We start from the raw sequence: 144,179 nt of genomic DNA, 5'->3' as shown, positions 1-144,179 counted from the left end.
TGCTGTGTTAAACTCTGATGCTTTTTAGACATTTTTTTTTTGTTTGTTTGTTTCTTTCTTATTCTGTTCTTAAATTTTTGGTATTTGAAGTATTACTTTACTATTACTTTTGGTATTACTTTACTAGTATTATTTTTGGTATTATTTTTTTTTCCTTGCTTCTTTTAATCATTATACAGCAATAATGTATATAAACTTAGCTTTTGCATATTATATTTTTTTTCTACTTGAAAAATACATCATATTAACAAAATGCAAATTTTCATTGGATTTTTCTTTTTTATAATAAATTTTATGTAACATATTAAATACTGTAAAACTGTATTTTTCTGTTAATTATTGTATGTGTATACAATTTTTAATAAATAACAATAATAGTTACTCAATTTTATTAAGACTTTTCTGCATGTTTATTTATTTACTGGAAATTTTATGTTATAATGATTTTCTTTTTTTGTAATAATTCTGTTTTTAACATTGTAAGTGCTTTTTTTTTTTTTTTTTTTTTTTTTTTACTATTGTTATTTCACAACCAATCATTTCAGGAGTATCACTGTAGTACATTCAGTTTTAATACCTCTGGAATTTGGAATCTACTATGAAAGAAAATATAATGAAAAGTTTTATTTACTTGGATACATCTTGCATATCAGTAATTTTCAGTTTGTTCATTATGATTCATACTATTTTCTCTGTACTCTTTATTTACAATTACACTGACTAATTCTGCTTCTTTGCTAACTGATGAAAATGATGTAAGTATTATAGTAAATTAAAAGTACTACAATTAGTGCATTCCAGTTTAAATAGGTATTGGAATCTCAGATAAAAATGAGGGTTGCTCTTTGGGGATAAATGAAAGTATCAGATAATAGAAAAAGGAACGCGAGAATAATTCTATTGTAAAATATCAAGTATTACATATTAAAGTCAATATAAAAAGGCAACTGTATGATTACCTGTCTTAAAAGCTTCATACTATGATTTTGCAGTTCAAAATATTTGAAAACTCCTTTAATAATATTTAGTCATTTAACAGCACTGATCTTCTTTGGATGATTTTCAAACTCATCCCTGCAAGTGTCTAAAAGTTTATATCATTTGTCCTTCATTCTGTACTACTCATCAACATAAATCGATTTTTTGAGAAGCTTGTACTAAAACATCATTTTCATGAATTAGCTTAGTAAAGTGTTTGTAATTAGCTCAGTAAAGTGTTAGTAATTAGCTCAGTAAAGTGTTCAGGTTTTAAAAAAAATCTATGATATTCTAAATCACAATTGTCTAAATAGCTTGCAGTCGCAATAATTTTAGTGTACAACTGTCTGCATTATGCATTTTTGCTTGGTTTAAATCCTTGAAATTACCTAACAACAATAAAAAATTTACAGGGTACTTCTTTTTTTTTTTTTTTTTTCTCTCTTAATTTTTAAGTAACTCGAAATGGTGATAGTTTAAATGGAATGTCAGTTAACCCTTTCTAGGGTTAACTGACTTTGATAACTTTGGTGGGAAGTATGCTTCCCACCAAATTTATCAATCTTTGTATGAAATTATGTAGGTTGGCATAAGTTTTGACAAATATTTTAATAAGTCAGAAACTTAGATGCTTCAGTTCTTTATCTCAGACAAAATGATGTCTTGATTTGTTACTTAATTATTAATTAACCAAATTAATTAATTAATCAAATTAAATGTATCTAATAAGCTAAATGAATCCCTTTTCTTATTCTAATTTCAAGCCTAAAAATATTTTTAACATAATATGACTGGGAAAAAAATGGCCCTTTAAAGGGTTAAGATTCTAATATGCATTCAAAAATAAAAATGTAGTAATAATTATGAGATTATTATTCTGGAAGAATAATTATTCTGGATAATTAAAATAATGCCAATTAATAACAATAAAACATTTACATTCACAAGTTATACTAAGTAATAAATATTGAAAGAAATGAAGTCAAATCAAATAAAGATAATATGAAGCTAAAGCAATATCAGTTTATTACAAAAGATAAATTATTGAAACTTATGCTACAAAAGAAGGGAAGACAAACTTTTATTATTAGGGTATCATTCATTATATATTTAATCAAAAAGACTCCAAAAATATTTTATATCTTAAAATTTCTCATGGGGCCATTTCCTTATTCAAATATATACTAACTTTAAAATTGTCAATTAAAACATTGCTTTTTTTTTTTTCCCTTCAAATTTCAAAACTATACAGAATTTATCCTTCATCCAGATTTGTACTTGTCATCCAGATATGTCATGTAGTATCAAGCTTAGATGATCCATTATTATAAGTATATATCTTGGATGTACATTTTCATTACATGTGCTGTTAATATTTTATTTACACAGTTGCTAGAAACAATTGGGTTAAATAATAAAAACCCTTCTTTTCCTACATTAAATACTTATTGAATAGACTAGATCTGAATAATTTGAAGACCTAAATACTTATAAACATCTAAAATTACTTAATTCTAAATTCAGCTACTTCAAAAATGTTAGCATATTTTAAAATAATGTACAAATATTTTACAGATGTCCTCACATAAATCAAAGACTCTTTGAATATGAAAAAATATAAGTTTGTAGTACAATTCATTCAATTTAATACCTAAAAAATATAAATGGCAATATTAATGAAGTTTGACACAAAATGATTTTGGTTGGATTTAATTGTGCAATAGTTTAATAATAATTCTTCTGTAATAATAATTATTTAAAAACAAACAAATAAACACCTCATGTTATGATTTTGAATGTGTTATAGAGAGCATAAAAACCATGAAAAGTAATTCGATTCGTTCTTTCCAATTTTTTATGAATTAATATATGTAAACAGTAATACATTAAAGATAATTTCTACTTAATTTCATACAGAGGCATCATACATAATTTTGAAAAGAATAATACAAATATATGTGGGACTGATATAAACCAAGAACAATGTTTTAAAAATATATAATTGCTTTTTGTTTTATTTTTATATATACATATTGATTAGATATTTTAATTTATTACTATGAATACTTTAATGTTGTAAATACTACCTTAAAAATTTGGTAAGCAATCACTAATTATAATCTATTAGTAAATGTATTTATTTTTTAAAAAAATTAATGGAAGTTTTGCATGTACTTTCATTTTCTTTTTTAAAAAAAGTTGTAGCATAACATTTATAAAATAGTGCATTTGTTTTCTTATAGAAAGGAATAATTTATATAATATTCCAATTTATACATATATTTTGTGTATGTGAAAGAGCCATTCTCTGATAGATATCTACTGATATTCAGTCATGCAGAATAAATAAAAAAATAATTAAATAGACAAATCAGTTTACATTTTATGTAAACAAATCTCGATAAATAAAAGTATTCAGAATGCTTCATTTAAAATTTCTATTGATCGTCTTTAAACCATTATCAAATATTTTATGACTTCTATAAATATCTGAAAGGAAGTCAAGAATTTATTTCACCTTATCATCTGAAAATAAATTTGTTTTTAATGACATGTGAATTTTAATCGTTCAATTTTCCAAAATGCTGAATATAATTGAGTAAAGAATATACATTAATATTTTTTTGTGCAAAGTAATTCTTGCAATAAAAATATTTGAAATATTGTGAAAAGTATTTAAAGACCTCTGCTTATTAAAAATAAAAATGCATGAATAGAATAAGTTGTATAAAAAAGTTAGAGAATCTGTTATAAATGGATCATTCACTTCATCTTATCATCAATGTCAGATCATTGTTTTATCTCATCATTCTGAATACTTTTTGATCACAGTAGTGCAACTTCTATTTATATAAAAAGGAAGCTTAAATCAGTCATGCTTTTTTGAAATACACTTTATCAGGCTTATTTTAAATATGTATAAATGTGTTGAGTTTTTGAAATGTGTCATTTTAATGACATTCTGCTTGAAATCTTAAAATGTTTTAAAACTATGATTTGATGAAAGAATGATGCAGTGATTGTTGTAGGCAGATTATCTTCCATTAGTTCAGTATTATCCTGCATATATATTTCATCTTTAATGTTTTTCTATTGTTAAATACTTTTGGTGAATCTCTTCGGATATCTATAACAATTTTATCTACACAACAAGTAGTTCACTATTTACTTTCTCTGCCAGTTTAATCCTCTGATCTCTTGAAAAATGTATTTTCACGATACATGTGTATACTTGAATGAAAATGAATTTTAAAATGATTTGAATTAAAAAATACTTTTTAAAAATGAATGAGCAAGCAAATGATATATATGTGTCTATGGCTTTATTTGCAACTTTTAATGAATTAACAACTTTGTTCATTATTTAATTTTGTGAGAGTGGGAATATTGCAATTTTAAGTTACAAAGGCAAAAACACCCCAAAACGTTTTTTAATTTTTCTGAGTCTATTATTATTAAGAATTATTTTGTATACTGATTAAGGAGTGTAATGAAATTTCAACAATATATATATATATATATATTTGTGTTTGGTAGATTTAACCTTCATGATATCAGATTGATATTTTCCTTACTAAATGACAATGACTACTTACACAATTACGAATCAATATATTTGCAAATATGAGTGCTGCATTTTCATCCTGATGCAAATGAAATGCAACAACATTCAAATTTAAAAGCTGTGATGTATTTAATTTTATATAATTTATTATACATTTTAAATTATTGGTAAATTTTATAAAGTATGTTCTTTTCTCTTCAACTGTCATAAAAGTGTTGATAAAATCACTTAAAAATATAAATTATTTATAATCAAAAAGCACAAAATCCTCTAACATATTACTAAAGCATTCTCACTAGCCAGTGAAAACATTTTAATGAGAGAAAAAACAATTATATTCGTGGCTGTTATAAATGCACTAAAGGGAAAAGCAATAGAAATATAACAGGAATAAAAAGATTTTTAAAATTCAGGATTCAACACAGGCACTTCCTTTATACAGCCATTACATTTTTTTATCAGTTATGCACTTCACTTGACTAGCCATGAAAGACATGCTGCAAAACTATCAAAACAAAATCCTAAAAGAATAGTTGATTCACCTTGGTATTAGTATACTGAAATGAATCTATTATAAAAGATTTTAACATTTCATACATCAAAGATGGCAAACAACATATATACAAATAATTATTCTGATAAGGTTGACAAATCTACCCCAAATTTTCAATGCATGTTTAACTATCATAAGATTAACGATAGCATATAAAACCATATGCTCACAGAATAATTATTTGACTTTGTGCATCAATTTATAAATCTGCATAGTCTACAATGTCATGTTATAATAAAATAGTGCTATCATGTATTTCTATATTGCTGACTGCAGTATACGAAAGCTCATATGCATTTGTTCTTGAATGGAACCAAGACTGAATTTACAATTCCGAACTTCATGAGGAATCACAATGGATCACTGAAAGATGACAAAGCAAAAGCAAGTCATTCTTGTTCACTAAGATTCTAAAATTTTATACTCGGCAAAAATTTAAAATGTGCTCTAGTATTAAATACTTTTTACTCTCTCTTCTACCAAAAATATGAAAATTGAGATGTTTGGTATTCAGATACTAGAAATAAAGATTATTGTACACAAGCTCTGGTATTGAAACTTTAGCTACTACCGCCTTTTTAATTATTGCTTTGTTTTCATAACTGAAAACAGAAATCCAACTTAAAATTATTTTCTTTGGAAAATTTAGCAAATAAATACAAATTGTAAAAAAAAAAAAAAAATGACTACCAAATAAAATGTTTAAACTTATAAAATACATTTGTTTGTCAAAAGAATTATATTCATTACAACCTAGATCTATATAGTAAAAAACTTGAAATAATTTAAAGCTAAATCTACTCTATCACACATCAATTATTCTTTACTCAAATTCGGTTGTCTTAGTGTAGTGATATAATCACAATTTTTTTTTTACACATATAGAGGTAGATATAATAGCAATAACTGATCTGCTGACTGTAAGATTGGATCATTGTTAAAAAAAAAAGAGAAACATCAAATAATGTATTATCTAGATGGTTCATAATTATAAGGTGTGTGTTTCCACCAATCTATTGTGTATTTTCAATCCAGAACACTAATTTAGTTATTTAGGAAATTTACTAAAATTTTGATATTAATCTATTTTACAAAAAATGTTTAAAATCTTATAAAATTATAGATAGATAGAGGTGTTCAAAATAGGAATGCATATAATGAAAAATGTGTACAGAAATAATATGTTTAAGTACTAGCATTTAAGGAAGATGAGAACAGGTAAAATCCAAATATTTTAACAATTAAACTTTCTACAATAGGTGCTTGAAAGAATGATTAACTACAGCATTAAAATATTCAAAACAATGGCATATACAAGTACAAATATCAAGCATATTGCACATATTTCAAATAGCAAATGACTAGGCTTTTGGTGTGTTCCTAGATGAAATCTATGCACATTACATTTGGCAATTGCCAAGGAAAACCATAGATAGTCTACTTATTTTCAGGATTCCTGCTGAATTGAGATTTAGTAACATTGGAAAATATTTCTTGTTGAAAGATGCTGTATGCTTGGTCATTTAAGTTCTCTTAAATGATATAGGCAACATGTTTTTAAAAATAAATACACTGTAGTAAAATTTATTAATTTAAACATTTAATGTACATAACTGTGCTTATTTTTAATAAAAATTAATCTGTGCAAATATTTCTTATTGTAGCAACATTCTAACCAGGAAAAAGAATGAAAGATAGCTTAAATTATTTAAAGAAATAATGCTATTTAAGATAATCAAAACTGTACAATATGACATATTATCCTTGATAAAAAATTACTGAACATTTTCAGTAAGACCAAAATTTCTATATGATCTTAATACATTTTAGAATAATTAGTGGTGTAAAAAGAAATCTACAAAATTGGTTTTAAACTTTGGATTATTTTTAATAAAATTTCTTCTATATATTGAAAATAATTCTCTAAAGTTAAGATCAACTAAAATTTATTTTTAATACTCAAATTTTTACTTAACTATTGTTATTCATGGTTCACAAAACTATTTTTTTTTTAATACTTCAGCTAAGAAATATTTATAAAGAAAGAAATTACAATGATATATTTTAAAATTTTAATTGTATAAAGAAAATAAAACTGATACTTATAAATTGAATGAAGATCTCGCCTAGATGATTTTATCATTGAAATATAAAAAGTGTTACTTGTTCAGAAGTCATATAGGTGTAAATTAACCTACATGTTTGTTTCTGAGATTCTTTTGTTTGGCTCTCTGTAGAATTAGTTCAGATCATTTCAGTTATCATTAGATGAGATAGTTTTGAAGGACAATAATGTGTTGTCTGGATGGCATGGTTGATTTTTACTTATTGCAATCATGAAACATAAGTATTTTGCACACTTTTATTCTTAAATTGTATCAAAAATATAAGTATTTTAAAATTATTAAGGTATAATAAAACTGAATTAACCAAAAACTTTCACACTTCTAATACAACCAATACATTAATATTTTTTTTAATTTTTACGGAATTTTGAAAATGATCAGTATAGAATATTAACATATGCTAAGATGCATCAAAATATATTATTATAAACTAAGAAGTACAATTAAGTTTTACATAAATATTTTATTAAAAAGAATCTGACAATAACAAGGTAATAACTCTTAATTATTGAAAAGACAAAAAGAATATCCTTGCAGATTTATTAAATTGTGTTTACATTCTTATGATACAGAAGGAAAAAAATTATCAGAATGAAGTTTAAGGTATAAATAAAGTGATAATATTCATGATGTGTACTACATACAATTAAAAACACTTCTCTACAAGTTCTGGTACATAATATAATAGTTATTTTTCATAAATGTACCAATATTTAAATTTTCTTAATATATTTACATGTATATACAACAAACTTTTCTTCCTTGGAAGCATTAATATGAATATGCATATTTACGAATATTAAAGATAGCACAAACATAAAAAAAAAAGAACAGAACTTTACTAATATACTGGAAATATTTTTTAGCCACCTTTGGGAAGGTGAAAGCTTTTGTGATATTATTTTTAAACACTTTGAACTCTCTTTATACTCACCAAAACTATATTATTTTAATTGATGAGACATTGTTCCTCACTAAATTGGAAACTTTCAATACCCTAAATAAATACCTTTAACCTATTTTAAGGAACATTTTGATTTGAACTTGAATCAAAAACTGGAATACACTATGAAATGCTTACTGTTTAGACTTAATATTTTCATTAATTTTCTACTTGCAGCAGACAATAGCTAAATGCATCCTATCTTTCATAATTTTACTTTAGAACAAGGTATACTGTTCTGACTATTCTCATCTTCAAAAATACTGTAGGACAACACAATTTGTGCATTTAGATTTATTTTTATTGGGTAATATATGATTAGTATAATAAGGCTAAATATTAAATAACACAATTATCAAAGAATGTCAAATATCTAGTAAGCTGCTCAGCTTGGCAACTTTAACTCAAATTATTCATCTGTTTCAAATAAAATATATCAGTGTTAATTTAGTTTAATACTTTAAAGAAACACATATTTAAATAATCAATCACTTTTTAATTTTAAACCTCATCTCATTAAAATTATAATTTGATACTTTTTATTTTCAAAAACTATTCTGTACAAAAAGAAAAAATTCTTTTAAAAATAAAAACGGTTTGAGGTTGATTTTACAAAAGTTACTAAATTATTATTTGATTCATACTTGCATTGGTAATATTATGACTAAAATAAAACTTTTTAAAATACTCCTTACAAAAGTAACACAAGGATCAATTAGAAACTTAACACAAGAAAAAAGTATAAAAACAAAGTTTGAGGTAATATCATTCATTTTAACATCGTGGTAAAAAACACAATACAACTTCAATCAAAATTTATTTATCTGAAAGTAAAATATATATTTTCACCCGATTAATGATATGAAAATGTATCACATTTTCATGTTGATACTGCAATGTGTTGATAATTACTTTTCTTCCAAAATTTGGATGTGAAATTGTATCATATGATAATTTAATTTCTCATAAAGAAAACACAATCTAAAGGTGACTTAATGGGATTGTTTTTAATGATACTGAATTGTTAAATAAGTTAGTAAAAAATTTCCATATCAAATAATAAAAAAGAATATTTCCTTTTGCTTAGATACTTCAATTAGAGAATATCAGCAAACATTTTCTGCATTTACAATTAAAATAAATTCCTTAAATTTAAGCATAAGTAACTGCCATAAACAGCATCAATTCTAATTTAACTTGAAACTTCATTAAACATTTAATTCAGTTCATTTAAAATATTAATATTTTATTTCAAAGAAATATAATACTAACCTTTTTTAATTTCTATATATCTTATATCTTTTCTTATAATAATTTTAAGTGATTATATTACTTGGGAGAAAATATTTTATTAATTTCTACTAGTGTTACAACATATATATTTTAAAAATATCAATGTACAATTTGAAGGAAAGAACAAAATATCTAGATACATAAATGAAACTGGTCAGCGCAAGAGCTATTATAAATATATTGCTTTTATACAGAGAACATTTAAGTCCTGTCAATGGAAGTAATAATGATCTCAGAAACTTCACTGCTCGAAAATCTTATTATCAACTGATTACATCAACAATAAATTAACAAAGTAAAGAAATACTTTTTTCAGTTTTCCTTAATAAATAAACACATATAGTAAGTTTTTTTATATTCAGCCATAGTATATTAATAACACTTTCCATACATAAGCAAAATGTATTATTGCATAGCATTTTCTGGCAGTATATAAATTCTGTTCCAGGAAATGGTACCTATAAGTCTACAGGTATCCTGCACAAGTACAGAAAAGGAAGGCAGTTGTTTCTAAAAGTACACAATCCATTATCAGGGCACTTATAAAAAACACTATCAATAGTCACTAAAGTCATACCTATGACATGGTATCTAACATGTATGAAAACATCAAATAAGCCCTCGCATTTTCTTGTATTCTTCTAAATTAAGGGACCTTTTAGGAGCTGCTGGAGGAGCAGCAGACACACGGGTAACATGGGCAGACAGAGCTATATTAGGCATTTGAAGATCAATTTTAATATCAAAGTCATGAGCGTTAAAAAGATCTTCATCCTGAGGATTATTTGTAGTTGCAGAAGTGGCTGCTTTCCGCTTTTCTTCCTCCTTTCTTTTCATCTCTTCTTCTAATTGCTTCTTCTTTTCTATTTCTTTTTTCTTGGCTAATTCTAAAAGAAGGGTAGAATTTATTTGTGGCTCTCTGGACTTTGTGACTAAAGTAGGAGCACAACGTCGACGAGTAAATGGGTCATCAACAGTCTGCGGCCCATTCTGTGCCATTTCTTTAATAGCTTTCTCAGCTTCAATAATGTTCATTTTTCGATTACGGACATTGATATAAGTGATGTTGCTAATAGTACTAGTCCTCATGTTATCTAATTCCTTTGCCCGCTCCTCAATTCGTTCCAATTCTTCTTGATACCTTCGGACTTCATCCAGATCACCTTCCAACTCGGCCATTTCTTTTTTCTTTAACAGCTGAGTTTTTCTCATTGCATAGTTGTGAGGATTTTTCTTAAACCTTTCTTTCTCTTTAACAATATTTTCAACATCATCTTCCTTGTACTGATAGTTCATGGCAGTTTGAATATCTTTTAATTTTTTCTCAACATCATCAGTGGTTGGCAAGGCTATGTTTTCTAGTAACAAAGTTTCTCTCCACTTATGAAATTCTGAATCACTGAAATCTTTATTAGATACAAATTCTAAACGGAAAACTCGATCTTGTAATCCATGTTTCAAACGTAGCCCTTTATTTGTTCTTGTTGTACCCAACTGGTAAATTTTAGCAGTTTCAACAACATCAATAATTTCAGCCACTCTGTACACAGGATTACCATTATTAGCACCAATACCTATTCTCACAAAACAACCAATGACTGTCTTGGCAAAAAAAGGTGCATGAACCCACCTTTCTAATTTGTGCCTGGAAAGGCGAATTTTTGAAAGTTCCTCTTTAGAAGCTACATATTCTGATTTTTTATTACAAGGTTCATCCTCATCTTCACTTCTTGAATGATAAGATGCTTCACTTTGATTGTCTCTTTCATTTCCACTAGCATCATCATCATCATCATCTGAATAGATATCACTTGCTCTAAGCTTTTTCACAGGTTGCTGGCTATCTTTATCATCAGAATCAACTTCTTCTTCTTCTTTTGCATCTTCTGCTTCTTTTTCTTTTTGGAGTTCAGCAAGCTTCCTTTTTTTTTCTCTTCGCTCTTTCAAATCTTGTATAGCTTGAGCTTTCTTATCCAGTTTACCTTTGTTCTCTTCCACCATTCTCCTGCGTTCCTTGCTGCGAGAACTTGCATCTGTCTTTTGCTTCATTTCTTCCTTCTTGGCCTTCATCTTTTGTTCCTTTTTCTTTGCAAGCCTCAATTTCTTTTCTATTTCAAATCTTGTTTTCAGGACTTCTCTCTTCTCCACTCTGTTGTAGATTTCCTGCTCTCTCTCCTTTTCTGTCATCTGGGCCAATCTAGCTTTGTCTTCCTCATCTCCCATCAAATTCTCGTCATAACCATCATTAAATTCATCATCGCTGTCCGAAGCCTCTCCAGAACCACTTCCCGAGTCAGACACTTCGCCTTCTTCGGGTTCAGAACTCGGCGCATTATCAGCTTCGTCTTCGCTGCTGCTGCTACTGGAACTTCGGGATTCATCTTGAGTTTTCTTTGGGAGAGATTTCTTTTGCTTTTTCTTCTTCTTGCCACCTTTCCCATCAACGGTCCAGTCGTCATCACTTTCAGAAGTCTCAGAATCAGAATCGGATCGCTTTGACGATTCCTGCTTGTTATTTTCAGTATTTTCTTTATCTGGTTTGTCAGACAATTCACCTGTTTCAGAGGCAGAATCTGGACTATCACTATCATCACTGCTAGAATCATACACAACCCTATTCTTCCTTTTCACCATTTTGAATAACTAAAGTATAATACTAACAAAAATTAGAGAAAATAAGGCTTATCTGACAAATCAACGTGTTTCAGGTCACAAACTTAACTTTTACAAACAAGACATGGCGAGCAATTACACCAATCACATCACAATAATGAAATGCAAAGTGCCACCGTCTGAAAGTTAAATAGTGATGGAAAGTTTTCCCGCGTCAGTATTCGGAGGCTTGAGTATAGTATCAACATTTTTTTTTAAATATTTCCTTTCTAATTTAAAATTATTATTAAGAATCTAAAATTATTTTATTTCAGAATATTCAAGGATAAAATAAATTTTCATGCCAAAAATATTAATGTACAGAGAGATCAAATAAGTTAAATATTTTTTTCGAACGAAATAATTCTCATCGCTCAGTGCCAAAGTTTTCGATCAATCTATGTAGGTAGTATATGATCTTTCCCTATTGTTTGTGTCTGCACATGGAAGTATAAAATAATGGCACCAATAACCGGTATGTTCGTTGAAGTTTTTTCGCCACTTCAAGGTAAGTTTTCTTCGAATAAATGCATTAATATTTATTTTTTACACATAAGTAAAAAAATGGGCTGTTCAATTAAATATGGGTTGCGTTAACTAATAGAAATTATAAAGTGTGTTGGTTGTATTTATTTACCTAACATTTATTATTTTTTTTATTTCAGAAAACAGTAAATGTAACATTTATTGATTAAATTTTTAGTAATTTTTGTTATTTCTCATAAATTTATTTTATTAAATATTGTTTCTTTATACCATTATCATAAAATTTACTCATTTGATATTGTTGATTCGTAACTAAATTAAGCGAAGAAAAAAATATAATAAAAAAATATTATATTATATTTGTACTCCAAGCATTAGGAATAGAATTGCAGACATAAACAATTCTGTTAACCCATAATGTATTGTTTTTCGTTGCTGCCCTCTTTATTTTACTAATAGCCCTGGTGTTGCTTTAAAACAGGACGTTAATATAACTAAACTAATCTAAACTTTATTTTACATTTGCATAAAAATCATAAGTTAGTGAGCTTTGGCCACTAAAGTGCTCAACTTTTTTTCTTTGAAAATTTTAGTGTTTCAAGAATGTCATTAAATATATTTAATCTGACTAAAAGGATATAAGAAAATCTAAACTGCAATTCTTTCAGCATTACATTTATTGATTTCAGTGACATGCAGAGAAATTCCTACGTGTCATTTTTGATTGTTTAGAAATTAACTATTGATCTTAATTAGAATTGGCACTCTCTATATACACTAATGGAATCTTTTCTCTTATGAAGCAACCCAGACACGAATGAGCTGTAATAACAGTTATGTGAAACTAGCATTCATTCTGAAATTTAAAATAAAGTCTTTGGAATATATTCATTTTCATTAACTTAAAAGCTGAAAATTTATTTTATTCCATACAAAGTCAATTTATCTAAAATGTAAAATCATTAGAATTCAATCATTTATATATCTAGATATATGGCATTATCTCATAATTTAGACTGGATTAATCTGTGAATGACCAAATCAAGAATACAGCATTATGCTGATTCAAAAGTATTTTAATAAACAATTAAAACTTCATGTGCAAAATGTATATGGCCAGTACAAAAATTAATTTGTATGACTATCTCGTCATATGGCAACAGTTTTGTGCCATAAGTCATGCAATATGTGATAAAATTTGATGACAATAGTTTTTCATTTTTATAAGTATGATTATCACAATATTATAAAGCAATTCATTCAGTTTCAAAGTTACCAATATACAGAATATCTATTAAAAATTGATATAAAAAAACTGCATTTTTTTTTACTAGTTATTAATCTGTTTTCATTTTTAAAAATCTATTTTCGTATATATTACTGTATCATCCAGGCTAATGCGATACACATTGTTGCCATGCGAGAGGACAAATAGGATTTTTGATATTATATACATATTATGCTTTTAATTATAATGTTTCTTAGCATCTAAAAAAGATGTTTGTATCATTAGCAATTATATCAGAAAATCAATTTCAACTAAAATTTGAAATCTTCTGATAGGCATTGCTTTAGGAATAAAAACAAATTATCTATTAAAACATTTCAAATGTTATATAGGTATATTTAATTTTAGTTTGGCTAGATTGATAGAAAATAAATTTTTCTTTAAAATATTTTTTTAAAAATAATAATAAATATTTATTTATATTAGTTATTTTTGCAGCTATATGGCATTTGTGTATCTCTGATTTTTTAAATCTGTACTCAAAGGGTTGTGTTTCTTCAGCCTTATTTTTCAAAGTGTTCATAGTATTTCTTAATATTATATTTTTTTATATTAAAACTTGTTACAATAATTTCAAAGGTTTATATTTACCAAGATTATTTAGTCGAAAGAATTGCATTTAGAGTAAAATGTTTCAGAAAATGATAACATGATAAAAAAATTTAATATATTTAAAGATAAAGATGAATACTTGATTGTGATTACATACATGTTAACTTACTTTTAATGCATTATCAATAGTTTCATAATTAATCTTGGAAGATCATATCTAGTTATTTTAGCATGCAGACTCAAATTGTAAGAAAGAATAAATTCTTGAAGGATTATAAACAATTCAAATTTCTTTGTAATGTTCACTCTATGTTTTTTTCATTGTTCAAATAAATTTTTAGGAAAATAGTCATTTTATGTTACAATTTTTTATATCTCATGTTCAGAATTCACTAAAGTTAAAGTAGAGCCTGTTGGAAAATGGTTCGAACAACTTCAAGCAGTCAAGGCAAATGAATATAGTCTTCATGTAACTTCTGGAAATTTAGCAGAGAATGAAGATGAAGATGATGTATCATCTGAAGAAGATGAACATTTTGAAGATAACTCAGATTATTTAAGAAAATTAGATCCCAAAGATTGGAAGGTCAGATATTTTTTCTATACTGTATCCAGTTGCCATAAATGCATTGTTATAAAAATGACATATTAGTATATATCACTAATTGTATTGAAATTTTAATATGGCTATTGGTAATCCTTGTTTTGAGCTTAATGTGTTTGTCTACCCCCCCCCCCCTTTTTTTTTTTTTTTTTGTCATTTTACTCTTAAATCTGATTCAAGTAACAGTAGTTATACCAATTTCAAATCCATGTTACCATATAAAATCCGTCCATCAATATACAGTGCTCTTTGATAATTCATATATATATGTCTATATTTTTTATATTAAATATAAACATTCAATGACTTAAATATTCACTGAAAGAAAATTTTCTTTATTGGTTGGCAAAATTTGAATTATGTGAACTTATAATTGATTTTTGTAGAAAAAACCATTAGGTAGTTAGTGTATCCTGGTAATTTTTTAAATTATCAGGATACACTAATATTATACTAATACTTTTAAATACAAAATGGATTTTATTTATATAATGTCTGCAACTGTATTTTTTATTTTATCTCTACTAATTAGAAAGGACAATAAGTATTATTGTATGTATTGGTCTGTTAATTGTTTAAATTCATATTTATTGTGTGGATGTTTTGATGTCCTTTTAGTTAAGATTGTATTTCTGTTTGCAGAATCAAGATCATTATGCTGTATTAGGTTTGAAAAAGAAAAGATACTTAGCCAAAGAAAGTGAAATTAAAAAAGCATGTAAGAGATATATTTTTTTTAATTTATAATTTGGTACAGATATTGATAGTTTCATTAACATAAAATATTGGAAAATAAATTCAAGGTCAATTTCTGTTAAGGTTTCTGTAATGATTTTTAAAATACAATTTAAAAAAAAAAAAAAAAAACTATGTTTCCTTCATAATGCATACTATTTTGGCTTCTACATTTTGATTTAGTTGACTGCTATTTCCAATTTCTCATTGATCATGCAGTCTTTAAAAAAATATATTTAAAAATTTTATCTATCTAAATTTTGTTAATTAGGAACATTATTAAAGTGTAAGTTGTAATATGTTAAAATTTGCAGCTAAAACAATTCAAAACTAATTTTTAGAATATTAATTGCATATTTTTTCAAAATTAGTTCCCTTGTAATTAGCAAACTCTTTTTACTATAACTTTTATACTATCTTCATGAAAAAGATATGGATATCATTTAAAATTTCAGAGCTAGCAAAATCATTTCATGGAGTCTCCTTCCCTTTTAGATAGAAAGAAAGTTTTAGTCCATCATCCAGACAAACGGCGTGGTGCTGGAGAAAATGTCAAAGATTTAGACCATGATTATTTCTCATGCATCACTAAAGGTAATGCACTTAACCTTCTTTTACTTTTCTTATTGTTAAATATTAGTCATTTTCATAAGATAACATTTTTATTTATATTTAATGTATTTCTTTTCATATTTTAAATAAAGTTAATCATTCTGATAGCACAAAAATGTGAAATTGCTTTCTTTGGCTAGCTTATGAAATTCTTGGAAATTCTACTAAACGGCAGTCATATGATAGTGTAGATCCAGAATTTGATGACATTGTACCCCCTGTTAATAACTACTCTAAAGAGCACTTTTTTGAAGAGTTCGGACCCATCTTTGAATCAAATGCAAGGTAAATATCTTTTTACTTTTTGCTAAAAATTTTTGACTCTTTATTCATAAATGTATTATTGCATGTAAATTGACCTTGTTTTCTGTTTTGCAGATGGTCTAATAAAAAACCTGTGCCTCTTTTAGGAAATAAAAACTCTACTGTTGAAGAAGTAGATGCTTTCTATAGTTTTTGGTAATTTAGCCAAATATTTGATGTCCGTTCACATTTTATCTTTTTTGCTTCTTTGAAAATAACATTCCTTTCATTTTCAGGTATGATTTTGATTCATGGAGAGAATTTTCATACTTAGATGAAGAAGAAAAAGAGAAAGGGGAAAAGTAAATAAATATTTTCTTCTTTATTAATTTGATTGATAAAATTGCACATGGGTAGATTGAATGAAATTACATGAGTCAGATCCTAAACAGATAACTTCTATTTTATTAAATTTTGTCACACTTTATAATGATGCTTAATTCAATTTATCTTTGGTTAAAAAAGTGAGAACCTGCTTAAAAAGCTATCCTTAATTTTCAGTTATGTACAAACATGAACTGTTTTTTATTTTTTTCCCTCCCTTTTTTAATAATAAATTGTTTTGATATTCATTGTCATACAATAGTAAACAAAAAAAATTATATTGATTATAGATGTATCTTCTATTAATAACATTTTTTTAATGTACAGTCGAGAAGAAAGAAAATGGATTGAAAAACAAAATAAAATAGCACGACAAAAGCGAAAGAAAGATGAAATGGCTAGAATAAGGCTATTGGTTGGTAAGTGAATGCTATTCATTATTTTTAAGTGATAGTATTATACTTTCTTTTACTGATAAATCTTTTTCTTTTTTTCTTCTATTTTAATTTATTACTGATTATGCTCAACTCCTTTTCTGAAATTGCCAGTTCATATTTTTTTTAGCTTAGCTATTTAAATTATTTTATTTTTATTGTGTTCAGTTTTAAACAGTAATATCTATTAATTTTAAACAGGGCTATTTTCAGTTTTTACAGAATTTAAATGGTTATTATTATAACAAAAAGAATAAACATTGTTTTTTAATTTTGAATGATGCTCCAGTATAAGTTGCCCTATCCAGGCACATATATAAATTGCACTTACTGCTTGATTTCATATGTATTTTCATCAGATTTTGTTGTTTTTTCATTCATTATTTTATTTATTATTCATTATATTTATGTATTACCTAAATTCTTAATTATTTTAAAGACAATGCTTATGCATGCGATCCCAGGATCTTGAAGTTTAAGGAAGAAGAAAAACAGAGGAAGTTGGCTCAGAAGAAAGCTAGGGAAGAAGCCGCTCGTCAGAAAATAGAAGAAGATAAACGAGTAAATATTTTACAGAATATGATAGAATTAATCATTAATGCTCTCATATTTACTGTTAATATTTAAATTAGAAAGTTACAATTTCTTAGTAATTAATTTTTTGTAGAGAAGACAGGAAGCTTTGGAAGAAGAACAGAGACAGAAAGAAAAAGAAGAGGAGGAAGCCAAACTTAAGGTCAGTATGTGTACATACTTCACAATGGTTCCTCATTATTTGCTACTTATCCCTTGCACTCTAATGTTTAGGCTTGCTCAAAGTGTATGCAAGCCCTTCATTTTGATATTAGATTTCACAGTGTAGAAATATTTGGGAATTAAATGAGCCTTTGTGGGAAAGAGGATACAGCTGTGTATAAAAATTTATTTCAAAATATTTGCAAATCATCTTATTAGAATATATCTTGAAAACATATATTTTACTTCTGCTTATAAGTATGTTGTGTGCTGAGTAAGTGTTGTAAGTAAATATTATTTTATTTAAAATTAAATTGTTATTTATAATTGATGATAAATAGAAAATATGTTCTGCTGATTTGCATTTTAAATTTTCAGAGAGAGAAGGAGAAAAAAGAAAAAGAGGCCCTTAAGAAGCAGCAAAAGCGTGAAAAAAAATTGTTGCAACAGATCTGTGAACGAAATAATTACTTTGCTTCTGATGATGAGACAAAAATTGCACATTTAAAAGAAGTTGACAAATTATGCAATCTCTTATCATTGCAAAAGTAAGACAGTTCTCTTTTTAATTTTTATAAGAAAATTAAGAAAACTAAAGAATTTTCAGTTTTTTGCAGTATCATCTTGAATTAAAATTTAAATCTATTTCCTTAGACTTCAAGATTTGAATACAGCTCTTCAGAAAGAAGATGATAGTAATAAGAAGAATGTATTCTTGCTAGAAGTATGAGTGAATTTAATTTTTTTATGCCTTGCGTAAATTGCATTAACATTTTTTAATTATATATTTCACTGTGAATATTTATTTAAAATATTTGTTTCCCTATCTATTCATCTTTTATTAATTCATACTTCATTTTCATACTTATATACCTATTTTCATATTCTTACACCATTATATAATTTAAATGAAAGGCTCGTAAATTTCATCTTTGATTTAAAATTAAGTTATTCAAAATGATGTAAGTGTACTTTCATTTTTTATAAAAACATTCTTTTGTTTTTATTCATTTTAATAATATTACCTTCTTACATTCAGACATATGGTTATGTCCTTTTAACTGTAACTCTTTACTTTCATTTGTTATAAGATATGTTAATTACTATTTAGCTGTGAAGAAATTTGTGATACTTTATCCCTTACTTAAAACTATCGAGAAAATTCCTGTTAAAGCAGCAAAATGCATGAATTGGATTTAATAACTGAAGAATGCTTTCTTACTGCTTCAAAATTATTATCCCTTAAACTGAATAAATAATAATTGTGTGTGATAAATTTAAAATACAAATGTTAAATTTTTTTTTATATATATAGGTGGAATCTTTAAAAAAGCAAATGGAATTAGAGAAAGAACAACTTATTGCATCTGCACAACGATCTTCCTCAAGTAGTGAAGACAAAAAGGCTTCTCAGAAGCCTTGGTCCCCTGCTGATCTCCAGCTCTTAGTAAAAGGTGTCAATCTTTTTCCTGCCGGCACAAACAATAGGTTGGTATTTTGTATGCCACTTAATTTAAAGGAAAATATTATTCATCTATGTTTTATTTTAAAGTTTCAGAAATTTTAAACCTGTTCTTTCAATGAATACTTTTTTTAAAAAAATGAATATGTCGACAAAATATGGGAATCTGTTTTATGGAGTTTTTTATTATTTATAAATATTATCAAAAATTATATCAATTATATATCAAATTTGGCAGAAAATTTTATTGAAGGAAATTGTTTGTATAGGTGCATTACATCTCTGCATGCCATCAGCTGTTGCATTTCAAATTATAAGTACTCCATAAGCCACAAATGATTCCAGATATTACATCAAAATATTTTATGTAATGTTTTTTTAATATATAATGACAATATCTGAATTTATTAATTTACTAAAATAGCATTGCATAAATTTAAATAGCAGAATTTTTTTTAAAAAAAATAATTGCATTCTATTTCCTTTAAGTTTTTAATTGATATATTTCAGTGCAGTATAATTCAGGTTATAAAATATTGTGTAAAATTTGTAGAAAAAGATTATAAACTGTAGACATTTTTTAGAATTATTCCTAAATTGATAGATAATTTTTTCAATAAAATAAATCATTTTTATATGCAAATTTTTGTAAAACTGAAAATTAAATTAACCTGCAGGTTAGTTTAAGTATTATTGATACTACAATCTAGTTGTGGTGTCTGTATATAGCATTTCATTATCAATTGGTGGTGAGAGAAGTGTAGTTTCTACATTGGCAGTTTATATAAAATATGTATAATATGGAAATAACTTAAAACCAAAATATACTATATGGATTTTTTTTGTCTTAATTTTTTTTTTTTTTTTTTTTTTTTTTTTTTATAAAAATGATGTATGGTTTTAGGTGGGAAGTTATAGTGGCATTTATGGAACAGCATTCAACTTCAAATGTGAAAAGAACAGCTAAGGAAGTGCTTGCAAAAGCAAAAGAGTTGCAAAAACGAAGTAAGTATTGATGAAATGAAAATTCTGATTTTCATATTTAATATGGAGTTCTTTGCTATGAGAGAATGAGTGCATTTTAATAGACTCTTGAATGCTATCATACACTATAAATTAAAAACTCTAAATAGATCCTTATTTCTTTCTAAAATTATGAAAAAATTTTATTTAAAATATTTCTGAAAATTAACTGCTTTGTCCATTCATGCTTATTTTCTTTGCAGGTGGTGGATTAAGAGAGGAAATCAACAAGAATGCTTATGAGGCTCTTGAAAAGAACCAGAAGCAAATCCCAGTGGCTGTCAAAGATCAGTCTGCTCCTACAGAAAGATTTGATGGTAAGTAATACATTATGGTCGAGAAGAAGAAAGGTTTTCAGTGTAGAAGCTGGAAAAGGATTCTTTATCTAAAATGATCATAGCATAAACTATTATATTCCTTGAAATATAAAAAAATTCTGATTCTGTGACTATGAGCAAACAAGCATTTTTGAAATAAATAAATTATGAGATTATAGAAATAGTCACTTTAAATATATATATATAGTGACTGTTTATCTCAGTGAAAAAGCTAGTCGCTAAGAGTGGTTAGTATTGTAATAATTGATATAAAAATTTATAGTTTTATTGAACACAAATGAAGCCATTTACTTTTTTTTTCTAACTTTTTAAAATGTGTTGTCATTAGACAATTGAAACATCAATGGATATAAGTAACTCTTAGATTCTTATTCTGTCTTTTTGTGTGTTAGTTTTTTTAATTAGGATATGCCTATGAATGACTGACTTTCATTTATAGAAAGCAATACAATCACGAACAAATTTTATCTCAAAACTTTAATGGTTTTTAATTTTTTTTTCAATAAAAAAAACCAAATGTTTAAAAAATTACATTAGTTTATATGCAACTAAACTAGCAAGACATATGAAATTTGTTATGTTGCCTTCATGGCAAAACGATAGATATAATGAAATTTTGGATGCATCAATGTAAAAATCCTTGATCTGCATTTACATGTCTACTATACCACCAACATATATGGGCAAGATGAATGCAACTTGAAACCAGAACTCTTCTGGATAGTATAAAATTAGTTGATAACTTTCCAAGAAATAGAACACAATATATTTTATAATTTCTGTTTCAACTTCCTTTTTCATTCAGTTAGCTCTGTTCTTTTATTTGTTGTAATAAAGATGTATAATAACATTTTAAAATTATAATTTAGGTTTTATTTAATGTAGCTAGAAACAGTTATTACAGTATTCAGATATGAAATCCTATAATGTAAGCATTAACTTTGGTATATCTGTTTTAAATTTGTCATATCATATTTTAGTATAGTTCTTTCTACCAATTTTGATTAAAACAGTATTTTTTTTTTTCCAAATGTTAAATATTTAACTTATTTTGGGTACAGGAAAGAGGAATCATAAAGAAAATTTCATGATGGTGATCATAGCATCATATTAATTACCATAATTTTACTAGATAGATGGGGGAAAATTCTAATTCAAAAGATAGCAAACAAAAATAATTTGATTCAGTTCAAAAGCTAAAAATTGTTCAACAGAAATCTTAATGAATTAATGAACAGAATATTTTTAATTTAGATCTGTATATGATATAATGTATTTCAGCATTTAATAAGCATGATAAATTTATGGCATGTAAAATAATCTGATGTTAACCATCTTTTTGTTTAGTTCCTGAAGAAACTCCTAATGCATGGACAGCAGAGGAGCAACAGCTTTTAGAACAGGCACTCAAGACCTATCCCAATAATACCCCTGAAAGGTGGGAAAAGATAGCAGCCTGTATCCCTGGAAGAGATAAGAAAGATTGCATCAAGAGGTACAAGGTTAGTATGTAATTTTTTTTTATCACATATCTGTTAGTTCTCTGTAAAATGCTCTGTTTTTATGAAAAGAAAAACACTTCATTCATTCGTATTCAAATTAGAATTTTTACATAAAATAACTTGTAACGATCACGAGGGTTTAAAACTAGTTTAAATATTTTCTTAGTGTAAACTGTATAATTCTAAGAAAATGGTGCAGAAATTTATTTTATTGTTAAGTAATAATATACAATTTTTGTATATAAATAAATTTAATTCCAAACTATAAAAACTTATAATAATTGAATAATTAAAATGCATTAACAAATAATAAAAAGATCAGTTTTTCAGAGAAATGATGAATATTTGTGTGTGTGTGTGTATATATATATATAATATACCTTTCCCTCCTACACCTGTGGGCATGGGAGGTCATCAAATTTTAAAACAGAATATTAATAAAAATTTTGCTTTACTTTTATTGTAAACTTGTCCCGCTTATTCATCTAATTAATGTTATTGAAATTTCTACATTTTAATCTTAAAAAATGACTTTTGCATGATGGAAGAAATTTTTTTATTGCATTATTTGCCAGTTTGCAAATATATTCTCTTTCATTTTTTTACAGGATTTGGTAGAAATGGTTAAGGCAAAGAAAGCTGCACAAGCAACAGTTGCAACTAAAGCTAAAAAATAAGTTGAACTATAAATTATTTTTAGCAATGTCATATAATACTGGGCAGTTCACATTGTGATATTTTTAATATGTTCCCTGTAAAAAATTGTAAAATAAATATACTGTATTCATAATAGATTTGAATGTTTGTTTACATACCACTAAAAATAACTTTGTATATATAAGCAATATCAAAGGCTTACCATCCAAAAATGATATAATTGATAAAAATAATGAACATACATAAAATATCAGCATTTTATAGATAATACTTTATTGCATATCAAAATAGTGACCTTTAAGATTTACATGGTGCTAGAATAACAACATATAGACTCTTAAAAAGACAAAGAAATATTGTGACAATATATTTAATATAGCCTGAAACCTACAACCAAAGAAATACCATAATAGAAAAGCAAACAATAAAAATGACCATATATATTATTGTTTTGTAATCAAAGAAATTAACAGTGCAAGAGAATCTTTCACACAAAACCTCTTCATAAGGATGCATAGGATTTCAATTTTTTTTACTTATATTTTATTTTAAAATTTCTCATAAATTATATTTTTAAATATTTTAACTTGATAGTTAAATCAAGGGTAGTAATTATTGATAATTTGTGCAGAATTATATTTAATAATTATATTAGGGGAAGAGGAAGTAATTTTAAGACATTACATTCAATACTTTCCCCACCTCCTTGTTATATTTAGCTTTAAAAAGATAATAAGGAGGTGGGGAAAAGAATGCTAATGTTCAGTCTCTCTCTAGTGACAGGACTTCTATGCTCCCTCTGTGATGATTCTAAATCTGGAATCATAATGTTCTTAAAGGATGGAAATATATACAAAATACTGTATCAAAAACGGATGAAAATAGTATAAAATGATCAATAAAACTGCGAAAAGTCCAATAAATTAACAACAAACTTTCTTCGGCAAGTTATCTATGAAGAAATTTTAATTTTTGACCAGTTTCATATATATTTTGTTGAAAAATACCTATGAAATTAGAGATTAATCTCTTTAAAAAGTATTAATATTTATTAACTCAAGCTTTTCAAAATATTTATATATAATCTAGTTTCTAACATTTATGCTGTGCTCAATATCTTTAAAATATTTTCCACTGATTAAGGTATTTTTTAATTTTATTCATATATGCATTTTATATTTTAAGAGTAATTCAGTTTTACTTAGTAGCATTTATATATGATGGGAGAAGATTGAATCTACAAACTGTTGTATTTCATTCCTCCTTCCTCCATATTTTTAATTTGAAAATGTGTTTTGAACTATTAATGTACAAAGGTTCATATTATTGATAGCAAAATTAATCAAAATGTCTTTATATATCCCTATATTGCATGCAAAATTCGATTTAGTGATAACACATCTGATAAATATAGAAAAATAACATCTTTCCATCAAACAATATTATTAGCAACAACTTATCCCTCTCTTGGGTTGAATTCAAATATATGTGGTACAGAAGTCGTCTCCGAAAAGGATGCTTTCTCTATATAGAAAATGAAAGATACTTGTAAATAATTAAATACACTTTCAAGTTTCATCATCTGCAATAAAGGGTTTTGCAGTACAAAAGGAAAATTAATATTAAAATCATAGCAGACCTAATTTATGCAGATTCATGAATATAAATATTTTTAAACTTCATTCATTTATATATAATATAAAGCAAAGAGATATTTCTTATACAAAATTTCTGAAGTGTACTCAAATATCTGGTTTACATTTGACCTTTTCTAAATTTCAAGATTAAGGAAAAACCATAATACTTTTACAAAAACTCTTGATTACATTATTTTTCAATGATAAGTACATACAAAATAGAAGTTAGTAATAACTGACATAAATAAATTAAGCTTGTTTTATTCATTAAGGGTATAAAAAATAATGATGTATTCACATTTTGATTGATTTGTGCTTTGATAAAAATTTATATATAAATAATTGTTATCTATTTACTATAATAAGAGAAATAATACATAATCTTTGATGAAAAAGTTATCTTACAAACAAAAACTTAAAATTATGTACATGAAATCCAGTTTCAGTTAGAAATTAAATAAGATTGAGTATTCCAGTTGATGTAAGCAATTTACTTTTCAGGTATCTTAAAAAATTAAATCAAAAATGCTGAAAATGTTAAAATGTAATGATTCTATAACTTAGAAAGAATTAACTTAATCATTTAGTAGAACAAAAAAAAAAGATAAAATTAAGAGATTATTTTTTAGCTCAATATTATTAATATCTCAGTGTGAAATAATTTTTAAAGATGATGTCAAAAACTGTGAACAAAGGAAAAACATTGCCGCTGGTTGAGTTAGAAGAGACTGGTTTCAATTTGAATTCTGGTAATTATTTTTCTTGTTAAAAGCTTATTAAAAAAATGATGATTAAGTTCACATTCATACAAGTTGCCAATATCCAATGAAATACTCAATATATTTTCAAATCGGAAAGTATGAAGATCAACTTCATAATCTTTCTTCACAACTAAAAATCCATATATAAAGGAATTTTCACATATTGACACTAGCTGGCTTTCTTATAATTAGCAGAAAGAAAACACATGTCAATTTATCAGAACAAGATATTAGCAAAAATATACATTTTCTTACTACCATAAAACACAACACAGAGGTCATTTAGGTGGAATGAAAAATTGCCAGTGACCAAAGATAGAGTAATGGCACAGTATTCAAATATCATTGATTATTTTTTGTAAGCAACAGCACTATTTTGTGGCCGACTATACAAATACACAGATCCCATAACAAGTGCAGCTCCAACTACAAATTGGCCCGTTAGATGAAAATTCAAAAAGTACATGGAAGTGATACAAGACAAGATAATGGCTAAAGAAGTGGCAAAGCCCTTCAAAATATTATCAGCATATTTGACAACGAGTGCCACAACAATGCCTCCTCCAGCTTGAAGTAAAATGACAACCCACACAATTGAATTATAGGCATAGAAGAAACCTTTCGTTGATACTTCATCCCTATCCATGAAGTAGATGGTCCCAAAACCAAGAGGAATTGATGCAATACATAACTGAATATTCCTCATCCACACAGAGATTTCATCCGTACTCTTGAGAATCTTTTCAAAATAAACTCCAGCAAATCCAGACAGACAGCAAGCAACAACAATAGCCACCATTCCCAAGAATGGCTTTTGTTCATGGTTGGTTTCACCAGAAGTAGGGGCATTCAGCTGAGCCAGCTGAACAATGGCCACACCAGCAAAAAGTGTAACAAGAGAAATCCACTGCTGTACACTTAACTTCTTTTTTAACATGAGAACAGAAAGAAGTGCTGTGGTTAGGATTTTAAGTTGATATGTCACCTATGATAAAACAGAATAGCATTTAAGAAATTTATATAAATTAAGAAGTAAGATGAAATTACAGAATACAATAAACTGATTTAAAACATTCAAAAAATTATCTTTAATGGAGTAAAAAAAAAAAAAATCCATAGTTTAGCAGTTTCAATAATGAGTAATAATTTTACGATTTTTAATATTATAATCTGCAAATATTGCTCAAAAGTATGAAAATGTTGCTACCCTGAAAAATTTAAATATTAAAATTTAAAACACAATAACAATCCAACAGAAACAGAAAATTTCAATTTTTGAAAAATATATTGTTTATTAAAATTTCATTTAAAGAAATCAAACAGCAGTACAAATTTACAATTAAATATATATTTTTCAATAAGATAATTAGAGGCATTTTACTTTCAAATTTATTATGCACTCATTATAGTAATATTCACTTTAAATTGAAAGCTAAAAAAGAATAATTTTATGGAAATAGAAAATGGAAAATAACCTGGCAAGTAGCAGCATCTAAATGTGTTGCACCTACATATAAAAGATTGTTCTGTAACAAATACACAAATGATGGAATGGCAACCTAAAAGTATATAAAAAACAAAATTCTTTTTTAAAAAATCAAAATGAATAAATATATAAATTATTAAAACAGTAATAAAATCAAATTTTTATTTTTAAATAATATACAAGCAGCAACTAATTAATAATTTCCAATTTTTTGTAATGAAAATTTCAGTTTATTTTCCTTGGCTTGCAATTATACATTTTATATTGCTTTTGGCAAAATTTTTTACTTCATCTTTTCTGCCCTTAAAAATAAATTCTTGCCTTTATTCTTTTAAAGATATTCTGATTTGCCTAAATTAAGTTTCTTTCAATTAATTAAATTCTTGCCATGAAAAAATATATTCAGCTTACCTTTAATGTGTCAATGGGTTGCTTAAGAATATCTTTTTTTAAGACACCTATAAGCAACCAAAAGTTTCCTTCTTCAAATCCAACCATGAAAAGGCAAATTAAAAGCTTCAGGATCTCTGCCATCACAACAGCCGTGCTTGATATAAATAATTCTTTCTGCATCCGTGCATACCGCATCATCAAATTCAAAGAAGCATTTTGCAATGTAAGAGTAGCCAATGATGCATATTTCATCATGTGTTTTGCCTCTATATAAGAAAATTATCTTTTAATTATTTCTTTGAGAAATTTCTCTTTAAGATTGAAAATAATAATTGCAATTTTCATTCAGAAATAATAAAATGTCAATTTTTGACTTTGTCCTTAAATTTTACTGGGACGGAGAGGGAGTATGGTATAATTCTACCACATGCATTTAACATTCATGTCTTTCCTATTTACATCTGCATGTTATTCGTTTAAATAAATAAGGAATGCCTTTATTCTCTATATTGAAAATTTTCCTATATCAGCTTAAATAATAAAGCTGACATAGAAAAATTTTACACAGACAGCTTTTATAAAAATGGCATACTTTTAAAGCAATTGACTAAATTTCTTATCAACTCAAAATTTTTAAAACTGATAACTATGATTTTACTTATAAGTTTCAATTCTTTCATTTTTTTTTTTTTTTTTTTTTATGAATAACAAGGTAAAATCAATAACAAAATAGAAATATTAAGTTATCTAGCTATACACAGTGAGTGCACCGGACATATATATAGGTTTCTTATTATCATCAAATATTGAATATCAATTGAGCAAATTTCTAAATTAAAAAAAATATATATGTAATTGCAGAAAAAGGCAGAACAAAAAAAGGAAGAGCACCCAGAACATTATTAAAATTGTAACCATTTTATTAAAATGTCTAACAATACAATAAATACAAGTTATGCCAGATTTTTATGCCATTAACAAATTATACATGGAAGGGATGTTTATATTTCAGAATATACATAAAAATATTAGTTATATTTAATATTTAAAGAAAAAAAGAAAAGTTTAATAACATTTCTAAAGATAAAAATTGTTTTAAAGATTTTTTTTATCTGGAAGATGAATTATATAATAATTATAATAATGTACTAAACCATTCATGTACACACAAAAAATGATAAATACTAATTTTATAAAGCAATTTCTATCATCAATAATGTAAGTTTAAAGGTACAGATTATTAGTTTGATATGTTATATATATATTTCTCATTTTAAAGGTGCAGTAGTTTGATTTGTCATATATTTCTTTTCTTTTTCGTATTAAATCTTTCCTACAGCATATCTTGCTATGCATGTTTAGGCATGAAACACAGGTACTAAAATTCTCTTGGATGGTTTAATTTCCATATTAATTGTGAAATATATGGCTTCTCTGGGCAGTGCATACTACTATTAATTTAAATGCTTCACTACGAAAACAAATCTTCTACTTAGGTATAAAGTTTATATTAATAAAATATGAATATTTATCAATATACTTCATAGGACTATGCTTTTAAAATTAAATAAAATGGCATGAAACTAGAGCAATGACTTCTTTTTCATATCATTCTAGAGCATCTAATTATGAATTTAAATCCATTAATTCCATCCATCATTTAATTCCACAATAAACAGGATAAGTATAAGGTGATTATAAAAGTGCAGCTTTATTATATATAGCACAATTTTGTGCTTAAAGACACTTTATTGGAAATATTACGAAAAAGATTTTTTTTTTTTTTTTTTTTTTTTAAATTAAACATGACCAACACAATGGTGGTCAGTCACAATGCCGGTTAGCTAAGAGTCAATAGATCACATATGAATATGTTATAGATAAGTTCCATCAAGATATAATGCTGCTAGGTACAACTGGAAATAGTCTTCCAAAATCAAATTATTAATCATTGATTTACAATACTGTGAAAGGATTCTAAATTTAAATTACTTAGGGCAGTATCATGAAAATATTAGCATACAAAAAGTATAATTTCATACATTTTTTTCATTTAAGATATCATTTGAACAAAAGATATACTATATCATACTCACTGATACTGACATTAAATAAACTACCAATTTAATTATTATAAATATAAAGAAGTTCCTGCAAAAAAAAGTAAAATAAATCCATTTCTCGAAAAAAAATATTCTAAATTTACACTCACTAAAATAAAGTTTTTCAAAATACTGAGCCTCACTTGGTGGCATTTCATATGGAGGTGGAAGTCCGTCTTTTTTCATGACGTTTTCCATCTAAATTAAAATGAATTGTAATAAGAATAAATAAATCCACATTTATGTAAATATCAGTATCAAAGGTATACATACATTTATTATCGACATTTTGTTCATTTGCGATTTATTTTATAAAAATAGTGTTTTCTAAAAATATAAATTAAATTGTTTAAAACTAATCCTCAATACACGAATGAATCTTGAAAGTTAGATAACATCACAAATTTATTTTCATATTTTATTAAAAAGCATAAAATAAGTCAAATAAATATTTATATAATAAATGAACAACTAAAAATTTGAAAGCAGATCGATATTTTTTTAAGTCAGCTTTTTGTTTTGGGCAAATCATACAGATTTACATCTTAATTTGACATGTGCTAATTCTAAATCGTGCCGGACCGAAATGAAAACATATATGACACACGTCACGAAACTAGTCTAGCAAGTTGTCTATCACAGTAAACACTATAATAAATTTGACAAATGCTTACATAAATTTAGGATTCAACATTCGAAACGCTGGAAATTAAATTTTTTACTTCATCCGTATGGACACACAATATTATTACGATAATTTATTATTATTGTTATTTATTTATTTTTTACATATTTCACTTTTACGTGTAACATATCGATGTCATTTGATGTACAACTCAACTTCACTTATTTTAGGAGTCAGTCAACTCTCAACTCCACTATCTGTCAGAAGCCATTCTTTCTTTCATCGATATCGTAGTTGAGAGACGCTCTGTATTATTTAACGGATTAACTTTTTTTCGTTAATATTTTATAGTTAACTGTTTTACTTTATTGTTGACTTCGATATTTATTTAGTTTTTACTACTCCTCACATAAAAATGGGATCAAACGTAAGTAAAGATTTCTGTATTTCTTTTAAATTCCTAAGAAATACTGCACTTATCAAAATGGCTAAATTATGTATTTTGTCTTGACGCCGGTTTTCGTATAAAACAAAGTTTTTTTTTGGTATTTCATAAATTTTTTGGCATATCTGCCGCTCGCTTGATCATTTTAGTAAATTGAGTTTTTTATTATTATTATTTTCTATCTTGCACGTTCTTAAATTTTAACAATCGGTCATTGTTCTGGTTCGCGTCTGCAACAATTTTTCTAGATTATAATGTATTTCAGCTTTTATAGGCTTTTCTAACAAATAATTTTTTAAAGAAAAATTAATATAAAATTTGATTTTATTGTTGTATTAATGTTTAAAGAAAATTCACATTGGTTAATGACCCTATAGGGTCAATATGCTGTAAAAAAGGGCGTGTGCATTTCATTGTAGTATATTGCCGCAAGAATATGAAAATGGTACCATAAGACTGTTAACGAAATTTTCTTGATTTTTTTTTTTAAATGCTAGGTTTTATCTAAGTTTACAACTTTTGTTTTTTGAATTTTATGTAGAAAGATTTCAATTGACCCTTGAGTGTTATTTGTAATATGGAAGGATAATTTTAGGAAAATGTGTATTAAAAATTTTAATTTTCTGCAAAGCTTTCATGGTGAGTCGTTCCATCAAAAGATGCAATAGCTATGATTACCTTATAGCTAACTTTTTTAGTGAACCTTAATCTTAGAAGTTCTAGTTTTATTATTTACTGCATTTCTGTTTCTATATTAGTTACAATTATGTTATGGTGGTGATAAATTTCACTTTAATGATGACATTTCTTTCAGAGACAGAGTGAACCTGAACAGTTCCGTAAGCTTTTTATTGGTGGCTTGAATTACAAAACTACTGAAGAAACCTTAAAGTCATATTTCAGTAAATATGGTGAAATAGTTGATTGTGTTGTCATGAAGGACCCCAATACCCGCCGTTCTCGTGGTTTTGGCTTTGTTACTTATAAGAATGCCCACATGGTAGATGATGCTCAAGCTGCTAGACCACACACCATTGATGGCCGTGAAGTTGAACCAAAACGTGCTGTACCCAGAGAGGCAAGTTTTTATTTTATATCAAGTAAATTTTGCATGCTATGTAAATATCAATTTGTAACTCGGGGTCAAGTGATCTGACCTGAAAAATATAACGCACATTCTGTAATATTAGTAGACATTTAGCATGGTTTTGTCAATCTTAATCAGTGTGCTATAAAAAATTTATTCATCTTTATTGATGCCGTTTCTTGTGTCATTTCGTAAATATCCGTAAAGGGCAATTTTATTAATACTCTTTGTTAGAAAGTGTTATGTTTTTAATTAGCTATAAAGTTCTATATTGTAATATATCTTTTTAATATCAAACTTATTAAAAAGATGATTTGAGGGATCATGGTTATAAAGCTAAGCTTTAATAGATGGCTCTTCAGTAGAATTTATCTTTTAGAATCTGTGTAGTTATAGATGAATTACATTATTAAAGAAAATACTGTTACTAGGTTCAATATGTATGCTTCAAATTGTGTGGCTTGATAAAATTATACTATCATTTTACTTTTGTTATAATTCATTTCTTTTTTGTGTTAGGATGCTGGAAAACCAGAAGCCCAGGTGACAGTCAAAAAAATTTTTATTGCTGGTGTAAAGGATGATGTAGAAGAACAAGATTTAAGGGATTATTTTGGAGAATATGGAAACATCACGAGTGTTAATATTGTTGTTGACAAAACCACTGGAAAAAGGAAAGGATTTGCTTTTGTTGAGTTTGATGATTATGATCCTGTGGATAAAATTGTGTGTAAGTTAACTAATAAGATTTAATAATTTAAATTATACTTTTGGTTCACTAATATTCTTCATATGTTAAAAAGGCTCCATTTGGTTATTGTTATAAAGGATAACATCTACTGAATGTTGTCGTTTAATTTTGAGAAATTAAAAAAGTTTTGTTTTTGTTATTAGAACTAATACAAGGATATCTTATAATTATAATTTTCTGATGTTGTATAGATTAATATTCTATTGATGAAAGTGTGTTGTGAATTGGAACATACAGGTTCTCAAATTTTTCTTGCCATCTGCGAGATTTTCTCTATGAAAATCTGATCTGTTTGTATTGTTTTTAATTATAATTTGATTTATCTGTGGTATTTATAGCAATTTTAAGTCAAGATTCATTAATATATAGTTCTGTAAGTTTCTGCTCCAAAAGATTTTATTGTATAATTTTTTAATACTTAATATTTTCTATCTAGTGAAAAAACACATGCTTAAGGGGAAAAAAGCTGATGTTAAGAAAGCTCTGTCAAAGCAAGAAATGGAAGATCTTAAAAGAAAAAAGGAAATGAAATCCTTTGGAGGTAATGTTTCTTGTTAATATTATTTTTCTGTTTTATTTTGGGTAAGAAAATTTACTAATAAAAGTATTAAATTTCAGCTGGTGGTGGACGTGGTTCCTGGAAAGCTGGTCCAGATAACTATGGTGGACAAGGTATGTATTTGATTTCGTTGAAATTATTTTAAGATAGTGTAAGTTTATTGAAATGGAATTTAAGCATTTTGTTTTCCAGTTTGCTAAGTCATGCATTGTTTAACTGTTACATTAAAAACTGATTTTCTTGAATATTACGTAGTTGGAATACTTTAGAAGGTGAAGGGTGTTTTATATTATAAGGAGATCACGGATAATTTTTGTTTACTTTATCAGATCATCTTGTTAAAAGATTTTTAACTGACTTTCTATAATATCTAAACTTGATTTAAAACGCAGCAAAATGTTTTCATGTCCATATTTTTTATCTGCGATCTAGGTGGTTATGGTGGAGGGTATGGCAGTGCTGGTAATGGTACCTATGGTGGTAGAAGTGGTCCTCCTGCCTGGAATGATGGTTATGCAAATGATTATCCTGCTCCTGATTATATGGCTGGTACGTATATTGATAATGCTATTTCTAAAATCAATTCTTTTGAGCCTTTTTTAATATAGGAAACATAAAATAAGATTTTTAACAATTTTTCAGAAGTGGGTATTTTTATTATCATTCTTGTCTAGATATTAAAATATTAATTTAAAAACCTTTGTACAGGTGGCTCTTCTAATGGTGGCTGGGGTTCTGATTATGGACCTTCTGGAGGCTATTCCTCTGGAAGTGCTGGTCCAATACGCAGCTCAAGAGGAGGAGGAGGAGGTGGTGGTTATTCCAACAGAAGTGCTGGTCCTTATGGTGGTAAGTAGTTACTATGTGTGTGTATATATAATTGGTTTTATGGGAGAAACCTAAATGTTAAGAATAATTTATTTTTCCTTATAGGTGGATATGGTTCTAACAGAGGTGGATATGGTAGCTACCGACGATAAAATAAGCACTTTCATCAACTTGGGTAAGTATCTACATGCTTGGTGATATGTATTTTGCTATGGTCTCCCGTTGTTATTTATTCTATTAAATACTTTCTAGAAATTTTAGATTTTAAGGGTTAATATTTAAAAAAATTTAAGGAAGATGTAAAGCCAAGAATAGGAGAAAGTATTGTCTAATGTTGCATAACATATGGCTTAATTTATTCAAAAAGCGAAGATTAAAATTTAATGTAATTAAGGGTCAAAGTGAAATTCTAAAGTGCTTAGTTCTAATTAAAGATTTGATAACTAATCATGTATTAAAATGTAGGTAATGCAATTTCCTTGGAAATTTATTTTCTCTTAACTTTAATGTTATCTTATCAAGTGTTAATGTATGAATAGTTTTACTTATTTTCCAGCCTTCTTAATGTTTATAAGTTGGTTTCTTGCATTTCAATTTAGGGAATATTTATCTCGGAAAATTATAGCCGCTGATGTAAGCCAGTAGGTGTGTAGCTGTTAGAAGAAATGAAAAGCAACCTGTTTTTATGTCTACCATCGCTTCTGGCACTGGCCCATTAGGTTATATATTTTCCATTGAGGCACGCCCCAAGATACCGTCTCATTTTTTCTTAATGTATTTGTAATCAGTGCTCCCATTTTGTCATCTCAATTCATTAGTCTCTGTATTTGTACCAATGTCTTAATAAATGTAAATTAGTGTTCTCAGTGAAGCCAGTCCTTTTATTATGTATGTTAAAAATCACTTACTATGCTCTTTTAAATTCAGTGAAAGATTTTAAATGTAATAATTTTCAGGGATAAAATTAATGTTCTAGAATTAAAATGTATAATTTTACTTTTTAGCTAACTTTATTGTTAACTTTTTTGAAGCTGGGAAAATTAAATGTTTGTCTTTTGATCTTGATATTTTAAGTAATTGAATAAAAACTGGCATGCTAATTGTCATTATTTCTGTGGCTCATTTCTGTAACTAAAAAAAAAAATACTTTCATGTAATAGACTTCCTTGCATTTTACGAAATTAAATCTTTGAAGTTCTTTTTCTTTGCCTTTTAGCACTGCATTTTTATTATAGAAATTACACATTAAAATTGGATTTTTATTTATATTCATTCAGAATAAAGACTGTTTCTCTGCATATTTTAATATTGATTTTTATTTCTATAAATGGAAAAAAGATTATAATTTGTTTAACTTGTGTATTAGCCGGTGACATTGTATCTTCTGGTTCTGGTAGAATAAAGTTGTTTTTATCCAAATAATTTTGTCATTGAGTGTTAAATTCTATTTAAAATATTCTAGTTTACAATTATCTTTTTAAAGAAATTTACTGCAATGTGTATAACAACTGTTTCTTAAAAAATGGTATTTAAAAGTAGATATTAGTGTCAGATCATTATTAAAGCACAGTGTAGGATGAGTCGCTATAGTTAATGAATATAATTATTCAGTACTGTCTATGGAATTAAAAAAAATATATAGTGCTGGTTAACATCTGGGAAATTTGTTAGCATTTTGAAGGTAATGGTGTTTGTTTCGAGTTTTTTTCTTAGTCTTTAATAGTTGGAACTAACAATCTTGTTTGTCTTTTGAATTTTCTAGAACTTTGTATTAATTGTGAACTTAATTATGGTTTAGCTAATATTTAGATGTCCAAATTAAAAAACATGGTATAAGCTACTCAGATTTTTATTGCTGTCTCTTTAACATAAATTAGTGGAATGACTGTGGGTTAATACTACTGCTTTCTTATTAAGTGTTGGGAAATCAGTGTACAGTTCAGTAAATTATTTGATCTGTAATTTTTAGAATATAATTGTAGGTAGTTTTTGTAGAATTAGACATTTGTAATCTGCAATTTAGATATTAGTGAATTTTTCGTGGGTATTAACACTAAGTATAAATTTTCCGCTACACTTTGAAATTATGTAAAATATTTAATGTTAAATAAAGAATGTCCTATGTGAAAATTCTTCTGAATTTTTTTATTTAAAAAGTATATAACCCTGCTTATTTATTACACTCAATTAACTTTAAATATTTAAATTGTTTGTGCAATTGTCTATTATCTAACATGTTGCAGTTCGTTAATATTTTGATCCATAGTTCTTGCCATTTTCAAACATTCTGAAATTCAATATTGTACCTTTTGTATATATGCTTATTTAAAAATATACTTCTATTGGCATTTTTGCTAATATAGTCTACTTCTGCCTCTTATCAGTTTCTTTCTTTTTATGGTATTTAGTATGTTTGTTCCCATTTTAACTTGCATTAAGAAAGTATCTGTCTAAAGTTGTGTAGTGGAAAATATGGTCAGAAAAGGTTATGAATAATATAAATTGAAAACTAACTAGAGAGCTTTTATGTTCCCTTGTTATAAAAGTAATTTAATGGAATTAACTTTTTATGGAAAGTGAAGAGTTATTAATGTTGAACTCGTTTTTGAATGGATTCCAACTGGGAATAACCAAGAACTTTCAGGTTAATAAAATTATTTGAGCTGAAAGTTCTTTAAAAAAAGTTAAAAGATAAGTAGAATTCATATAGGAATACTGACTTCATGATGTCCTCCACCCCCATATTAAAACAGGGTGGCGGAAAAAATGTGCAAGGTTGTAGTGATTGTTTTAAATAGTGTAAACTAGTAAATGTTACTAGCAACAACCTAATGAAATTTTCAGAAAGATAATTTCTACTTTTCTAAAAGCAGGCGGTGTGAATAAATTTTGGTTATATCTACTCTTACTCAAAAACTTGTAATTATGTATTTTTATTTAAAATGATAATGATATTTATGGTAACAGTATTGAGAAGGTTTTTGATCAAAATTATTTATTGAATATGATATTCTCTACATGTTACAAATGTAGCATAAAAGCAAATAGTGAAGTAAATAATTTTAGTGTAAAAGTATTTTTTTAAGTGCTGGGAGTATAAAGAAAGAGATAGGGAAAGAATTAAGTGAAGCAGAGTATCGGCTCAACAAATTAGAAAACATATATATAAAACAAGGCAGCTCAAAAAGGGTTCATTTAGGAAGAAAGTTATAAGTTTCAAAATTTTACAAAAACTGTGTTTTAATTCATTTAAAATAAGAGGTGTTTTTTTATTTATTTATTGCCACATTTAAGTTATTTGTTATTTTGAAGTTATTTGCATTTTAATTGTAGTAAATAAGTGATGCGTTATCTTTAAATTTGCATCTAGTATTTGTAATATAGGTTAAAATATACTTTTATTCATTTACAGAAGCTTATGTTTTTAATTAGAAGAAATAATTTCTTATGATTTATTAAAGAATGAAGATTGAAAGTAGTGTCTGATAGTTTCTTTTGTTTAAATCTTTGCTAAAATATATTATAACAATGTGTATATTCATTGTTATAGTTATGCTACCTAATGCATTTCTGATACTTATGCAAAAAAAATTAGTTATTGAATTGTTTTAACATTTTGAACAAAGATTACAAACTTTATTGCTAAATTGTTGTAACTTGTGTTGCAAGGAGAAATTTTAACGTTTCCTTGATTTCATATGCAGTCTTAAACAAAATATTAAAATTTACAGAGCCCCTCCCCCTTTTTCCGCATGAGAAATGCAATGTGCTGTTTTAATTTTTGAAGGTGTTTATTGCATTTTTGAAAAATTAAATTTCATGGAAACATGTGTTTTCTAGCTTAAATAGCTCATGAAGCTATTTTTAATAATATATATTGTACTCATAAGCCAGGGAACTTATAGTTATCAGCTGTATGTTATGGAAATTTGCTTGGGGAAATTTTTCAGTTTCTGTAACCACCTTGTGAAAGGATTTTACTTATATGAAGTGAAAACTTATAAATTTTTAATAACTTTATAAATTCTTAATTTATTGAAAATTTTAAGACTAGTCCTTTAGATCCTCTGTCCTTTAAATATTTAATATTTTAAAATGGAAAAGCTCATGTAACATATAAGTCCTTAATTTAAAATGAGACTTGAATAGTTAGTGTTAATTTCTGTGTTTACAGTTGGTTATTTAAAAATATATAATATGTCTTAACTTAGAATACAAGAATGACATTTTTGCATTTTTTGGTATCAAATTTTATCTTCCTTTGGATTGATTAACCTTCTTTTGTGTATAATTCTGATGTATTTTTAACATCTGAAATACTTTTTGTAGAAATTTATTCATTCGATAGTTCAATTAATATTAAATTTACTTCCCGGTATAAATATTTTTGGAACAACTCATCATTTTTGAATCTCTGTTTTTGTACTTCTATCTCCCATTGAAACTTCATGCCTTGACTGAAAAAATGAAATTAAAATCTTGATTATAATTTTAAATTGATCTGTACCTTTTACAAATGTAATTAATAATTTAAAAGTACTGTTGATAATATCTGTAAGAATACAGATTTATAAATATAAAAATTTGAGTTCAGTTATGTGTCACTATTTTGAATTTTCCAATTTGTTCTTGACTTTCCTTTGAGGTATTTAAATATGAATTTGTAAATATGATTTTAATGTTTCTTTTATTTTTTTACTTATTTTATATTTGGCTCTTCTTTTAAAAAGACTAGATTAAATAATTGACTTTTTTTTTTTTTTTTAATGTTTGCTTCAAACTTTCTTGAGCATTATACCTATAATTAAGAAGTATTTAAACCATATAAGCTGCTGTATTAAAAAAATATTTGCCCTCAATTTGAATAAGGAAATTGGGTAAGAAAATCTTGTTTTTGAAATTAAATATTAATTTTTTGAAGTATGCAAGAAATAATGCTTTAAAAATTGTTTAGAGCTCAAACTTCTGTATATTTATTTAAGTGAATATCCTTGCAGGAAAACTTCTATAAAGAAACTATTTTTTAAAAAAAGTCTTAAAAGCATCGATCTGATTCTAACTTTCAGTCAATTCAAATACTATTTATATTGACAATTGTCTAATTTAATTTTAATCAGCATCCTTTCACTTCTTAAAAAGCATAATGAAATCAATTGTTCATTCTATCTAAATATAGATTTTAAAAGCTATTTTAAATATTAAAATAGCTTAAATTAAAACAATGTGACAAACCCAATAATTTTTACTCTTTTTCCCGCATGCTTAGTGAAGAAGTCTACATTAAATAAAATTTTCAGCCAAAATTAAGATGGGAAATGATTTAATATGAAATATCAATTTTTGAAAGAAACGGATCGCTTCTCTTTGTTTTCGAGCTGGGTATTTAACATTTGTTGCAGTTTCTTTATTTCAGGGTGTAATGCAATTTTGCTATAAAAATGATGAAGAAATAAGGAGGTCACATCATTGAGGACAGGTGCTAGAGCAGATAATTATATCCTAAATCATGGTCATTATGCGAGGTCTGAAAAGTATATTATTAACTTTATTCTGAAGTAGGGTTTTGCCATCTGATCAGGTAGGATATTGTCACTTAATACTTTAATACTATTTACTTAAGGTATCATCAAAAAGAAATAATAAGTTTAAGCATTATTCTTTTTTATATATATACAGTGCTGTAAGTTTGTTTCTGTAGCTGTAAGGGATATAATTTTTAAAGTTAAAGTAGATTTCGTCATTAGGCCTAAGTCATTTCTGAGCTTTTTAATTCCATACATTTTGTAACGGGATTTCTGAAAAATAGTAGCACTGCATATATTTTAATTATAATTTTATTTCCATAATGTCATTATCTTTTCTCTTATAGATACAAGACTATATTCATGGTTTTTTAAAAAATGCTAAGCATTGAATAATTCTTATGAAGGTGGATATAAGGTATTTTATTGTCTTATTTTATACTGTTTCATTCATTTCAGAACTGATCATCACTTTTCATGTCTTTTTAATAATACCCTAAATAGCTGTTTCTAACTTTAAATTTCCTCATGTTTTAAAATTTACATCTGGATTATTTTTTTAACTCTAACACTTTTTTTAAAGACAAAACTATAAAACAAAATAGAATTGATGTTAATAAATCTTTATTTTTTTCTGGTTAGAAAGTATGTTTTCTATGTCAATTTTTTTTGCAGGTCTTGGTTAGTCAACTTTGATATCTTGAGGTGGCAGATTTGTAACATCAGGCTTGAAAAAGCTTTTAAGGTATGCTTACTTTAAGATTTATTATTTATAAGAATATATAAATACTGTGATTTCAAATCTGCTCTTAGGTAAATTGAAATAAAAATGGTAATTTAAATTATTTAAAGTGCATTTTGCATAATAATGACTTGTGGTGGGGTCCCCCCCCCCCTTCATAAAATTAGCTGTTGCACCAAAAACTTAACTTTGTTTGGAGAAGTGTGTCTGATATGTTTCAAATTATTGAATTTTTCAATCTGATGTGGTGATTGTATTAGTTTAAAATGTAAAAATCTCTTCTATCTTTTAAATTTCCTAAGTGTCCTTTATGTTATTATAGAGAATTAAATAGTTATAAATGTATCAAATAATGGGGTATGCAAATGCTTATGTCGATAGATAAAAGGAACTTTTAAAATTCCCAACATTTATAATGCTTAAGTGTGTGTCATATCTTGATTTCCTAGTGCTTCATCTCCATTGCAATTTCAGTGCTAGAATTTATATTGCTCCATTTTTTAATTTATTTTTTTATTGCATAAATTAGCTTTTAGTAATTTATGCAATAAATAGCTAAAAGCTATTATTGCAGATCTCAGCAATTCTTTTTTCAGTAAAGAAAAGTTTTCCTGTTGACCGACTTAAATATAAAATTTGACCCATCCTTTTTACTTTCAAAAATATCTAAAGATAGTTGCATAAGCATATTTAAAATCTTATCTTGAACTCTTATATATATATATATTTTCTTTTTCAGAAAGTGCTGAAGATCGGAATATTTCCTCGGTACTATTCGAATGAATTGCAGAATATGAAGACAATGAAGTGTAGTTGGCGTTTAAATAAAAGATGAATTTTATTGGCGAGATCTGTTTATTTGTTTCTTTTTCAATTGTTTACACCACCCCTTTTGAATGATTTTGTGAAACATGTTTTGTTTTTTAATAATTTGCCCTCAAACTGTTGAATTTGAACTAAATGCTGTAGTGATTAAATATTGTGATTGTGTCAATATTGAATGGTTGTTTTCTTCTAGAAAACAATTACATTTTCAAAATGGTCCAATTTCTTACTATTTAAAGCAAATAGGATATATAATAAAAGTTAAAGTAAAATCTTTCTTAAGTTTGTATTATACATTTGTTTTCAAGGTGCGTAGCGTCATCAAAAGTACTTAATTTTGAAATAAATTCTTTAAAAGATGCTTGAGTTTCTCAAGAAATGCAAAGAATTTTTCTCCACCACCTTCATGATTGCAAATGATTGTTTATCTGATGTATAAAAGTGCACAAACATATTCCTGGGTGAAACGGGCCCTTTTTTGTATCAATTGTTTCAAAATCTTTTATGTATCAAAGAATACACAAATTGGTCCGATCCACGGAAAATAATACAGCATAATGAATTTATGGTACGCGAAAGAGATGTATCGAACATAGAAGTTGCTCTAATTTACAGTGAAGCATCTTTATAACACATTCCATTGCCATTCTTTTCATTATGTCGTTTTGGAGCAATTCATTGGACGACCTTTTAAAGGGAATTTTCTGTACCATATTGAATTGAAATTCATTGCAGTTGTCCCTAATCCTAGTATGAATAGGTTTTAATTCGAAGCAATACATTTTCGATAGTCGCGATTTGTTTCGTGTTTTATGAATGTCACCATCCATCTGCAAATGATTTATCAACCAATCTCGCCAAATTTTAGTCTTTATTAGGGGGACTGCTATACCCAAGTCCGATTTTTTTTTTTTTTTTTTTTCACTCGAGTGAAATATCTTGTTACATGTAAATGTTTGTCCTGATAAACGCGCATCGTAACCATTGAAATTAGGAGCATGTAATTTGGGATAAGAGGCTCATCATGAAAGGATTTTCTAACATTTTAATTCGAAGTTCGGTTAAAAAATAAAAACAGAATTTTGGCATTTTCGTCATAACATCAAAGCATAGTACCACACAAAATGTTTTTTTCCCCCGTTATAAAGATTTTTTTTAAAAAATACCTTTTCAATTATACCAATTTTGTTTGAAGGAATGTTTTTTTTTTGTTTGTTTGTTTCCCCTTTAATTTTAGTAATTTTTGACACAATTTCTAACAATGCTTTTTATTATGAAATTCGAAACTATATCATTACTTCTTTGAATTGTTGAGTCGCATTATTTTACATCTGTTAAAGTCGTAGTAAAAAAATGTAATCATTTCATTGAATAAGATTATTTGCTAAATTTGGAAGCAATGTAATATATTGTCTGGCGCTGGCTTCAAAAAATGCTTCAACTGTTTTTTTTTATTATTATTATTTTGTTTTCGTTATTTATGTAAGCTAGGACTTGTTAAAACATTTTCATATCTTCATAAAATATATATTCACGTTTTCCCGTAATTTTTTAAACTTAAAATAAAAGATGTATATCGCATATAGGTTTTAAAAAAAGCAGGCTTTTGTTAAATTCTCAGACCGTTCAAAAGAGACCTTTACTAAAGAAGTAATAAGCAATAAGTTAATTTTTATATAATCTGATCGTTTCTGAATGCTACTATTTTTTTCTATTAATGAAAAATTGACCTGAAAACGCATTTAGAATATAGCTTTGTTCTATTTTCAATTTAATGGCAGTTTTGCCATGATGGTAGCCAATCTGGAATGTTTTAGTTTTAAGACTGCAAATAAAATTGCTGAATATAGTGAATCAATGCATGACTAATTTCCATTTCAGTCATGTTGATTCTTATTTGCTATCGCATATATAAAAATCATTTACAAAATTTTTGGTCATGACATCTTTGGCTTCTACATCAGTATCACATTTTCAGAAATGATGTATCCATCTAAATGATTTGTTAATTTTAAGAAACGCATTTAAATTTTTTAACTTAATTTTTGATGATTATTCTATACTCTGTTTCACCCTAATTTGGCAGTATTGTAAAAGGTAAAAAAACACTAAAAAATTATTATTGGCTAATATATCGAATAATTTTTATTAATTATTCTGGATTTCTGAAAAGTTTATTTTGTTTGAATTTAATTTTTACATTAATTTGAAATAGTCTTCTTTATATGAGCTTACGTTCTTTCAGTTAGCATGAATAGTATTTCGGCCCAATCGATACAATTTTGTTAAGAATGTTTTGACACTGATGATGCTAAAAGATACACGAGTTTAAAGCATAGTAGCATTGAAGGGGAAAAAAGAAACCATTGGAAATTATTCATTCAAAATTCATCAAAAATTCTCTTTGAAGTAGATGGAAACTAATATTATTTAAGATACTGCTGTCAAAGATAACCCCCACCCCGAATTGGAAGGGACTTATAAGAATAAACATACTATTTTGTCTTATGTATTGTTTGTTTCGTTTCGTTTGATATTTCAACTTCCTATAAATTATCAACTGAAAGCTCAAAGTATAACATCATAATATATTAACCACTCAAAAATTATTTTTACTCAGTTTAATTTTTTTTTCTTTAAGTTTTAAGTAATTAAGTTTATTTAAATAACCTGCGGAGTGGTCTCCCAAAAACTTTCTCGCATACCCTCTAATAAGAATATTTCCCTGGAGATTGTCATACATGGCACTGGAGTATAAGAGTTAACGGAATATAAAACTTTGGCGTAAATTTAGCATTTTTACAATATATCGTGTGGTCTTTGGCGATGAATCGCTGATTGGCGGTTAATAGAATCCGAAAATCAAATTTGTTCTTTAGATGCATTGTTCCCAATCCTATTGAAATTAAAATTTGACATAGTACTACAATTGTAGGCACATAATCCCACAGCAAATTTGAAATATTTAAGTCGTGGAATTTTTGAGTTATTAACACGCTTCTGAAAGAAAAGATCTACTGAAGGTAACCCCTTATTAGATTTAGCTCAAATTTTGTTAGGCGTCTACACTATAAATGTTAAATAATTTTATCCATCTATTTGTTCTTGTATTTATCGTGTTAACTTATATTCGAACAACCGGACGTACAGACATCTAATCGAAGATTTGATAGAAATCTATAATTTGGCGTAAAGACCCCATACTAATTTTAATCTGCCTAGTTCAAAGCGTTTTAGAGCTACTTAATCACAGACAGACAAACGGAATTTTTCCAGAAATATGTTTTCGAACTCAAGGAAGTCTAAAATATGGAGATTCGTCAAAATCCCGAGTTACATTTTTTTTTTTTTAATAATTATAATACTTTTCTTATACTAGGTATTATGAGAAAGTAAAAATTAAATTTGGATACGGTTTCTAACATTGCTTTTTATTTACAATATACTTCTAAATTATTCGCAGGATTTTTTTTAACCTCTGTATATCAAATATAATTTTTGTTTCAGTAATTTTATGTAGATTGCGAATTGCAATAAAAAAGTGTTCTTAGAATAATAATGTTTAAAAAGCAAAATGTTTCTTTTAATGTTATTTTTAAACAGAATGTTTTGTAATATAGCAACCGCTTCTTTCGGTGAACCCCGACATGACAACAGTACGTATTATAGAAAATACCGAGAAGTCAAAAGATGGTGCTAATTCTTCTTAAACTCTGAAGATCAGTTTGAAAATTCCGCCATTTTGGATAGCTAAACCTGAAGTTTGGTTTTATCAGATAGAAAGGCAATTTAATGGTTATGCAGAGATTGTTTTACTTGCTAGATTGAAAAAGTTTTAGCGATGATTACTATAGAAACAATTACAAAAGCATTTTTAAGTAAAAGCACATTGTATTTATCGTTTTGGAATTCCACGTAGTGTAATCAATTGCACAAAGAGGAAATCATTTCGGATCATATCAAAATTTTAGGTATTATTATGCAACTTATACCAATTATTATTATTATGGAAGCAGCAACTTCATACCAACCACAAAGCAACAAAAGAAATGAAAGACAGCATCGAACATTCCATATAATTATTAGAGTTTATAATTCAGAGAATTGGAGTGAAACTTTATCAGCTATACTCCTTGGCGTAAGCATATCTCTACGTGATAATGCTACTTGCTCCATTACAGAAATAGTTGATAAATCATTGAAGTTACTACGACAATTATGTCAAGAATCAAAAATAAAATTAGAACCATATACGTTCACTAGAAAACTGCGAAGCAAATAGAAAAATTGTAACTAATAAGAAAAAACAATGCAGGGGGGGGACACTTTTTTTAAATAAGATTTACAAGCGTTTGCGCATGTATTTATCAAGAACGGACCTTGTCAAAAAAAAAAAATGAAATCTACGACAACAAATTTCAAGTTATGTGAGAACATTATTATGTTAAGTCATTATTTGTCTTAATTAATTTAAATCATTAACCAGTTTAAACCGATTTGAAACAATCACGAGACTTCTCTATCGGTCTCTCTCTCTCTATATATATATATGGGAGCGAAAGTGTCCATCCTCTGAACAGAGGCGGTGGTAGCAGAGGGGAAAGGGGGCACCTCTTGCCCCCCCCCGTCGATAGAGATAGAGAGTTTCGTCTGCAAAAGTATTCACCATTTAAGGACGGTTGTAGAGAGTAGCGCTTTATCGAATATGATTATTTAAAACGCACAGTTAATATATTGTAAATAGTCAAAGTATCCCAAATAACGGTTAAAGTAATTTGACTATATTTGGCAAAATAATCAATAGGGCGGTAGGCCAATAATATACCGTATTTTGCGGATAATTTTTGATACATCGAACTAAGAATTGAATGCAATAGATGTCGAAGATGTTAAGTTCACAGATTTTCAGACATCTGATTCAAATGTCGTTCATTAAGTTTATAATTTGTACTACTTTTGGTAATATAACCGCTAAGGTAACAAGTGAATAAGATATCGACAAGGTTATATTCTCATTTTGCTGGCAATTTTTGGTCGGCTAACTATGAACTCAGTGCGGTGAATGCCGAAGACATTAAATCTGCAGATTTTCAGACATTTGATTGAAATGTCGTTCATTTAGCTTATAATTTACACTAGATGTGGCAATATATCAGACAAGTGAATAAGATATCGCATTCTGCCGGAAACTTTTAGGCTACCGACTATGAACTGAATGTGATGAATGTCGAAGACTCTATCCATAGATTTTCATTTGATTCAAATATCGTTCATCAAGCTTTTAATTTGCACTACTTTTGGCAATATAACCGACAAGACGACATGTGAATAAGACATAAGATATGTCCCATTTTGTCAAAAATTTTTGATCGGTCGACTAAGAATTCAATGCGAATTGTTGTCGACGAGTCCATATTCTCAGTCATTTTATTTAAATGTCGTAATGTTCATTCAGCATTTAATTTATACAAAATTTAGTAGAATAATCAATACGCTGCCCAATGAATAATACGTCACATTTTTCCTGACTAATCTTTGTCCTTTGGATAAGATTTTATTATAGATTACGGGAAAAAAAATTGTTTTCATCACTTCGATTACTTCCAGTGGAATTATTAAAGAAATTGATGCTTTTATATTATTCATGAATAAGACGATAGAGTTGTTTTCCATAATTCATCATTCAAATTCAAGTTCAAAAACTTATCGTCATCTTATTTATATAATTATTACTTCCTCAGTAACGAATTGATAAATTTATTTTATTCATTTCACTATGAGAATAGTCTGACTAAAATCTAATTAATGATTAAACTAAATTTAATAAAACACTCTTTTCTTTTGACACTCTTATGAATATGCATGCTAAAAAGAGTTATTTTGCTGTAGCCAAATTTTGTGAATTCATTATAAATCACTGAAGTAAGTAAATTGTATAATTGTAAATTAAATTTATTTAACAGTAAAATATCTGTTTTCTTTTACAATCTAATTTATCAGGCTACAGTTATTACACTAAATAAATATTTCTAACTGCAGTTGACGACAAAAAAAAAATATTTGTGGTTTTAAATCTTTTTAGCTACACTAAAAGAGTTTACCCAAGTATGCAATTTGTTAAATAAATAAATTACTACCTATCTTCAGACTCTCCATTCAATATTATGACTATGTAATCGAGAACGTATTTTTTATATACTATTTATTTCTTACAATTACTATTCGGGGCAAAACTATATAATTTCAGATGTTTCTAAATTTTTAATAGACTTTGAATAAAGATGTCTTGATAAAAAGATGATTAAGATAGTTATTTTTAGAATATTCATAAATAACTCAATAACCCTTTGACATACTAATTTACTTAACTTCCTAATTAGAAGGCAAATCTTATTTGGGACAATTACTGTTATTTTAATCCCTAGAATAATATAAGGGCATTTGAGGTAATGATGCATTTTCAAGGGATTTTTCATTTTAAATTACTTAATGCTTTCACTTAATTTCAGATTTAAAATTCAATAATTCCATAAGCGAGTCAGGTTCGCCATCGTATATGAAGGAGTTAAGAAAACCAACGTACAACTGATTAGAAACCCAATGCATGCAACTGAGAAGATAAACTCACGTTTTTGGGTGGAATGTTAGTTTGCAATAACTTCGAATTAAAAATGTACTTAACCATAGAACGTGTGCCTAAAAATGAAGAAAGGGGAATTCATATTCAAGATTTAATTGTTTTTTAATAAAATGCATTGGTTTTTAAGCCTAAAATATGTATTGAAAAATAAATACATGGGGGATCTGACGTTTAAGCAGTCCATTTTTCATAAGAATATTTTTCAGATCTTACATGAAATAGTAAGTTTATACATAAATTTAGAAAATATTTTCTCCAGCCTTCTTAAGAAACCACAACATTGTATCTTTTCTGCATTATATATTGTTCGTGTCCGATCTATAGTAAATTTTTGTTGAGCACGGGCACTTATCTCCTCGGATTCGAAACAACTTTGCTCGTTGTTGCAATCCTTGCTTAACAAACATTTTAGGTAGGGAACTATGTTGAAAAATCTATTTTTGGAGAAAATATCGAATATTTTTTATTTATTATTCTAGACTTCTAAAAAAATTTCTTATATAAAACTTTTTCTTTCAACATTCATTTTATATAGATTCCACGATAAGAACCTGCATTTGTTCATTTAGAACAGCGGTTCTTAACCTATGGGTCGCGACCCAAAATTGGGTCGCGAAGCATATTTCTTGGGTCGCGCTGAGTCGAACCAAAAAAGTTAGTAATACACCAAATTTCAAACATTTTAGAAATGACGACTTGAATAAATATCAACAATCGAAAATGAATGTGATTAACAAGATCAAAAAATATTCCCTGCAGACGATGTTTTCAAATATAATTGGGTTCGAATCCCATTTAATTTTGATGTAAGTGATTTGCATGAGGAATTTGTTAATATTAATTAATTTCAAGAACAATTAATAGAAATACAAAGTGACCAAGCACTTCGATACAATTTCTACAAAAACACTGAATCTTTATGTGCTTTCTGGTTAAAATTAAAAACCGAAAAGCCAATAATTGTTAAAGAAGCCCTAAAAGTATTATTGCCCTTTGCAACAACATATATGTGTGAGGCTGGTTTTTCGGCTCTGTGTGTAATCAAAAACAATTACCGGAACAAGTTAAATCCTGAAATAGATACAAGGTGCTCCTTGACAAGCATTCAACCGAGGTTTGAAGATCTTTCAAAATGTATTCAAGCACAAGGTTCTCATTAAAACTGTATGACTTGCATTTAAAATTTGAAAGACTTAACATATGTATTGATATTTCTTTTTTTTTTTTAGGAATAAGTTAAAATGTCAATTATTTTCAAAAAGTTATAAATTTATTTTAATTTGGTCAATAAAAATTATTAAAAACACTTGATTATTAATTAAATTTTCCTTGGATCGAAAAGTACTTTTGTTTATCTTTATTACTAAAAAAATAAATAAAAAATTTGTAAGTTAAAAAAATCATCATCGTAGGATTGAAGATTTTTTAAAAATACGATCTAAAATAAAGCAATGAAAAAATTTTGACATTTTTTTGGGTCGTGACATGAACATATTTCTCAAATTTGGGTAGCGGCTTAAAAAGGTTAAGAACCACTGATTTAGAATGAAACGCCATTCTGGCGCAATCTATGTTCCTATCTATATACTACAACCTAGAATAAAATATAATCACATTTTTTTTCTAAAATTAGATCTCAATGCAATTAAATCTCAAGAGTCTCATAAAATATAGCCTCAAATATTAGCGATATTTTGACAGTCAGTAAAAGAAACTGAGAATAACATTTTTTTTACAAATATCTTTGCAAATTTTTAACAATGAAAGAAAGGGTCAGTATCTGAATAAAAGAGGAGCTAAATAATTCTTTATTTTCTTTAATTAAATGTAAAATTAATTATTATGAATTATTTTGAAGCCAAATTAGAGATATTGTGCTTACTCCCCTGTCGGATTTGTCTTGCCTCTTTGTCGGCAAATTTCTGCCTCTGAAAGAACTCACTATACAACGGTGTCTAGGGTTAAATATGAGTTCTATTGTATATATTTACAGCTTTGGTACATATTACAGTGTGGACACCTCATCGTACTTCAATGGTCCACAGCCATTCAACCCGAACAGTCCAGCACCCTCTAGCTCTCGTCTCATTCCATATACTCGCGTTAGGGTTCTCCCTGGCGCCGCCTGCGCCATCTCGTGGAGACTGTCACCCGCTTCTACAGCTCGGCCATCCTTCGTGAATTCTACTAAGTTTAATTTTCTCTAATTCAATTAAAATACTTTCGTGCTGTCATTCTTCGTCCATTTTAATCTTCTCCAACTCAATTTTCTTTTTCCTTTCCTCTATAACAGTATTTAGTAAATCTGTAACAAAGTATTGTAAACGTCAAAAATCCGAATTCGAGATTTTATCGAATGTCCATTCTTCCGGCTTTCCCGCGCCCGAAAAGCGGATGTTTGGAACTATGTCTGTTTATCTGTGAGTATGAAAACTCAAAAACATTTTGAATTAGACATGAAATTTGATATACGATCTTTAGATCAAATTGGCAGATTTCTATCAAACTTTGAGCAAACTCTCCGTCTACATGTTCGAATAAATCAACATAACTATAAAACGAAGAGATCTAGATAGATAAAATTCGGAATACAGATTAAATATCTATAGAGTAAACCTCTCTTATTTTGTGTCAAATCCAATAAGGGCTTAGCCTGTATTGTCGGTCTGTACTTGCAGAAACATGTAAATGCTATAACTCAAAATTGCAATAATTTAAATATGTAAAAATTTGACACGTGATTTTGTGACTATAATTGTATTTCTGTATCAAATTCTTCTTTCAGTCAATTGGGAAGCACGCATCCAACACAAATTCGATTCGACACAAATTTTTGGATACTATTAACCGCATGCCAGAAATTGACAGTAAAAATAATAATAAATAAAAATAAATAAACATACAAAGGATTACACGATAAATTCAGTAAAAATGCTCAATTCACACCAAAAGTTAATATTTCGTAATTATTGTAAGCCATTACTGTTTAAGGGACTCACTGGGATAAACCCTTTGCTAGGGAATATACGAAAACGTTTTGGGGAGACCAGTCTTATTGTTTCCCTAATTTTGAACTAAATCCGTTAAGGATTTGCCCGACGGTCTGTGCTTTCACATGTATGCAAATGAGACAACTAAAACCCCCCATCAACTTACACAAATGAAATTTGATGCATAGTTTTAGCATTTAAAGCGAAGAGTTTTCGCAATCTTTAACTCAAATTTTTTCAAGAGTTGGTCATATTATTACTCTGTTTTTGAACCTGCACAAAATGCGATTAAAAATGCAATTAGCTGCATACATGAAATTTAGGAAACATTTTTATCATCTAATGAGTGTAATTTTATGAAATTTTGAATCTGTCTAAGAGATGACTACCTATCGAGCTATACACTCTCATAATACAAATGAGATAACTCAAAAGCACAATAACTTATATCAATGAAAATTGGTATGTGATCTTGTTATTGTAATTGTAGTTTTGTGCCAAAATTTTGGTTTCAATAGGTAAAAAAAAAAGTTCATAACGCATCCTTGGATTTCTTCACTATATTATATAGAAAAATAAAATTCAGGAAAGGGCACTCTGAAAATATAAATTTAAGCATTCGTGGCGTTCACAGTTTAAAGTGTACAATTTTGTAAGGAAGGGGTGGAGTGGGGGTTAGTAACACCCTTACTGCAATCTAATTTATTCATATTCATCAGTGACAGAAAAGGGCCATAGAATCTTTAGAGCGTAGGAAACTTCCACTAAATTTTTTCAGAACCAAGCGGATAGAGTATGTACTTATTGCTGAACGAGCAATCGAAATGCAAAACGATTTGTTGTTATACGTTGTAAAGGACAAATTTTCTACACCATATTTATTTGTTGCAAACTGAAGCAAATATCCCATCTATTCGCAAAACTATCCAACCATGTTTAACATTCTAAAAAGAAAATCAATATTACTTTTTCCATAGGATAAAAAATGGTGGGCACTCGTTGTTGGCAAACTTTCAATATCAAGGGGGGGGGATTGTTCTGTTAGGCCTATCACCAACAAACAACAACTCCAGCATCGATTATTCAAACGAAAGTTGGTATTCTGGTATCAATTTATTTAGTACAAGATTCAGTCGGGCCAGAATGTTAAAAAAAGCTTACTAATCCTTTTTTTTTTTTTTTTTTACACAGCTAAGAAATTTGAAAAATTTAAGACATTCTATATGATTTCATTTGTAAAGTTTATGATAAGTTCCCTCGCAATTATGTACTTATTAGAAATATGAGTTGCTTAGAATCAAGAAGAATGACCTATCAAGTCAATTCCTGATGAAAGCCATTTCCAAAATGAAAGCCATTCTTTCTATTCTTTAAATGCCAGCAACTGCAAAATAAATAAATAATGTGATTGTGTTTTAATAGAATTTATCAACTTTTGAATGTTGTGAAATTTAAAGTTTAAAAGAACCAGATGAATAAGTTTGATCAAACTATTTAAAAGGGCATCAATCAATACATGTAAAATATTAACTTATGAAGTACAGAAATTGCTCTTATTAATAATTGCTGAATGGCAACAGTAAAATGCAAACAAACCGATATATGAATGTTTCATTCTACTTTAATAAATAATTTTACAGCTACATTTATGTCAACGCTTTGCTAATTACCTGATTATTATTAGAAATGCACTGAATAGGGTTGACATCCCATTTAGATAGAGAAACAAGATGTAAAAGAAATAGGAACCAAACAAAATACTTATTAAATGCCAAAACAGACTGAACCATCACTAGATATGGCAATGACTATGACTTAAATACTCCATATTAATCATTTAAAAAGTCAATAATTTGGATAAACAAGCTAGTTGCCAAAGGCAGCTAGTTTATCAGAATTGTGAGAACACACACACACATATATATATGTAAAAATTACTATCTAAAAATAAATGTTATCTGAAATTTAAAATGAATGATTATTCTGAAAATTTAATTCATCTGAAATGTATTTCAGATGAATTTAAAAAAATTTTAAATAAAAAAAAGATGAAAATTGTAGAAGGAGGGGGTGGCAAGGCAGTCTGTGAGCAAATTAATTAAAAAGAAAGGGGACAAAATAGAAATTTTCAATGTATATTTAGATCAAAGAGTTTTAGGAATTGAGGATTTAACAGATTTAAAATGTTTTAAAGAGATACTATTTGCAGTTTGTTTGTTAAAACTGAATATAAACTTTGCTGATTGAATTTGTCTCATGCATTTTTCATTTCATTCAGCTGAGCATGAGTCAATTTAAAGTTAGAAATTGTTTTCGGGTTATTATTTTTTTTAGTGAACTTTGTTTCAGATAAATTGTAAATGTTTGATGAAATGAGTGTTCAGCAATAGTTTGAGTGAATAATAGAAGTGCAGAATAGCAAGTGCCTTGTGATATTCAAATCCACTTTGAATTGCAACTTTTGACTTATTAAATGCATGAGTAATAAAAGTAGTAGGCAAGAAAATAATAGTGCGTTTGAAGGTAAATGGTAAAGTATTTTATTACACGATGTCCAAGTTATACAATTTTATGGGATAATTAATATTAATTTTTTTTAAAAAAATTCTTTATTTTCTTGTCCAATACGAAAAGGAACTCTGAACCAATATTGTATAGCTATGAATTTTAATAATTGCATTTTTTTTTTTTTTTTGTAGAAGTCAAGATTTTATAAATTGTTCTATCCATATTTTTGCAACTTAATAAATAAATGTTCTAATTTCTGCAATTTATATTACACAATAGAATTTCTTAAGATGAAATATCCATTATTAACTGATTAATATCTCATTTGTAATTAAAAAAAAATATAGTTAATATTGTTTAAAAGTAAAATTTCTTCATTTTATACTTACTTATTGATTAAAACTTTTTGAAAACATATTTCACTCTATTCAATTGAGTTTTGTGCAAATCATCTGCTTTATTGTATGTACAATATACCTAGTAAATTTTTTTTATAAAATACATTAAAAAGTATTCATTATATTCTTCTGAAATGTCATTAAAATGCCTATGAGCACATCGGAAAATATTATACAATCCTTGCATAAATGGTTATTCTGCTCCAAATTAAAGACAGACATCATATAAGTTACATATCTGGAAATTTCTTCATGTACTCCAAAATTTGCTTGTGAAAGATAAAACAGTTTTTAATATACATTAGTTTTTAGATTAAATCAGCAATTTTTGATACTATTACATTTAAATACAATTTAACTTTGATTTTAATTTATTATTTAATATTTACACACAACTCCATGATGGTTGATTACTAATACATATGGCAATATCTCCCGAAATTATAGATATTGCCATATCTTTTAAAAATCTTAGTAAGCAGTCTGAAAAAATGATGTATTATTAAATTAACTGAGTTCATAACAATAATTCAAACCTATGTATATGATAGCCATTAATAAATGCACTAAATACCATATGATTATGGAAACAAGAAATACACTGGGAAATGTTTGTAAAAGTGGATATGTGTATTAAATACACAAATTAACTTTCATCATAATATTTAACTGATTTATCTTTTGTGATTATACAATGATCTTATTATTTGGAAATTGGCAGAAAATTTTGGAAACAAATTTGATCAAATTAACAGTGTAAGCTAAAAAAAAGCTTTGTAAATAAACAGACAGTAAAATTCATCAATGTGCATAAGATTTTAATCTCTTAAAGAACATTTTTGCTAAAAACGGAGTGCACAAAGCACATGCACACACAACAAATCATGCGATAACAACCAAATCCATAAGGAGAGAAACAGACTACATTGAGCGTGGACGCATCACTTTTATGCTGAGGCATTAGAAAACAGAAACAACTTTTTCACAAATTTTTTTTTTCATTTAAACATTTACAATGGTCGATAAAAAAAACAAGCCACTTTATAGCTCATTTCAGGTATAAAGATTTTATTTATTTTCACACAGTTCTGACTCTCTTGCAGAATGATTCTGCATGTCCTCACAAGATTTGTGTCCAAGCAGATTCATTGGAGAGTTCAAAAAATTTTTTTTCCACAGATTTTTGTACACATGATTTAGCTGAAAACTACAAGCTTCAACGATATAGCATAATATAATTTTTTTCACAGGTAATAGGAAATTTTTTCCTGAATCGACATACACAAATAATATACACAACACAATATTTATACATCAGGGATGGTCACTGTTATCTGCGCTTGTAACCTCCCCGTGCCCTGCTTGTCCTAGAAGTGAGAGGGGACAGACACTCAGTCATGGCCACTTCACTTTCTGCAAGATCAAGGTCTACTTCAAGGTCGTCAGTCAGCATATCAGCAGACTGTCGGTCAAGCTCCATCATTGCTTCTTGAATAGCATTCTCCAATTGAGTATTCATTTTGCGCCCCCTAAAAATAGGCAAAATCATAAAAATATTATAATCATGAAAAAATAATCATATTAAAAATTTGCTGCTCATATTTCTGCAATAAATGCCAGTTTTGATGATAATAAAATAGAACTATGACTAAGAAAATATAATTTTTTATTTTTATGAGCTGAATCAAAGTTTGCTAAAATCAAAGATCCGAGTTCATAACCAAATAGTGTCATATATAACTTTAAGAGCATTGAACATTATAAGGGCAGAAGCCTTTTTTTTTAGTTTCATTTTAAGTTCCTTAAAAGAGTTACAAAAATAGGAATTATACTTTAAAGACAATTAAATCCGTAAAAAACATATTTTTAAAAATTTGCACACATCAGCTAGTGATTAAATGAATTTAAATAATAATAATAATAATAAAATATCTAGAAAAAATGTTTTAAGCATCTGATAAATTCTGCATGTCCTCATTTTTAACTAAATGAAAAATTGCTGGGAGATGTTTTACCAATTTAACTAATATTGGCAATTGAAAGGAGTTTTTATAGATAATGAGTCAGCCAGACTAATTTTTAAGTTAAAAAGTCACATAATAACAACAACAAAAGAGCCCTTTACTATCAAAATTCATCCATTAGCAAAATATAAAACTAACACAACAGCTAATAGAAATAGATGGAATATCTGATTGCAAAGACATTCAAACTGTTTAATATAATAAAGAACATATTAACTTGAACAGATTCAACAGAACCCCCCTCACCCCCCCCCCCCAAACATAAAAATTAAAAACATTTTTTTTGTATATGTTCTTACTAATAAACTGATTTCAGGATAGAGGCAAAGATGGAAAATGTTTACTTACCGCCTATGTCGTTTTCTAGCCCGATGGTGTGCCTCTAAACCTTCTGAAAGGGTTTTGAGTTTTTCTGGATCCACCTGAGTAAAAGTATGATCACCAAACCATCTAACCCAAAGCTAAAGAAACAAAATTAAACAGTAAATAATAATTTCATAATGATAGATGATTTTGGAAGAAAAATATACATATATTTATAATTAAAAAACAAATATCATCCAGACCATACAAAAATAATTAATATAACACTAATATTTAAAATTTTTAATTTACAATTATTGGAGCCTGCATTTTTAATAAAATTGAAGTTTTTACAGAAAAATTTAAATGTTTGTAGAATGTAAAGCCTAACATTATTATAAACATACATACACATATACAAACATTTAATATACATATTAAAAAAAAATAAAAACTTTTAATTAAATCATTTAAATGTTTTTTAATGTATAAAAATTATAATATGCTTGTTTGAATATCTATGTCTTTTCTAACACAATATTGTTTTCATTTCACAATTTTGCTTATTTACAGATCTGAAACATAAAATTTAAAAAAAAAAAAAAAAAATACCTTAAGTTATAATTAAGCTAAAAAATTAAAATTATCCTCACAATATAAAAATATTTATATAAATATAAAGAAACCTCCCATCTTTGTTTTACAAAACATAATCTTTCACCCTCTAATTCCTGTCTTCAATAAGTAATTATGCAAGTCTGCTTATCATTCCAATAATCATCAATAGCAATTCGTGTTCTTAAAATTATTATGTATAGTGATCCCCAAAATATGTATAAATACCCACCAGTAATTATAACGAATTATAGATATGTATAGTTTTACCCAAGTTAACAAGCCAAAGAAAATTCCAGAAAATAAAGAAGCAGAGATATAAGTACTAGTTGATTATAATACACATAAATAGGTGCACCAGTAAATTGGAAACTTTAGTCTCAAAGTGTTACTGGTAATTCTGTTTTAATTTCTATGGACAAATTGGCTATTCCAAACAAAAATGAAAATAAACAACAAATCACAAATCATCGGAAACACAATAATATGAAATTATGTGGAAGAAGGAACTTGTATATTTTCAACAGGAAAATATATTCAAATAGTGTACAATTCCTTAATAATCCTTATACCATCTGTATGTAATTCAAAAGTTTTTTTTTTAATAATAGGATAATTTTGAATAAAAAGATTTATTTCAAAAAAATATTCTCAAATATATGAAATATATAATTAAAAAAATGTATAAATGTTTTTACTGTGAGAACTTATTTGTTACCCTTATCATTTATATGTCCTATCTTACTCCCATTGTACATGACATATCATTTTCACATTCTAGTTAGAGTACACAAACCGATTATTACAAAAGCTATAAAATAGCAAAAACTTTCACTTTATTTGTAGGAATTATAACAAACATACAACTATTTGTGAACCCTAAAAGGAATCCCTATACTCACATATGTTGAATAAAGCATCTCATTATTTTTTGAAATGATAAGGGTTAAAATTAATTAAATTCATAATAAAATTTTTGAATTTAAATATTATTTATATTCTGAATACAATTTAATTTTATAAAACTGCAAAACGTAAGGGCTTAATCATTTTGAATATTTATCTTATATTCACAGTTTAAAGAATTTAAATAATTTATTATGCTGGACTTTGAAAATTTTACTGGTAATAAAAAATTAGTATATTTTAATCATTAATTGAAAAGTAAAACAAGAAAAATTTCACCCCCTTGAAATAGAATTTTAGTGCAAAGGGTTTTTGATATATTAAGATGATTGTCAATTTGCCGAAGATTAATATGAAGACTTTTCAATCTCAGTAATGCAGTTTTTACAACAGAATTATATAAAATATTTGAGACATGGTTTTACCTAATATAGAAACATTAAGAATTATAGATATTTATAAATTTGAATTTAAAAAAATTTCTTTCTTACTTTTCCATCTTCAGATTTGTGGGAACCTTTGACTTCATCTTCTCGTACCAGTTTTCCTGGCCAGGATGGAAAGCCACGGATTTGTCCCCAAACCAAATCACCATCATTAAATGTGCGAGGCTGTGGGGGCAAGGGCGGTGATAAAGTACCATCTAAAATAAAATATATGCATCAATAAATGAATATATTTTAAGGGAGTTGAAATAAACACAATATCCACAATATTAAATTAATATAAAACTGCTTCAATTTCTTTTGCCTCAATTACTCTGCTTTTATAACTGCTCCTTGATTTTTTTTTCTAATTAAATTCTTAGTAATGAAAAGATTTAGTTAGAAAAGCAAAATACAGGGTATCCATTTTAATTAACACACAACTGCTAATTTTTAAGCCTTTAGAGATAGATATATACTATCAGTTGAAAAAAAAATGTTCTAAACAACAAAAAGAATTATACTTTATCTTGTTTGGTTGAAGAGAGACATGGTTACACAGCCTCAGTTTCTATAGGTCAAATTTTGTAAATTATAATACAGAATTGAAACAACAACAAAAATAAATTTTCCTACAACTAAAACTGACTTATGAAGCTTTGGGTTTCATTATTTTATACAACCACAGGTCATCTCAAAGAAATAGCTTGCACTGATAGACAGATCTTTCTCAGGAGCTATTGAGAAGTTAAAATAGAGATATCCAAGGCTTTATAACATTATCAGATGTTGGTAACTTTCTTTGATTACAGTATTAGGATCAAGAATGAATTACTAAACACGACAATAGAACAGGATGCAGAATAAAATCTTAGAATTCATTTTTTAAAGGTTTTCAATACATTTATTAACTCAAACAACATTAAAAACACACACACATGCACGCACACATTTACATAATATAGAAAGCCTTTTTAGCTGAAAGTACATGTCTCTATATCTCTCGCAACTTAGAAATGAGCTTTCGAACCATGATTAGAGTGGACACCCAATATATAATTTTACATTGAATTAAAAAATACTTGATTAAAAAAGTAGGTAAACATTATTCGTTGCCAACATTTAGAAAGATTACATCATATTGAGAAGAGAAAAATTTCAGTGGCATTTTATGGGTGCTGATTCTATTTAGGATTTTATTTACTTTTATTCATCATTTATTAATACATTTTTAACTTTACATATTACAGGATAGCAAGCATATTTTATCAAAAAGAATATCGGTTGTTAAATATTTTTCGCAAGAGAAGGCCATGAATAAAAGAAGTTTTAGAGAGCCAATATACAATCAATTAAAATGTGATTCCAGACACAAAATGCAGAGAAAGGATTTATAAGTGGTCTGATAGATTATTATGTCATAAGGAAAAAATAAATAAATAAAATAAATAAATAAATAAGTAGTCCACACATTAACTCATAAGGGTATTCAACAAGATAAATAAATAAATAAAATAAAAGTTGAAACCTGCAACCTTATAAAAATAACTTTCTTCACTACATATTTTGTACCATTACCAGCTTCAAATCTATGCATAATTTAGGGAGGGAAAAAAGAAAAAAAATTATTAACAATGAAACAAAAATAATTGTTTACAAATATCAAATATTAAGTTTCATATTGTTTAATCATTTTTTATTTTCTATTATTTTGCTCATCTCAGAAATCGAATTATCCATAGAGTCATTAACAGAAATCCTCATGATTACAAAAAAAGCACAATACTTCTAAATATCATTAAACATTTTTAACCCTTCAGCAAACACACCCATTTTTTTGAATATTAGCACATGGGCAGTGTTGTTTTGATCCCAAATTGACAGGCACTTACACCTTATCTTATTGGTTCTTTGCATAAAAATAAAATATGGTCTGAATATATAAATGCTTTTCCATGCAAACCTATTTTTATTTAAGATACAATTGCAATTTTTAAGAAGAAAAACTGAAACTGAATTTAACCACCTTTTTTTTCATACCTTTTCTGTATTCATTTCATTTTTCCTATTATATTCTGATAAAACTTATTATTTTTAATGAAATAGTTTTTTTCCCTGCAAAAAATTATTGGAAGAATAAGAAAATCTATATTTCACATACAATTTAAATTTGATATTTTTTAGAAAAAAGAAGCTTAAACATACAACTGAAAATTCATAACTTTTGTCTTTCATTTTTATATGCATACTCAAAAAATACTGTTATCATTCCTCATGCAGAATAAAATGAATTGTTATAATAAATTTCAAGACAATTTATTCATATAATAAAAGAATGCATTTCATATAAGGATTTGCTATGTTTTCATGAGCAGAGAAGGACTTGACCAGATTTTTTGGAAAATTCAGAATCTGCATTTTGTTCCAATTTGTATCAGGATCACTTTCCAAAATTTCATAACACGAATCTGAGCTATCATCATTTTGTCTATCATTAGTAAGATTTGCGAAAATATCTCTGAATATACCCTTCTCATTGTCACAGCACTCCATAGCATTACAAGAATCTGAAACGTTATCAAACACAAAGGTCAAATTAACCCTAAACCTCCTGCAAAAAATAAGATACATTGTTTCATTATTTTCTGTTGTTCAAAAAAAATTTTTTTTTTTTTTCCTCCCTAGCTTTTCCATGAAGGCACAAGAATGTTTAAACAAAAGAGAAATAATGGGGATCAAAAATATCCTGTGTGTGTGTGTGTGCTGATGAGTTAAGTATAAAAAAATTATGCTAAGTAATAATAAAGGAATAAAATTCAAAACAAGATGATATATTCTTTTGAAAATAAGACATTATTTAATTTAATGGCAAACTTTGTCCCACATGACACAAAAACTCATTCTGAAAAGCTCATTTTATATCTCTAATATAAAAAAGGGAAATTGGGAATTTTTTCTTCGAATTTTTCAATATAATGTTTCCTTAGCATCATATTATAATAAAGGGAACTGGATACACATTTTGGAATACTATTTCTTTCCCTAATTCAATTAGATTTAAAATTATTTTTTTTTTTGGTATGTAAGGGTTAAATATTCATCTGCAAGGACCAAAAATTCATTCATCTAATTTATTGACTTTTTGAAAAATAGTGCTTACATATATAAATACTAGTCAAACAGGTATTTTGCTGGGAATATTGGTTATGTTGATTTCAGTTAAACCATTTAGATTAAACTTCATATCTATGATTTTGCCAAATTATCTGACATTAAAACAATGCTATTTTAATCATCTTATTTAAATTATGTTTATTGTACACATGAACTTTTCTAAGAGTGACAGTCTCACAATATTAGAGCTCTATTTAAAACATAAATGTGCTGTTCAATCATCTTATAAATACACAGATATTAAGCATAATTATTCTTCGACAGCTTTCAACAATGGAAAAAAAATAATGCAATAAATTTGATGAAACAATGAAAATAGTTTTTTTTTTTAGTTAGGATTTCAGGGTAACAATGTATTATATTGTTGACAATTAAACAAAATCTTTAAAAAAATGTCAAAATTTAGAAATTTTTTTCAGAACTATTAAATTGATGTCATTAAAAAGACAATTTTAAAAATCTTGAAATGGTCTAAAATTTATTTTTAAGTAATAATATTTTTCAAAGTTATCATTAGAAATGAAATTTAATTTTTTTAAAGTTAATTTTTGTTTAAAATTTCAAAAACTTTGAGGTGCATACCCCCCCCCCCTTCTGAAGTATATATATTATTAATGTAAATGGATGAGCTAGCCCAAATATTGACCAAATTTTCGACAGATTTCGGTAAAAAATTTGGTACAGGTCTAAATACCAATGCAAAAACTTTCAGAAACTTAAATAATCTAGCTTGTAGTGTTTTCAGTTACTGCACTTATATAATATGTTAAGATAATCCCCAAAATAATTTCTTTAAACTAACATAATCAGATTCTGACTAAAACATATCAAATAAACAGGTTTGGGAAAAACTGTATGGATAATAACTACCTCTTCTAACACATAGAATTGAAACTTTATTTTGTTTTAAGTTCTGAAAAACAAAATGCATAATATTTGCTTTATGTTATTATATCACGCATTATGAGGCATTAAAATTAATTATTAAATATGACATGACAACACATGGAAGGTGAAAAAGTAAACAGCGCTGCTGTTTTCATTTGTTTCTAATTTTTACAAGACAAAGTACATTTTTATCTAAGCCAATAATGTTTTAAAAAAAGCATCATTTACAAATCAAGAGGCTACAATATTTTCAAATAAGATACAAAAATTTCAAATTATATTTATCTTATTTAGAAATATTTCAATATTATGATTCCATAAAATATAATTATAGAAAAAATAAAATGGAAAGCAAACAAAAGTCATTAGGCACATGGAGAAAAATAGTGAAAAGAAAAGAGTAGCTGAAAAGTTGAAACAATAAAGTAAGAAGGTTGAGACAGTAAATTAAAAAGATGTAGTTTGTAGTTCAGAACAATTTTTAACCCAGATACTGAATCTTGAAAGTATGAATTAAAGATTTTGCTGGTATGCTTAACTAAGTCAGTTGCTGAAATTTAATACTTTTTTTTACTTGCAAAGTGAGATTGCATAATCAAGATGGATTATGCTGTTCTCCAAAAGTAAGAGAGTCAACAAGCTGAACATAAAAAGATGTTTTCATGTTGTTGATAATGTCAGATTTCTCTATCTAAAAAGTGTCGACACATTAAAATGTCAGATTTCTCTATCTAAAAAAAGCTCCAAGTGACTTTGCCAAATTTTAGTATTTTTGCTTGACTCTACTTTGTCTTGAAGCTTCTGAAATAATTATTTCAAGTATAAGTTTTATATGCCAACCTGAAATCTTATCTTTTCAAAGATTTTGGCTTAAATGCTATAGGGTGCTTGTATAATTTTCTTGTTAGTGTAAAATCCTGATATTATTGAGTTCTTTTTATACTGATAAGGGAGTTCTAGTCCCTTTTGGTGATCAGAAAGTTTGCTAGGAAAATCTTTTCAATTTAATTTCATTTAAATCATGTAGACATAACTTCACATTCATGATTTTGGTAAATTATTAGAAATTAAATCTGTATTATTTGCCTTATATATGCTAGGTATACTACATACATGATCCTTTCTAATGGAGATCAATCCCATTACATCATAGTACTATTAAAAATGTAGATGCATGGGTTATCTATCTTGTAAATTTTATTGTAACTTCACTTTTTTTATTTATACTGTAAGCTACAAAGATATTAGAATCTATCTGGCTTTCAACAATGGATGAAAATCAGGTAGTTGATGGAATAATGAAGACAGTTTGAACTTCAAGGCAACAATGCAATCTATTGTCAGAAATTCAGAAAAAGATCCTTAAAAAATTGTTTAAATTTAACAAAAATTCATAAAAATGATTAAATTAGTCTTATTAACGAAGATAATTTTTTAAATTTTGAAATGCGGTAAAATTTATTTTTGTGCAATAATATCTTCAGAAGTTATGGCACACAAAAAAAATCATTTAATTTTTAAAAATTGTTCTGACGTACACATTTTTGCCCTCTAACGAATGCATGCGCCAAATTTGTCAAACAGTCTGGCTTGTAGGAGCACCAACATACACAAATTCATCTTTATTATTAGTATAGATAAATTCTAATAAAGTAAACATACTACGCGAGGTGAATATTGATTATTTTAAATTCTCTTGACATAACTTGAAAATTTTTAAATTCAATCAGATAATTTTAAACTTTGCTAGATTAACTCCCTTTTAAAAGCTATACAAATTATAACATATTAAAACTGAATTGAAGTCAGAGGTAAAGGCAACAGCTGTCTCTTCAAATTTCCATAATATACTAAAACAGCATTTAACCCTGATTTATTTAGCAAGCAAATATAGTGCATCCCACGAGGAGGTAGAACAACTTTCCAAGGGCATTGCCCTGTTCCTAATTTATTTTAGGAAAATGTCTAAAAGTAATAATTTGTAAAATGAAGCTGTTAACTAAGACTGAATAAAAGCATTATTCACTGTATGAATAATGATTATAATCAAGCTTTATTATTTTTTTCAAATGTTTTCTGTATTCTGTCCAAGCTGTATATTAATCCCCAATTACAAATATCATCTTGTGTATCTTTTTTAGTGAGTTTTGTTAATTTCTTTTCAAATAGTCCAAATGCACAATTAACAAAGTATATCAACTCAATTTTGCTTCTAATTATTAAATGTTAACTTTCTGCAGAATACTCATATTAAAAACAAGATTATATTAAGAATAATAAACCAAACATTAAAAAGAAGGAATTAATATAAAGTAGCCAGTAAAACAAATTTACCATCCGAATCCTCCTCGTGCAATTCTTCAAAAGGCATTTCAACTTCCCTTCTTAATCTTTTCAATCCTCTTTTTTTTGTAAGCTTTTCGTCTGTTTTTACAGTATGTTCATCACTGTATGAAGTCACAATTCCCACAGCATTCTGCTCACAAACTGAATCAGCTAATTCAGTAGTAACATTATCATCACGAATACATGCTAGGTTCATAGGTTCTTGGCTCGATTCAACACCCGAGTCACTCGTCACATTACAGTCTGTACTAGAGGGCTCTGAGCTCTCGGAGGAAGCTGTTGAAGTGCTCTCCGCCACACTTGAATCACGCTGATTTTCGGATTGCAGATGTTCAGCAGTCCACTTATTCAATTGGAGAATATCCTGGACAGTCTTTTCCTGAGTTTCACAGTTATTCTCTTCAGTAACATCCGGATCAGGACAAGTCTCTCCGGACATTGTGCGTAGATCAAGTATAGAGTTACCATCGTTGCTCTCCTCGATGATATCCTCTCCTGAGGAGCTGGGAGTCTGCTCCGACACTTCTCCGTGAATCGAGCTACAATCTAAAAAATTCACCATCTGACTTGTGCTGCTTATGGGATGTGAAATTATCTCTTCATTACTATCAACCTGTTCTTGAACAACAGCTCTCACAGCTGCTGACAAGTTAACAGGATCAGGCCATGGGGATTCGCATGATTCTCCCCCAGATGATAAAAGTGTGCTGCTATTCTCCCCGTCAAATTTCGACTTGACATCCTCCATACAACCATCCTGCAGACTACATTTTGTATTCTGGCTATCCTCAGGAGAGCTTGTCAAATTGGAATTATTCACCGGTACTGTAGAAGTTACAGTCTGTACAGATGCATTATGTTCAGTACAGCTACTCTGAACTCCTATGCTTCTAGCTTTGTGGCTAGGTTCTGTGAAGAAAGTAGTGGTTTTGGTTGTAGAAATTTCTCCCTTTATTTCTGACCCTAGGATCGGATAGGCTGAGGTGGAAGGCTGGTAGGAAGTGGAAGTAGACATTTGAAAGGAGCTGGAGCTTGTTCCGCCAGATCGACACACTTTCACATTACCTGGGCATGTAGTAGATGAGAGTGACTGGGCCACAGGTGGAATTGATTGCTGAAAAATTGAAGAGAATTGCGTTGGAACTGATGATTGGTTTGCATTTTCAGTCATGGTGTGAGACTGAGAAGTAGCAGTGACTAGAACTTCTGTTCCAGCCACATGCGTATTTATCACTGGGTTGGCAGCAACCATATTAGGAACAATTGAACCAGCAGCAAAGGCACTGTGCATCTGAGTAGGATGGACACCCATAGAAGAGGTGTCATTAACTACCATAGGCTGTTCCTGAGGAAGCGAGTTAACAGTATGAGGACCTTGTAGTACTGTTAAAGACTGAAAATGAGGTCCTGGAACTACTTGCTGAACGGGGATGTTTTGTATGACAGCTCCAGTAGGAGTGACTCCCAGCATGCTTAAGGGCTGAACAATACCCAAAGGACTTGTGATACCTGTTGTTAAGATTTGATGACCGCCAACAGACCCAATGCTGTTGTAGTTCATCACTGGTTGTTGTAAAAGGGGTCTTGATTGTTGGGGTAGGACGGTTAGAGTCTGTAACATAGGCTGCTGCAGGAACTGTTGCTGTATTGATGGTAACTGAGCTGCATTCTGTTGTTGCTGAATATGTTGTTGTGAACCAGCATTAGAATTAGCTGTATTTGTTAGTGATAAATTATGTGTTCCATGCTGCAACATAGATGCTACTGTCTGACTATTGGCTTTGCGCTTTCCATCCCGGCTTCTTTTTCGAATAGCAGGTGATAATGCACGATAAGTTATGTTATGCGTATCATTGCTAGAAGAAACTGGGGTAGAACTGCAGCTAGAAGCTGGTGTGCTGCATGAAGAACTGGAACCAGTTCTTGAATCATGCATACTATCAAAAGTCATTCGGATTTCTTCATTATGATTTCCAGGATGTGGTGGTCTCAAATTATTGGCTTGTGAAGGAACACAGTTCATTGTATTTGGTGGTAATACAACACCATTGAAAACTGTTGGAGCAGGAGTTCCGACAACTGGCGATGTTTGCAAAGCATCAAGACGCACAGTCTGTGACAATACGTTGGAACCACCAGGAACAATAACAGCATTTTGCATAGAGTTAAAGGGAACAGTATTAATTACTTGGACCATGGGTTGAACTGGCTGACCTAATATTTGTGGTGCAATGCCTATTGCAGGAATCATCTGAGTCATAGTGGTAGTGACAGCTGTTACATTGGGTACTGATAAGGGTGGCATGGGAGAATTTAATGCACACTGTCCACCTACAATAGGGATGACATTTGTCATTCTAGAAATATTGGATGCTCCAACTTGTTGTGGATGTACACAATTATTATCTCCATTAATGAGTACTTGACCACAATTTGATATCATGGCATTGCCAGCTAGATTTGAAGGCACTGAATTAGACCGAGATGTTGATACATTGCTTAGAAAAGTACCAGCAACTTGATTAACTCCTTCATTGCCATTGTTTTTAAAGTCTGATTTCTGAAACCAGTTATCTTGCACCATATCAGAACCATCTAATTTTTGTCCAATAAGTCTTTGCTGGGTAGAATGCAGGACATGAACTCCAGTTGCAAAAGAATTATCCTTACCATTTTGAAGAGACATATCATTGCTCATATGTTGAGGGGTTAAATCATTTCTGTCTTGTGCTTTATTCATTATAATAGATGTATTATTTTGAGAAGTACCATAAGTACCATTAGAAAATGTTAAGGATACGCTAGTGGGGCATGGAACTTGAGAACTCACCAAATTTGAATTAGGAGGTCTTGTTACAAAAGTTGGCTGGTTACTCATAATAAAACAATTATTTTGAAGAATTTGTTGTTGGTTGACTATATTTGGTCGTATGTTATCAGAAAGAACCATCTGTGGTCCAATCTGTTGTGCGGACGCAGCTAAAACTTGTGTACCATTCATCATACCATTACTTGTCATAGTAGGAGGCAACATAGTTATCAAACCTCCAGAGCCAGACATTCGCATCTGAGTTGGAGCCAATACTAGCTGTTGGGAATTGACACCCGAATTTGCAGCTGATGCTGGAATCACCATCCCACCAACCTGTTGAACAACTTGTGCTCTGGCTGTAGAAGAGAATATATTGGCACCTGAATAATCAGATGTTATTTTCTGGCTTAGTACTTGCTGAACAAGCATACTAGAGCTGTCTTGTTGAACTAAAGATGGCCGTAAGCCAGTCATTCCCTCTAAATTTCCAGTGTTTGGATTTTGCATAAAAAAGTTTGTCGGCTGATCTTGTCTAGGATTATTGTTGGAATTTTGCAAAGCACTATTAAATATAATAGGTTGCTGAGTCACAGAAATATTTTGTCTTAATTGCTGAGAGGTAGATGTCAACCCTTGATTAGAAATAACAGTATGCATATTGTTGATGTGATTCTGAGGTGTTGCACAACTCATTGGAAGATTGATTACATTGGACTGTGAAGAAGGATTATAAAACGAGTTTGTACTTGTTAAAACATTTACAGTATTGGGTGAGGAATTACTAAGTGCAACAGAAAGTATTGTAGAAGTGGGACAGGTGCTGCTACTATTGCTGATTGACATGCATATAGATGATGGCATATCAGATATTCTAGATTCAGGATTCATTAAGCTTTTTGAAGAATTGCAATTTCTATCTTCTGCATTTTCAGAGGAATTAATAGATTCAACTGGAGAATTTTCCAGAAAATTTACACAGCTCGTTTTAGAGTTCTGCTTGCTCGTTGATGTTACTATTTGAATTTGGCTACTGGAAACTGACTGATTAGGCTTACCAGTAACTGCCTGATTATGCATTTTATTCTGATCCCTATTATTTTCAAAGGTGGGATGAGAATTACTGGTTTGAGAAAACTGATTAGGTTCTTGATATTGAAATGAATTTTTATTCCCATTTGGACATACAGGGAATGGAGAGCTGTTATTGGAACCAGTTGAATCAGGCATCTTGCTTGCATCATAGAAAGTTGTGCCATTATGTGACTGAGTTCGAAAAGGCATACTTTGGTTAGTAACAGAAAGTAAAGGTTTATTCATGTATGATAAACCCATGTCGGCGGGAAAAGGCATATTAGCTCCAGTAATTGCCTGATAGTTGGAATTCTGCATAGGCCCCACCGAAGAGCTCGTAATAGTGGCAAACGCTTCTGGTGGTGGACGGTGATGCTCAGATGGAATCTGGCGAACATCAATATTCGGACATGGAGAGCCTCGGTCCAAGACTGAATTAAGTTTTGTGGCTTTAGATTTGCTGGTTTTTTTAGACTTTTGACGGGAAGTTACAGGAGAATCGTCCTTAGATGGTACATGTCGTGGAGAATTCATGGCGACGGAAGACACTGGTTGCTGCGTATCTTGTGATGAAGTATTAAAGCTCTGTCCACAACTAGGATTCATTAAATTTGACATAACACTGCTACTAATATGCTGACCACCATGATTCTGGAGGTCAGTAGGAAAAATAAACGCACCGGGAGTTGATGATTGTGAGACTGCTGTGACAATATCTGCAGTAGTCTGAGAGTGTGAATTCATATCTATACATTGGTTGACTGGAAGTGAAGTGTTAAACACTTGGCCATTGACATTGGTAGCAGAGAAGTTACAGTTCAATGTAATATTGGCAGGAATGCTGTTGTTGTGCAAGAACTGTTGAGGATTGAACATTCCTTGGTGTATAGCCTGCCCATATGCTTGGTGATCTATTGAAGGCAGAGGAGGAACTCTGTCTGTGTAAACTGCATCTGTGTTGCGAGTCACAATCTGATCTTGCATTAGATGTAGAGATGGATTCATATGTTTATGAAACATAACAGAAGGTGTATTGCCATCTTGGGGACATTGCTGGAAAGGCTGAAGGCATCCTTGAACCTTTTTGTCTTGGAAAGCATTTTCAGGTACAAAAAAGTTTTGGTTCAGGGGATGTAAACTGTTGAAGCTGGCAGCAGTATTCAATTTATTGATAACTGGCAAATTTTGTTCTTCCAAGACAAATCCCATGGTTTTAGTGGGACCCTTCCTCTGGTCAAGAGGTGAACACCGAGATAAAGGACCAGCTTCTGTTTTAAGAGTGTTTTGAATTTTCATCTGCTGACCTGAACCATCAAGATAACAGCTTTTGGTAGCACCAGGTTTTTCTTTCTTTTGCCCCATTTTGTCTCGCTGTGCAAGAAGTTGAGACACAAGTACACTGTCAAATGGACTGCGATTTTTTCCTTTCAGCCGTTTTCTCTTACTAGTAAGGCAGGCTTCTGCAACAATATAAACAAAAAAAAATTTATAAATATACTTTAATATAACATAATAAGTATGAAAGTACAATGACGAAAATAAATAAGAAAATAATAATATATCATACCAATTTTAAACGGAAATTAAATACAAGCCAAAAATTAATTGTTCGCAAGCATAGCATTAAAACAGGCCAAAACGCTAAGTATGATATAAAATTATTTATAATTATAACTATTTCAAATTTTAAAATTATTACCTTTTTTTGTAGTAGGTTGAGTCACCAAGGAGCTAGGTTCTCTATTGGTATTCAGAGATGATAGAGGTATTGTGCTACTGTGAAATGTTGCCATAGCAGCAATTTTCCGTTTGTGATTGCACAATTTTGTTGGATCATTCCAAGACAGATCATTTACATTCCAGCATTTGGTGGGTGTCATAGGGTTAAAATTAAATACTTTATTTAGCATCAAAGGGCATTCAAGACCACATTTACAGGTACCTTCTGTCTGGAGGTATACTGCTACTTCTTGGAGAGAATGCAGATAGATTTCACTTGGACTAAAAAAAAAAAAAAAAAAAAAAAAGGAATACAAAATAGGTAACAAAAATAGAATAAAGCATAAAATATTTCTTTTTTAAAAAATGTTTTTTATGTATAAAATGTGGTATAGGACACATTAAGAGACTGGTGGGATAATAGTTTACATTTTTTTTCTACACATTTTAAAATTTTTTGCTTTTTCTAATATATGCATTGGTTAAAAAGTAGAATCAAAAGATAAAAAAGTCTATAATCAAAGAAAATACTGAAATCTTTATAAGAAACTGAGAATAACTGCTGAGCTGAAACCAACTTATGGCATTACAAAACAAATCTTTAATATATATCAACAGACAAACTTTTTTCCATTTATATGCAAATGAAAATACTTTTCAATTATATAAATATTCTATAATTTGTTCACACATTTTAACAATTTATTTACAAAAGCATTAAGAAGTATTAATATTACATAATAATAGTTATAAGTGATCTTGTTATATGTGTAATATTTTCTGAATAAATGCATGCTAAAAAGAATATTAACAAACAGCAGCAGCTTATGTATTGTAACGAATATATAGTTTCAGATGATTATGACATAGTGATGTATATTTGTACACTTACATTTTTGGTCTTTTCCTTTTTCTGTAGTTTAATATTTAATAAATAATGTTGTAACATCTTTTTATATTAATTTTGTTGTAATATCTTATTATATTTACATTAAACAGGTAAGTATTTTAAATAATTAATATAAATAAAAAAAATTAACCTTCAAATTTGTTTTTCTATTCCTTTTTCCTACTCTTACATTGATAAAAAAAATCATAACTATAGTTGAAAAATAAAATAACAATGTAAAGCAAGACTAATAAGAAAATGAAAGTAAAAGAAAAAAAAATTCAAGCCATACCTAATGTAAAAATAAACAATTTGAATGTTATTTATTAGTATTAAAAATTAATTCAATCTTTCATGATCTATTCACTCTAAAAAATCTTAAATTTTACTTTTATGACTTAAAAAAATGTATTATCCACTGAATTCAAAGAAGCTACATGGAAGCTTTCAATTCACATTGTGCTGATGATTTTTTTTCTTCTTTTTTATTGTTAAGAAGTAGAATTCAGGCTCTTATGCTGCACCATTATTCTATTACATCCATCTAAAGGAGCAACATATTTATAAATGTGTATATATTTTAAGAAATTATGCTCCTTCAATTGATTTTATTTGAAGTGAAGTTAAGGCTTCATTAATGAAAACTCACGATTACAAATAGGATCATATGGAATAAAATAAGGCCTGCAGAAATTTTTTTCCTTCCGATTTATTTATAATTGTAGCTAAAAAATATTGAGAAAAAAAATCAGCTGGAGTGAGAGAAATTTTATTCAAATTTAACTACTTTAAAACATTAATTTCTTTTTTATTTATCAATAATGCTCTTACATTTCCTCTTTTATTTTCAAATTTTAGGTTCATGAAAAAAATAAAAAATCAGATTAAAAAGTTTAAAAACTCTATTTCTAACATAATTGGTCACAACAGTACACTCTTCTGTTGTTCAAACAAATAAGGGAAAACCTGTGCTCTATAACACTGCCAAATTTCTAAACAAGTAGTTAATATGAGAAGTTATTTTTACCACCTACATTAGGAGTATGGAGAAATCGGATTGGGAATTATGATTCTTGGTTATGGAATAAATTTTCAAATATGGGGCAAAAATCAGATTGGGAATTTGGGTTCTTTTTGCCTATTTTTCCTTGGCATTTTGCATTAAAAATAATTTAATATAAATTATATCACAATTATTTATAGATACAAACATTAGATACAAAATAAAATGAATTCATGGTTAAATTTAAACAATGGACAAAGATGGGATTATTGCTATATATTAGTACCAATACATAAGCCACCCAAGATACAATATCCCTTTGCTTTCATTGATTATTACCATGCATCACATTTTGTTAAATCATACAATTAATATTCCAAGATTCTGTGTTTCAAATAAATATAATGATCTTAATAATATAGACATAAATACTATTTAATTTTAGAAATTTTTTAATCAATTTCATGATACCTAAAATCAACACACAATTCCCATTCAGATGATGAAAATCGTTCAAAAGTACACTTACCTGATATAAATCACTTTTCCACTTGATATCACCCGTTTCCATCCAAAAGGAACAGTTATGAAAGTCTCACTGTGCTGAACAGACAGGACAGAGCCCATCTCAGGAAACTTCTGAATGCTTGGAAACACCTTTTTATCACATGGGGGAAAAACATCCATTTGCCCAGAAGTTGAATACGTAACACAATTGTATCCACCAGAAAATTTATTTGGATCTGGGCTTGGTTCGTTACTTGGAGCACACATGGCGATGTTGTGTGATGTGCTTGGAAGTTGTTTTGCAGGTTCTGAAGACAGGGTGATGTTCACAGCTGATGTGCTTTGTTCACCTGCTGAATTGGGTTTTGCAATGGCTCTGATGTCAAGTGAGCCAGCAACTGCTAAATTCTCCTGTGCCTGAAAAGGAGCATTCAAGACAAGAGTGTTTGTCCTGGCATCTTGGTTAAAAGATGCCATTTTAGCTTCCTTTCAAGCTAAAGATCTGATCTCCTTTAAGTGACATTAGAAATCCATATACAAAAGCAGACGTTGCGTTTTCTTAACATGATAGCTGTGCGAACAAACTCTCTCTCATTTAGGAATGCAAACGTCTTGTAAGTACTGTTGCGACCTACGAAGAAAAGTATATATACAAAATTACAACACTTAAAAAATAATCAAATCATAACAAAAATAATCAGAAAATAAATTAATTTTGCATACTAACTGCATTGTTCAGGGTTAAAATATTTTTTTTATTTACAATTATAAAAAAAGTTGAGCAGTTTAATGGCTACTTCTTGTTTTTCTTTTATTGCAAGTAAAATTGGAATTTGCAGTAATTAAGGTTACAGTATTATAAATCAGAGGGTGATGCCAACATATTGTAAATATCACATATAAAAATATTTTTTAAATATCATCCAAAACAATTATTTTAAATATCCAAACAATTTTCATTGTTTCATTAAATATTTAATCGTATGATTATGTTTCATCAGAGAAAGCTGAGAAAAAAGATCCTGTTTAATATCTGAATAACTCATAAAACACATTAAAAAGTAAAAGCATAATATCAAGAAAATTGCAAGATAGATTAACCAATCATTGTTTCTAAATAAAGCTATAATATCATGGGACCGATCTCCATTAAAAATGTTCCAAGTACACAATGAAAAGAACATATGCAAGGCAAATAATATTACACTAATGAATAACAATTTGACGGAATTATGGGTATGAAGTAAGGTATAAACAATTTAACTGAAATTAAATGTAACTAATATCTCAGACGAATAAGCTGATCACCAAAAGTGATAAGTGCTTAATATAGTAGAATATAAAGCAATTTAATAGCCTTAAAAAAAAAAAAGCTATATTTTACTTTTATTTACCAATTTTATTTTCAGCTTCAATCAATGAACTGTTAAATTATTTGAATAAACAATAGATATTAATATTAAACATAATAAATTTATTATATTTCCATGAATTCTTCCAATAAAATATCTAGCTAACATATGAGAATTTATTATCCCTTATATCAAGTTAATCAAATCTTCTCTTGAGAATATATATAAATAACTTAACAGAAAATAGATGAAATCTAAGAGGTTATCTAGATCAAATATAAAAGATCAGATTTTTAGATAAAATCATAATAGATTATGCAGAAATAGTAGAATATCGAATATGAACAATCCTTTAGATTTTTCTTCTAGGGCTGATCAGTTACAATATGAGTAGCAGAATAACATCTGTCAATAGGTGAAGTCAAACAATAACTTTAATAACATTAAATACTAAACATTATACCTTATCTTGATCAGACACGATTAATTATGAAATATAATGATTATAGAAAGTTCATACAAGAATTATTTTGACATTATAAAATATCATAAATGTTTATTTTAACAAGTAGAAATTGCTTTAAAATTTTATATTTATAAGATTTAGTTATATTATTTAATAGACAACACAATCAAACCCAATTCCTAAAATCTTATAACAGAGAAAATTTCTTTTCTTTTTTTGCAGACCAATAACAAATATAGCAAATTATTTATCACACCTGGTACAAATAAGGGGAAAAAAAAAAACCATAAAAAAAGCACACTATTTGTTACTAGTTGCAAAAAATTGTTATTCAAGTAAGATGTGGAAAACTCGCATTGTGGTATTATTTATCAAGCAATGACACTCGCACACAAAAATTTAAGAATTTATTTGCTTTTCTTAACAAATGCTACATAGCCAATCGGTAGGTTAAAACACACATATGTCAATTCTTGATATTTACAAGGTAAAGATTAATTTCTTTTATTTATTTAAATGAAAAATCATGAATAAAAACAAATGCAGTAAAGAAACTGTTAATACATGATAACATTAATACACATTTTCACCATAAATTTCAATTCTATATAACTGTAAATTACAAAATTAAAAAAAAAAAATCAAATATATAGCTATTAGATCGATTGGCAAATTTTTCATTGTGACATGGCAGGCTTTTTTCATATTGCTAATTGATAATTACTAGAAAATCATTTAATCAAATAAAACTAAGCATATAAACTATGGAAATAAATTCTCAACTCAAACAAAGTATTTATTTATAGCCGATGTAAACAATTTTCCTATTTATGGACCCATACATCTCAAAATTTTTAAATTGTTAAAACTTTCTTTTGCTACTGCAGGCAAAGAAATATTTTTATTATGCCTTTATAAATTGAAATAATATATAACATTAAAATATCTAAAAGCAGTGACATGACTTATATATAAAAAAAAAGATACATATTGATTGAAAAAATTAATTGAAAAACAAGACTGAAGAAGACACATGAAGATGTGAATTTTTACTTCAATTTTTTGAAATCGCAATAATTATTTTGTCATTCTGTCCAAGACCAAATGACTAATAAAACAATCCAGCAACCTGTCTTCTAAACCACAACATCAAGCTTAAAATGCACCACACATTTATATATGCATAGAAAAATCTTCAGTGAGATCAAGTCTCCACCTAGCAGCTTTCTAACAACAAAATAAAGACAATATCACAAAACCACTGCAGCTTGATGACAAATTAATTCCATATTAAATTTTTATTCAGAATATCTTCAGATACTTGTTTACAAGGACACTTATCATAATGACTAACACTGCAGAAAACCACAATTTTTTTACTAGATAAAGGGCCACATAAATAAATGAAGTAATTCAAAATATATTTGTGTCAAAATAGTTTATATCAAAAAGTTTCAGAGAAAAATATTGCATATTTTGGGAATAAATTTTTATTTGACAAAAATGGATTATTCCAGTAGTCTAAGAACTGATGAATATATATATATATATATATATATATATATATATATATATATATATATATATATATATCTAACTTTACTTAGTTTTTGATATGAAGGTCAAATACATATACAATGTTCATATAACTTGCATTTCAAAAAGTGAAAAGTTAAAACAGACAGAAATTCCATGCTAACAATGTTAATTATATATAATTTACTTTATGCTTGGATGGTTAGTCCAAATGGTATCTTTAACCTTCAAAATAAATATATTATGTTTACTCTTTTCTTGAATATAAACTTTGGGATTTTTCTAATAATCAATGTTGATTATCTTGAAAACTATTGTTTAAAATTTTTAAAAGATTCATCTTTTATTTCAAAAAAGTCCAAATATAGTTTCCAAACAAATGAATATTTGGCAAAATATAACCGATATGGTAGGAAATAATCAAATTTCTAATATATAATTTTTTTTAAATTTTTACATGTCTAGCATGTAAATTAGTACTAATACATACCAGTTTTTTTTAAAATTCCTTTTAAATTAAAGATATATTCATAAAAAATAATTCATAAAAAGTGCTCAAATAAGTTTTTAAATTAGTAGAAAATCTATTATCATGACAACTTACAGCTTAAAATATATGGTAACAGGATGTTTGCCTACGTCTTAAATCTCCCATATAAGATAAATAACATCCCCTCCTCCCAATCTTATTTGCATCTGACAATACTTGTTTTAAAAAAAAGATAATAGCTTGAAATATTTAGCATTACAAATTACTTCTCAATAATTTTTTACATTTCAAGTAACCTAATACTACTTTTATCAAAGGATTAAAACATTTAAATTTCCTATATTGGTGTCCCCCCCTTCTTTTTATCTCTAATGATTAATAAGAAATGCCAAATGAAAATAGCAGAAAGTAAAGTAAAATTTCAAATAATTTTATCTTCAAAATTCATAAACTAAAATGCCAAAATTATTTATTTATTCTGCAAATCCATAATTAAATAGCATTTTATATATTAGAAAATGCTATTACTACGGACACATTTAGAATTAGAAGAAAGAATTTAGAATTTCACCAATGGAAACAGATTTTTTAGATTTATATAGCTGTCATTTATTATAACTCTAGCAAAGAAAAGGGGGGAAAAATCCTCTATATAGGCTCCTTTTAAATAGTACTTGGATTTTTAACTAATAATAAATATTTTTGTAATAAATTGTCAAATCTACAAACTGCATGTTATCTTTTACTATACTGTGGCTTTACTTTCCTATTCCTCGTATAAATTGCAAAGTTAATAAAAAAAAATCTTCATATTTTAAGACTGCAAGAAAGTAAGCAACCAAAGAATCAATCAAATGACAAGAACAATTTGAATTTCATTTTAACAATTCATGTAAAAAGTCAATTTTATAAATTTTAATGGGAATAAATATTAGTTTCCTGCAATAATATAAATTTTTATTTCAATAATATTTATTTATAGAAGGAAAATGCCAAAATCAATTTATTTTTAATTAATAATTTTTTTAGAATTTAACGGAGGAAGGGACAAAACTCTATGACATGCAAAGCTTATTTGAGCTAAATTTGATTGTTCTAGATCGAATGGTATTACCTTCAGAACCCCAAAAGACAAATACACATATTTTCTTTTGCTATTAAAAGAATTTAAAATTCTGATAATGATAATTTGATGATTGCTATATTTACAATATATACAATACTACCCAATGCTGCAATAAAAAATGGATCATTGTTTTTATTATTTTACAAAAATTATATTTAATTATTAATATTAACTTCAGAGCAAGCTTTAATTTTCACCTACTCAATATTTTCTCGCATTTTAATATAACAGGAAGAAAACCAGCAAATTATTCAACTTACTTTGCTGAAGTGAAAATTTTAATATTCTTTACCTAATTAATGATTTAGCATAAAATGTTTAGGCATATTCCAAATGTTTAGGCATACGTTTCTGAATACCCCATACACACAAAATTATACTCCTTGTTATTTATATCGGTATGTTATTAAAATACATTTAACTATTTTTTTAAAAGTTCCATAATATTTTAATTTTCTAAAATAAAAAGTTCAGAAATGCAGAGAAGGATTAATCATGTAATAATCAGAAATTACTCAGAATTATAAAAACGGCTATATATTTCAATCATGAGTTTTAGAAACTGCTCAGAATTATATAAACGGCTATATATTTCAATCATGAGTTTTAGAAACTGCTCAGAATTATAAAAACGGCTATATATTTCAATCATGAGTTTTATCTGTATACACAGTAAATTCAATGCTTCTCCCAGAAATTTATGAAGACCCTCCTTGTCTCTATCTTCCTTGCAGTTATATCCACAAGAAACAGCAAGAAATTAGAAAAACTTTAACAACAGTGTTACTTCATGTGCTAGTTCCGCATAATATTTAGAGACAAATAATTTCAATAATAAGTCACCATTGATCATATAGGCTTCATATACAAATATATCAACTTTTTTTAATCAGTTAAGCTCTTAAACTGCAAAGTTTTTTTAAAACTCTTAATTAGGTGTCACATTTTTATTTCGACATTTATTGTTATTTCCTTCAATAAAAGAGAAGAAAGAACATATGAGATATATAAGTATGTTAAATTGATTTATAGTTTTTAAACTAATTACCACTTCTAATAATATAGAATTTAATAATTCCGTGGATGAGCCTGTTATTTCAATAAAAAGGATTAAACTCATTATATTGTACCACAATCTTAAAATTTTCATGTACCTATTTTTATTATTGTAACTTTGAAATGGAGATAATTTATTTTAAGAGCAACACTGAATAACAAAAAGTAATGTTTAAGATCATAAACTTATTTTATTATAAACCTACTCTGCAATAGTAAAAGCTACTCCCATTAATACAAGAAACAAAAACTTTTTTTTGGACATTAAAGTTGGAATGACTATGAAATTAATGTTGTAAGCATTAAACGTTACAATAATAAAAATATGCAAATAAAACTTTAAAGATTGTAATGTAGTTTATATTTTGTTTAAGAAATATACCACTCAGAGATTAAATTATCTAAAATTTTCATATTTATTTATAGTTCTTATACTGTACTCTGATTCTTTAAAAAAAAAAAAAAAAATTCTTAAAATTGCATTGGAAAATTTTTTGTATAATTTATGGGCAATTACAAGGTAATTAATTAAATTCTTGCTTTCCATGAACATCGCTCTTCCTGCAAGCAGTTTCTTACTTCCATTACCCATTAGTTTGAATACAAGTTGTAACCTAATACAGGATATAGGTGAATAACAATTATCTGCATTAAAAGGTAATGGTAATCGCAGCAAGATATTTAATTATAACAAAATATAAAAATGTAGCAATTTTTAAAATTAACCACCCAATTATAATTTTTGTGCCCGGCAAACAGAGAAGTATGCTTTTTTTTTTTATCAGCTATATAAATGTTTATCAGTTTATATATGCTAGTTATTTTTTTAAATTATGTTCTTAAATTTTAAGATTAGTGACAACACATAATCAAGAATTAACAAATTTACAATCTATTTTGTACTGTTTCTGTGAAAATCCAAAGTTTATTAAAATTGAATGAAACAAGGTTCCAACATAAAACTGCCCTCTCCTCCTCCCTAAAAAACATTCTTAATAGTATTCTTGTGACTAATGAACAGCATTCAGGATAAGAATTATTTTAAAGGTAACAAAGTTGGTTGGTAAAAGAATAATTCAAATGTATCAATAAAGGATAAATGAAAATCTAAGCATCTGATTTGTGTAACACAGTGTTGATCTTCCAAGTTGAAAATCTAGACTTTCTCATTCTTTGCTTACTTCAGCATGGTCAAGAGATTTGCACTCCTATATATTCTTAAAATCATTATGCAAAAAATGATTGATTACATATTAAAAAATGTAACTTATTGAGGTCTTTTTGACATTTTTTTGTAGTTCTCTTAGCTTTAAGCTATATATCCATAGTTTTCATCTAATTTCCATAATAACTACAGAAATTCTGTAGCTGCTGGAGGGTCTGCTTTCACCTAATTCTATAAGTACCGGTAAATTGTGAATTTCTTAAGAAATCAATATAATGTTTTCTTAACTATGCTCTTCTCAAAATTAGAAAAGAATGATGCAATGCCCTGTAATAAAATCTGATGCTTTGAAATAAAAATAAAAAAATGCATGATTGTTTATATTACTTTAGTAGAATTGCAGCCATATGCATCCAATATTCATTAATTTTTTCTTCCAATAACCTTCTTTAAATTTTTGTAATACAATATGTAATGTTCCATTATGCCATAGAATAAAAACAAGCACAACAGAAAATGAATTAATAACTCTTTGGCTGGCACTGCTCCAAATTCATTGGGAAAAAAAAAAAAAGAAAGAAAAAGAAAATTACCATCAACATATTATAAATAACTAATAAATATATATTATAAATTTATTAAAAATAAATAAAATTTTATGATTAATCCATGAAAAAAAAAGGGAAAAAACTGGAAATATTTCATATTTTTACATTAATTATAAAACAGGAATGATTGCAAACCCATTTTAAAAAACTTGAAATGATATAAAAAGCCAACATAACTTCTACTGTTTTAAAATATTAAGACAATACATATTTATAGATGTATACAAAGAATCTTGTCAATAAAATAGCAAATAACATTAGAAAAAAACTGCATTAATTCAAAAAGTACTTTATCTGTTTATATTCTTAAGCTCTTAAAAAGTAACTACAGATTTCAAATTGCTCTCTTTTGGGGGCAGCGATTTGATAATCAATGATTGTATAATCTACAACAAAGAAATCTAGAGATTTTGTTATAGACAGTAACATATTACTACTCCTTCATGCGTTTATTTATAGGTATTTAAGATGAATAATTTCAAAGAACATTCAATGAATGCAAAGAAATTGACAATTTGCCTAGTTAGAGGAACTCAAGAATAATTTCAGCTGCAAAAAAAAAAAAAAAACCATGCATTTTTTTTACTGAATGCTTCAAAACTCAAGGAATCTGTGATAAATCAAAACATTTACCACTGTAGTTAATCTATGCAAAATGTTTTTGTTGGCAAAACAGAATATGAGAAAGACATTGAATTTACATATCAAAATTCTGAGAATTTCAGGTTCCAAAATATAAAAAAAACCAAAGCGCAAAAAAGAGGAAATCCAAAAGTGCAGTACAAAACAACATATAAAGGGAAAAACATGCAAAAAGTATGAATTAAATAGTCAATGTAACTGAAAAAAATTATTTAAACTACAGCTCAATAGGCTTTTTATATTCAATTCAAACTATTTATAAAAGTAACAAATCAACAAATCAATGAATTTCTGAGATATTTTAAGAAGTATACTTTATATATATATATATATATATATATATACATATACATGCAATAAAAATGAGGTTAAAGTTAGTACTACTTTATTGTAAATATATCTCACTAGCATATTTTGGTAAATATTTCTTTAAAGCTCAATGGACTTTTATGGCATTTTGGATACATTACTGGCACTACATCAGTCACATTGGTACAACTAATAGCTCCATTTTGTGCATAAAATTCAGATGTAAAAGAAATATTGAGATCTGGTACCTCAATTTTTTTCAGATGAATATTTAATTTCACAGCTGTGTACCAGATATTTTCTTTGCAGTTCCTGTTTCTTAATTTTTTTCTAAGAACTTTAGCTCTGTACTTCCTTGTTGCGGATTCATGTTTTTGACAGAGATTTCTTCCCACTTAATTTTTATTTTAATCTTTTTATATAATTGGACTGCAGATTTCTTTTAGGGTATAAGAAAGTCTGAATACCATTAAATGACTACACTGACAGAAGTGATGGAGTACAAAATACTAAAATTTGACTCAATTTTAAGCACTTGAAAACAGGTGAGCATGGCACATACCTTTCCTGACAGTAGCGGGCACTGTTTTGAATTTTCAACTCCCATCCACCAGTTATCCACTGGCTTCTAGTGTCAAAGCTACCATAAACTGGCAGAAAATACTTGTGTATTATTAAGTGTAGCTCTTCCTGCAACATTAATGACATCACTATATCAGGAAGGCCTTTCATTAATGTCAAATAATTTCATTAATGTGGTTCTGATAAACAGGATCAATTGCAAATGTAGATTTCAATAGCAAATTATGCAAGGGCCTCTTATGCAAGAGTTTCTAAAATATTTTGAGGAAAATTTCCCCGATACATCCAATCTTGACAACAACACTCAAATAGAAAGAAAGTTTTAACACCATTTACTATAAATGCAGATTTTACGAAAAGATGACTTTTTTTTGATAAATTGTAGATTTTTTTTTTTTGGTTAAAAAAGCGAGGAAAGACGAGATTTAAACAAAAAATATAAAGAAGCAGAAAATTGCAGATCTATGGAAGAATCACACCCCTGGATTTAAATAGATTATTATCTCTTCAATACAAAGCTAATATACTCCTTTCACTGTTAAAATTAAACACCTATCATGATAAAATTAAAATGCAAACAGAATTAGCAAAAAATATTAATAAAAATAATCATACATGCAGATTTTAGAAATATAAATTTCTAGCAGAAATATAATCTGAATTGGATATTACAAGTCATCCACATATTATATTCACCTGAAAATAAATAATGCAGATGCTTTTATTTCTTGAGTACTTACATATTAACTGCATGCCATTGATAATTACAATCAAATTTTTGTAGTGAAAAATCTATTAATGCATGATCTTTCAGTTTCAATGCAGTTCACACGAAAATATCATTCTTTGTTTTGACTTGCTGTTATATAGTTGTAACTCAAGCAAAAAGTGATGATTTTATAGATTAGTTGAATCTATTTTAAAATGGATATCAACATGAAAGAAAAAAAAATTGGATGAGAAAAAAAACTAATTTTTTAAAAATAAAATGCAATATTTTTAATTAATCCTTTTTTCGTAAAATTTGAAGATCAATAAAAAAACAATTCTTTTTTCTTAAAATTTTGCAATAAAAGCTCACCTGCTTTTGTAAAAATCACATAGGGAAAATTACCATTGAATTTATTTCAATTTTTAATAGCAGATTTAATGGTGGAGCTCTTGCCATCAAGCATGTAATTACCAAGTTTGCCAGTTTACGAAAATAATACTCATAATTAAATAGACAATCTATTCATCTTGAAAGCCTTATAAACATCCATTCCCAAAATGATTTCAATATTTTGATACCAGAAATTTTTATGGTTCATTAACAAGATCACTTTTATTGATTCATTTGCATCCCAGTCCACTCCAGCATCGCCGAAAAGGAGCTTGCTGATAGTCGTGCCAAAGCAGCACTAAACACATATTTTTATATGGATTTCACCAAACATTTTCATTGAATATCTTAAAAAGGAAATGCAATGCAAAATTGGAACAGCATGGAAAATTCCAAATATTATGAGAATTTTATGCATCTTAACAATATGAAAACGATTAATCATACTATTGGAAAAACGGACGTCACACTGTCTCGCTTCCTAATTAAAACTTTTCCAACCAAAGCAAAGCTCTTTCAACAACACCTAACTTTTTCTCCATTATGTTTTACTTGTAAGCAAGATGAAAAGCTTGAACACATTTTTCAGTGCATAAAATATGAAGAATACAAAAACATTCCAAGGAAAGAATTTGGATGCATTCCACTCTAATTGGATTTTTACCCTATCAATCAAAGCAAATAAGAAATTAAACATTATCATAAAATTTCCTCATCACATCTAATATAATTGTTCACCTGTTCTATTTTCCATGCTTCACCCAATTTTTTCCCATTACTTTTTCAAAAATTTCCTAATCGTACTTTAAGAGTATCTTGGCAACATACTACGGATAGAATGGTGGATAATTTGTGATAAAGAAACTAATGTGAAAATCAATCTCAATAAGGCTTTCAAAATAACTAAAATTTGAAACTAAGAAACTTTAATCTACAGCTGCAATATGGTGTATTAATAATTTAGAAAAGATATATGTAAATATTACGAAACTTAAAAAATTAAAGTCGGAAAATAAGCATAAACAATCAAGTAGATGAACAAATTCTCGACTAGTGTAAGAAATAACTAATTGGCTAATTACATACATTTTAAATGTTTAAATTTAAATTAAAATGTTTAAATGTTAAATTTAAATGTTTTTAGTAGTTAATGCCTAGATTAATAAAATACAAATTTCAACATATGCATTTATGTTTAAATTAACTTAAAAGAATTAAATTATCATAAATTCAACTACCTGAAGAAAAAACAAACAAAAAAACATGCATATTGCATAAATCATTTTATGCTATGGAAATGTGAAAAACCTATATAAATATTACACAATTTTATTTAATACATTTAAATTAGAATAAAACACATCCAATAAAATTATAAATTAATAATTTTAAAATGTATCCTGAGTTAAACATTCGGAGATTAAATCATTTCAAAGTTAAAATAACATTTATAAACCAAAAATGCTTTTAGGGGTCAAAATATTCAAAGTTCACTGAAATCTACACTTTATATGTCACATATCAGTTGTTTTTGAAAATATATATCTTATTTTAGGTTTACTGAATAATATAATGGCTATTAAAAATAAGTATTAATACACAGAAAAGTACTTAGATATAATTAAAAAAGACAAGAAAAAATTTCTACGGAAAATACCTTTCCATAAAAGAACCATAATCGTAAATTCAATGGTTTTTAAAATTTCTTGATGAATTAATGCATATTAAACAAATTTTAGAAGCTTTAAACAGTTCCTACTAATTAAAAATACAAAAATTATGGATGCGTTTGTGTTTATATATTCATAATGAGTTCGAGATTACAAATGAAAAAATCAAAACATCGCGAAGCACCCAATATAGTATAACGTTTTAGCCACGCAACACTGAAAACATGCTTTAAAAGGACATGGTAAAAAGTATAAACATCAAGCACTCGAACAAATCTTTAAAATTATCAACAGTATTAAGTAAAAACGAGCTTTTATACATTCTTGATCCTCCAAACCAGTTAGGTAGTGCTAGCATTTAAGAGCGTAAAAAAGTTCATATTAAAAATAGGTTACTTGAACAACAACAAAAACAAAAAAAAGCGTAGCTTTTATCAACAAATCGTTTATATAAAATCACAATCCAACCTTTACAGCCGGCAATTTTAGTCATAAACAGTCTAAAAAATTCCACTTACCTAAAAAAGGAGGTAATCAATTTTTTGAGTAATGAAGACGTAAACACCAACTCCATTGCTTCTGTGTTGTCCATAGCCTTAGGCTTGACGTACTTGTATCACTCGACCAATGACTATCGCACCTGTGACCCTCGGACGAGGAAGGTCAATTTGTTTGAATCATAATTGCACAATATTGGATCAATTTATCCAAAATCTTGGAACACTACACTTGGCGCTAAACACATGCTTCCCATACATATAACAGGATGACAGCGATTGTCTAACTCCGTCGATTATTTCTATTCCACATTATCAGTTACAAAGTCTAACCAATAGCTTGAACAGGAAAAATATGGCTCTTTTTCCCACAATCCTCTTCGATTAATCTCGAACGAAGGATATTGACGTCAGTTGCATAATCATAGATGGAGCTGGTGTTGTTTTGGAGGTGACGTGTCTACGAATTCACTTCGCTGTGCCTTGCTTACAACTCATACTTTTAATCAATTGAAAATTCTGCTACGTGGTCGATAAAATTCTGGTTCTGATTCGAATTTTGCACCTCTTCTTATAAGTAAGTAAGAATATATGTTTCAGTGAAATATTGGAGTGTTAAAATGATAGTTCTGGAGATATTTAGATATCGGCAAAATAATTTTTATGTAGATTTGTCTCTATAAAAATGACTTTGTTCCTGTTTCAGTAATTAGTTTCTTGTTTTATTTTCTTCTTTCTTGTTATAATATTTAATATTATCGTCATCATTCTCTCCATGTAATGAACAATTCTCGTTTGACTGGTCATTAAGTGTAAATTTAATAGCATATAAATTAATAAGCTGCTCTGAGTAATTTAATTGTAAATTTGATTTCGTATTTTTTTCCCTAGCTCAAACCATATACAAATGACTATCTCGCAAATTTACTTATGTTCAACTATATATATGTTAAATGTCTGAATGAAAGACGGACATAAATCTTTAATCAAGCAGGTTTCTTAAGATGATTGATGAAGTTATTTGCATATTGTATTTCTTTTTAAATAAACATTTATTGCTTCCCTTACCATAAGATAAAACCCGATTTCAGTAGCTTCTATTTTTAAACAGTTGTATTTTACATATAACATCCCCTTCATTTTTGCTTCATTGTTGTGGTCGAAATAAGCATTTGCTAATTATGTTTAAGTCTCATAAATTGATTACTTTTACAAAACTGCCTTATTGTGTTTGCCTTCCTATTTTTTTTAAGAAATAGCTGGATTGTTTTATTCTTGTAGAGGATTCATTATTTATAAGACAAAATAAACCTTAAATTAGTTTGTGACATAATAATCATTATTAGTTATCACATTGTGATTTTTTTTTTCTTTTCTTATTTCTAAATTCCAAAAATTCTTTAGTTAAGAGTTTTAAGACAGAAAATTAGCTCTTAATGTGATAAGCTGCTTTACTTTTGTTTAACGAGTAATATATAATTCAATTGTAAAAATAGTCTATATCTATAAAATCTTATCTATTTATAGTGCATCAAATTTTTAGGGTTTTGTATTTGTAAAAATCTTACAGTTATGTAAAGAAAATACCTACTTTTATGTAACTTTTCCTTCATGAATTCATTTCAAACTTCTGATCTTGTTTAATTTCTTACTGAATGTAAATTTGATAACTTAAATTGCAATTTTGTAATTAACAAGCTGTCAGTTTTATTGAATTAATATTTTTTGATTCTGGAAAAATGAATATAAGATGTAGTTTTAAAATTTTAAGACTTCCTTTGTTTCATTATGATTTTTAAAAAATGTATATAGCATGTTTCTGCTTTGGAATTGAGCATGAAGAATGACAGAGACTAGTTTGACTACTTGGAGGAATGTGAGGAAACATTTTAAAGATAGATAATTATCTGAATAAGTATCTTATCTAATCTGAACTTTCTGAAAGAGTTCTTTTTTTCCTGATGCTTTTTGAAGTATGTTGAGTTTACTAAAGATGCTTTTGTTTTAATTGTTTCATAAGAAATATTTTGGGATTTTCATATTGGTATTATTTATTAATAATTTTCTTTCATAATTCTAGAATGGATCAGGTTATGTCCTTTGTTGAGCCTTGCAGGCAATTTGCTAAAGATTCCCTCCGGTTGGTCAAACGATGCACGAAACCTGATCGCAAAGGTAGTATGCTATTTTAGTTTAATTATTTTTGTGTATGGATTGTTTTTTAAGTGTTAAGTGAATTTGCCTACTTAATTTTTCATTATAATAAACTTATTTTTAAATTTTGTAATTCCTTTATGCTATTTTTAATATTCTAATGGTGAACTAAAATTTGGCGAGTTTTCTCTTTTATCTTATGAGTTAAGACTATAACTATAGCTTAAGAAACAAAAATAATTTTACAGAGTTAATATTATTTATTGGAAATTCATTAAAAAACAATAAAAAGTAAAAAAAATTATTATAAAGTATATAAATGCTTTACTGTAAAAGTGTAGTTTAGTGTCTCCTTTCTGCACTAAGGATGCCAAGTTGCCAATAAATATGGCGGACAAAATAAACAAATGCTTCTGCAAAACAGTTGCGGTTATCACTTTCTCCATTAAAATTATGATCTTTACTGATAAGCATTGTTTTATCTGAGTTGTTACTTTTTTTAAACCATCGAGATCACTCTCGCTGTTCATCTTAACAATTTTGAAATAAAAAAAGTTTTTCAAACCGGCTGCACCGGTCTGTTGTGTAGAGAATAAAATTTAGAGAATGTGATGCTTTTGGCATCTAAAGAAGGCATCGGGCAGAAATTAACTTTTAAAAAAAAAACATCCTACAACTTTACTAGCAGCGGGTGTGGGATCCTAGTAGCTTCGTAACTCATTGAACAAAAGGATTGTGTTGATAACAAAAACAGTATATAATCAAAAGAAAAGAAAGAAACAATCAAACCATTCTCCATACAAAATTTCAAACAACCATCCTTTTCCCAACTTCATAAACTCATAAAAAATATGTATTTATGTATATATATATTCCACTCTTCATCCATTCTGCTGATTCAAAATATTTCCTGCCATTCTATTCACCACTCATCCATTCTGGAATAACTAACAACATTTTGAATTGTTAAGGAAACCGTCAGATCAGAAAACGAATTGCAAAAAGTGCAAGGAATTTCCATTGCAGATGATTTCTTAAATTAATTATTCAGAAATGTATACCGACAATTAAGTATTACAAAAGAATAAATATTTTGTTCATATTCATATTAAAAATAACATTACGGTGTCTTATTAGCAATAAAAAACAGCTTTTAATTAAATTAAAAAATTAAATTAAAATTTTTAATTATTAATTTAACATTTTGCATAAAATAGTTGTAGTTTATGTACAACTTAACCACTATAAAAAGTAGTAAACAAAACATCATTTCAGTTGTTATAAGATTATTTCATTGGGTTACCATATTGGCATTAAACTTGGGGGCATGCTAAACTACACTTGAACATGTTTTACTAAAATTTAACTTCAAAGAAATAAATTTAAAACTATTTTGCAAACATTAAAGTTTTTTTTTCTCTGGATATTTTTACATTTGCTTTTATTTCTTAGTACCTTTTTTTTAGCATGAACTTAGCGAAAAAGGTTTTATTTAGATTAATGTTTCATTTTTTATTGAATTTGTATATTTTATCAAAAATAAACATACGTCGATACTTTAAAAAACTCTGAAGGCAGTGTTTTTTAATATATTGACGAACACATTAAAAAGACTTTTATTGCTTTGACTAATTATGGAATTTCAGCCATACTATTTACAATCCAATCTTTTTTTTTTTTTTTTTCGTTACATTTTATTATCAGATTGAACATCAGCACTTTTAAAGCGAATATGGGTAATGGATATAGGTTACAACATCTGCATGAAATCAAATATTTCCATAATAAATAAATGAATTAAGCGTAAAAAAGTTTGATTTAATAACAGTTAATGTTAAAAGATTTACATGCATCATTACAGCAAGTATCAAATCAAAAAAGTATTAAGTATTTAAGACCAAAAAATCTTTTAGATTATCTTAAGATTAATAAAAGATCTTTAAAATTAATTTCGGTTAGGCTAAAATGCGATTTCTTAGTTGTGAATATCTGGTTAAAAACTTCATATTTTTCCCACAACCAAATGCATGTTTCCAAGCTTTAGAAATTCCAAGAAAGCTTTAAGTATGTGACAAAACATGCAATTAAGAATGATTGTTTATCTAAAATCTTCAATATTAATTATTATTAAAATTAGGAGTGTGGGTTTTAAAATATCTTAAATTATTGAATATAAGAATTCAAAAACGATCAATGTAAATTTATATCCATTTTCCTTTGTCTTGCACATAAAAAATAAATTCAGGTGGAACCTTGGATATAAAGGCTGGTATTTGAAGTGGATATAACTCTGTGATCATATGTGGGTGTATTTAATTATCGTTGTACCAATATTGTATTCATTGAATATAAACAAGAAAAATGAATCTTCTTAATCTTTTTTTAAAAACTTTTTATCAGTTAATGATTTTTACAATATACTAAGAATGTGTAGAATTAAGTGCTGAATACTTAAGAATGTATTTTCAGTTTAATATCGGTTCATTATAATAAATTTAAATGGATTTTTGATCATTAGAATTCAATAAATCAATATGGGATAATGTCTTTTAAGTTCTTATAATGATTTACAATCACCATTCTATATGCAGTTTGTTTCAAATAAAGATTATTTGTATTTCCCAAAATAAAAGAAACTGGGCATATTCTCCAAGACTTATTAACTGCAGAATGTTTTTTGTTGAATGCGCTGAAAGCTTTTCTGCAAATTCTTCTTTAATAGATGTACAGAGTGGCACATTTTTGTATTTTGGGACCTTATGCATTGCATATTATAAAACCCATCTTTTAATAAACTGAGCAATTTAGCTTTCAATGTCAACAAATTTTTAACTTAAGCAACAAGTTAATGATTTATATTTTTTATTTTAATAAAATTTTGTATGTTTTTATTTATTAGTTTCTTAACTACTGTTTCTATATTTTTATATTTTAGTAGGTAGTCGATATTAATAATACTAAATAAATTAAGTGAAAATAAATTTATTGAAACTGATATAACCTTGGCTAAAAATGTCTGCAAAAATGTTAAAATTATCCTATTTTATAATGTGTACGTTTTTTAAAAAATTTGTTTGGCAGCTAAGTTAGTAACATTTTCTTAAATCATCCTGGCTGTTACCTTTCCTTATTCTAATGGCTATAGATAGCTGCCTACTTGGAAACCTACCTGTGGGTGTAAATTATTTATAATTAGTAGCACTTAAAAGCAATTTGATACTTAGAAAATTGTGATTTTTTTATCCTGTAATTTTTGGAAATATATCCATATTTAAGTAACATATCTGAAGAAAAATAATTGTCTTTATTTTACTCACATATTTAACATTATACATATGTTTGCATATGCAAATTCAAATTGTGTTTGATTTTTATTGTTCTTTCCTCTTCCTTAAAAAAAAAAAAAAAAAAAAAAAAAAGCTAATATGATCATGATCTGCTTCAAGAATTTGGCTAGAATTAATTTAGGTGGTTCATCTTATAGAAATTTAATATCTATATTTACTTAATTTGGTTATAGCTTTTCTCACTCACCTGATATTTTCATTAATCATTTCTTAAATCTTAGCCTTAAAATGGAATCTACAAAATACAAGTCATCCAGGTTTTAAATTTTACTAAATTATCTATAACTTCTTTCCCTATTTTGTGTTCTTTCTTAAATATGCATTAGCTGTTGCAGAACAGATTTCATTCATAAGTGGATAGTCTGATAGAATTTTTATAACTGAAATAAAATAATTGCTTAAATTAAGAAACCCAATTATGAGCTCTCTGCTGCTTCTTGCAACCAACTGGAGAAATATTGGTTGCTTTTAATTTCAAATAAATCAAATTTGCTTTATTTTATATTTATAATTTTTTAAATAACATTTATGTTTAAACTTAAATTGAGCGAACAAATAAAGTTTTTAAATGATGAGAAAATAAAAATTAGAGAATACTTTATTTTGATGTATTTAATTTTATTGTGATATATATATGTCACAGTGAAGGACCAATATATAGCTAATATCAGCATTTTCCGTTGAATGTCTGCATTCATGTAAACACAATTCTGATTATTTCTAGACATTCACCGAAAAAGTTAGCAACACTCACTGGGGAATGCTGACACTCTCTTAATTTGAGCTTAAACAGTAACTTATATATAAACCATATTAGTTAGTAGGTTTCTAGGCTGTTCTCTGTTTATAATTAATCTCAATATTTTAATACTGCAAAAAATTATATTTTATTAGTATTACAAACCAGCAGCATACTTGCTAGTATGAAAGATGATGTAAGAAAAAATTGGAAGTATAATCATGTAATATACTAGATATTCATTTATATCTTGAACTTTTATAAATTCTGTAAAAAAAAAAAAAAAAAAAAAAAAAAAAAACTTTGATAAAATGGAAATTTAATACATCCTTGACAAAGTACATGAAAAAAATAAACTATTAATCCTCAATTTTAAAATAAATTTTTAAATAAAAATATATTTTGGAGTTACAATTTAATCTCCACTTTCCTTGATAAGAATGCTATAATTGTTTAAACTTAATACAGTTCAAACTATTTTTTATAATGATTTAAATGGAGGGGGGGGGAGTAAATCATGTTTTTAAAAATTTGCCCTTTTTTTCCATTAATAACCAGATTTTAAATATTGAGTTGGCAGATCGTCTTATTATAAAGTTATGGGATTATCATTGAAATATTTTATCAATTTATATAACTTTTTTTTTGTAGAGTTCCAGAAAATAGCAATGGCAACTGCGATTGGATTTGCAATCATGGGTTTTATTGGATTTTTTGTCAAACTCATTCACATCCCAATCAACAACATCATAGTGTAAGTATTTCCATGCAGTTTCAAAAGAAAAATGTTTCATTATGACATTAATTAATGAAGAAATAATTCATTCATGTAATGACATTTAATTGCAGAAAATGTTGTAGAGCAATTGATTTAACTGACAGCTTTTATGTTTCATCTGATAATTTTTAAATTTGATTGCAATTGATTTCAAATTGATAAAGTGGATGAAAAGGTCTCATTGCTTCAAAAAAATTTTGAGTTATATTTTTAAAATAATTTAATTTTATACTTTTGTTTGATTTATAAAAAGGATCATATATTTGAACTTTTTCAAATTAAAAGAAAGAACCATTTAAATTTCAGGATATTGTACATAGAATTCTTCTCATATTCACAGATTTTTCTATTGATCTGTGTGATTCAGTCTTTTCTGAAATTTATTGATTGAAGGCTTATATCAAGAGCTCTCACAAATTTTGTATTAGGTCATGTTTAAATGAATATTTTTTTTAAAAAAATTTCTACACAAGTTACCTGACTGAATTATATTGAAGATGGCATCAATTAAATATTTTTTTTTTCAATTAGTTATAATATTCATTTCTTAAAAATTGGTTATATAGGGATTTTAATTTTTTTTCTTCTCGTTTTAGATATTAAATTGAGGGACCTCCAAAATTTACATTACAAGGTGTCCCTATAGTGTTTAATTAATTGGCCTTGAGTTTTATAAAATTATTGGTTAAACTTTTTTTTTGTTGCTTTATTGAAACATTGTACTTTTAATATTTATTTTATGTTACAAAAAATGTTTGAATAAATTATATTTGATAAGCGAAGGTTATAAGTTGTTTTCCCTAAGTATCCAGCTTTTTTCCCTTACTGTAAACTTCTTTTTTCGATAAGCTTGCTAAGTTGTATTTGAATTTAAATAAACTAAAAATATTTGTAGTGTCTATTCAAATTAAATTTTATTTAAATTGATTTATTGATTGAATATTTTTGTTAAGACACTATTGTGTTCATTTTTGATGTATAAGATTTTTTTATTTTTTTTCAGTGGATCCTGAACAGAGGAAGATTATATTGGCATCATGTTTTGTCATTTATTGTATTTTTCTGTTCATGTTACCCATTCAGTCTGAAAGTAAAATAAAAATTTTAATATATATTTTTGCTCTAAATCACTTGTATGATCATTCTAATTTAATCTAAATTTTGTCTAAGAATTATGGCACAGCTTTTCTTTTAATTACATTACCTATTCACATGTTGAGGATTTAAAAAAAAATGATATAAATATAGCTTTCAAATTTTTCTTTATATATATATATATATATTTGAAGTTTTCAGCAATACTCTTTTTAGGAATTCCCACATCTGCCTTTTGTGTGAAAGTTTACTTATATACTCAACACTGTTTTCTTCTGAAAACTAATATAAAATGCATTAACATTGATTTAAATCATATTAAACTGATTACTAACCTAATTTATTGTTCACACAGGGTGTGCAAATAATACTTGGTGGTATGTGTGTTAAACATATTTACAGGGTTTATAAAAAATTTTGTGAAACCTTGCTTCTGTTTATTGTCATGAATATTTGGGGCAATTGAATGGAGCTGAAATAGATGCGATTGATTTTTGGGTCAGGTGTGACAGAATTCTCAAGTCTAGAATTATTTCAACTCTATATATGCAATTATTTTTGAAATGCATCAAGAATAGCAAAAAGGCACTCTTAAAGAATATCATAGAAACTGTAAAGTATATTGATCTAAAGATATGTAGTGATTTATTGGATAACAAAAATGGGGACTACCAGAATTGATTAACAATTCATCATACTTTGTGGTTGTAGTCAAATGATTACTAATAACAGTCCATTGATTAAAAAAAAAAAAAACTAATATTTTCAAAAATATATTTATGAGTTGCAATAAGTTGCCTTCCAAAATGAATTGCATTTCATGTTCCATTAAATGGTGGTATACATAGCATGGAACATTAGAGAGCAAACATTCCTTAAATATTTATCAATAACTGTAACCTATTGCCTGATGGATGTTTTTGTGGCATACTGCATATTGTTGCAGTCTACCTATATATTGCATGCAGATGATTTTTTCCCTTGTATAACTTATGGGCTCTATACACACTGAATACCCCTTTTTCTCGTCTATTCTGTCTTCCAGCATTGCAATGAGTCATGCTACTATTGTATGCCAATGGTTTTAAATTAGTCATATGATACACATATTCTTTATTTGAATTCTTCTGAAAGGCTTCTGATTGGGAGGTTGGACATAGCCATGGACACATCAAGCTTATTCGGCACCGTCTTACAAATGACCGCATAAGTGTCTTTTTGAAATAGCTATATTGGGGGGGGGGCGATGGGTTATGGTTAACACTTGAAATAAAGTGTTTATTGATATAAAAAAAATCTCAAAAATAAAAAATATATATGATTTACCTTTTTTTTTTTAAGTATGGTAATATTTTGTACTTAGTTAAATTCTATACTTACACATATTTAAAAAAAATTATACATTTCTTATAAGCAATAAATGAAACGAAATAATATATTAAATGCATCCAATACAAATATACCGTTTAACATTATCATATGTAAATTTTTTCTTTTTATAATGTAATATGCTAAATATTTGCAAAATATATAGTTGAAAAGAGACATGCTATGTAGATAAGTGAATAAGTTTATATTTATTAAATTGACACATTAAATCTGTTTGATCATGTTAATGAAGCATATAACATACATATAAAAAAGAATTTCATCATTTGGTAAGAATTAAATTATAGAAATTGAACTTTTCGGAAACTGTAATTTTCAGTTTTGAAGATCTCTCCGTTTTAGCTACCGAGTTTAGATATGCTAATAAAATGCATAAAGAACATAGAACTTCGGGAAATAGGGAGTTAAATTTTGATAACGATACATCTTGGAATTTCCATTGACAATAATAAATTTTTTTTCCCCAAAAAATGTCACGAAAATTTCATGCCTTAGTACCGTGCTATTTATGTCACTATGATTCTTAGTAATTAATACTTTAGTTTTTGATATAACCTGAGCTGATCACATTCAGACTATTTATTGGAAGCAGAAATATTACACAAAGATTTGGTCTACTTTTGTGTATTAGCATTATTTTTTTCGGTTATTGCATTGAGGATATCAAAAAAGTTTTTCTTACCAAAATTTCAACGAAGTTAATCTCATCTGCCTTGTGCGACCGTCTCATATCTGAATAAAAGTTTCAATGATAAATTTCAAAAGAAAAATTAAGACAATGCATTTATTACTATTTTAAAAGTCAGGAGTAGATACAAAATAAGCAATTTGACCACATCCATACTCATATACGCATTAGCATCACGTGTTTTCAAGTTCAAACATGTTCGAACAAATCAAAAATATTCTTGTTTAGATAAACAACGAAGCGTCCTTTTTGTTTTAATGAATATGAGAATAGTACCATTTCCATAAACATAAGTTGTTTTTTTTTTAAGGAAAATATATATGTGTGTGTGCAAACCTGTTTTAGCAGATGCTTGGCCGAGAAAAGATACTTTTAAAATTTTAACTTTGATTTATTTCATTTCGGGAAGCATATTTTTACAAAAAAGCAAACAATCATAAAAAATGTGTCATTCCACATCCCGACACTAGAGCAAAAGAGAGAATTTTTTATCTTTAGTGATTTTACTATGAGTTTTTGATAGGGATTTCTTTAATACGCGCAAAGTTTGGAAACTTAAGTATGTTTAAAAGAATGTTGCAAGCATTAAGGACTTTTATCCCTTCACTCGGAGGGTGAGAAAATGCTGAAGTGAGCGGTTTTAAAGAACACATGTAGAATTAATTAAATAAAAAAAAAGTGGAATTGGGCTGCTAAGTTCATATGAGCTAAATTAGGATAAAAACTTGGTAATGAATTAATATTTAAATTAGATTTTAGATTAGATTAGATTAGATTTTTTGCATGTATATATTGTTCTTATTCGAAGTTTCTTAAAAGGGTAGAGCCCGTCTCTTTTTAATTTTGCAGTGCACGACCTTGCACGTATTGACATCGCGGTTCAGGACACAACGAGGATAAAACGCATTGCTGCTTTATGTTTATTTTCCGTCTACATTATAGTTTTGCATATAAACTTCTGTTTTTAAAAATTTAAAATAAACTGAATCATTTTGCTTTTTGAGGCGCCTTCAAAGGCTGTTCCTAAGTCATCTAAATCCTTTTTACACCAATAGCTCAGTGACAACCTAACCTTCTTAATTTCACACCCACTTCCTATGAAGTCTAGTTCCATGCATGATGGATCTACACAGTTCGGGGGGGGGGGTAGGAATCAAATGGATTCCTACCCCTTCCTACATTTAACCATTAAAACGAAATTTTTACTGAAAAAAATGTTTGGTGTTGTAATTATTATAGGTTTATTATGGTTTAATAACTAACAAGTCTCTTTTACCATATATCTGAAAAATAGGAAAGTTAATTTAGTCATGAGAATCGTTTTATATGTTATGATTTGTCCGGAATCTGAAGGAAATTTTCTTGGGTTAATTTGGATATATGATTTTGTATATATCCAAACGTCAAATGTTGTATAATGATTTAACATATTAAGTTCAAATGGTGGGTAAAAGCATTTTTCAGCCTTGTAAACATCGGATACTTGAGTTCAGAATGTATCATGCCAGATTGAAGATAAATGTATCAAATGCATTTTAAGCTAGTATTTGTGTGTTTGTGATTTGCATATAAGTTCATGAGTGAAAGTGTCATTAAAACTAATTTTCTCCCCCGTCTAAATAGAAAATAATTGATGGAAGGTGAAATTTTGCTTTTATACTGGATTAGATTATAATGTCAATTTTTGATAGTTTTGTTGATAAAATAGCTCGTCATTCCAATTCAAAACTTCCCAAAATTATGAAAAGCCTGTTTATTTATCTGTTTTAAGTACATTAGTTAAGAATAAAAGTAGACACAAAGATTTCTTTTCTTTCAGAAGTTGAGTTTTCCTGTAATGAAGTTCCCAAGAGCGCTGGGGTCGTCCGACGTATAGTACTCGATAGCTAATTCACAGAAATACGCAAAGTCCAATGGTTTTGTGTCATTCTGAAAAGAGAAATTTTCATGTAAGGAAAAAAAAAAATTCAATAGAACTGAAAAATTATAGTAAATAATATAATATCTAATAATATTAATTCTTCAGACAGATATGGTACAAATGCGTGCTTTAATAATGAGTATATGCATTTCTGGCATTATGTAGTTACATGTTTAATGAATGGTCGACTACAATGCAAAATGGTACTCTTGAAGGAATATGAGAAATAAAAGTAAATGGAGAAATGTAGTTTAATAATAATATAGATGTAATTAGAAAACATATAGAGACAATAGAACATTTTCAAAATTGGTCCAAGAGCTGTAATAAACACCTAAAGCTTTATAATTTTTCGGAGTTTTGATGTAAATTTTATGTGAAGATCACATATCAAATTTTATTTTCCCAGCTTGCTTTTTTTCTTTCAGTTTATGCTCTTTAGTTACATTTATTTCATATTTTAAAATAATCCGAAGGTTACTGTGGGACAAACCTTGCAACTCAGGCTGTGGACAAATGACGATAAAGATGTCTGAAGCAATAATGCTCTTTTCAGATTCCGTTGTCACTTCAGCGGGAAAATCGTTAACTCTGATGTATTTAACCTGCATCGGTCTTTCCTATATGGCAGTTCTTTGATGGTATCGGGTTTCGAACTTGGAATCGCAGGTCCCATTCACATGTAGAAGAATAGATTGAATGATAGACCTTCAACTATTTTACGAATTTGATTGATCGACAATAGTCACCCTTTTATGAATTTAATTCAATCTTTGATACGCACTAATAATTTTTTAGAATAAAACTAAATGCAAATGCCCATCGATTAGCTGAGTTTTTGAGTTATTACGCTTACATACAAACCTCAATGACAGATTTCATCGAAAAAGAAACAAATCTATAAATTTAATTCAAAAGCCGCATACCTTCCTCTTCCTTTTCCTTTGATTTTTCAAGTTATCCTTTTCTTAAACAGATAAATGAAATTCTAAACAGGTAGAATACAAAGAGGGAAAAAACAAAAAACTTCGAAGACAGCCCCCCCCCCGGATGTCTGTAGTGTGGAGATTTATCAAAATTCTTCGTATGCGAGAGAGTAAATTAGAAGATTATTGGAAACAATTCGTTATGCAAAAATGTTTCGCTGTTCATGAAATTTTCGGAAGACCTTATGAGACACAGTATTATGAAAAAAAATAATATGGAAACTAACCAGAGTCATCATGGTGAAGCATTGCCTGGACTGTCGTTCGGGTATCCCAAAATTCTCTAAGATATAGGCAAACTCCTCCACATCGATTGCTCCATCGCCTGAAAAAAATATACCAAATTAAAGATAAAGCACTGGGATTTTGAGAAACTATTTCATCTTATGAGTTGAGTTTTTTAATTAGCTTTCATGTTTACATTTATTTCTTCTGAATGGAATTCACCAGTCAGTTATCTTTTTAATAGGCCTCTTACATACTTCACAATGGATTCACTTCACTTCATGTGTGAAAATCCCATGTCAAATGTTAATATATATATATCACGAAGCATCTAATCGTAAGTTCCACATTTTATTTTCTCTTCCAAATGCAATAAACATTACAAAATGTTTGCGCTTTTGTAATGTTTTTACATTTTTTGCTATATTTGAAAAAGGTATTTTAATAAGCCTATTTAGTAGAGTTAAATGTGATATTTATTGAAGAAAAACCAACTCTGAAGTTTACAAATTATTTAAAGAGCCAGTTATTATTATTATATTTACAGTAATATTGAGGATTAAATGGATTGGATAATTAATGAGACTGGATGACAAATTGAGCCATTAAAAAGATCTTTTTGACTAAACTATAAGGTACCCTATAAAGAGAGAGATTCATAACTTAGGTGGATTGATTGTTCAAAAAAGACTTGACAGCTATTAATGTGATAAATTGGAAACCTTAGTCAAGAACAGGACGGCATGGAATGGAATTCTGTGAAAGGCAAAGCCCATCCGGGGCTGTATGGCTAGTAAAGAAGAAGAATGTTTATACTTTTCACATTGAATCGTAAAGATTTAACGTGCATTACTTGAATAATTCTTTTGCTTATTTAAATAAGGGGAAATAAATAATTCTTGAACTAATTAATATCTGTGCCATCGCCTTGTTTGTGATACTAATAGCTAAACCCGCTCCAAATAACCCATATCGCAAGAATACTGAAATACCAGAGTATACAGTATCTGCCCAAGCTAGAGCAAGGATAAGGGTTAAGGAATTAAAAAAATATATTCACCTGTTCTATCGTAAATGTTAAACCTGCACCACAAGTAGGTGGTCAGCCATTCAGGCAGTGCGCTGCTTCCGCCTCTTAAGGTCTTGTCCAGTTGTTCCCACATCTTGACCTGCAACAGTAACAATCATAATAACTAGCCAGGAAAAAAAAAATTCTACCTGAAACTGCAATGGACAGAAAAAATTCCGATTAATCATGAATGAATATGAATTTATAGCGAACTTCGCTAGGATATGAAATTGACAACCGCGCGTCTTGTAATATAATGTTTTCCAAGTAGAGGTACCAACTATGTCAGGCATACCGAAAGAATTAACTTTTGCAATAGGACATGGAATCGGAAATGTAAAGAGCCACTATACGAAGTGGCCGCTGTACAGGGATCTTTATCCGCGTATTAAGTAAACACCATCTGAAATGTACTGCACGGATTGAACGGAATACTAATCTACAAAAGCACAATTTAGCTGCATGAGTAGCAACGTAATTAGTGTGTATAGCTTCAGTTGGCAAGATCTTTAAATATATGTTTTAAAGTATTCCAAAAATTGGTTGTTGATTCTCTTGCCATTATTGTATCCGACCCATATCGTACGATTTAACACGCTATTATTCGTACAGTTTGTTTGTTGTGCTATAGTAAATTTAACTCAATTCTATCTGATGTGTTTTTTTCCCCCTTACTTCAGGGACAAAGCGCTCCCTCTTCCCTTTACGTCTTTTTTCGTATTGGAATTTTTTTTTCCCCCCTAATGGAATTCTTTTTTCTCTCTCTCTTTAGGAGGTATGGGGCCTAATTGAAAACAGTTCTGTGAAACCCCGATATATTTAATAGTTTTTATAGTCAATATATGACGAATTAATAGACACTATGAAATTCTAATAAATGAAGTATTAATAGATATTGTTATAATTTTTAATAATTTTAACTCAGTTACCTAATCGATAAAATTTAAAAATTTCAAACTGTGAGAAATTTTGTAATTTTATTATCATATATATTGTACAACAATTAAATTCTCGAATGCATTCAGGGTCTGAAAACGTTATTTATTTAAGATCATTCAGGCCACAAAGTATGGATTATTTAACAAAAAAAAGGAGCAATTTAAATTTTTTAAAAGAGTTTAAATTCAGTTTAAAAAGAATTCATAAATAATACAATTATTAACATAATTATTAAATTGTTAATATGTTAAGAGTTTAATACTTCAGTTGAACTTAATTGTTAATCAGTTTCAAAAAATCATTGATAAATGGAAAGTTTTATAGAAAAATGGGCGATGGAAGAAATTAATCCTTATTAGATTAAATGTATATACACTTTTAATCAATTAAACATACATATACTTCTCAGAGTTTTAAAGAAATTTCTCAATATTAAGTTAATATCAATTCCTCTACTGTATAATAAATAATATTTTCCTGGTTTTTATGTCAAATTAAAAGGATTTTTCATAAAAAAAAGTAATTTTCGAAATATTTAATATGTTGAAATGAAATGAATATTATTAAATAATTATTCTTATGTCTTTAAGTTTCTTATATGTGGTTATTTTTATGAATACTATTTATTTGCAAAAAATTAAAAAATCATATTTCCTTTTTTTTTTTTGTTAAAGAAAGCAGTTTAAAAAGAATTCATAAATATTTTCTTAGATTTAAAAATATAAAAAGAATATACAAAATAAGCCGATGCTGTAAATATCAAAATTAAAACTGTCATTTCATTTTTTTTTTTTTTTACTATAACTATTTACTTTTCTGTTATAGCAATAGACTTTTTTTTAAAAAAACAAATTCTAATTCTGCAAAGGAAGAAAATGGCGATTTTTCTTTAAATTACTTTAAATTAAAAGGAATAAAGATTAATGTAAACTGAGGATAGTTATTTCCTTAATTAAAAACTCTGTTACATTTGTATGTTTCTATATGTCAGAAACTGGCTGTTTTGAAAAGCTCATTAAAAGAAATTGCCAATGTATTACAAACATCTAAAACTATAGTTGTATAGTGAATTTCTTATTTACGAACAGGAAAATGAAAATATACAGATCTCAGTATAAAACAGCCACATTTTGGTAGGTGAATGTAAACACATCCCTTTTTTTCACTTGTAAAAGCCGCAAGTCTTATTAATATCGTAATACTTTTTAGGATGAGTTGAAGTTTATGTTTATATATTTTATTACAGCAATAAAAAGCTTTTGATTTCTAAGATAATCTGCTAATACAATAGCTATATATTAAAAAAGTAATACAACATATGTTTACTATCGAATTAAAGAATATGGAGAAAATCCAATAAATAATATTTGAAGTTAAATCATTATTTGATTATACTTTGAATAAGATCTGATATAGTGCAGGCCCCAACTGGTCCAATAAGTTAAAAAGAAAGAAAAAAAAAATCGTTGATTGACAAAAGTGACATATTTTTGTAAACCTAACCTACCTTTACGGCGCACATATTATGAGGCACCCAGTAAAATAGTTTTTCTTCCACCTGGAAGCACCCACCTACCGGGATGAGAAACTTCGGACTTAGAGGTTGTTTCCCTTTTTTCCTAGTTGGTGTAATATTGTTGTGGGATCAAGTTATTTCCATTTCAATGATGGAGCGTTCCCTGCTCAAGACTTTATACTTTAGCTAATGATGGCTATTATTTCTCAGCCTTAGTTTCCTACCTAAGTGCATTCAGTTACCCAGGATACTTTGGTATAGCGGAGGTAATTCCAACATGATATAGTATGTATGTGTGTGTGTGTGTGTGTGTGTGTGTGTGTGTGTGTGTGTGTGTGTGTGTGTGTGTGTGTGTGTGTGTGTGTGTGTGTGTGTGTGTGTGTGTGTGTGTGTGTGTGTGTGTGTGTGTGTGTGTATTGGCTGGCTACTGAGCTTTTATATTTTAATGAATGAACATCTTAAAAGCAAACTAACATTATATTAAATCTCATTCCGAACTAAATTTTCCAAGACGCGCCCTCCACTTGTGAGTCCAAAATTTGGCACAGTTTATCATTTTAAAGTCTATAACTCCCATTTAATTTCTATTACATAATCTGTTGCGTGTTTTAGTCATTGTATTCATATCCCCACAAGTCAACAAGCTGACAGACGGCAAACTTTTGAAGAATTTGGTACAAAAATTTTTATGCATCTACAGTATTGATAGTACAGTGAAATGCCAAATTTCGTCCATTTAGTTCGGTTTTTGAATTTGGTATGTGATTAGAATTCTGAAAATAAAAATCTCGGCGTTCGTGGCTCCATAGCCTTGCCAAAGGTCCACAAGTTTTGCAAATGACGAAGGGGATAACGCCATCATTGGGGAGTATGCTAGAAAGTTTCATTGAGACAATACCCAATTATAGAAATTAAGCTTTTTTGCACTGCTATATTTCATGATTGAAGTGAAGTTCAAATCGTTTTCATTGTTTCTTCTAATATTTTGGCCTGACATTTCACCATTGTTGATGATAAAAATATGAAGACTCGACTTATTTTTCCATATTGAGTAGGTTTCTCTCTAAGATCTGCTTTTAATAAAATTTTTGAAATTTTGTTGTACTACCAACTAAGGTTTAATTTCAAATCAAGTAATGATGAAATTATTTTAACTGTATCCATATTTAAACACCGTTGTTCTTATTTGTAATAATACAAGATGCTTAAGATATAAACAAAAAAATAAATAAATAAATGAGTTGCACAATGAACGGAACAGCGTAAGGCTTCTAAAATGTACGTTAAATGTCTATCAAAATTTGGAGTTTAAAGATATTCTGCCGTGGAAGGCATTAAAATATTGCTACACACAATTATTTAATTTAAATTCTTAGCAACCATCGATCCCGTGAACCAACTGCTCGTGAAAGGCGGCTTGCATAAGATAATATAAAAATACCACAAACCCATTCGTCAGCCGTGACGGCATCATCTTTATCTTCGTCTGCTTCTGTCTGAAGGGAATTCCAGATGGATCGGAAAAGATCTTGAGTCATTTCGTACTTCTCAGAATCCGGCGCCCAACCGTTCAGCTTGCACACATACTGGAACAGAGGAAAAAAATTAATCTCTGTTTCTGTCACTAATAATAATAAAGATGACTGTGTGTGTGTGTGTGTGTGTGTGTGTGTGTGTGTGTGTGTGTGTGTGTGTGTGTGTGTGTGTGTGTGTGTGTGTGTGTGTGTGTGTGTGTGTGTGTGTGTGTGTGTGTGTGTGTTGGCGATATACATGCCAGACCGTTTGATCTACAGCTATCAAATTTGACGCATATAATCTTCAGAGAACAAAAATGTGCATCAGAAAGGAAATTTTTGAAATTTTAGTAAATATTCTAATTAGTTAAAAATTAAACTGAATTTTGAGTTTTTACCGCTATAATTACGGAAAATATTGCCACTCGCACAGAAAAAGGAAGGTAGGTTTTACAAAGGAGTTTTTTTCTTTCTTTCGAATTTCAAAGTTATTCTTTAATGATATCAATTTAATTCTATTGCATATTTTTCCTGATTTTCCGGTATTATTTAAAAAAAATATTTTCTTCCCTAATTGCCGACAATAAATTATATTATTAGTCTGAAATTCAATCTGTTTTCATCACTTCATCAAATCATTAAACTTAGCGAGATTTTCTTTCATTGTTGAAAGAATTTTTTTTTCATTTCATTTTTTATTTGCTTATCATCTAAGGAAGAAGGAATTCAATTAAAAATTTTATTGCTTAATATCGGTGTAGTTTACAAGAATAAAAAGTGATTTTGCAATACTGCAAAAGTAAGACGAACTAGACAAATGCGTTTTTAATTACGCTTATGATGGGACTGGTTTCCATCAAGAAACTTCTCATGCATAATGATCAGAATTAAAATAAGACTATTAAAATAACATGGTTTTAATATCTGCGAGTTTGACAAAATGATGGATATGAAATTACGTTTAAGTAACAACAGAAATTAAAAATTACCAATGCTCCGGCGTAGCAGCTGGTTATTTAGTTAATAATAAAAATGAATATGTTTGTCTGTGTACCGGCATTTTACTAGCTTATTAGCTTAGAGCTACTAAATTCAGCACATGCGTGCTTTGGAAGGTGCGAATGTGCTCCACGGATTAACTTTTGAAAAAAATTATTTAATTAAAAATTAATCGAAATTTTAGCGTGACAGTAGAAAAATAATTTAATTTTTACATTATTTACTATCTTAAAATACAAAAAAAAAAAAAAAAAAAAAAAAAAAAATCTTGCTAATGCGAAATGTTTTTACTGTGTAATATTTTCGATTTTTAATTGATTTTCAAAAACTAATACAAATATATGTTGCCAGAAAATATTTTATTATTGAAGTGAAACTCAAATCGTTTCCGTTTTACTAATACTATTTCTAAAACTACTAAATTTAGTTAGTTCTCCTAATTTTACTAAAATTAGGGGATAAACCCTAATTTTAATGATCAAGATAAGAAGATTTGAATTGTTTGATGTTGAGGAGACGTCAGTATAAAGAATGATCTTAATAATATTTTTGGAATTTCATTGTAGGTATAATTAACACTTAGTTTTAGAATCAAGCAACCGCAGAAATTTTTTAAAGAATATCGGTTTTATTGTAGCTCTTCCCTATGTCATAAATTGGGTGTATAAAAAAATGAACAGAAAATTAGAGAAATGCAAAGCACAATGAAAATAACGATGTAAAGCTTCCGAATTATATATCTCAAGATATATATCTTTTATTTCAAAGATTAAAATTATTTTACTTAGGTATTAAGATCAAATTACACAAAATATTGAATTAAAATTCTGATCAACATTAATCCAGACAAACCAACTAATCGTCAAAGGCGGCTAGTTCCCAAAAAATTTTTCGTATCTATATGATAATATCATAATATTCTAATATTTATGTCTGTTATGTAATAACATCAATATTCCTTCAGTTCATCTCGGATTATTCATTAACACATTTTTTAGAAAACACATTTAAATTATTCATTATTCACTCGGATTATTCATTAGAAAAACACATTTTTGGAAAATGTCCGTCTGTCTCTAAAAAAGATAACTCAAAGGAGCTTTGAGCTAGACGAATGAAATTTGGTATACGATCTTTACACCAAATTTGTCGATTTCTATCAAATTTTGAGCAAAATCCGTTGTACGTCCAACTGAAACTAAGTTGATATAACTATTACAAACGAAGAAAATAAAATTCGATGCACAGATTTAGCACCTATAGTATAGGCACCTAAGAAATATTGAGGTAAATCCTACAAAGGGATGTCGTCTATTGATTCGTACTTTCAGAAACATGCTGTTGTTGTTTCTAATAGCACTTATCATAGAGAAGCCCACTGATTTTAGAAGTCAGTGATTTTAAGGAAAGAATGCGTCTCTTGTTTTTTTCAGTAGCGCCATCTAGGGCCAAGAGTACGGTTTAGATACACACATGTCACAACTCTTTTTACGTGGCGGACTTCATTCATGCATTTCCTTCACTCATCCACAGATCGTAATTTAGACCTGAATAAGAGAACGATCACCCCCGGTTAGGGATTGCAATACCGGTATACCGGGATACCGAATACCGGTATTTTGAGCCATTTGTACAATTTTGTAATACCGGTATTCACAAGTTTAAATACGGGTTTTTCGGTATTTACTAGAAATTTTTAAAATTGTCTCCACTATATGTTCAGATAGCGCGAACATAGCAAAATAGTATATGTTTTTGTTTTTATGTCTCCCTAACGGGCAAAATTAATTAGCTAATTAATGGCTTAATTCTAAATTAGCGAAACATGGATTATCCCTGAAAGAAAATATTGTATCCTTAACGACTGATAAAGCAACAATTATGAAAAAAGTTGGGAAGTTGATTGGTGCAAATCAGCAGTTGTGCTATGCACATGGAATTCAATTAGGAGTAATAGATGTATTATATCAAAAAGATAAAGAACAGAAGAATCCAAATACTGTGGATATAGAAATTTCGGATTCCAACTTTCAAAAAAAAAAATAAGAGTGAGAGTGATATTGACAATGAAGATAATGACAATGTAATTGTTGAAGAAGATATTGCTAATGAGGATGAAATATTAACCTATCAAGAATTGCTTCCTATAATTTATAAAGTTCAAAAAATTGTTAAGATATTTAAACGTTCCCCTATAAAAAGGATATATTACTAAAATATATACTAACTGAAAATAAAACAGAATATATGTAAATATTAGATTCTAAAACACGTTGGAACAGTTTACTCCTAATGATGAAACGATTTTTGAAACTGAGAAATCCAATCCAAAAAGCAATAATCGACTTAAACCTGTAATTTAATTTTTCAGATAGTGAATTCGACTTAATATCCAGAACTATATCAGCTCTACTTCCAATAAAACTGACTATTGAGGCATTACGTCGAAGAGATTCTAATTTATTAACAGCTGATACAACAATAAATTTCATGTTGCAGTCACTGAAAGAACAGCACACATCACTATCTGAAGAATTATATATTACATTGAAAAATCGCACAGGAGAAAGGCATTCCGAGATAGAAAATGTCTTATGGTATTTACATAATTATAATGATTTTAAAAATGAAAATGAAAAAGAAGAAAAGAAAGTAACGGATTCAAATCTAATTAAGTTTAGAATAAATTTTCATAAAATTTTTAACCCACAAACCTATCCACATTCAGAAGAATTCGGTTCAATTATCGAAGATTATGATGTCACTACTGTCGATAGTGAAAAGGAATTGTCTCTTGAAACAAAAATTAGAATGAGCGATAAATAAAAAAATTTCAATGAACCAAAATACAATACAGAAATCAGCTATATCCAAAACCATCCGACGAGAAATCGATTCATTTGAAAATGAGGGATTTAGAGGTAAATACTTGGAAAAAGTATATCGCGCATTGCTAACAGTACCACCAACTAGCGAATATGCCGAAACAGCGTTTTCGACAACTGGTAATTTTTACACAAAATTACTTTTCAGGCTTAATGACAGCAAAATTGATGCATTATGTTTTTTAAGATCGCATTTCAAAAATTTGTAATAGTACCACAGACTTAATAGTGATATTTATACTTTTTGTGATTTAAATAAATAAGATGTTTCTTTACTTTTTTGTGATTTTATACTGTTATAATTTATAAGTTACAAATTAATTTTTGTGATATTTGCACTCTCTAACAAAAGTGAGAAATAAAACAATGGAACACCTGTGTTTTCTTTCTTTTTTAAAAATTTCTAATACCGGTATTAAAACCGGTATCCCGGTATTAGGATTTAAAAAATACCGAATACCGGTATTGAAATTTTGGTCCGGTTTTGCAATCCGTACCCCCGGTTCAGTACCCCCAGTGGTATTACTCTCGACATGGAGGACTTTGTGACCACAACATATTTATACGTGCGCCAGCCGCGACACACACGGGCAGTCTTTGGCCGGCGGGATTCGAACTCGCAATCCAAGGGACACGAATCCAACGCCCTACCAACCAGGCTATCCCAGCCGAAACAAGGATCCGTGATAACTATATAACTAACTTAAGGTGACCATTTTTTTTAACCTGAGACCAGGACAACATGAATTTTGACCAGTCACGCCCAAATTTTATAAATTTTTATCAAAAATTCACCCAACGGCCAACCTGTATAACTAAGTAAATTAAAAAAACTTTTAGATATCAAAAAATGTTGCGTTCATTTAAACACAAGAAATGTGAAAACTAAAATATGATTTTACAATATAAAAATAAAACATAATAAACATAAAATAACATGATAAGCCATACCTAATATAATAACATAATAAAACATAAGGAGTTATTTAATTTTGTTTGTTTTTTTATATTTTTCTGAGGAATGAATTGCTTTTAACAAATTTTTGTTTTCCTGTATATTTTCATAGAATTCTATACAGGTTGCATTTAAATTATTTTTGACAATCAACAAGGATTGCGACACCTGACGATATCACATGGAATAATCAGGGTTGCCAGTTCTAATTTTATTATTTTTATTTTATTACTTCTTTTGTTTTAATGTTTTCCAATCTAAAACCAGTACTTTTCGTGTACTGGTTTTGTTTAATGACTAACCAGGACTTATGCCCTGAAAACCAGTACTGTACTGGTAAAATCAGTACGGATGGTCACCTTAAACTAACTGTATTACGATAAAACGTAATGACTTGAATGTATCAAATTTGGTATGGTAAATTTGGTTTTATGACTATAAATGGTTCCTTGTCAAAGTTTTGTTTCAGTTAATTAATTCTAAAACACAAATTTGATTTTTGAATACTATTAAGGTATGCCAGGGATTAATCGCCAAAAAACTTGACAAGAATAACACCAGAGATTCAATAAAAATGATAAATTCATGGCAAAAGCTAATATTTCGAAATTATATTACGCCAATGAATGCAATAGCGTTCTCAGGGATAACAACTTTATAAGAGAGAATGCGAGAAAGGTTTGGGAAAACCACTCCTACTCTTTTTTTTTTTAATTTGATCCTAATTATAGTTAATATTAATGGCATAAAATAAAATATATTTGCTATCATCACATAGCGCGCGTGCATAAACGCACACGTAATATATATATATATAAGTAACCAATCTATAGTAAGAAATAGTTTGAAAACGAAACAAAACAGTTTCGAAATCGCAACTAAAAATTATTACCTATTCAAACTAAAACCAAAAAGGAACTTCATAGTATTTAGAGAGCGCAACTGCAGCTACTTCTAAAACACAGATGAATTGAGATAAAAGTATTAAAATCAAGTTAATAGGAAAATGAAAATAACCAAATAAAATTTGAACCAAAAAAAAATATAAAAAAGAATCCGACCTGAAGACTTTTTCAAGGGTCACCCTCAGGCAGGGATTCAAAGAAAGGGATTTTTTCTGTGAGGAAATGCAGACATTAGTCTAATAATGATTCCTCATGACCCGAAAATCCCCTGAAATTAGGCCCAAGAGATATACCATTTTAATAGAAAGGAAAATACAAAACAACAAAGTAGAAGAAAATAAACACTACAAAGTAAAAATACAATAACAAAAATAACAATAAAAACAAAAAATAGCACTGAAGGAAAAAACGGAAAGGCCAGAAATACCATCAGCAGTCAAGGAATTTTTAAGCTATCGATTGTGATTCCCGCTTTTTTAAAAACACTAACGGTAAAATGCTAACGGTAAATTAGGTAAAAAATTGTAGGCTCCCAGCGCCATCTATTGAGTGATCTAATATTCAAGGAAAGTTCTATTTTTATTTAAACCAAAGGATTAATCACCATACCTTGTTTAATTAAAAAATTGACATTACAGTAATTTCTTGGAAATTCATTTTTAATTAAATTTTTAATGAGGTTGTTTGATGCTTCAATATAGGAATTTTTATTATTGCAAACCCTTTTGATCCTGTTAACTTGTGAGAAAATTAGATTTTTGAAAATTTTAGAGTTTAGATTGGAATGGTAGTTACATAGTTTTGTTATTTTAAAGTTGAATTCATCCCTTTTATCGTATATTCCCACTATAATTTTATCATTAGCAATTTCGATTTTTAAATCCAGAAAGGTAGCCTCAAGTTGATTTTTATCTGTATATATATATATATATATATATATTGAAAAAAAATTTGAAATTAGAGACAGACCGTGCTGATCTAAAACTAATACGAGTGAAATGCTAATCTTCTTAATTTTAAAGTAGCATAAAATGAGTCTTGCTCAGTAATACACCCCGAAGCAATGGAGTGAAAATATTAAAATTTCGACTGATTTGCAACTAAAGATCTCATTATAATTTTGAAAAATTCTTTCTTAATAAGCATTTTCTTGCTAATCCTTTTAATGAGCACTCTTTTACTTATCTTGTTAAAATCACCGTAGGTTATTTTAATTGGATAATATTTGCAGGCCCAAAGAGGATAATATTTAGTTACTTTTCACTGAATAATCACTTTACAGTCTAGTCGCTAATACAATTTAAAGGAATCGATTTGCAAATTGTGTTATAGAAATGCATTTGTCATCAAACAATTTTAATATTCTTAGAAATTAAAAAATGCAGTCTATATGCATTTCGTACATAAAATTTACAACATTAAAACATGACATACGATTATATGTTGAAATAGGAAGAAAAAAAAATCTGTAATAAGTTGTATTTCAAGTACTTAAAAATTAAGATTATAATAAATTCATGTTATAATTTATTGGTAAGGACTAACTTAAATCCATAATCTAACAAAATTTAAAAAAAACAAAACATATCTGTTTTTAAAAAAGAAAAGGTTTTTGCTTCAGAAAAACATCGATTGTGCAAAATTCGATCACCTGTGCCTCCATTTCCCTGTAAAACCATTTTTCTAAAAAATCTAATACAAAGAAGTAGATTTTTTAAAATTTTAATTGCCTTTTCTTTTATTTTTCTCTATTAATAAAGAAGAATCTGTGTTGTGTTATGGTGCTTTCTGGGTATATATATATATATATATATATATATATATATATATATATATATATATATATATATATATATATATATATATATATATATATTTATAGATACAATATTATCACTCTATAATGCGCATTCTTGCCACATTAATCTCATCGCCGAAAAGAATTATTTAATGGATCCTGAAAAATGGATGCTATTTGAATGATCCCCTATCACGGCATACTTGGCAATCATTTCACAACGAAATACGAGAAATTACATACAAGAATGAAGGTTCTGGAAAATCCAAGAATTCTTTTCCTATCTCTATTAGGTACCTAGATCTGATGATTCTTCTAGACAATTTTATGTGGCTCCAAGTCTTGTTGGAAAACCTATTCACTAGAGAAGCTGAAGCAATTCAGTCGATATTCTCTTTAGTGGAGTTTGCAAAGCGAGTTAGAAGCTGTGGATTCTGAGCGCTATAATTGTTTTCTATTTAGTAACTTCCTGTCAGCCCACAAGTGCTGTTCTTTGTCTACATCTTGGCTTATGCGCTTCTTACCCATGTCTTCTGGAATATTCGTTGAATAAAGTGTTGTTTTTCATTACCTGGTGTGATGGATTTCTTTCACTATACAGCAATCGAACATACATACACATACGCATAAACACAAGCACATATAAATGTGTGTTTACACGTAATTTGTAAATAAGTAAGAAATGTAAAAATCAACGCGATTGGTCTCCCCAAACTTTCTCGCAAACTCTCTAACAAACTTGTTATGCCAGAGAAAACCTTGCATGACAATGGTGTACAACAGCTACGAAATATTAAACTTTGGTGTAAATTCAACAGTTTTACTGAATTTATCGTGCGATCCTTGGCGAATTATTTGGCGATTAATCCCTGGTATGCAGTTAATAATATCTGGAAATCGAATTATTGTTTTTCCCAACCAACTGATTTTCCCAACCAATTTGATACAAAGCTACATTTGCAGACACAAATCTCTTTCCAAATTTGATATATTTGACCCATGGCGTTTTTGAAACGTCGCGTTTACTGGGAGTACAGACCGACAGACGGTCAACCCCTGTCAGTTTGGCTCAAAATTTGAGAAGTGTCTATTTTATCGATGTTAAATCAATGTACCGAATTTTATCTATCTAATTTTCTTCGTTTTGTGATTATTGTATTGACTTATATTTGAACAGCCGGACAGACAGACGTTTGATATGGTGTTTCTCGGCTCCCAGATGGGTACAGGGTGGTGAATCAGTTACTTTCTACCGATGACAGATATAACTTCCTACGGGAAGGGTTGTGCCGTGGTCGGTGATGGTCCTTTTGTACTCAACCTTAGTTACCGCCTATGCTGTCGTATTGTTCAGCCATTCAAATTTATCCATGTCCAGCTTTCGGACATGTCAGAGTAACTGTTTATGGTTTAAGGTTGAAACATTTAACCAATCAGAATGTTCTGATATTGCTTTAATTATATTATTATAATTCTACTTTCATTAAACGTTTGTAGAGATACATTGTTCTTCAAAGTTGACTGGCATGACTAAATCATTCTTATTAATATTAGCCGTCTTCAGCAGGCGTATTATGACTAAATTGGGCAGTAACTATTGAAAATTTATTTACACCCCTCGAGGTCCAAGGTTTTCCGCCCGAGGGCGCAGTGTCCCCCTCTGGGTTTTGTTTATATTGGACAGTCTTGTTGTGTACGTGGTGATGTCATGTTGTACTGTTTTGTATTTCCTGTAAATATGATAGCTGTGTGTGAATAAAATGTGAAAAATCCATTAGTTGCCTTCAGTTCCTTGCTGATAGTAAGATCTTTTTGAATCATTCTATTGCTAATTGAATTGAATTATGAAATTGAACTGAAGTCTGAACTCTAACGACGAACTTTGATGAAAAGTATCTTATCAAAACAAAAGAAAATGCAGTCTCAAATTATGATTGAAAAATGATGATCGATTATTCTGTTTGATTATCTATGTTTGCAAAGTGGCAACGTTAATTCAGGTGCAAATGGGAGGAAGTCGTCCTCTCTAAATTTGAGGGGACTGAATTTCGTCTTTTTTTTTAGGTTAGGGTCTCTCTAAATTTTATTTTGCAATATTAATATTTCATAATAATATGCATTATATTCTATGTTATATTTTTATTCTATAATATTATATATATTATATTCTATGTTATATTATTATTCTATAATATTATATATAATATTTCTATTCTATAATACAAATTATAATTTTGATAATAGAGGAAACAAACGAATCTTAATTACGTAATTGAGTCGGGAGGCTTTTGTAAAAAATAAAAAAAATGTCAAAATCGATGCATTAGGTGTTTTATTTAGTATTTCTGACTGCCAGACTGTTTCAAAAGTTTTTTTTTAATTTCTAAGAAGTTTTTTTACGACCAGAAACTGTGCAATGAAGTAATATTTTTGAATTATCTATCAGAAATGGATGGTGCACTATACATTTGTTTTCAAATCGTTTAACCTTCAAATCACCGTTTGTGACACTAATTTTCTGATTAATAGCTACTCTCGAAATTAGTATAGTATTTGTGAACTGGAGGAATTCTTTCTTTCGTTTCCAATCGTTTTATATTTTGCTATGCTTTTGTAATATCGCTTCCTTGCATAGCTGGTGTTGTAGTGAGGAAAAGAGTTTTACAGACAGCTCTAAAATGTCTTTTTTTTTTTTTTAAAGCATTTTTAAGGAGTATTAAAGTTTGTTATCTTACAAAATTATGGCACTTAAGAAATCCTTTTTCTAAAATATCATTTAAATCAATTATAAATTGTTTCACTCTCAAGTTTCTGTTTCATTAATGATTCGCTGCTAAAACATTAAGCAAATAATTTACTTTGACTTGTCTTTTTAACACGTACCGTCGCATTGAATCCGGATTCATAATAAAAAAGATTTCCATTGGACAGTAAACAGATTATGACTACACTTATTGTATGTAGATAAAGAAAAATTATAGCATAACAAATAGCAGCGCAATAAATTAAGGATCATCGTAACGTATCTCCGTGCTCTCTAAGAAACGGGTATTATAACGAATTGGTTTTACTAATTAGAGACCAACGATTTACTTCTTAAAATGAAAAGTTGTGGATTCAAAAACATCAACAAGGGACTCTCTATAAATGACAAAGTCCATTGTGGTGTTAATGAGGTAAAGGAAGATCATTTAACAGTTCCGAAACACTAGCATTCAATCCGGGGAAATATCATCTACTGTTTAGCTAACATGAGTTAACATTACTCCTCATATATTACTTTCACCTGTTAAGATCTAAAAGAATAACCGTTTTCAATAAAGCCAGAAAGTGTTAACACAATTAGGACTCTGTAGAAAGGTAATTATAAACTTATGACCATCCTTACTGGATTTTTTTATATATTTGAAATTTCAAATAAAACTAAAGTATTTTGCATAATTCAATGCATGAATGCACGTTGAAACTCCATGAGAAAAGCTAGTTTTCCATTTAACCTTGATATAAAAAAATTTCAGCACTTACTTCCTGAACCATGAAAAAGTCCGACTCCGTTATCACCCCATCTTTGTTCAAATCTAGAAATCAAGAAAAATAAATAAAATGATGAACTGAAGGAATTGTTTTTGCATTCGTTGAATAAAAATACAAATGACTTAACAATAATGAGTAGAATATATTTTAAAATCGTTTGCTTTGCTATATTTACATATAATTTTAATTGACTGTGCATTAACTGTATTTACTTTAAATAATAATAAACATAATTCTTTATTGACAGTAAATTGTTATGAAGAAGACTTCATTACTTTTCTAGCAATTATCATCTGCTACCCGACGAAGGGAAGCAACAATTCATATAGTCCAATTCAATTATCATGAAAGACAGCCATGATAACTGAAAAGAAAATTCATGACCATTCCATCTAATTGAAAAGAAAATTCATAACAGCAATTTTATTGCTTTTATTGTTGAAATGGCCATCAAGAACATGGCTCTACGTTTGCTTCCGGTTATCGAACCACCTAAGGTTAAGGAGGCCGGAAAGAGTAAGTTGGAACATCTATTTTTTCGCATTTAAATAAACGGTTATTGATTTGTGAAAAACAGTTTAAGTAAAAAAGATATATGGAATGAATTTTCGAATATTAAGATAACTTAATTAATGCAGGATAAACTTTCAAAAAAATCTAAATTTGATCAAATATTTTATTTTTCTATTCAAGTAAAATTTTTGGAATTCGATCTAAGTACTACAATATAGACGGAAAGACTTGGTAAAAATTTCTGATTGGTATTTCGTTATTTATTTCTAATTCAATCTTTCCAAAAAAATACAGCAATCGAGATATGCTTGCAGATATTTTTTGTAAGCAAATTTATTCATCTTTTTAGCAAATTTTGAACCAGATCTGCCTAGTGGTTGACCGTCTGTCTATTCGTATTTTTGTATGCATGTTGATACAGTAATTCATAAGCGCTATTATTTAATCAATTATTGTAGTTCCATGTCAAACTTTGGTCTCAATCGGTCGGTAAAAAGGCATCCAAAAATGTAAATAGATAGATAAAAAGGCTTTATTCAATAAAAAGGCTAAATTCGCACAAAAGATCTATATTTCGTAACTATCGTTCATCAATACCACGCATGGTATTCGTGGCTTTACCCAAGGTTCACAATTTTATGCCGAAGAAGGAGGATATGACCTTTATTGAAGGGCATGCGAGAAAGTTTTGAGGAGACCAGCTCATCTTGTTATGTTTTGTTGTTATGGAGTTGACTTGCACTCGGTCAGCAAGACAGGCAAACTTTTTCTGAATAGATTTTGTTCAAAATTTAACAAAAATCTAAAACATTTGTGTTACGATCGCATATCAAATTCCATCCATCTTGCTCAAGGCTTTTTTTTATTTATCCTGTTCTTAAAACAGACAGACGTACATAATTCCAAAAATGCATTTTTCGGATTCAATCTTTAATGAAGAGATTCGTCAAAATATCGAAATTGAATTTTTTGACAGTTATAATTCTTTCTCTTTGTGTACTCTCTACGTATACGAGAAAATAAAAAAAAATGATATTAACAATGAATTATAATTGTGTTGAAAAAGTCGTTTGACATTATTGACATAATTTAATCGTCATTGTTTTAATTTTCCATTTAAACTAATCATATAGTGAATTATATCATAATACCAATTTCCCCATTTCTGAGAGTTTTGCATTAACTTAAGTGTATTGAAGAGTGCCAAAAATAACATTAAGATTTTTTTTAAATCTAAAATCAAATCAATAAAATACAATAAAAATTTTAGATTGAAGTTGAATGCGACAAAGCAAAGCAATAATTTTGAAAAATTCTGTGTTAATCTATACTTATAATAAAGCTCAATGTGTGTGTGTGTGTGTGTGTGTGTGTTGGCGCTCTACAGGCCAGACCATTCAACCTACAGCTATCAAGTTTGGCACATTTATACTTTGGCGGCCGGGAATGTGCACCTCAGAGGGATTTTTTCGAATTTTTAATTATAATTTTAATTAATTAAAAATTAAGAGAAATTTTGGCTTTTTTCCGCTATAAATTCCGAAAGTATTACAAAACAAAATTAGTTTTTACATCATATTGAAGTTCAAATAATAATCTTTTCAATGATACTAATGTTTTAACAAACAAATTAAATTTCTATTTTTAATGAATTTTTGAAAAATAATTTAATCATATTTTTCAACAATTTATTTCGTACAAAATAAAAATAAAATTTTAGCTGCACGAGCACGTTAATGGGAAAAAATTAACTTTATTAATGCTTTGCAATCATATTAACAAAAGCTCAAATTAAAAAATAAGTTAACTATCATTCGAAATTATACATATAAAAATGCAACTTTCAGCACGTGTCTGTATGAAATTATATAAATACGAAATATGATGTTTTTGAAAAATAAATGCAAGGAAACGTTTTCCATAATGTTTTACAATACCTATATTACTAATTCAATTAAACAGTTTTATTTAAGGCAAATATTGTTTATTATGCTAATATGTACAAGCTATCGACTCTAATCAGAGCAGAACAGCTAATTTTTCAGCCTTTAGTAATAAACATATATCTGCTAAAAAATGGTCTAAATGAAATAAATAACTATATTTTATATAATGTGAATCAATAATTGCTGAAGAATTACGGCTTTTAAATTTTTACATACTTTATCTGCCTTGTGAATCATATTTAATCAAACATTCTTAAGAAATATTTTAAATAAAAAAAACTTTCACTCCAATCAACTAAATCAATCACTAAAGCTGGCCGATTTATGAAAATTTCAATATTCTATAAAAGCGGGTGATTTCAGAACACTTCATCGACAGTCTCAAAGAAGCCAATCATCTCCCAGAGTTTCTCAACAGTGATTGGCCTTATATCATGAAAATATTTATTGTTCTAATATTTTAATATTCAAAACTTAATAAATCGATCAGATTTGAAAGCAGATGATAGAAACATTTAGTTAAAAGTTGGAGTGGCAAAAATAATTTGCCGAATTTGATTTGAAATTTTTTATTTTTTTTAAATATATATATAATCCGAAAAAAATAAAATATTGTTATTTACAGCGTTTATATCCTTTTAAAATTAAAGTAAAAAATGGAGTTTTACGAAAAATCCATGAAATTTTTGTTGAATAATTCTTTGAGATATTAAAAATTATGAAAATTATTCTGCAGTGGACATAAGACTTCAATGCCGAACGACTCTGCTTTTAGTTCTCGCATTTTTTTGAAGACATGCTTGGATTCACTAAAATACGACTTTATAATAATTTCAGTTTCATCATTTCCACTTTATTTTAAAAATGAATTTTAGGGGCATTACAGAAAATTAGAGAGAGACCGTTATATAATGAACAGAACGGCATAAAGTCATACATAATAGTATAAGTGAATAATATGACTCTCAAAATAGGAAGTTTAAAAATATCTTGCTGAAATACCTATTATGAGAAAAAAGTTACATTAAATATTCATTGAGCATTTGAGTGATCATTAATACTGACGAACCGACTGACTGCCAAAGGCGACTAGTAATTATAATAAATGTAAAAGAATCTATTATGAATTGTAGGATAGCTTACCATAGAAGGTATTGAATTCGTAAAGAAGTTTATTTTTTCGAAAGTCTGAAAGAGGTGCGTTATTTTCTTTAATCTTACTGATGTCTTGGCCCATTGTAGATTCGTATGGACATCTGAAAAGAAACAAATTAGCATGGAATGTAAATTCACAGATGAAGAATTCTTTACGATGAGGTAAGTGAAATGATGTCAAACAGCTGTTTTAATATCCCGCCTATAAATAGCCGAGTGGCAATGAGACTGTTTTTGCGTTTTTTCATTTATCTAATGAATTTTATTTTTAATTGTTTTATAAAATCTTCTATTGTCCCGATTCTCAAATTTTCACAAGTAACCTTTATTTCTCTCATACTTTTTTTATTATTATTAGATTTATTTAGAACATTTATTATTATTAGATTCCTATAAGAAGACTATCTATTATAATGGTTCTCATGACAAGATTTTGGGAAAAATTATATATATATATATATATATATATATAAGCTTTGCTCATGTTATCTTGTAATATGATAACTAGAGTGATTTGTTTGGATTTTAACTGGCTTGTTGTTAATAAATGTAAAAATCTCGGACGAGTTCGTAAATGGTCCATGTAGCTCAAAGAGGGCGGAAATTTTCATTTCGCTATAATTTCCTTAATATTGAAGATAGAAAAATAAATCTAATTAGCCAAATCAGCACTTCATTAAGACGAACAATGAATATTTTGTATTTAAAGTTTTCCGGCAACTGCAATATCTTAGAAGTTAGGGGCTGAAAAATGATTTTCAAACCTTAATTTTGACTGTTTTTAACATCAACAATTTATGTTGCCAGATAGTAACTTGGGTGTAAAAGAATCTACCTTTGCCTTCCGGCTTGCCGAGAGGAATTTTTCTTAGGATTTTGCTTAGAAGTATTTATACAATTTTGTTATGGATTAGTACGTCTAAGTCCCAGACTAGTGAAAGATAAGGGATGATAGGATGCTGAACTAATTTATGAAGGACTACGCTGTTTGAAAGGGTAAGAACAGAATTTCTTCTTATCAATATAAATAACTAATGAACTTGAAACCGAAAAATTTTAGAACTTTAACTGATTTCAATGAGCTTATCTCTACTGTCATGTTTAACGTCCAGAAACTTGACTTCTTTGTCCCAAATAAAATCATCACCAAAGAAAATTCAATTCCATAATGGAATTGTTGATATAAGAAAAGGACAGGCGTGGGACTTGTAGATGTTGATTGTAATCAGACAGAATTTGCATTGTGCTTCAATTGTTGTGAGGATTAGTGGCTCGGCGAGGGTAACAGGTGCACATTGCATAATACAATTTGTCTCCTCCGATCGTCATCTGTGGTTTAATAAATATTGAAAGAGCTTAGGATGGCATTATTTTTTCGCTTCTTCGTGATATTTTTTCTTCAAAAAAATAATGCAAATGCTCTAATATTTTGTACAAATAGAGCCCCATACTGCTGGCGCTCGGGCCATCTATACCCATTCTAGCCCTCCCCCCCCCCGGTTGCTACAGCACTGGTGAAACTATTTTGAAGAGTGCTAATGGCTAACTTTGCTACGCTTGTTTAAGCCGGAATTCCATTATATCTATAAAAAAAGCAATTTAATACAAGTTCACTTTGGGGGAAATCAAAAGTGGAGATGTTTTAATAGAAGGGGCTTAAGATGCTTCTCCGTGAGGTTTTAGTTCTAAAGATTTCAACTACAAAGAGCGCTTGATCCATTTTGACATGAAAATTAATTAAAAAGTTAATGATAATATCAATGATGTGATGAAAAAAGTTATTGACAACGAGCAATGTATACTTTGACAAAATGCCTAGAAGGAAATTGATCGTAGATCGAAAATACAAAAACAGAATTTAATGTGTATGAAAAATTACACATTATTCAATTAAAATTTTGAACAAAATCCCTTAAGGGGAAATCTGGCTGTTTGGCTGTCCAAATATAAATTAATGCAATAACTATCAAACAAAGAGAGCAAGATGGATAAAATTTGGCGCACGGATTTAACATCCGAAGGGTAGATTATCTATCAAATTTGAAACCAAACCAATCAAACGGTTGACCACCTATCGATATATACTTACAAAAAAGCTTGTTAAGAAAACAATCCAAAAACACAATGACTTAAATGTATGCAATTTAGTAACAACTGCAGTTCTATGCCATCGGTCAGGGAAAAGGTGTCCAAAATATATATTCATTGTGTATAAATCGCCTCCTAGCGATTAATCTTCGAAGATTATATGCTAATTGTTCATTAATGGTGATGATTAATACATTCCTTATTACTATTATTTATGAATGTGTTAATGATGTATTAAAAAATCTCATTTATTAAAAAGTATATGAAAACGTCAGGAGGCCACTTTTGATGTTTAGACATAGTAACCTCCATTCCACTAAACCGAACTTTTTTTTCAAACGCGTTATTGAAAGAAAAAAAAAAACTTGAAATTTAGTCAATTATCAACAACAATCAGCGTTTTGAACGTAAAATTATGTGCATTTTTTTAAAGTCTTAATAGCTAATTAACCTGTTTTCTAATGGCATATTGATTTTGAACGCGTGGAAAGGCGTATAATTCTAAGGTATTGTTCCATAAGACTGAACAAACATCTCTTAAAAACGGCTGACGCAGAACTTTTCAGTTAAGCAATTACAAAAGAAAAATTCCTCTCGGCAAGCTAGAAGGTAAAAATAGGTTCTTTTATATTTTAGTTACTATCTGGCAGCATACATTGTTGGTGTTAGAAACAGTCAAAATTAGGGCGTGAAAATCTATTTGTCATCCCCTAACTTTTTAAAATATTGCTGTTATCGACAAACTTCAAATACAAAAGTTGTTCGTCTTAATGAGGCTCTAATTTGGATATCTGAATTTATTTTTATATTTTTAATATTAAGAAAGTTATAATGAAATGAAAATTTCAACCCTTCCACCACTTCCACCCCTTTTGAGCTAGATGGGCCATTTACAAACTCGTCCAGGATTTTTACATTTCTAATTTCTAACAACATATTCCTAGCCAGTTAAAACCCAAAAAGATTACTCTAGTTACCCTGTTCATAAGATAACATGGGTAAAGTGTTATATTCATACATATATATATAATTTAAACAGAGGGTGTATTTGGGTTCTTGGTTCCATGATCGGTGAAGAACTCAAGAAGTTTTCTTATGCCCATTGTAATACTTAGTCTTCCTATAGGAATCTATCTAAAACTGAAAACCTGTAAACCAGCTCTCATACAATTTGTGTATATTTTAGGTTTCATAAAGTTCAGTTTGAAAATTTGATTTTGAAAAGCTGTAATTCAAATCTAACAGCCCTAAATTTAAAAATGGTAATACTTAAAAGAAAATTCGACTAGGAAAAATTTAAAAAAAAATTATCGATTGAAGCTACCATAAATAGTTTAAATGGAATAGAGTAACTACATAAAAAGAAGAAGACAATTTTTCAAACAGAAGTAAAGTTTAGGAATTTGACTATTAATATTTGTATTTCAATCGGTTTTTACTAGTGCATATCATTTTAATTTCCTAGGAGTAAGAAAAATTTATACAGGATGTAAAAAAGAGAAAAGAATTCCAAAAGAAAAAGAAAACAGAGGATGCTTTTTATTTATTTGGAGAAATATAGTTTTCGGACATTCTAGAATTATTTTTAGAATAAAACAGAAAAAAATTCCAAAAAAAAAAGACATTGGATGCGTTTTTTTAAATTTGTATTTTTATTTTGGGAAATACAGTTTCCAGGCATTCTAGAATTATTTATAGAATAAGATGTTAATTAATTCTGTAAACGAATGTTCTTTTTATAACATTTGGAAAGTCCAGAAAATTCATTTTTTATAGAGAGAAAAATCAACTTTTTAAAATAAAAATTGCATACATCTTTTATCATTGTTCAATAGACCTCTTACAATGAATTCATTTTTATTCTAGGACGAATCATCAGAGGATCTTGATATTTTGTCTAATGGATTCAATAGCATCTCATATATGAAAGTTTTACAGACAACACATATTCTAAGCATGATTAAAATATTTAAATACATGATTTTAATCGATAATGCATGATTAAAATTATTTAAATCTAATTTCATTAGTAATCTTACAGGACAGTATCGATTATACGTTACATTTCAAAAGTAATCCAAAATTATGTCAGCAAATCATATGTATTATTACGAGGAAAATTGTAGAATCAAGGAATTTGAAGAATTGTAATGTTTAAATAGCCTATTCAAATTTTGTTTTGCTTTGTTTATTTAAGTCATATATTTTAAAGGAATTTGCAATTAACATATAAAAACAAGCAATTTATTTGATTTAGTTTGCTTATAAAATATTAATATTAATATATTATTAATAAGCTATTCACTTTAATAAAATACTCTGTATAAATCGTATAAAAAGATTTGTGCATTCAGAATTACATATTTGTTTTAATAAAACCTACATATTTGCTTGTTTTTGACAAATTAAATTCTACCATCCAATAATAATAATATAAAGTTCTATTCACAAAATTTGTTTGATTTTCAAAGAAAGAAGATTTTTAAAAATTTGAATTTTTTATTAAGGACATAAATTTAATAAAAAGAACTATTAAACTGTGATGGAAGTATATTTCTGCGGAAGAGAAAAGAGCAAAAATTATTTATTTTTTAAATTATGATAATAAAGTAATCAATTAATGTAATAATTAGACTTGCATTATTTTGAAACTAGAAAGTTAAATTTATTTAAGGCAAGAGAAAATAAATGCCCCATTGAAACCTCCTCCCATTGAAACACCAACAGATTATTATCACAGTTTAAACTAACGAAATTATGTCCATTACTCATATTAATATGATAATGTTCTAGTGTTGGCAAACTACCTACAAATTGGGTCACGAGTAACGACACATATTTGGTGGGGAAAAATCGTTTATAACGTTTTATAGAGCAGACCACTGGACCTAAAGTTGATAAATTTGGCCTGTAGTTGCTTCTTAAATAAAAAAAATTGATTTTTCAAAATTTTATTTAGATTTTATATTAAAAATTTATCTAATATTTAATGTTTTTTCCTTAAAAAACTTTAGTGTAAATTATTACCCAAAAGTCATTTATAGTTCTTTTAAAATTCAATGACTCAGATTTCTATGAGTGAAACTTTCTTTTCTAATTTCAATAAATATTCAAAAAAGTTTTTAATAAATAAATAACAATGCTATAATTGAGAATAAATAAAACAATAATAGACGATTCAAACTTAAAATAATATCATTCTACGACTAGAAGATCGCATCTCCAATAAATGTTTTATAATATTTATCATTTCACATTATAAAATTTCTAAATTCATATTGGAAACTTAGAAAATTTTTATTTCTAAAAGAGAACTTCTGTCTTTAGAATTTCTGAAACCGCACTTACCTCTCGGATAATATTAAGAACTCATATTCAAGAGCAGTTTTTCCAAACTGACAATGGTAAGCACAGTTCCCCTGCGTTTACTGTCCAATATTTCGCAAGGTCCGAACCAGAGCCATTAATGACAGCTTAAAAATCGTAAATAAACAAACAAAAAAGGAACCTATATTTGTATGGCACTGTCACAAAAGACACGTGGGAGTGACGTCAGCGGAACGGCGAGAGAAAGAAAGCAGGTGTTTTCTGCAAGCGGAATAAATAATCGTGCATTTGTTTTATCTGATTGGATTGTGAATTAAACTAGATTCATCGCAGTTGTGGTTATTCTCTGCTGGTACCTTTCTTCTCATTGCGAAATTTTCTTCTGCAAATAGTCACTGATTTCTGGATTATTTATTCAGTGTTTGATAAAACAGATGGTATCAGTGAATGATTAGCTGATGCGTTCGTACTAAGATGCCAGTTCAGTAAAAGTAAAAAAATAAAATAAATAAATAAATTGTTCTACGGTTTGAAAAGTTACTTAGAGAACTTTTTAGTTCAAAATTTGAAACAGATATACGCTTTAGATTTTAATACAGTAAACTAAGATTTACCCATCTAGCTCAGTGCATTTTGAAATTATCCTATTCGCCTGTATTTGGATAGTCGGATTATTGCGAATGTCGTTAAAAATTTTGTAGAAATTTACAAATTTTACTTAAAAATTGCAAACCAAATTTCACCCATCTATCTCAAAAACATTTCTGAGTTATCGTGTTCACAGACACACATAATTCCAAAAGTGTGTTTTTCGAACTCAAGGAAGTCTGAAACGTAAAGATTCGTCAAACTTTCGAGTTCAGATTTTTTGAGGTTACAATGCAAAGTATACAAAATATACTCTGCAAAGTATGCAAAGAGAAATATTTGTATATTTCATATGCCAGAAAATAAATATATGAAAAAACTTCTGGACATTCATTAAAAAAAAAAAAAAAATTGGAAAACCTTCTTTGTAAAAAAAACCCCAATGAATTCTTTTTTAAGCAAAATTCTTTTCATTCTGCAAAATGAGGATACAGATATACAAATGAAAAGTTCAAAATAAGAGAATCAATCTAAACTATAAAACGAGGAGTGTGAGAGCATATCTCAACCGGGTTCGAAAAATGGGTTCTATATAACAAGAGATCATGGAACAAAAAAGATAAACAGCTCAAAGCATTTCGAAAGCCAATATCCATTAAAAAAAAAAGGTGATGCTGTCTGTTTGGTGGGATTTTAAAGGAATCGTTGTTGTTGTTGTTGTTGTTTTGTTTTTGTTTTTTGAGCTTTTACCGGATAACACAGCAATTAATTCGGAAGTCTACTGTCATCAGCTGGACAAACTGAATGATGCACTTCAACAGAAAAGGCCAGAATTAATCAACAGAAAAGGTGCAGTGTTCCACCAAGATAATGCGAGACCTCATACAAGTTTGGTCACTCGCCAAAGCTCTTACAGCTTGAATGGGATACACTGCCACACTCAACATATTCTCCAGATCTGGTGCCTTCGGATTATTATTTGTTCCGGTCACTGCAAAATTTTTTGGACGATAAAACCTTTACTTCAAATGAAGAGGTCAAAAATCATCTGTATCCTTTTTTTGCCAGCAAAGACCAAAACTTTTATGAGCGTGGAATCATGTTACTACCAGAAAGATGGCAAAAGGTGTTGAACCAGAATGGCTAATATATAATTTAATAAAATATTTATTCACTATACGAAAATTGTCTTTCATTTCCCCCCGCCTGAAAAAAAAATGCAATTACCTTCAGAACAACCCAATAATATTCATTCTAAGCCAGGAATTCCCTAACCTTTAAAGATTGCGTCTCATGTTTTAGAGATCAAATTTACAATGATTCACTTCATCCTCAGCACAATGAACTTTCACTTTCTCGTACACGAAGTATAAAGTATTGTAATTTGTCAAAAAAATTCGGAATCGATATTTCGACGAATCTCCACGTTTTCGACCTCCCTTAGATCGAAAAACGCATTTTTGGGAAATGTCCATCTGCCTGTCTCTGACAAGGATAACTCAAAAGTTCTTCGAGCTAGATAGATGAAATTTGATATACGGTATTTAACCAGATTTGTAGATTTCTGTCAAATGTTGAGCAAAATCCGTTCGGAGGAAGTCTGTCTATCCGGCTGTCTGAATATATGATAGCACGGCAACTACAGCTACAATGCAAGATTGATAGAATTCAGTGCACACATTTAGCATCTATAGTTTAGACACCTATCAAATTTTGAGCGAAATCGAACAAGGAGTTTTTGTACTTTCAGAAATATGTAATTCTATAATTCAAAAACTCATTGACTTAAATGTATCAAATCTGATATGGGATTTCGTGAATGCAAGTGCAGTTTTGCGTCAAATTTTTGTTTCAATCTATGGGAAAAATCGTCTGAAAAGCAAATTCGATTTTCTTATACTATTATTAACCTAGAATAAATCTCCGAAAAATTCACCAAGGATCACAGTGATATGTGCTATGAGAGTCAGTTATAAATTAAGAACTCATCATTAATGATGACTTATATCCTCCCTAACACTTACATTTTTGAGCGATGTAGCGAAATAGAACCTTAAGGCATCTTCTAGTCCTAACAATTACGATTTCCCCAATTTATTTTCCCACTTTGCCCGCATTACAAGCCATTCAGAATGCTCTCTTTAGATATATTGTGCAAGTAAGATTTAAAATAGCATCTTATTTATATTTATGTATTCTTCTTATTTTTCTCCTTGAAGTTTTTTTTTTATAAATATTAAAATTTTATCATGAATTGTATGGTGAAAAGGTACAACATGCTCAATAACAAATAACTAATTTTATTCTAATTGAAAACACAATGCACAAGTAGCAAAGCACAGGCAAAGTATATGCAAAGTAACACTTTTAATAAACAGTAACACACAATAAACAAATCAGTAATAAAAATTCGCAGCAGCACAAAGCATTCAAAGAGAACTTGCAGGAGATCAATTCTCTAAGAAGAGATTTCGCTTAACTTTTGCTTGAGCTTAATTTGAACTATTCATATTTTTCGACTCATCTGACTAACTTCTTTCCTCTGCTTGGCTCTGCTTTTATAGCCCCCGTAAAAGGGAATATTCAGAGCAAATGAAAGAACTCGAGTCAATGGAGTAACCGGCAAGATTCTCAAATATTCCGGAATATTTAATTTTTGTAGCCAATTTCGCCAAATGCGTCGGCTAGACCAGTGATCACAGATTCAGCATTCATTCAACAGGCATTATTATATCTGTAAAACTATCTTCTTTACCAGGAGAATTACTGTGCATGGAAACAAATTCGTAACATTATACTCTTTATTATATTCTTATTTATTTAATATGATGTAATTAGTGAAAGTTACATTATATTAATAAATTAGTTTCCTTAATATGATGTCCGAGCAGTTGGTCACTGAGCTTGTTAGCTATAATATAAAATTTCAATATCTCTTGATATACTTTCAAATAATGGAGGTTAGTGAGCAACCGAAAAGAAGAAGTATGCTAAATTCAAAAACTAGCGTGATTCATATAAAAGCCAAAACTTATGTAAAACTAAAAATATATATTTAATTCTTTCAGAATGAGCAATAAGGAATGCTTGTATTATATAGTAATTAAAAATTAAAAAATGTGAATGATTTGGGAGAAATTCTGTATAAGATATACGCTCATCTTACTTTTTTATTTACTCGTGTACGAAGTATTCAAGGAAAAAGTTTTGTGATCGCCAGAAAATAGATGCATCTGCATATTGCAGATAAATTAATATAGATTTCGAAAAAAGAATCAATTTTTGGAATTGCATCTTTTTTCAACTATACATTGATCATAGTTATTTGAAGAATATGGGGCGATGCTCTGTATGTCAACCTAAACATTATAACTCAAAGTAAAACAAGCTAGACAGATGAATTTGGTACTCGGTTTTTATTCTAAAACTAGATATTTCTAGGAATTTTTGAATGAAATCTGTCAACCGGTAGGGTGATGTCTTTCCGTCCATGGGCATGGTGACTCGATAGCTCAGAAACGCAATAAGCTAGATATATGAAATGGTGCATATATTTTATTTCGTACGCAGATTGAAGATCCATTGAGAAAACTTGTCCTCTTGTGTGTGATGGATACAACTAACAAAACGCAGTAGTTAATTGTGTGAATTTAATATGTGGTCTTTACTTCTAACTGTAGATTTGTGTGTGTGTGTGTGTGTGTGTTTACTAAATTCCTCAACGGATAGAGCATTTCTGAATGCATTCAACGAGGTAACTTAAATACGCAACGAACAAAACGAATGAAATGTGATATAAACCCAATTAGTCTATTTTGTGTCCTTGATTATCAAAATGTTTGCCCTCCAAAACGACAATATTTGTTCACTTTTCAGGCAATGTCTGGTTTTTAGATTCAATCAAGTTATCATCAAGCCAATTTTTGATATCTGCTTGGGAATTGAATCTCTCTCCAGAAAGGGCAGTCTGCATAGAGCGAAACAAATAATAATCTATGGACCAACATCTAGCGAATACGCTAGTGGGAGTAACACATCCCAGAAAAGTTATTCTAACGCTTATTTTCGCTGGTCTGGCTATAAGTGGGCTAACATTATTCTGTTGGAAAACAACCTTGTCATTCTAAACGTTCTTCATTCAATGCTTTATTCAGTAGCTGTTTGTATTGTTCTATTAATGGCTTCATCAAGCAGTGCTTCCAAATTTGCAATTCCATTCCAATTTCTTTTTTGGTGGTTTACCATGTTAAAATTTCACTTTATAATCGCTGGAATTACTATTTTGCAAGTTGTATTCGATGAAGCACGTTCGCTATAAATGTCCAATGCAACCGATATATTTCTGCTCCTACACAATTTGCAATTAAGTAATATAACACAATTTTCCGCAAACCAGCCGATTTTGGCTATCGGCTTATTTGCCCAGGTTCACTTTTTTAGGCTGTTTGATATTAATATAAAATGCATATTTTGTTTAAAGAAATTTCAGCTTGTTATTTGAGAAGACCGCATAACATGAATTTAATTTAATGTCTTTCAAATTAAAAAGTGTTTACATTACGAAATAAAAACGAAAGCGAAAATCCTACTTCGGAATTAATGCCCAAAGAAAGCATTTTTTTAGATCTTCATTTTAATATTGGCAAAAGCGCGCGATTGATGGATGACTCGGAATTTCATCTTAATATTAAAAACTATTTGTTACAAATTGTGTGTTACATTTTAAAAATTATTAAAAACAGAAAATTGAACAGAAATAAAACTGGTATCATTACAAAGATATTTATATAAGTTTTGATATAATGGAAAAACCATTTTTGTGCAACAATAATCAGGAAGATATGGTTATCGATTTCCATAAATAAGTCATAACCATTGCCCATCTGGCAATAGTTAAGCCTATTTTTGCCCTCGATTTGATTTTGTATTTCGGCTATTTCTTGATTTCTTTTACATCTTCTTTCTTCTGAGAGAATCGAGTTCTTGGTGAGTCCAATCCAGAGCATTTCTAATAAGGTTTTGCAGGCTTATTTATCAGCAAAATGTTGAATTAAATGCCGCTGTAAAAATGTTCATTGAAGCAGTATGAAATACACGTATAATGATTTGTTTACTTTTGATTGTTGCCATTTGACCATAGATAATAACAGCGATTTCTGTGTCACGCACATTAGCGTATTATATATAGAGATGTTGCTTGTTTGGCTCATAGCTCGATATATTTTCTAAACTAAAAAAAAATAAATTAAATATTTATCAGATGTTAAGCCCAAATTTTTAGAGATTATTATCAAGTTTTCAAATACAACTTCCTGATACATCTGCATTAACGCCATCTATTGAAAGCGGGCGAAGTCATATTTGTATTTCCAACATATATCCAATACATAAAATTTTGGACCTGTTTGACTGAAAGAAAGTGGTCTTAAATCCATACAAGATTATCATCACAATACTACGAAGTTGAACAGAAAATGGTTTTTATTGTGTGAGTGTGCGTTAAAATCGTATAGAGGACATTTCTGCAGCTTACTTGTTATACAAAAATAGTATAACACAAAATACGTTTTCTAACAATCGCTGTTTTCTAATACCGGATCTTTTAACTTTACGGACCTTCACAGAATAAAACGGACTGAAGACCGTTTCCTAAAAATGAGTTATTGCCCATTATATACGAAACAAATTTCTAAAATGTGCAGAACATGAACGATTGTTTTCAAAAATATTGATTTACAACCGCACGTGCTGGTTGGATTTTCGAAGTAAACCATTTCCATTGTCTTTCTCGCCGTTAATTTCTGGAGAAAGTGAATAATTGCTCAATCACGGAATTTCAGACAAAACTCTCCGAATTTACCGCTACCTTGGTGAGGGCCGATGCATATGAAACAAAAGCAAACATCCGAAATACTTTTAAATGCAGCAACGTGGGGTTTTTTTTACTCATTTTTTCTTCTTTCTTGTATACATAGTATAGACAAAGTATAGTAATCGCCTAAAAATTCGAACTCGAGATTTCGAAGAATCTTTATATTTTACACCTCCCTCAGTTCGAAAAACACAATTTTTAGAAAATGCCTGTCTATCTGTCTGTGACAAAGATAATTCAAAAACCTTTTGAGCTAGACGGTTGAAATTTGGTATACAGCTTTCACACCAAACTTGCAGATTTCTATCAAATTTTAAGCGAAATCCATTCAAAGGAAATCTGTCTGTCCGGTTCATCGGATATAAGTTAACACGATAATTTACAAAACGAAAAGAGCTAGATAGATCATTTAACATCTAGAGTAGATCATTTAACATCTAGACTAGATCATTTAACATCTAGACTAGATCATTTAACATCTAGACTAAATCATTTAACATCTAACATTATAGACACTTGTAAATTTTGAGCCAAATCCAACTACGGAATTATTATCTGTCAGTCTGTATTTTATGAAACTTAATATATCAAATTTGGTACGGGATTTTGTGACTATATTTGCAGTTTTATGTCAAATTTTTGTTTCAGTAGGTTGAGGAAAAAACTTATCTAAAACACAAATTCGATTTTCGAATACTATTAAACGTATGCCAGGGATTAATTGCCAAATAATTTGCCAAGGAAGACCCAATGTGTAGTAAAAATATTAAGCTCACTCCAAAAGTTAATATTTCTTAATGATTATACGCCAATGCCGTGCAAGGCGTTCTCTGGCATGACCAGCTTATAAGAGAGTATCTGAGAAAGTTTTAAAAACGCCTTGAAAGGAGAAGAAAATATTTTGGAAAGGGGGAAATGTGCTTTAAATATATTTGAAATATATATAAATAGTAGCATTCGGCGACCAGTTTGTTTTCCCGGAATACTGGCTTTCTTGGCTGTAAAATTGTTTTTATGGAATGCATTTTTTTAAATTTCATTCTATTAACTGGAAAGACTTATATATATATATATGAATTTTATAGTGGAAACAATCTTCTACAAATTATTGAGCCTAATTTTTTTTAAATGTATATTTAATGTATATTTTAATGTGTTTAATATTAAATAATATTAAATGTATTTTTTAAATGTATTAAAAAAAATCTTGATTTTTAAAACTGGTAAAAGCATACTGGTGAATAATTTGATGGACCAATGAAATTAATTTCAATTCATCATAATACTAAAAAAATTGCTTTATACCTGGCGTCCTGGTATTGGGGTAGCGCGTCTTCTCCGTGATCTGGGCGTCCCGGTTCGGGCATAGTTGTTCTTCTTCTGTGTTCTATCTGTGAATGTGAATGTGCCACCCTGTAAAAAGGGGATGTGCAAACGAATGTGATGCATGAAGTAGGTAAGTCGTACTCTTGGCCCTAGTTAGCGCTACTGAAGAAACAAGTGACGCTGCCTCGGTTTAACTCGCTGACAGATAACTGTAGCGGGATTGTAAAGTGCCAAGTCACAACATTGTTATAGTGTAGCAATTTACATTTAAAAAATTATTAAAATCAAAGAAAAGATTAAACAGAAATGTAATTAGTATCCTTAATTTTTTTTTTTATTTTTTTTTTTTTTTTAGATAGCATTAAAACTGTTTCTGCGAGATAATATGCTTGATATGATGGGCGACCTGATGTTTGACCATCATATTAACAGTATTAATTTATGGAGTTATTTAGCTTTTCAACCAATTTTAATGAGCTACAATTAGATCTCGCTTAGCAATCATCTCTTATAACGGGTAACTCGCTTAACGAGGAAACAAAGAGAAAAAAGTGACTTGTTTAAAGAATAATGTTTTGAAGAACGAGTATCGAGGAGATATCATGACTTCACATGCCGTATTGACTTGTATCCGTATTGAGTGCTGCTATGAAGAAAGCCTTTATATCTACAGGGAAGAAGTTTTGGCAGGATAGCGTTGTCGAATGCGACTCCGAGGATTTTGGGCTAGTGCCTGTGGAACTTAATCGACAAAATTATGAAGCTAAATGGGGATGGCAACGACATCGATGAGCTAGTGGAGAACATAACTAAAATTACCTAAGAGCTTATGGAACTCATTCTGTGGCACAATACAAAACTGCGGAGGAGATTTGGTTAGGAGAGGAAGAAATAATAGCATTAGCAGAGTTACAACCTTCCAATAAAACAGGGAAAACGCGGAAAAGATGGAAAATTATTGCATTGTACATTGAGGAGCATCGCCCTAATAAGGCAGTAGCTGTACACTTAACAAATTCATTTAAGACAATACTGTGCCAAATTTTGCCAAATTGTGAAGTGTAGGAAAGAAAGTGTTTTTAGATAACTTTCTTATAAATAAAGAACATGCATTACAAATAATATATTACATCATTATAAATCTGTTTAATATTTCTTTTCGGAATGGAACCCATTGGCCCAATGTACATTGATTCCTACAGAACAAATTGTTTAGCTTTACGAAAGTTTCGCGCCACAAATAAGAATTTGGAAAGGATTATGCTCGTTAAGCAAATGTTCATTTTGTTACAAGACAAAGTTTTATTTGAAGCTAAACTTTCCGTCTGATTTTGTCTATTATGTTTGTAGAGCAACAAAATGAATGGCGAAATCGTTCTAGTTGTTGTAATAGAGGATCTATCAAAATTTTATTTTGAAATATCTCTTGAAATATAGAAGGCAAAGCGTAGGTGACCATCTAGAACCATGATATTTCATTCGAAATACAAACAGGCGAAATCGGCACTGAGGCTGTGATTGAGGTCCCTCTCAAGATATAGGATACACAGCGAAATAGTGTTTTTGAAACTTCTCTTAAAAAGAAAGAATGGTGAGAGACAAATAACCATGGATGATGTGTCTAAAGATCATGCGCTTACATCTATACTTATAATAAGGATTAATGTGTGTGTGTGTGTGTGTGTGTGTGTGTGTGTGTGTGTGTGTGTGTGTGTGTGTGTGTGTGTGTGTGTGTGTGTGTGTGTGTGTGTGTGTGCTCGTGCGTGCGTATGTGTATTGGCGCTCTACAAGTCTGGCCGTTTGACCTACAGCTACCAAAATTGATACATGCATACTTGGAAAGCCGAGAATGGGCACCTCGGAGCGTTTTATAAAATTTTTAATTAATTAAAAATTGAACGAAATTTTGCCGTGTTTTCGCAATAATTTCCGAAAATATTACAGTACAAAAATTATTTTTACATCATCTTAAAGTTGAAAAAATTAACTTTTTAATGAACTAATGTTTCAACCTACAAATTAAGTTTCTATTTTTAATGAATTTTTTTAAAAATATTTTAACCACATTTTCCAATAATTTATGGATTACATCTGTTGAAATAAAATCAAGTTCTGGTGACACTGCACCAACACCTCTGACTGTTTCCCCTAAGAAGGAGTCAAAGATCTTAGAATCTCGAGAATTGGATACGGATGCTGAAATAAACTCTTCCATTGCTCCGAAAATTTGGAAAATTTACCTGAAGTTACTTCTCCTCTGCGCTTTATTAAATTAAAAGAGAGAGAGAAGAAGAAGAAGAAGGAGAAAAAAGAGAAGAAAAAAGAAAAAGAAAGAAACGAAAAGAAAATATATTATTTCTGTAAAATACATAAATTTGTTCCCTTCATCTCTTAATTTTTTTTCTCAACCAGGATTTTTCCTATTTACCCATTCTCCTTTGGTACCGTACATAATGGCGTTATTATTATCATGTCATATTTCTCATTTGAAAGTTTTTTTTCCTCGACTCAGCGTATCCTAGAAAAGGATCTTGAGCCAGGAAATATCCACATCTATCAATCAAACGTGTAATATACAATATTTTATCTTCATACTGACTTGGATTACTTCTTCGGCCATTTTAACATGTTTTACACCTAACGTTTGAGATTACTATTTGTGATCTTTCTTAAAAGGTTTTTTTTTCTGCCAGTTTGGTAAATATAATTTTAACCTTTCTTCTGATTTTATTATGAAAGTTTACAAAAGAATTTTAGAATTTATAATAAACATTTTTTTAATTATATCATTGATATGATTCATCATTCACTTGGGACAGCATAGCCAAACTTGGCTCTTGCTTCAATAAAATCCAACAACTACCCTCCAACCAATATTTTATTTCATACAGAACAAAAACAAATGTAAGCTGCACGAGAACGTTACGAGTAAACTGGAAAAATTACCTTTTATTAATGTGTTGCTGTCATGTTGACAAGAGCTGAAATGAAAAGATTAAGCCAACCCTTATTGCTAACTAAATTTAGAAAAGTGCAATTTTCAGCACGTATTTGTATGAAATAAATAAAATTGAAATTTTATCTTTCCTTAAAAAATAAATGCAAAAAAAAGTTTTCTGTGATTTTTTAAAATATCTAAATTAGTAATTCAATAATTTAGTTTTATTTGAGGTAAATATAGTTTAATATATATAGGATATCCATTCTAATCAGGGCCCAACATCTAATTTCCAAACCTTTAGTAATAGGTATATACATCTTATAATAAATGATGGAAATAAAGTAAATAATTACTTTCTCGCATGCGCAGTATAAAGTATAGTAATCGTCAAAAAAATTCGAACTCGTGATTTTGTCGAATATTCACGTTTTAGATCTTCCTGAGTTTTTTGAAAATGTCTGTCTATCTACAGTGGCTCCCAAAATTGAGTATACACTACACTCTTTCTTCTTTAATTTTATTCTTTTCGATCTTAACATTCCTATTTATGGTTAATATTTATAAGAACGATAAAATATACATTAACGAAAGTATTAGGCTAAAAATCAAAACGGAGGAATCAATAATATTTTTATTACAGTAATTTTTATGTCAAAGTTGCAAATTCCAAAGTCGCAAAATTGAGTATACATCTAGCAAAATCTGTCAACAAAAAGAGAAAAAGATAAATTAATATTTTGTTGCATATTCTTTTGCATTTAGAGCAGCTTGTAAACGGTGTGGCATTGAGTTGACAAGAGTTTCAGCTGTTTCGCCGGATATTTTCGCCCATTCTTCTTGTAATACTCTTTTTAAGTGTTCCTTGCCCCTAATATTGTGTTTTTGAACTGATTTTCCTAACTGTGCCCACAAATTTTCAATCACATTGAGATCTGGAGATTGAGGAGGGGTGTGTAATTGCATTTTACAATTATACAACAACCATAACTTAACTATTTTAGATGCATGTTTCGGATCATTATTTGGTTGAAACAGAAAACTTGACCCTAAACCGATATTCTGGGCACTTTGTTTTAAATTGTTCTTCAACACATCCAAATATTTAATTTTGTCCATGATTCCATCAATGAAAACTTCATTTCCCACTCCTTTTGCAGACATACAGCCCCATACAAGAAGTGAACCACCTCCATGCTTGACAGAAGGATTGGTGTTTTTAAGAAGAAGTTCAGAATTGGGCTTTCTCCAAACGTAACATCGACCATCATTACCAAAAACATTGAACTTACTTTCGTCACTGAAAATTACTTGATTCCAGAAGTCAGGAGGTTTTGAAATATGACTTTTAGCAAATGAAATTCTTTTCTCTCGATTTACTTTGGAAATGAATGGTTTTGTTCTGGCTATAATTTGCTTTTCGAATTACTCTTTGAATTGTTTCTGCAGAAACACACTTTCCAATTGTTCTTGAAGTAGATGTAGCAATTTTTGTAGCACTCACCTTAGGATTGTTTGCTACCTCTCGAATAACTCTTCTCTTCGTCGTGGCACTGAGGATTTCTTTTCTGCTTCTTCCAGGTTTATTAGCAATTTGTCCATACGTTTTATACTTCTGGATAATTTTGTGAATGCTTCCGTGACTGCGTTGAATTTCCCTTGCAATTTCTCGTATAGATTTACCATCTTCAGACAATCGAATAACATGTTTCCGAATTTCAACATTTGTTTCATTTCTGGAGCTCATTATGATAACCAAAACGTTTGTTTTCGCTTGGAAATCAACGATTGCTGTATTAGAGTAACATAACTATTTTACTTATTCATTTGGAAATAAATAATGGTAGTCAAGTCGTATATTTTATAAGGTGTATACTCAATTTTGTGACTTTGGTATTTGCAACTTTGACATGAAAATTACTGTAATAAAAATATTATTGATTCCTCCATTTTGTTTCTTAGCCTAATTCTTTTGTTAATGTATATTTTGTCGTTCTTATAAATATTAATCATAAATAGGAATGTTAAGATCAAAAAGAATGAAATTAAAGAAGAAAGAGTATAGTGTATACTCAATTTTGGGAGCCACTGTACCTATGACAAAGGTAACTCAAAAATGCTTCAATCTAGACCGATATTTTTTATACCCTATATCAAATTTAAAATTTGATATACGGTCTTTACATCAATTTTGTAAATTCTGGCAAATTTTGAGCAAATTCCGTTCAGAGGAATTCTGTCCAACCGGTTGTAAGAATATAAGTGAACATAACTACAAAACGAAGAGAGTTAGATAGATGAAAATCGGTAAACACATCTATAGTATAGACACATATCAAATTTTGAGCCAAATGCAATGAGGAGCTGCCAGCTGTCTGTCGGTACTTTCAAAAAAACGAAAACGAAACTTAAAGCACAATGACTTAAACATTTTTAAATTTGGTATGGGATTTTTTTTAATACAAGTGTTTTTTTATGTCAAATTTTTGCTTCAATCGCTTGGTATAAACTGGACTAAAAGACGAATTCGATTTTTGGATACTGTTAAGCATGCCAGAAATTAATTGCCAAATAACTCACCAGGGATGATATGATAGAGTCAGTAAAAATATTAAAGTCCCGTCAAAAGTTAATATTTCGTAATTATTTTAAGCCAATTCCGTGTAAGGCGTTCTCTGGCATATGGCATAACAAGTTTATTAGAGAGTATGCAATAAAGTTGTGGAGAAACCACTTCTGCTCGTTTAATATATATATATATATATATATATATATATATATATATATATATATATATATATATACTAGCCGCCTTTGGCGACCAGCCGGTTCGCCAATCTTAATGTTCGTTAAAATTTTAATAATTAAATATTTTATGCAATTCCTACTTTAATAGCTTCTTCATCAAAATATTTTGAAACTTCAAATTTTGATAGTCATATAATTGTCTCATAATATTATAAACGCCTTCAGTCATAACATAATATGTATCTCTCTAATTTTCTGTTAGTTCCCGTAGAATTTATACTATAAATTAAAGTGGAAAGGATTAATCTGCAATTAATATAATAATATTTTTTACTGAAACAAAGTATTTTTTATAATATGATTACTGAAAACAGTCACTGAGCGTTTAAACTTTATGGGCATTAAAGAATATCTTTCCTAATTTATGTAATATTTCAAGAATTTGTCAACAAAATATTCTCAGATTCATTATGACCAGAACGATTAATTAACAATGTTTAATTTTAAATGCATCAAACATTAAGAAAATCAATAAAATCGTTTCAAATAATCAGCCGAAAAATCTTAAGCCTAGCCTCATGACTGTTGGGGGAAAAAACTGAAGCCGTACTCATTTGGCGGTGGTGAAAATGAAAAGATTTTTTTGGCGGGAAAGTTAGTTTTAAATTAATAATTAAAATTCTAATTAAAAATTCAAAAAAAGGGCTATCCTATCTTTTAAGTTAGATCAAACTGCACACGGTGTGCAAATTTGATTAAAATCGGTTAAGTAGTTCAGGAGACCATCGCGGATAAACAACGTGACACGTAATTTATATATATTAAGATATTAAAACCAGATTTAACATTCATAGTGCAGAACTTATCAAATTTTCAGCCAAATCCAACTGCGAATAGTTTTTCCGTTGGCCTATACTTTCAGAAACAAGTAAACAATTCAAAACCCGATGAGTTAAATATATCAAATTTGGTATGAGATTTCGCAACTTCAAGTGTAGCTTTTCAACACAATTTTGTTTCAATCGCCTGGTAAAAACGCATCAGAAATACAGATTCGATTTTCGAATGTTGTTAACCGCATGCCAGGGTTTAATGGCCAAATAACTCACCAAGAAGACACGTAAAAATGCTAAATTCATGCCGAAGGTTAATATTTCGTAACTATTGTACACCAAGGCGTTCCTTTATTAAAGAGTATACAAGCAAAATTTTTGGAGACTACTCCCGGTGTTTTATCTTATATAGTTTGAATCAATGAATGTTTTGATGAATTACGAATTTTAAATTTTCGTTCACATACCTTGTCCTGTAATTTATATTTAATAAAATATTCTTGGGGCACTAATTTTTTTAAACAGAAAAAGTTCCACTCTTTTGTGCTAAAACTGATTAAGTTGTGAAAATATGAATATCTCTATTCTATTCAATATCAATAAGAAATTCCGCAGTTTCAGACCTTTCCATCGATAGACTAAAAGAAAATATGCCAATTCGCGCCGAGTTTCCCCAAGGCTAATTGGTATAAAATAAGATTTTTTTGTTTATTTTAAAATAATGATATTCAAAGCTTTATAACTCTTTCAGAATCGCATATGATTGAAATATTGGGTTGTCAAGATCATTGTACTGAACTTGATTCATAGCATCAAAGGACTATATAAAAGTTAGACTTTATATAGTTTCAGAAGTACATTTATTGATTGCTACTATTGTTTTCCGAAGTACATTTATTGATTGAAATAAATTGTAATATTACATACCGAATTTAATTTTTTTTAAGTAAAATTTAAAAAATTATTTTTAGGATGAAGCAGGGAAATTTTTATTGAATAATTCTTTGAGATATTAAAATAATTATAAAAATATTCTGTAGAACACATGGCCCTAAGGATACGATTTTCTGCAGTCATATTGTTTTAATTATGTTTGATTTCAGCAAAAAAAAACTTTTTTTATTTACAGCAAAAAAAAACTTTTTGTATTTATTGAAGTTTTATCAATCTGCTTCGATTTCAAGCTGAAATTTCACAGCAACTTAGATAGATACATAGTACAATCAACAAAGCATCGTAAAGTTTTTATAATAGTGTAATTTACGTGAATATCAAAATTTGAAGCATAAAAATATTTTGCTGTAGAAGCTATTAAGAGAGCAAGTACATAAATGTTGAATTATAAATTTTAACGAGCATTACTCCTGGCGAACCAGCTAGTCGCCAAAGCAGGGGCGGCGGCAGAGGTTTGTCGACAGGGGGGGGGGGATGGCAAGACAAATCCGACAGGGGGCAAGTATAATGTTTCTAATTCGACTTCAAAAAACTCGTAACTAATTTTTACATTTAATTAATGGAATTAAGTATTATTTAGCTTTTTTTATTCGTATACTAAACCCTTCTTTCACTATTAAAAATTTAGAAAATTATTTCTAAAAAAACTGTTTTCAGTTTCTTTTACTGGCCATCAAAAAATATTCGAGTCTACTTTTTTAAAGAGACTCTTCATATTTACACACTCCGAGATCTAATTCTGGAAAAATCCTGGCATCCTTGGCGAGTTATTGGACGACTAATTTCTGGCATGCGTTAATAGCATCCAAAAATCGAAGTATTGTTTTAGAAACATTTTTCTCAACCGATTGAAACAAAACTGCATAGCAAATTTGATATATTTATTTATTATAATATTTAAGTCATTATGTTTTTGAATTATCGAATTTGCATGTTTCTGAAAGTATTGATCGATTGACAATCAATCTGTAGAAAATTTTTTGAAGTAGGATTTAGCTGAAAATTTGACAGGAATTTATAATATAGATGTGGAATTTGTGTACCGAATTTTATCCATCTAGCTTTTTTCGTTTTGTAGTTATCATCCAAACCTACATTCGAACAGCCAGATAGACGGACTTCCACTGAGCAGATTTTACACAAACTTTGATAGAAATCTGAAAATTTGGTGTAAAGACCGTATACCAAATTTCAACCATCTAGCTCAAAGTGTTTTTCAGTTATCTTTGTCACAGACAGACGGATATTTTCTTAAAATGTGTTTTTCGCTCTCCGGGAGGTCTAAAGCGTGGAGATTCGACAAAATCTCGAATTAAAATTTTTTGATGATAACTAACTTTCTCCATACTAGGTATACGAGAAAATAAAAACGCATTTTATTAATTAAACAATTAGATCTTAGATATGAACTTTCCTATCTTCGTTTTTATGCATGGTTAATTACTTTTTTCCCTCGATGCTATTGCAAACTAATAGTCTTCTTCAAAATTGAATTTTTACCTCTCAGTTGCATGCATTTGTTTTTCTTAACACCTTCGTATACAAAGAGGAGTCTGAAACGCGCATCGAATTGCTAAATTTTTAATCTGCAATTTAAGGAAAATATTAAGTAATTTCAAATGCAAAAAATCACTTGAAAACGTATCATTATCTCAATCACCTTTATTAGGGATTAAAATAATAATAATTCTAATAAGTAAAATAAGATGAGGAATTAGGAATTTTTTTAATTCGTATTCAAAGAGGTTAATGTGTTCTATATGAATATTCTATGAATGATTATGAAGGCCAGGATAGCCAGGTTGGTAGGGCGTTGGACTCGCATCCCTTAGGTCGTGAGTTTGAACGCCACCGGCCGAAAACTCTCAATGTGTATGGTGACTTGCGCACGTATCTATCGTGGTCATAAAGTCCTTCATGTCGAGAGTAATACCGATGGAGATACTGGTTCAGAGGTGATCGTTCTCTGATTCAGGTCTAAATTACGATCTGTATATGAATAAAGTCCGCCACGTAAAAAAGGTTGTGACGCGTTAGTAGCTAAGTCGTACGCTTGGCCCTAGTTAGCACTTTTGTAAAAACAAGAGACGCTCACTCGGTTTAAATCGCTGACAGATAACTGTCAGGGGCTTGTAAAGGACCATAAGTTACAACACAAGGGCATGAATAATTATTTTAATCATCATTTTATCAACACATCTTTATACAAAGTCTATTAAAAATTTAGAAGTACTTGAAATTATATAGATTTTGTCGCGAAGAGTCATTGGGGGAAAAAAACAAAGAAGAAAAATAATTTCATGCATTTCCCGATCACGTAGTTGAAATACTGAATGGAAAATCTGAAGAATTTAGGTAGTAATTTATTTAATAAGTTTAGTGCATACATGTATATGCTCTTTTGGTATAGCTGAAAAGTTACCATACCACATATGTTTATTTTTTGTCGTCAATTGAATATTTCGGTAATATTTCTTTAGTGTAATAATTGTATCCTGTAAATTAGATTAAAAAAACAGATAATGTAAAATACGCTTAATTCATAGTTATATAATCTACTTATTCCAGTGATTTATAATGAATTAACATAATTTGGCTACAGAAAAATAACTCTTATTAGCATGCATATTCCACAAGAGTGTCCAGAGAAAAGAGTATTTTATTAAATTTAATTTAGCCATTAAATAGATTTTAGTCGGAGAATTCTCTCAATAAATAAAATAATTTACCGTTCGTTACATATAAAATAATTACCAGATTCGTTACCGAAAAACTAACAATTACTTGAAAAAAATTACGTTTAATTTTGGAAATTATTATTTATTGAATTCTGAATTAGAGAAAACAACTCTATCAACCTATTCATGTATCATATAAAAGTATATTTTCCTAATAACTCCACTTCCAGGTAATCGAAATACTCGGATAAAAACAATTTTTTTCTCCTAACCTATGATAACATCTTAGCCGAAAGACAAAGGTTAGTCTGCAAAAGTGCGACTTCTTATTCGCTTGTCAGCTTATTGATTATTTTGCAAATTATAGAGCAAATTATAAGCTGACTAAACGACATTTAAATTAGATGTCTAAAAATCTGCGGACTTACATCGTCAGCATCCATCGCATTAAGGTCTTAGTTGACCGATCAAAATTTTTTTGGCAAAATGCGATATCTTATTCACTTGTCACCTTATCGGTTATATTGCAAACCATAGTACAAATTATGAACTGAATGAACGATATTTATATCAGACGCCTGAAAATCTGCGGACTTCTATCGCATTTTGTTCATAGTTGGCCGTTCAGAAATTGTCGGCAGAATGCGATATCTAATTCACCTTGTTGGATATACTGCCAAAAGTAATGCAAAATCATAAACTTAATAAACGATATTTCTTATCAAAAGCCTAAAAATCTGAGGATTTAACTTCTTCGACATCCATCGCAATGCGTTCATAGTCGGACAATCAAAAATTGTTCACAAAAGACGGCATCAAATGGACCTGCCACCCTATTGATTATCTTTCCAAATATAGTAAAACTGCTTTATCCGTTACGTGGATATTTCGACTGCTTACAGCATATTAACTTTAAAGTAGTTTTTAAATTATTATATTCGAGAATATGCAACTCTCCATAACCATACTGAAGTGGTGAAGATATTTGCCAACGAAACTCCCACTCTCTCGTCGACATGGGGGGGGGGCAAGAGGTTGCCGACAGAAAGCTTTGCTGACACTCCCTTGCGCCAAAGGCGTTTGGTATAAAATAAAAATTGACGTAATTAGCCTACTGGTTGCGGCTGGGAAATTGGTTCTTTGGTTTTCCGACTTATTTTCAAATCTAAACAGATTAGTAAACAAAAATGTGCAATAAAAATCCTCTACGGTTTATTAAAAAACTTATTGAATTAATATTATATTGAATAAAATTTCTTTTTGTTTTTAATTTATTCATCTGTAAGAATTCTTCGTAAATGGTACTCAGTTTACGGCTTTTTTTAAATTTAAAATTTAGACTTATTAATTAATAAATATATGTCAAAGGTAATCATAAATAACTACTCCGACCCATCCAAAAGTGCACGGAAAAATTTGAATGACCAGAGAGTATCAGCAGGAATAGAGTATCAGCAGGAACTAAGGTTGAGTCTTAAGAACCATCACCGGCCAAGTACAACCCCTACAAGGTATCTTCCATCATCGATAGGGAGTAGCTAACCCCTTACCATTCCTGTACGCGAGAACCAAGTAAAATTCATCAAATTTCTCTTCTCCATATTTGAGGTCCTCCCCCCCCCCCCGGAAAGATATGTAAAAGGTAATGATGAAGAGGTACAGTTTTAGAAGATTTAGATCATGCTCTTTTTATCTATTTTTTTTATTCATTCCTTCGAAATAATCAATCATACAATGGGAGAGAAGCAAGATGATGTAGGAAAAAAAAAGAGAAAGATGAATATGACTTGCAGACCCAGATTATGAGGAAAATGGAAATCAAATGGAGGATTGCAGACTTTAAAATATCTTTTGTATACTCATCTGTGTTAGCACTTGATTTTTTAAAAATATCTTTCTTTTATACACATTTAATTCTAGCGATAATCTTATAGGTAAATATGCATTGGAAGATGTATACCATGCATATTCGAACTTAACCAGTAGTACAGCAAGAGGGGGTTACTGATTCTTTGGGACCCGTTTCGAAGCACCGAGTAGGGAAATGTTTATGTAATATAGTTTTTTTAATGTCAGAAAACAAAATTCTCCAGGATACTAACTTATTGAGATTTTTCCATTCTTTGAAATTGGAAAATTGATTCTATTTACACGGTAGAGCTTGGCTAATAGAATTGTTTTTTAGCTCATATCTGTCAGTAATTAAATGTAATTATAATCGAATGTAATTATTGTGTAATATAATGTAATTATAATCAAAAGTAATTATTATATAATTACTTTTTAATAAATTGTGATGTCAGCAATTCCAATTAAAATAAAATTAGACTATTATCTATTAATCGAATATATTTCGGTTAATTTCTTATCATCAATTCTCCAAAAAACTATTTTCTTCTGAATTACTTTCATTTAAATGTGCTCATACTTCTTGTCCTCTGAAATCATGAAAGAATTTTCAAAACCCGTAATTTACTGGAAGACTAAAATCTAGAAAGTTTTGTAAGTCAACAGGCAAAAGAAGTCTCACCTCTCATACTTACAAGTTGAATTACAAATACTTTTAATTTCAGTAAAAATTTGAATTTTGTCGGAATTTCATAGAAAGCATTTAAATTGCGAAATGCTTTTTACCACCAACTTTCAAAATTCTGAGATCATCTTTAACCTCAAAAATTTGTGGAGATAATTTAATGCAATGAAGCTGGTTTTCAACCATATTCCAACGAATGGAAGTGATGAAAGTTGGAATTAATTTATGTTTTTCCTTTCTATGTTATAAACAAATGGCCTCAATTAATGTTCCGTAAAGTAAAATTGCAAATCAAATTTTTAAAAATATATTCTATAAGATAATTTGTTATTCATAAAAATAAATTTATCTTGATACATTCTTTTTGTATTAATTTTCATTCATAAAGTTTGTCTTATTTTTACAATATTAATTTTTCTAAATGCTTTTCAAATTCTTTGTTGTCCTATTCTCTGACAAGTTTTTAAATTCTTTGATGGCATACGATGTAGCAATAA

At 28.6% G+C, this 144,179-nt stretch overlaps 6 protein-coding genes across 11 annotated transcripts; 2 read left to right on the top strand and 4 right to left on the bottom strand.

Annotated features, from left to right (window-relative positions):
• Positions 1-9,449: 9,449 nt before the first annotated feature.
• Positions 9,450-12,234, bottom strand: LOC129962621 (RNA polymerase-associated protein RTF1 homolog). The gene has a single exon (XM_056076456.1). The coding sequence runs from the start codon at positions 12,090-12,092 to the stop codon at positions 10,068-10,070; it is 2,025 nt and encodes a 674-aa protein (XP_055932431.1). The 5' UTR covers positions 12,093-12,234; the 3' UTR covers positions 9,450-10,067.
• Positions 12,235-12,468: 234 nt separating this feature from the next.
• Positions 12,469-23,300, top strand: LOC129962618 (dnaJ homolog subfamily C member 2-like). Its single transcript, XM_056076448.1, has 17 exons — positions 12,469-12,618; positions 14,823-15,022; positions 15,683-15,758; positions 16,271-16,369; positions 16,528-16,672; positions 16,766-16,846; positions 16,927-16,992; positions 17,342-17,433; positions 17,888-18,009; positions 18,116-18,184; positions 18,562-18,731; positions 18,838-18,907; positions 19,499-19,671; positions 20,550-20,650; positions 20,872-20,985; positions 22,354-22,508; positions 23,117-23,300. Exons 1-17 carry the CDS (start codon positions 12,570-12,572, stop codon positions 23,183-23,185), a joined length of 1,851 nt encoding a protein of 616 aa, XP_055932423.1. The 5' UTR covers positions 12,469-12,569; the 3' UTR covers positions 23,186-23,300.
• Positions 23,301-23,407: 107 nt separating this feature from the next.
• On the bottom strand, positions 23,408-30,338 carry LOC129962619 (UDP-N-acetylglucosamine transporter-like). Of its 4 annotated transcripts, none has more exons than XM_056076453.1 (5): positions 30,219-30,335; positions 29,688-29,742; positions 27,461-27,708; positions 27,039-27,122; positions 23,408-26,548 (listed from the first exon to the last, which is right to left on the bottom strand). In XM_056076453.1, exons 2-5 carry the CDS (start codon positions 29,740-29,742, stop codon positions 25,913-25,915), a joined length of 1,023 nt encoding a protein of 340 aa, XP_055932428.1. In that variant the 5' UTR covers positions 30,219-30,335; the 3' UTR covers positions 23,408-25,912. The 4 variants fall into 4 exon arrangements, with proteins under 4 accessions (XP_055932428.1, XP_055932427.1, XP_055932426.1 ...); XM_056076452.1 differs by lacking the exon at positions 30,219-30,335 and adding an exon at positions 29,818-30,127; XM_056076451.1 differs by having other exon boundaries at positions 23,410-26,548; positions 29,655-29,742; positions 30,219-30,338.
• Positions 30,339-30,446: 108 nt separating this feature from the next.
• Positions 30,447-40,951, top strand: LOC129962620 (heterogeneous nuclear ribonucleoprotein A1, A2/B1 homolog). 3 transcript variants are annotated; one of them, XR_008783932.1, is made up of 11 exons: positions 30,447-30,596; positions 31,429-31,692; positions 32,221-32,431; positions 32,889-32,993; positions 33,071-33,124; positions 33,444-33,560; positions 33,720-33,860; positions 33,945-34,014; positions 39,709-39,779; positions 40,037-40,106; positions 40,843-40,951. XR_008783932.1 is itself a non-coding variant. In XM_056076455.1 (9 exons), the coding sequence occupies exons 1-8, from the start codon at positions 30,585-30,587 to the stop codon at positions 33,989-33,991; spliced, it is 945 nt and encodes a 314-aa protein (XP_055932430.1). In that variant the 5' UTR covers positions 30,447-30,584; the 3' UTR covers positions 33,992-34,014; positions 34,439-34,705. The 3 variants fall into 3 exon arrangements, 2 of the variants coding, with proteins under 2 accessions (XP_055932430.1, XP_055932429.1); XM_056076455.1 differs by lacking the exons at positions 39,709-39,779; positions 40,037-40,106; positions 40,843-40,951 and adding an exon at positions 34,439-34,705 and having other exon boundaries at positions 31,435-31,692; XM_056076454.1 differs by lacking the exons at positions 39,709-39,779; positions 40,037-40,106; positions 40,843-40,951 and adding an exon at positions 34,439-34,705.
• A 13,310-nt stretch (positions 40,952-54,261) lies between these two features.
• LOC129963826 (uncharacterized) lies at positions 54,262-85,127 on the bottom strand. The gene is made up of 7 exons (XM_056078394.1): positions 84,769-85,127; positions 72,169-72,777; positions 69,728-70,029; positions 64,134-69,488; positions 57,804-57,955; positions 55,837-55,949; positions 54,262-54,993 (listed from the first exon to the last, which is right to left on the bottom strand). Exons 2-7 carry the CDS (start codon positions 72,621-72,623, stop codon positions 54,795-54,797), a joined length of 6,576 nt encoding a protein of 2,191 aa, XP_055934369.1. The 5' UTR covers positions 72,624-72,777; positions 84,769-85,127; the 3' UTR covers positions 54,262-54,794.
• An 11,549-nt stretch (positions 85,128-96,676) lies between these two features.
• LOC129963656 (sarcoplasmic calcium-binding proteins II, V, VI, and VII-like) lies at positions 96,677-123,530 on the bottom strand. The gene is made up of 7 exons (XM_056078151.1): positions 123,234-123,530; positions 117,786-117,898; positions 114,175-114,227; positions 103,042-103,179; positions 99,130-99,238; positions 98,072-98,169; positions 96,677-96,866 (listed from the first exon to the last, which is right to left on the bottom strand). The coding sequence occupies exons 2-7, from the start codon at positions 117,877-117,879 to the stop codon at positions 96,753-96,755; spliced, it is 606 nt and encodes a 201-aa protein (XP_055934126.1). The 5' UTR covers positions 117,880-117,898; positions 123,234-123,530; the 3' UTR covers positions 96,677-96,752.
• Between the last annotated feature and the right edge of the window lie 20,649 nt (positions 123,531-144,179).

The sequence above is a fragment of the Argiope bruennichi genome, chromosome 3, assembly GCF_947563725.1.
Source record: "Argiope bruennichi chromosome 3, qqArgBrue1.1, whole genome shotgun sequence".
NCBI lineage: Eukaryota > Metazoa > Arthropoda > Arachnida > Araneae > Araneidae > Argiope > Argiope bruennichi.
This window is presented reverse-complemented; position numbering and strand designations above follow the sequence as displayed.

Coding starts and splice junctions, on each gene's coding strand:
- LOC129962621 (XM_056076456.1), bottom strand. CDS start 12,092: ATGGTGAAAAGGAAGAATAGGGTTGTGTATGATTCTAGCAGTGATGAT.
- LOC129962618 (XM_056076448.1), top strand. CDS start 12,570: ATGGCACCAATAACCGGTATGTTCGTTGAAGTTTTTTCGCCACTTCAA. Junction 16,370..16,527: donor TTTCTCATGCATCACTAAAG/GTAATGCACTTA, acceptor TTCTTTGGCTAG/CTTATGAAATTCTTGGAAAT. Junction 20,986..22,353: donor TCCTACAGAAAGATTTGATG/GTAAGTAATACA, acceptor CTTTTTGTTTAG/TTCCTGAAGAAACTCCTAAT.
- LOC129962619 (XM_056076450.1), bottom strand. CDS start 29,841: ATGAACAAAATGTCGATAATAAAT. Junction 29,743..29,817: donor ACAAAATGTCGATAATAAAT/GTATGTATACCT, acceptor ATTTTAATTTAG/ATGGAAAACGTCATGAAAAA. Junction 27,123..27,460: donor AACCCATTGACACATTAAAG/GTAAGCTGAATA, acceptor ATATACTTTTAG/GTTGCCATTCCATCATTTGT.
- LOC129962620 (XM_056076454.1), top strand. Junction 31,693..32,220: donor AACGTGCTGTACCCAGAGAG/GCAAGTTTTTAT, acceptor TTTTTGTGTTAG/GATGCTGGAAAACCAGAAGC. Junction 33,861..33,944: donor AAGTGCTGGTCCTTATGGTG/GTAAGTAGTTAC, acceptor TTTTCCTTATAG/GTGGATATGGTTCTAACAGA.
- LOC129963826 (XM_056078394.1), bottom strand. CDS start 72,623: ATGGCATCTTTTAACCAAGATGCCAGGACAAACACTCTTGTCTTGAAT. Junction 57,956..64,133: donor GCACGAGGAGGATTCGGATG/GTAAATTTGTTT, acceptor ATTTTATTTTAG/ATGGTACTTTATCACCGCCC. Junction 55,950..57,803: donor ACAAATCTGAAGATGGAAAA/GTAAGAAAGAAA, acceptor TTGTTTCTTTAG/CTTTGGGTTAGATGGTTTGG.
- LOC129963656 (XM_056078151.1), bottom strand. CDS start 117,879: ATGGGCCAAGACATCAGTAAGATTAAAGAAAATAACGCACCTCTTTCA. Junction 99,239..103,041: donor CCGTCACGGCTGACGAATGG/GTTTGTGGTATT, acceptor TTACTGTTGCAG/GTCAAGATGTGGGAACAACT. Junction 98,170..99,129: donor TAACATTTACGATAGAACAG/GTGAATATATTT, acceptor TATTTTTTTCAG/GCGATGGAGCAATCGATGTG.